Source organism: Mastacembelus armatus, chromosome 13, assembly GCF_900324485.2.
Source record: "Mastacembelus armatus chromosome 13, fMasArm1.2, whole genome shotgun sequence".
NCBI lineage: Eukaryota > Metazoa > Chordata > Actinopteri > Synbranchiformes > Mastacembelidae > Mastacembelus > Mastacembelus armatus.
This window is the reverse complement of record NC_046645.1, coordinates 15,213,164-15,334,520: the sequence shown is the minus strand read 5'-3', so window position 1 is coordinate 15,334,520 and position 121,357 is coordinate 15,213,164. Positions and strand designations below refer to the sequence as shown.

Here is a 121,357-nt window from a genome sequence, read left to right as displayed (position 1 = left end):
TTTCCAAAGTTTATATGTTGGACTGCTGTTGGCAGCAGAAGGAGTCTCCTCCACACAGTCTGCTGTGTGTGATCAGCAAAGCCATTGGAGTCTTTCAATAAAAATAAATACATTAATATTTAAAATTGGGCAGTACGGTGGGTGAGTGGTTAGCACTGTTTCCTCACAGCAAGAAGGTTCCTGATTTGTAACCCGGCCTTTCTGTGTGGAGTTTACATGTTATCCATGTGCTTGTGTGGGTTTTCCCCGGGTACTCTGGTTTCCTCCCACAGTCCAAACACATGCATGTCAGGTTGATTGGTGACTCTAAATTGCCCATAGGAGTGAGTGTGAGTGTGTGAGGTTGTTTGTCTCTATGTGGCCCTGGGATGGACTGGTGACCTGTCCAGGGTGTACCCCTGCCTTTCACCCAAAGAGAGCTGGGATAGGCTCCAGCAGATCCTCGTGACCCTAATTAGGAAAAAGCAGGTATAGATAATGGATGAATATTTAAATTTTTTTCCAGGCTGTGTGAAAGATATCTAGCTTATCCTTGCAATAACAGAATGGTTTATGTCTTCCCCTGACAGAATATCAATAGATGATTGATTGATAGTTTCAAGACATTTAGACAACATTCGGCAAATAAAGTAAAATAATTCACATAAAACTTGATCAGTCTGCCCATTTTATGCCACTCTACTATTGTGCCTAAATATTTTATCATTGCCTGTGAACTGAATAACCCCTTGCTGCCACGAGTACATATTCACTTCCTCTTTAGTGCTAAGTACATACATTGAGCTGTTTGCTAAACTTTTATGTTATAGGATTCACAAATCTGATCCACTGAACTATGTTTGGCCCTCTTACTCCTCCTCTTATTGAGATAAGCAGGTATTGTTCAGGCATGATCAGTGTTATTGTAAATTCGAGTTGTTCCACTATCGGTTTCAGTTGTTCTGTCACAGCAAGTTACCACCACACCAGTCTCTCAGTGTATAACAGCACTTTTAAGTATTCTCCTCTGATGCTAACTCACCACTTCCCGCATGTGCTTCACAATAAATGCATGTTAATGAGAAGACGGTAGAAGGCCTTTACTGTGAAACACGTTGATGATGTGCAACAAGTGAGCTAGCAATATAAAGATTAGAAATGCTGGGGGAAAAAAGATCACCATTCTGGGATCAGTTCTTATTTTTGCCATTTCAAATAATACCAGGAGAGATAGTCTGATTGGTGCGTACATGATGTCTTCCAGAATTTTGATGGTCACATCTATGCAAAGCTGTATTGATAACATTAGAAATGTAACTTTTGAAAAAGCAAATATCACTGTACCTACTTGATTTTCCATGAACTGGCTGATTTCAGCAGATTAAATGTAAAGTTACTGTTTGCATTGAAATATGATCTGTCTTTATTCATGTTTGCTACAAGCAGATTTGTCCTTGTTACCTTCTCAGCTGCCTTATTTAAACAGCAGTTGCAGTTAGTCTGACCTAGTTCACGTGTGTTTGTTGTAGTAGAGAGTTCAACCTCAGTATTAATTTTGGTACTGACTGAAACTCTCAAGTCAGTATCAGTGTTATGAGAACAGAAGGATTTTGTTGAAACAGGTTTAAAGGCATCAAAGGAAATATTGGTCCTCTCAGGTATGGAAACATTTCAAATTATACTGCCTGCCTGTTTTGTTTGTTTGTTTTTTGCATGATAATTACCTGGTGATGGATAATGACTTACAGTATGTAGAACCAATATAATATATTGCATATGCTGTGCTGAATTGTGCTTGTAGTATTGGTAATAATTGTAATTTAACCCTGATGCATTAAACACTTTGCTGCAAACATTGTTTTTGTTGTGTCTTGTTTGTTTAGAATAAAGTCAGAGATAAAGGCATTAAGCTTTTTTAGATGAGTTTAGTAGGCTGGCAAATATTCTGACACATTTCAGCATAAAGCCTTCCTCTGTGCATGTGTGACAGCAAGGAGTTCTCTTTATATGGACTTCTTTCTAATCTTTTATTTTTTTTTAATTGTCGATTTGGCTTCTTTAGCCCTCGAACAGATGTTGAAATGAAACTTATTATAAGAGGTTAGAGGGGACAGTCTCATATACATCCAGAAGTGGACTGGGTTTAATTTTTAACCAAATATTCTGATTTATCATAGTAAAGTAAAATCTAGCTTTTAGAAAAACATGGTGGCAGTGTGAAATAACATGCATCAACTCTCAATGCCTCTGAAAATTGACACACTTTGTGCTGCATAACCAGTTTATTGAAACAGCTGGAAAATGAGTGCCCCCTCTTGATAACATACTGTCATTTCACCTCTGGAATAATGAACCAGATCTACTCCTTGTTGCCAGAGAACACTGTGTTGCTCTTTCTTTGTGTTTTGTGTATGTGGATTGGTTTACATGACTATCTCTGTCAGAATGTGATTCTTGGCAGCTGAAACGCCCAATAATTTTTATACTGAAATAAAATGAACTTAATTCTCCCTTTCATGTTGTAGAGGAATTTGGTTTTGGAGAACCTGACATCATCTCTCCTTGTGTGTAAATATGTTGAGGTGACCTAAATTAGAAACAAGTAGTAACTAGCTGGATTTGTAATAGTGTTTAGCTCAACCTCTCCATCATCCATTACAGACAGGCCACTATGTAAACACAAGTGATGTTCTATACATTAGATAAACATTGAGTTCAAAGTTTCATTCTTGAGCCTGGGAGCCTGGAGAAAATCAAATCACTGATCATACAGTACTGGGATAGAGAAAAGGGGATGCAGCCCCAAGAAGAGCACAAACTACTAAATCATCAGGGGCTCTTCTACATGACCAGCTTCACCATAGTCTTTAAGTCACAGGGAGTCAGCACAACACAAATCACTCAGCATCTTCAGATCTCCACTGGTACCCCATATGACTAACTACTACGGACAACTGATTTTATTAATACAGACACAATTTCAGAAAAATATTTACACTTTAACTTTTATAGTGTCTCTATGTTTCTGACTGTCTGTCAATGGTGTTCTCCGCCTCTCGCCCAATGTCTCTCTACAGCATAAGCTGCCTAGATAAAGGATAGTGGGGTGGATATGCACTGGATAGTGCCTCGTCCGCATTTGTAGACATTTCTGGAAAGCTGTAAATTAACATCTGCGGCACTGTGTTTTTTTGCTTGAGAGTTTCCTCCAGAGTGAGCCTCAGCTCTGCAGTCTGTAAAGGGTTAAAGACAATGCAAGGATCTGATTGGCTAGTGTTGGCACTCAGCCCAGCCCTACATATTGTTGTGAGCATTTTGTTTTCTAAAATATAATTTATAATAAAAACAGAAGGAAATGCTGCCTAAGTACTGTGGGCAAAGCTTCCACCTGTGTGACACATGCTGATCTGACTTCAGATGTGATGACAGGTGACCAGTGTAACAAGACTTCAGGAGCTTCAGGATTGGTCTCAGCACACTGCTTCTCTCTAACACTGAGTAAATGTTTAACCCAAATAACTGTGGAGAAAGGAGGTATCGTCTCACCTGCTGACAGACTCTTTTATTGTCAGCATGTGCTGTGAACCTTGTCCGTCCACAGCTCTTCGGTCTGAGCAGGAACACACACTCAGGACTCCATGAGCTCTTCTGTAGGTAGGCTCTCTCTCTCCTTGCTTTACCTTAACTTTCATTGTTTGAATATTCAAATGTGAAAGCTCTCTGCTGGTTAGAGGTGAGAGGTAGTCTTTAACGGCTGTGGTGGTAAGTCACTTTTTGTTGTGTGCTGAGTTTGAAGGTGAAACTGTTTGATGATTTTAGGAACTGCAGTCCTTGTCTGGAAACGCTGAGGCTCCTCTAGATCTGTGGTGAGATAACGTTCCACTGAGAGCAGAGCACTTTAAGTTCAGTTAACACATCTCGATAGTTGCCTTCTTATTATTGGCTTGGTTTGGTTATAGCAACTGTTCTTTGCAAATATGCTGTGAGTTTATCAAGACTCCAAAACTGCGGTTCAGTGGTTGGCGCAGCAGTAAGATCCATACTCATACTGCGTATTTTGCTTTGTGTTCAGACTTTAACTTTAAGCCTGTGGCAATCAGTGCAGTCAGTCAGTTTCATAGCTTCTTGTCTGCAATCCCTGCTGATTTCATCAACAGCATGCTAACAATAAAAAATATCACTTGTGAAAATACTGTAGTAAAGAGTAAATAAACATTTAACTTCTATCAGTGAATCTGGCAACAAAATGTACATTTACTGTACATTAACTTCTAAAATCCCTGCTTAGTAAATGCACTGTGTGCAGATAAAGTCATGATAACTACATTTGTCAGTTTTACCTACATGTAAATACACTAAGATCAATATGCACAGGGGTGAATATTAACTTTAAATGTGAAACGGTGATCTCGCTAAGATAGAGAAGTATTCACAATTACAGCCGATATAGAGTCACCAGTCAACCTAACCTGCATGTTGTGTGGGAGGAAACCAGAGCAACCAGAGAAACCCCACTGTCAGGGAGAGAACATGCAAACTCCACACAGAAAGACCCCGGGTCAAGCAGCAGGCTCAAACCCAAGAATCCTCATGCTGTGAGGTGACAATGGTAACCACTGCTCCACTGTGATGCCTGACTGACCTCTGACTGTCACCAGCCAACACTGATCCCTGCACTGCTGACACCAGTGACTAAAAGTTCCTGTTTATGTTTCCACCCCATCAAACCGGTGGCAGCTTTAAAATGTCATACATAGGCTGATGAATATGTTCATTGCAGATCAGTCCCACTGTGCTCATCTTCTCTGACCTTGCATTTTTATTTCTTTATATGAAGTGGGAGTAGTTGAATCACAGGCACTGTCCACATACAGAGAGCTGGGAGTTTGTAAGATCAAAACCTCTTGTAACAGTTTATATTTCACACAATAACTGTGTTGATCACTCGTGTACTATGTGAGAATAGACCATCTGGCTGCTTGCTAACACAAAGCTTGTGGCAAAAGAGCAGCAGACTGTCTGAGGTCGGTCTGACATGCACTGGACAGCAGATCAGTGGAGCAGCTTTTGTCCCGCACTGTCCGTTAGTTACACTGAGCCTCTCTGGTTGCATTTCACCATAGAGCTGAACCCCAGTCAAGATGACATACTAGGAGATGAGATGAGAGGCAGCATCTGCCAACACACTCTACCTTGTGAATGTGTTTTATAATACTGTGTAACTGTGAGGTGCACATCTCTGGCAAAACACAAGCTATAAAAGACCAGTCAGCAAATTAGCGAAACAGGCATAGAGAAAAATTCTGAAGTCAAATTAGACTAGTCCCATAGCACTAGAGGTTAAATAGATGTCTCTATATGTTCCTACTAAATATATTGTACATAATTATCATTGTAGATACATATTGTTGATTTGACTTGTGCAAGGTATTCAAAGTACTTCACAAACAGGAAAGAGTGATCTGACTTATCTAAAGCACGAAGAACATTGTTCGTTCAGCTGGCAAAGGTATTTAAATAAATAAATGAGTGATTAGATATTTCCCTACCTCACACCATAATAATCTTAGCTTGTGTGGTTGTAGTCTCTGTAGTTTGTGTAGACCTGTGGAGGCGGCCCAGGCCATGATTGTTGGTGTCGCTTGGATAAACCGCCTCTCTTTGCACTCATGCTCACAGGCCCATGAGTAAAATGTATTTATGTTTTCTTTCCTAAGACATTATAAAGTAATTTTCATTGTCTTAGCACATTTATATCCTAGTACAGTGTCATATTGTGCTGCTAAGGTTGGGGGGAAAAATAGAGGGGCCCAAAGCAGCAGCATCCATTACAGTGGGAGGAGGTGCTGGTGCACCTATATTGAATGGTAATTATTGTTTAATGATAAACTTTAATGATAGATTGTGTTTTCACCACCTGGGCTTGCCTAGGTGTGTCTGAGTTCCTGGCTGCAGGAAGGTACGGGTGTCTCACTGTGCCACTGTCCCTCCCACAGGCTGCCAGAATGCCATGGAATTTCCACGGTGAGTTCAGCTTACAGTACACTGATGTACTAATACCCCCTAATAAACACAGTAAAGCCCCACACCCGTGTCGTAGCCTGTTCCCTACAAATTATGTTCTGTCCAAACAAAAAAGTGGCATACCAACATCTCTGCCCAATAACAATGTCACTGACAGGAGAATTCACAGAACATGCTACCAACTGATTTCAGTGGAACGATTGTCTACCTGTGACACATTCCCCCGTGGAAACAGTTGACAGTGTTTATTGCCCTGCAGTGATGAGATAACTTTAATATTGCTGCAGCAGATTAAAACTGAACTACAGCAGACCACCGGCTGTCTATTTATTAATAGTACTACTTAATTTCAGCAGTCATGAAAGCTGTATTAGTATAAAATACAACTTCCAAAACACTAGTATCATTCTTTTAAAAAATGAATCGACATTTAGCAGATTGGTTTTATGTGCCTAATGAATCCTGCTGTACCATGATCCCTTACTGACTCTGTCCATTTTGCATTTCTCCTGGCTGCAGCTTTACCTTCAATCCAAAGGAAGGGATCGATAATCCAGCTCTAGTCATCACTGACGATTGTGGTAATGTTTCATACACATCTTTACATACACAACCTTTCCATTTTTGTCTCCTAAAAATCAGTTCCCATTGTAAATCACCAGTGTTGATGATCTTTATTTAACTCTGTGTGCAGAGCTGGATCAGAGTGTGGTGCCCACACTGTGCCAGCTGAAGCGTCTGGAGGGGCAGAGTTTTGGCTTCTACCTACGGATGGACCAGAGCAGCCGGGGTTTTGAGATCAGCGATGTGGAGCCATGGAGTCCCGCAGACCACAGCGGCCTCAAAGACGGAGACCGAGTGCTGGAGGTCAATGAGAAATATGTGGACAACCTGGACTTCTACAAGGTCAGCGTCCAGAATTAAGTACAACATCCATCCATTCTTTATACCCGCTTATTCCTATTTAGGGTCACAGGGTCTTCTGGATCCTAATGTAGATCTGTTCTAAATATTAATGGAGCAAGGCCTCATGGGCATTAGAATTATTCACTATTTAATGATTTAATTCATGTGTATCTGTAATTTCCTGCCAGGTGGTGAGGATGATCCAGTCATGTGGCTTACACCTGTTTCTCCTGGTGTTGAGGAGAGCAGCGTATGAGCAGGTATGTGTGAGGATTAACATTAACATTACAATCACTTCCATCGATGCCTTCCCTCCCACATGGCGAGGAAAGCGGGCTGCTCTTACAGGAGACATGATGTCTTGTCATAGTAGGACAGACACTAATAAAAGCAGAAGCCTTAATGATTTGCTGGAGGTGCATCAGTCACCCAGCATGCACAGAGGAAGGTGACACTGTGTCACTCTTCTGCTAGTGGGTCCCTGCTGATTAATGCTATGTCTCTATGTTCTACTGGCACATGGTACTTCCCATCATCTTCCCATGTTTTTACTGATATATACCACTGCTGTGTGACACTTAGGAACAGTTTGTCACCTGTGCTCTACTGACACAGTAAGAAGCTACTCTTTTTTGAGTGTCATATGCTAACTATTGATTCTTATTGACATGCTTCTGCCTACTCGGAGTGGTTATATTAAAGTAAAGCATTATAGCAGAAGCTACTGCTTTTCATGATACCCGTGTCACCTGTCAACGGAGTCATCATACCTCAGTGGGGAGGGATATGTGACCTCAGCTTGTGTGGCAGAACTTTTAAATCCCCTATGTGCCAATGTGCTCGCTAAGATCCACAAACGCAAGCACATCTGGCTGCACCAAAGGAGATAGAGCAGATATAGTCAGAGCTCCCAGACTATGGAGCAGCTTCCCTGAAGAAATCAGTTTTCTGTCTCATCTTTTGAAACACTTTTAAAACCTAATATGTTTTTCTAAGTGATATTTTTGCTTGACTTAGAGTAATGTGTGTTATTCTGTTCAATGCTGCTACTCTGATGATGTCATTCTTCTCCAGGCAGTTTCTCTAGGTCTGGACCTGCAGACACTGGCTAAGGCCTCCAAAGGGGACCGCTGGTCCAGACCCAGACTGTGTCACATCAGTAAACACCCGGTGCACGGCCTGGGGATGACTATCACAGAAGGTACCAACATGACGCTGCTATCACTGTTTGACACAGTGTTACCTACTCATTTACAGCTTTTCTGCTGGCTTTAATTATTTCACAAGAGAGCCAGTCAGGTCTTATGCCAGCAGAGGTTGTGATAATCCATTGACCGTTAATGATTTGCCTGATCGCACTGATATCACTCCCACTCTTTCGAGACGTCCAGCATAAAATGGTTTGAGATTTATGTTAAAGAGACACTGTGTTGTGCTGGAAGCTGAAATTATTGATTTCTTGATTTCTCTGATCTCTGCAGGGGAATAAATGAATGTGAAATATTTTTTTAAATCTGACTTCTGTCTCTTAACTATAGTCAAGTCTGTAGGTATGATTTTGATTTCTGTTATCAAATCTGCACCTTTCTGAACCTCAGACAGCCATGCTGGTTGTTTCCCCCTATTTCCAGTCATTATGCTAAGCTAAGCTAACCACATCATGACTCCAGCTTTCTACTGAACACACACATCACCTCATCAGATCCCTGTCAGAGTAGAAAGCAATAGCAATTCCAAAAATGGTGACCTGTTCCTTTAGAACCTTTCAATTGCAGGATGCCTTCTTCCTCCTCTGGTCTTTTATTGACAGCTGACTGTGTTGTCCTCTTTAACTCTGGCTTATCTTGTTACAAAGTGCAACAGTTTTATACCCCATCATACTGATACTGATAATGATAATGATGATGATGATATGGATATGGATCTGTCACCAGCTTGTAAGGGCCAGTACGTGGTGAGCACAGTCACTGATGGTCCAGCAGAGAAAGCAGGTGTCTGCACCGGGGACAGACTGACCTGGATCAACGGAGTCCTGGTGTCAACGCTCACACACTCCGCTCTCAGCAGAATTGTATGGGTCCCAGTCCCCTCAGTCATATCTAAGCTGCATGAGTCGATAGCCTGTATGTGTGTGTGTGACTCCTGGACTGTATTTGGCTCTCAGGTGAAGAAGAGCGGGGACTCAGTAACCGTGCTGGTCATTGACAGAGAGAGTGAGTTTAGCTATCTCAAGAGAAAGATGCCCATCCTGCCTGTGGTAGCAGAGTGCCGCAGCCCCCCTTATACCTCCAAGACCATGCACCTGGTTAAAGGACCCGACGGGTACGGCTTCCTGCTGAGGCAGGAGAAGCTGGCAGGCAGTGGAAGGATAGGTGAGACATTCACTGATGGAGACAGTCACATCCATACACAGATGCTGGAGGACTGTACTCCAGCAAGAAAGTATCAGAAACCTTAAAATCACACCAACAACAAGGCACTGAACAATAAACAATAAAGGGACCTCACACAAGGTCACTAACCTCTCCAGCAGGCCACAGTACAGTTTTCCCCTAGTAGTAACCTTGTGATTTGAAGTGTGTTCCTGTTTTTTTTTAAAACCTGCTGTGACCCAGTTAATGTGCTGAGGGAGGTGGATGCGGGGAGTCCAGCTGAGGGGGCAGGGATGAAGGATGGAGACCTGCTGCTGGCTGTCAATGAGGAACCTGTTGAATCCATGGAGCATGAGGACATTGTCAAAAAGATTAAACAGAGTGGTGATAAAGTTATCCTCACCTCTATATCCATACCAGGACGAGATTTTTACAGAGAGGCAAGTTGCTCAAATCAGTATGGTGACTTATAATGCATGTAAGTGTAACAGGACTTCAGGACTTGTGTTACACTGCTTTCTGCTCTTCTCCTGCAGTTAGGTATTTCTCCCCTGTTGTTCCAAGGAGATAGTACCTTCCAGCATGACAGACAACAGACTGGTTCCCTCCGTACCAAGATCCGGATGAAAGGTCCTGTGGAAAATGGGTATCTGACATGTCCTACAGTATCGGCTGAGTACAGGGAGGAGACAGGCTCAGACTGTTCCCCGGACCATCATGGACCTTTCAAAACACAGGTATGATCGTACTGTCCCCTAAATTCTCTTATTATATGACCCCCAGGCTTTTATTTTTTTTTGACAAACTTCCTCTTTTGTTTCATCCTATTGTTCCAGCTTTGCCATGCTCATTAGCTGCTGTGACTGTTTCCAGCCTTTTCAGTGTCTCAACATTAAAGCCAGTGGCTCAGCAACAGACTGTCTGTGTTGTTTTCACGGGTCATCTCACCAGCTATTGAATTTCTGTGCCAATTTTATTCATTTAGAAAAAATTAAGTTTCACACTCTGTGGTGAGATTTTGTTAGGTACCGGTGTTGTAATCAGCCTTAGTTAGTACCTCTACCAGTTTTCGTCACTTCCGTGTGAATTATTAAAACTGTGTTCCCTGTTCATGTTAACCTCTTTATCCTGAGTCTGCATTTGTGTTCTTAAATGTAACCTGTTCATAAAACATAAATAAGGTTTGCATTGATGAAATTTCATCATTATAGCATTAGGATGGTGATTTTCTATATTTTGATTATTGTAGAATAATACCATAAAAAGACCAAAACAACAAGAATATCCTATTTGCAAATTAATGTGTATCTAGAAAGTGATATATCTTCTTCCTGGGTTTCACAGAGTTGTTGAAACTATTAAAACACATTAGTGAGCCATCGTTCCTTCATTATCAAGCATTGGTTTATTTTTAAACAGCCCCATAGACTGATAACAGTGATCATTTTTACAGTTAGGGAGAGGTGTTCATGAGTCACAGAATGCAGGGAAGTGGAAGGTTAAAGGCTGGTCAATAATTATTAAGAGACGCTGGATCAGGGTGTGGTTTCTTAACTTAGAGGTTTAACTGCAACAGTTTTAAAGCCGGTGGGGAGAGTGCCATTTCTTAGTGATAAATTAACAGTATTCAACACTGTAGTTCCTAAAACTGGCCAGAGAGCTGTAGAAAGTTTAGGTGATAAAGGGCTGAGGAGGCATGTACTAGGTTCAGAAGCTGACAGCAGTTTAGACAGTGATTCAAGACATATAGTCTTACTGTAGTTGACACTAAGACTATAACATCTGACAGGTTCTGAAGAAACTAGACTTGAGGAGCTAAATATGTATCTAACCTCATCACTTTACTTCAGGAAAACTCTTAAAAAAATCATGTAATAGTTTGAGCAGCAGAGAGACAGCTGCTTTTTAGTAAGTTTGGCTACAGTTTAAGAAATAAATCAGTCATTACGCTTATTATTACTAACAGAGAAATATGCTGCCTAGCATTGGACAGAGTGCGCCGATAATTCAGTACATGTATTCATGCCACTTTCACTGTTTAGTTCTAGTCTCCTGTAGGGCTGCTTAAGAGCACGTGTTTCTTCAGGAAACCAGGTGTTGACCTCTTTATCTGTGTGGTTTTCGCAATAAGGGGTGCAGCTGAATCCAGGAGAGTGTGTTTAAGTCCCTGGCACAATTTTCAACAGAGCCTGTTGCTGCAGTGAAAGTCTCCCCAGATTTAAGCCAAGAAACCAATCAAATCCAATCACATCAAAGCATTTATCAGTAGGGCTCTAAACAGAAGAACATGCATATAAAGCCACATTTAAGGGTTGTGTTGATGCTAAAGCCTTCAGTAATACATCAATCTACAAAGTTACTAATACATTATGTATCTACAAGAATAAAACACCTTGCAATTTTTTAGAAAATGTTAGTGGCCTGCACATGCAATAGTGTGGTGATAAAGTTTTCATGACCTTTTTCAGGTGTTTTGTGACACTGATGTGACACATCACAACCACCAGAGCTGGGGATAGCAACTGTTTTTGAAACCGTGTGTGGACGGGAGACGGCTTAAGTATTATAGACATGGTTATCAGTCTGACAGACTGCACTGTGAGGATCTCCCTGGCTGAACCTATTAACTAAGCTAGTGGACTCCAAAACCATACTATTTATAAATCCAGCCGGCACTCTAATCACCTGAGTGATTAGTTCTGAGTGCTAAGTCCCAAAAGCCAAACCCAACTTAAACCCCTGTCTGTATGCTTGGATGAAATCTACCCCAGTAGGATGAAGACTGTCTACTCTCAGCAGGTCAGGGCAGCCCCAGAAAGAGGGCCAATTACCGACAAAACTAAATCTGCTTGCTATAATAATAAACCAGCCAGAGGTTCGGGGATGCAAACCAAAATCTAAAGCACAAAAAAGAGAGTTCACACACATCAGTTCAAACTTCACACATCACCACAAAGGGAAAATGTACAGAGTTTGACTATGAGAAGAAAACAAATATAAAAGTGAGATAATGATAATTCTATAATGAATATGACTTCCTGCTTTGTGTTTTACAGCTGTCAGAGAGAACAAATGATGCTTTCTTGTGATGGAAACAGATCCCGTCACAGCTGACTGAGATGAGATGCTTTGGAGATTTTTTTTTTTCCCTCATAGGATGATTTTTTAAAAATCAGTCACTATAATCACCACCAAGCTTATTTCTTGGAAAACCCCTTGTAATATATTGTATAATGTAAAGCTCTTAAATTATTTAGCTCCATGTGTTCAAACTTAACTTTACTGTCAACTCACATGCATTTCTAGATACTTATGTTCATGTGTGTATAGTATGTGTCTATTCCACCATTTATTAATGTCAGGGAATGTACATTATATATTGTTCATGTCAGACTCAATGTAGTTGTATATCTGGTATGTAAATACACAGAGAATGTTGTTAATGCAAAAACCCAATTAAATTTTTTTTTTTACTGAGTTCTGACTTTTCATTAATGTTCAGACCTAAACTCTCATATAGATAAAAATATTTACTGATCATGAAGTTGTCGGTACTTTTTATTATTATTATTATTTATTTTTCTAGGTAGTGACTGGAAAAGGAGCTGTAAAGTGCTGAATACATATTAACAGATAGATATTTTTTATGAGCTACAGGTAGAGCCTACAGATCCTGACATAGATCCAGATTTCAGCTTTTTAGTAAAAAAAAAAAAAAAAAAAAAAAAAAAAAGCTGTGAAGTCTGGCTGTTGTGTCCTAGGGTACATGCAACATTATCAAAGTGTAGACAACAAAACTGGCATTCTTCAAATGTCACATTTAATGTTTTCACCTTTATTTTCCAGATGGAACCTTTTTCGATAGACCTCGCACTTTCCAAAATGACAACTGTCAACTGAATACCTAGTCATTAACTTTGATTTACAGTGCTTGAACTCAGAGTTTAATAGATACATCTATGTACTGTATATACTGCACCTTTTATTCAAATTACAATGCATCTGATTAAAACATCAAATATACAAACATTGTTTAGGACAGTAAATTATATGAATCCAAATAGTCCAGTAGTTGCTGAGTTGTGGTTAGTCTCACACAGTTTGTCAGTTATTACTCTACAATTTTCCAAAATGAGCATCATTTGATTCAAGTACTTCATTCCAACACAAAATAAAACATATAAGCAACTACTACATCTACACAAAGAGTTCATACAAGTGATGTGGAGGGAGAGTGATGACAAGAACCACCGCAAGCTGCATTCATTCCTGAGAAAATTCCCATTCAGTTTCCAATGCACAGATTTCTGTTCTGTTATTTATTTTTTATTTTTTTACCAGAGTAGTGTTAACTGAATGGGTAAGAAATAATCCACAATAGTGTCTCTGAGAGGTTATGTTTTTATGAGTAGATTATGTCGCTCAAATCTACGGCCAAGTGCTATAAATCAAACTACGAACCTCATCAAGGTGAAGAAATAGCAAAGCCAGTGAACCTACCCAGGGACTTCGGCAGAGAGAGCTCAATGCACTGGAACCTAAGGAAACCATCTGTCAAATTTAGAAGGAAAAAAACACTAACAACTGCACATAACATAACTAAACATAGAGCTTAATGGTTTTTGCTGTTTCTCAGACTGTGTGAAATGACTAGACTTGGCTATTTGTGAAGTCTGAGGTCTAATATGTCACCCAGCAAACATTTTCAGCTTACTTGATATGTGATCAGGGTTTGCTCTTACTGTGTTACAGTGAAATGCCATTGTATTTTCTGGTTTTACTGTTCCATTTTCTAAGGCTCCACTGCATTTACCTCTCTGTGTTGGCACAATCTTTGTCAATCTCTGAACAACAAGCAGAAGAAGCCTCAGAACTGAGTAACAAAAGCATCTAACAAATCTTTTAGTGATTTTTTTTTTTAAAGTCTCTCTTTGCTCTTTTTAAAAAAGCAAATTAATCCATAGATCAATAACAAAAATCTAAATTGAATATAACTTTAGTTTGTTAGAAATGTCAAACCCAAATTTAATTCAATAAGAGATTCAAAAAGGGTTTGGACTAAATTAGTGGATTCAATGCTGGGGCTTCGATCGATTAGAACTCCAAACATATATTGTACAGCCTGCAAAGAACTACAAAAGAGGGGGAAAAAAGGAACTTTGTAGAAAATGAGTTATTGACATTGAGCGTTGAAAACAGCCACTGCAGTGGAAGCAGTCACTCTCCCTCCTCATCAAGTCATATTCTATCAAAGAGTGAAAATCGACTAACAGTCAGGAAACCCTTGGCTATTGGCAGGGCTTTGTAATACAAACATCTGATGATCCAAAATGTCAGGTTAATGTACTGCACTTAGTAAGTGCAGCAACGGTCTGCAGGGCGGGGAAGTTGTGGTGGTGGAGGCTCAGGGTGTGGGGGGGGGGGGGGGCAGTACATTTTATTATTTCAGTAAAAAAAAAAAAAAAAAAAAAAAAAAAAAAAGCTTGAATGGAGATTCAAGTGATTTCAATTCACCTCCACGTCAAATCAGAAAGGTGTGGAGGTAAACAAAGCCAGGTTATTGAGACCAAGAGGTAGAGACCAACACGGTGAATCCGTTATATACATATTCACACAGTGCTGCTGTGATGAAATCATTTAACAACAAAAACAAAAGAAAGGCTTTTTTTTTTTTTTTTTTTTTTTTTTAGATATATCTACAACTCTGCTGTACACACAAGATACAGTTAACATGACTATGTATTCTGTGAAATCACTGCAGGATTTTGTTGTCTTCTACACATCCTAGTTGCAGGGTAAAAATCAAGAAAATATATACATTTGTATGCAAGTTTTAAAAATAAAATTAACTTCACAGCCTTAGAAATGTGCAGGCTAATACAATTTCTATACAGTGGTATTGTTTATTAGGTTGGCGTGTAGATTTGCTTCTCTATGTAACATATATACATAATCATACTTTGAGGTGAAGGGAGAATGCATGCCATAGGACACAAGAACAGGAATAAAAAAAACAATTCTAAAAATATATTAAATAATTTACTTCAAAGCTCTTTTCTCTGGAGACAGTGTACATGTATGAGGAGGAGCGGGGGCACACTTTAGCACTGGATTTAGAAAAACCTATAGAGGAGACCATGCCGTTTTTTATACATCATTCATATGCTACTTGTTTTTCATTCTGTTTTAAGCTGCTGAATGTGATCCACGAAGACGAGTTGGTCGATAAGTATGTGGTGATATATTCGAGCAGAGAAGAATGAACACCCTTCAAAAAAATGATATTGCTGGTTTAACGGCTTCTTCACCTCAGTATGTATTCTTGTCATTTTTGATATATTGGTGATAACATGACAACTATTCTCATTTGTCCTTCTAGTCCAAAGAAGAACAAGATGAAAAAGACCTGTTTTTACAAAGGCAGGGTCCAAGGGAAGACTGGATGCTCCCCGCAGTGAGCTAACACAGCCACACTCTATGCTTCTGGGAGGATTTCTTTACAATCTGGCTCGCATCCTCATAGTGCTGGCCATCATCCCTATCAGTTCCAAGAACATCGGGATGACACACACCTGCATCCTTTGGCTCTACACAGACCAGTTGATCTAATACAAACTGTACATGGAATTCACTGGTTCAAAGTTAGATTAAGTTATATCAAACAGACCTTGATCCCATATGTGATTTCTGACTCGTTGCTCTGCTAATCATTTACTTGATATGTTCAAAAATAGCAAAACTCTTTTTGTTTGGCAATTTTTCTAATGAACTGAGCTTATCACCTTTCTTTTTTTAATATGTATTCCACATATTTGATTCCTTATGTCTGTCTTTTTGGGCATGGAGTCTAAAAGGTAAAATGTCATAGGGATTTGTTTGTTCATTCCAAGGTCAACCATGCATCCGGGTGGGTACAAAACCAAGTGTAGGTTTGAACAATGCCCAGTGTGATCAATTATCTGACAAGGGAAGCCTAGAGTGAACCAGCAGAAATGCGGAACATCGTTCTCAACAGACAGTTTGGACAAAAAAAAAAAAAAAAAAAAAAAAAACTATTTCCTTGGTGCTAATGTCCAATAGGTGGTTCAGATAACATGATCCATGAATACTGTTGGAAAGAAGTGTCACAGTCCATAACAAGATGGAAGAAGAGGAAAAACATGAAACAAAGTCCACCTGTCCGACTCAAAACACAGACATGGCCGTTTTGTTTCACTTATGGCTGCGCACTGCATCTATTGCTTCACCCATTACTGACTGCTGGATGACATGACGCCCTATATTTAAACTGTCAAGTGAAATGTTCTGATAATCAACAGGAAGGATGACCAACACCACAAAAATAAGAGCCAGACTGTAAAAAGGCCAACAGGCCATACAGAGAGCAAGTCAAGCAAAGGTTATGGAGGAACACTGGAAAGTGGACTTCACTTCACTGCACTTTCTCAGCAGTCTTTCCCTTCAGACTCTCTGGGGTAAAATTTGCTCAGTTTGGCTGCGTGTGTGCAGAGTTACTTCACTGTGCCAGCAGTGACATTAGGAGGCACACGAGAGGACAGCACATGTTCCTTCATAAAAATAAACAAGTATTCGGTTAGACTGACAGCACATACACCAGTACTATGCTGAATATTAGCAGTAGAAACACTACAGCTGCTCAGAGGAAGGAGCAGGAGTAGCACTATAGAATTAGCTGCTAGTGGCTGTAAGCTTTCTTAAATCTGATGAGTTACGTTCTCTTGTTTGGAAGCAGGATCTAGTATCCCTTTAGCCAACTTATTTTCTATCCACAGAAAACTTAAATCGTTCTCCATGTAGCATGCAGGTGAGCTCTTAATCCTTCACCTCCATGTTCAAACATAGGGACTCAACCTTGACGCAGTGCGAACAACGGCCAGGTGAGGCTCGATCACCATCATCTTGATTTGAGTAGAAACCAAAGCACATTTAAAAACTCTCCAGCTTCATAATAACATCTGGAGGTGGCAGAGAAGAACAACTGTCCGATTGAAGCAGAGGATAAAAATGACATGCTCAATGCAACATACCCAAACAGCTACAGCTTGATGAGAAACCACATAATGTTACTATCCAGTACTCTTTTTTTAAATCTGTATTTGTGAAAATGTGAAAGATCTCAAAAAGTAGTCCACTAAAAACCCAGACAAGCAGATACCATGTAGTATGCTTATCTATCGAATGTTGTGATCACACAGCTTCTATTTCAAACAGAAATAAAGCTGCTGTTGGTGTTTTCATGTGATACCTGACTCATTTTATTATGACTGAGCCACATTAGGAAAGGATCACCTTTATTACAAATATTTTGGTGCCTCATGTATAAACTGTTTTGTCACTGAAATCATGCGCAAATAGCAGATACATTTGCTTCTTGTAATACATGTGCAGTATATGTTAAATTCCACATGAGCTTTGCAGCCTGTGAACTGATTAGATGTCTGTTGTACACTAGGATACCACCGTGAGAATAGATGCCAGACTATAAAACAGTGAAGAAACGAGACGTAAGATCTAACGTGGGTATGCGTCTTTTGCATGTTAATGTGCTGACATTATGTACAAACAAAAGAAGTAGACGGTAGTCATACACATTATGCATGATACTAATATTCTGTTCAGCGTCTGGTTAAAGCTGAAGGTATCCTTTTTTCCGGCACTAGAAGGCAGAACTTCAAAAACAGATACTCGACTCTTGACAGAACTCCTGGAATGATAACTTGGAGTGTTTGCAGACCCAAAAGTCCTCAACAACATGCTGCTCAGATCATCTAACAATGTCTGAATCGCCACCCTCGCCAGCATCCAGAACAAAAGGGCGTCTCCGTGCCGCAGTTTCTATAACCTACTGTAAGACATGAGCTGAGGGAAAGAACAGGGAGGCATGTGATGGAGCCATGAAGAGGCTGTTATAGCAGGCTGCTAACAGGTAGTTTGTTCTACACAATGAAGCTTTAGCACAGTGCCCGACATGCCTGTCAAACCAGACACATGACATGAGCATAATGTAGGGAGTGTTCAGACAGGTATGATTTTAGATATCCAAATGCAGATTTGCACACAATCTCAATATCTATGCCTCATTTATACATGAAGCTCCTGATCTTTGGCAAATGAACTGTTATATGAGTGAAAACAATGGCCAAATGTGCAGGGGCTCAGGTAGACATGCAACTCTTTTTTAACAAGTTAAAATGTTTTGTTTTTTTTATAAATTACGGGAAGCCTTCCAGTTGGAAAAACCTTGAATCTGTCAACATAAGTACAATCGATTGTCTGAATAATTAACCAGTGCAGTTAGGTGGGTGTAGCAGAGTAGTCTATTTGTGTTGGATATTAATCCATTTATGACTAGAGAATATTTTAAATAGGAATTTGTTTGAATTATTTGTATTTGCAACTGTTACATCTAACCTACCTGGGAGTGAGCATATGGGTTTGTTTTAAACATTCTGATTCAGTCAGATCATCTGTCTCATTCATTTGCATACCAAACCCTCTATAATACACCCCATAAAGCAGTCAGCAGTGGCTTTCTCTTCATTTGTTTCATAAGTCAGCATGCACACAGCAGACCTGTGAGTCCAGCTCTCCAGTGAAATGCTACACAGATGATAGCAGACGTCGAGACATATTCTTGTTCCCAGTTTAGCAGCGTGTCAGTTGGGAAATATGATGACAGACAGCAGAGGCTATTCCCACACCAGTGGAGATGGAGGCATTTCAGAGGGCTGCGCCACTGTGGAGCTGTTCAACAAGAGGCCAACAAATCAGTCAATCTTCATATTAGCTGGTCATGGGTCTGTTACATAGAAGCACTTGTGTTCCATAAATGTTAAAAAGATGTTTGAGGATCACTAAAGCACAGTACAGAACAGTGACAGTTAAACTTTGTCACTGAAAACTAACACTTGGCACTGCAAACCAAAGCGGAACTGAAAAATAAAACCTTGGCATAGTAGCATTTGTACTGGAAAAAAAAACCCTTTGGCATTTAAAATAGTACTACTGAAAATTTCAGTAGTACTATTTTTGTTGGTATAAGTTCTTTTCAGTGCCAAAGTTGTTTTTTTGGTTTTCAGTCGATGTCAGTAATTCTCAACAAAGACAATTATCCAAACACGTAAGCACTGCAGTTTGCAATTACAGTTTTACAGGTTAGCAATTTGAATGTGAATTAAATCCTACCTGATAAAGCTTTTAAAGGCAGCCGACTGAGGGTTAATGCAGAGTGGCACTCGACTCCCCTTCTGCTGTTCCAAAATGAACTGATGGATGATCTCTGTCAGGGGACAACACACCAGTAGAGAAAAATGAAGTACAATTTCTTATTTGATCACCAAAATAAACAGTTTCACAATCATTTATGTGCAGTTTAAGGTCTTTGTTAGACAGGGAAGGAAGCAGTCACTAAATTCTTGACTCAGACCATCTTCAGTTCAATTTATTAGGCTTCAGCATGAACCTGAGCAGTCAATAATCTCTTAGTAAATCTAACAGCTGATGTTTTCCCTCCCACAGTCAGATCAGCAGGTCCTCCAGGTAATCAGCCTACTGAGCTTTAAAGATTCCCTATGACTCTCTGACCTCTGTGAGCACTATCGAACAATATTTTTTTTTTTTTTTTTTTTAGGTGAGTTCTTGTTCTGTTTGTTTCATGAATGCAGGGTTGCATGGTCCCGGACCATGGTTTCCTGATATCTGATCAACAGCTGGCAGCAGTAACAGTGAAATACTGTTACAGCAAGGAAATCTCTACAAGGATAGGGGGTCATCAACATAGATTTTTTAAAAGCCACTTTTATTCTAGACTGTCTTTCACACACACGTACCTTTGACCTGTCTCACAGAGCTCAGGTTCTTCTCAAAGCCATCATCAAACTTGGGATTAGTGACTGGCTCAAAGTCACTGGTGTAAACACGGCCAGAGGATGTGGTGTAGCAGCATTTGCACATGCATGTGTGGTAACGCAATCGACCTTCGTCCAGGTAAGGGTGAGCCAGGGCATCTTTTGCTGAAATCCTCTTTGACTGGAAACCACACACACCAAGCAAGACACCAGACACATTTTCACATTCATCTGAGCTTCAGAATACATGTCACAAATATCTAAGAGAATGATAGTGAGAGGCTTAAGCACTTTGTTTTGTCATGTTGTGATCAATTCATAGTACATTATGAAATGAATTAGAGCAACTTGAGGCCTAAATACTTAAAGTTAGTCATACAGTCAGCTGTGTCATAATAAACCAACATGATGCATGAAGTGGCTCGACCACGTGTGTTTTGGAGCAGGTGCATTTTTCTTGAACCACTAATATTTAAAGACAAATTCATCTCGGTAAGAGATGTATACTGATGTGTATTGGTGCGTGTACGTGTGTGTGTGCGTGCACGCGCTTCAGGCTGTATAGTGAGCTCTAGTTTTACACATGAGGTGACACGTATAAGCTCTAAAGCTCTTGGTTATAGTTCAGCTCCCTCTGGTAAAAAAGATGATAAAATGTGCGAAGGCAGAATGTAGTCCTCTGCATACAGTATGTCATGGCATGTTTATGAACTGAGCTACTTCTGCTTGATGGACATGGGACAAAGGACTTCATCTTCTTTTTGCCAACATTGTTCAAATTACTGAAATTAGCCTTAATGTTGATTTATCCTTTTCCTCATCTTTATGGCCAGTATAAAGAATAATAAGCAGAAAACAAAAGACTTCGAATCCAAATGTAAACTGAAGCACATTTGGTGCTTGATTCAAAAATACTGTTGTCGTGACACACTGTAAAAAACCGTTAGGAAAGTTACACTTAAATTAGTCTTGTTCATTCATTAACCAAATATAATGCAAAACTATGGTGAAGAGAATGACTCACTGGATCAAACACCAGCATCCTGCAGAGGAGGTGGACAGCTTCATGGGTTGCTTGGCTGGACAGTGTGTAGAGAACAGGAAGTGACGGCTGTAGAAAAAACAAAAGTCAATCATCTTCCTCTGTCTCTTTTCAGTTGTAATGTGTTGTACCTTAAAAGGCACATCATTCATACTTCAAACACACCACCATATACTTTGTTTGATCTTTTCCAATTTTTGAAAAATCATATAATTTTTTATAAATGTTTCTGTCATTAATCGCAGCAATAACAAACTCAGTGAAAGGACTTCCAAATAGAGGTCACTTGTAAAAACCAGGTGCGTGTGTGTGTGGAGGCTGCTACCACAGATGTGGTCACAGAGTGCGTGGGGTTTGAAATAGCACTGATAAAAATTCATTCCACTTTCATTTTAATGTAGTGTAATGAGTCATGAATTGACTGACCTCCTTTGCTTCAATCTGATACTTAACATTTAAAATTACAGTCTTTGCCAATATCCAGCCAATCACAGAGAAGAGATGGTACATGACATCACATTCAGGAAATCATTTTGTTTGTTTCTATTCCTTTTTTATAATTGCGGGAAAGAAAATACAAGCTGCAGTCAGGAGGAGACATTTCTCCTGCAGTGTGTGTGAGGACAGAGACAGTAAAATGTGACTATAAAACATTTTCATTTACAACTTCGTGGACGGTTTCTGTTAGCCTTCTAGCTGTACTATTTCCTGCAGGTTATGTTTACAGCCCTGTCCATGTCACATCCTCAGACTGTTACCTGTTTGTGAGGTCCTCTGAGAATGTGTGCACGAGCACCTTCACATGCTGTCCTCATCGCCTCCATAGAAGGAGTCCCCAACAAGTCAGTAATTAAATCCAGCTACAAGCAGGACCAAAACACACGCACGCACGCACGCGCACGCGCGCGTGCACACACACGCACACACACACGCACACACACACGCACACACACACGCACACACACACGCACACACACACACACACACACACACACACACACACACACACACACACACACACACACACACACACACACACACACACACACACACAACCAAATAAATAAATGTCAATATTCAAATAATGGCAAAGAAGAGCCATTTCATTTTTAGACTGAGGGCTGTGAAGTACTTGTTCTTTAACAGTCCCATTGTTAAACTCAAAACAATTTCCACTCTGGGAACATTTTTTTAAACTATTTCAGTCAAGTATTATTCATAATCACTTCTATGTAATTTATTTTCATTTAAGTCAGCATCACTTAAATTTCCTGGATTTAAATTAAAAATATACCAGCAACAGGAAGGATTATGTTCTAAATAAAACCGAACCAGACCGGACCATCTTACAGACGTGGTAAAGAGAAAAAAAAACCTCTGGTACTCTCTGGCCTCCACTACTGTAACAACACTGTGCATATTTTACACACACATGACCAGAACTACACAGAAACACACACACATACTGTATATGCTTTTTTCCCCAATCCCCTTGAGGATGGAGTTGGAGCAGGAGCAGTTACCTGCTGAATGGGGCTTTGGGCTTGGAAAAGGATGCGTCTTCCCAGCAGCTCAGCAAAGATGCAGCCCACGGACCAGATATCGATGGAGTTGGAATAGTGGCGGCTGCCCATGAGGATCTCTGGAGCTCGGTAATACTGTGTCACCACTTCCTGAGTCATGTGCCGTGACTCATCTGACTCCTCCACTCGGGCCAGGCCAAAATCACAGATCTGGAATATAGTCACTTAGACGTTCTTACACCTGATGTAATCATCTTTTTTTACTCTGACAGTTGGAAGCATTTGCTTCGCGCAAACACTCGTCTCTGCTGCTCAAATATAAACAGCCTGCGTGTGCTGCTCACAGGGCATGACAAGTGTTATATCATGCGTTTCCCACACACAGACTATACCAGGCAGTCGACCTATGTATATCAAGCACTGCCTACATTTATTCTGTCATACTTAAACAAGGGCATGTATTCATAAAGACAGTTTGACTTCAAAAACTGTGTCTGTGAGTTTGCGTCCAATCTCTCCTAGAGAACAACGCAAACCTTGCAATAACTGGCACCTTTGTAAAGCCTGTAAAGTTTGTTGGTGTTGTCAGAGGAGTGCTCTACAGTTATCTAAATGGCACTGATGTTGACTTAACAATTTACAACTGGATTGCATCATTTAAATGCAAACACAGCAACATAGTTTGAATGATTCTTTAACCATCCCCCATCCCTTAGAGTACATAGGGTTTGGGCTACAGCTTATTGTGTGAGCCTACAAACACCACATAGAGCTCACTCGAAGAAACATTATATGCACAGCCACAGACATGCTTGTATTTAAAAAAAAACGTTGCCTGCTGCGTGATTTGGGGATTTATCCCTGCCATTTTGATTCTGCTTTTTATCTAACTGTAGGAGTGTGAATGAATTTAGTCCATTAATAATGTCAGCTAACATTAATGGCAGAGACAGGATGTTACTGAAGTGGAAGATGCATCTTAATAATCACAGTGCAGGAGGTGAGGCAGCTAAATCAGCTTTGTTTTTCGTTAGTAGAAGACAAATCTTTTCCGACAAGAACTTCAAGACTAAGATTTACTGCAGAAGTTAGAGGCTTCTTGTTTTTGTGGATGGTCGTGGATTTTGACTCTGACATCTTCTACTGACAATTAAAAAAAAAGGGTGGCTACACAGGCAGCTTCACTCACCTTAAGCACACAGTTGCTGTTGACTAGTAGGTTGCCAGGTTTGATGTCTCTGTGTAGAATGCCAGCTGAATGAAGGTATTTCAGTCCTGTTGGTGGGGATGGTGGATGAGGAAAAGGCAACAGAACAGAGCATTATATCAGAATACACTTAGTGCTTCCTGTTAATATTAACATAAACACAACTCCACAATTCATCCATATTGCTGGTTATTTGAGAACACTTCATGGACATCTGATGCAGTGAATTTGAATAAGTGCAATAATAAGATGATGTGAAAGACAAAGAAAAAAAAAAAAAGAACATACCTCTTAAAATCTGATAAAGAAAAACTTTGGCATGGTCTGAGCTTAGAGGCTGTGGTGATACGATGATCTTATGGAGGTCACTTTGCATCAGTTCTGTCACCACGTAGCTGACCAATAAGAAATTAAGGTAAAAGACAAAAATGCATCCAAGAGGGTGGAGAGCAGCTCTGACTGAGTATCACTGGAAGATAGTGCTGATAATCTAAAGTTGTATTATAATTTTCATACCAGGGTTAGGCCTCTGTATCAGCAGGGCTCCTGTTTCCGCATGACAGTAATGACCCTACACTCAGGATCTGCTTTACTTCGCTCCATTTCCCTTATGTCATTATGGGTTTTATTTCTGCCCTGGGAGCATACTAGAAATACAGTGGAAATGTTAATTAGCATGTTCATAAGCAGTATGTGTCTCTGGGACCAAAAAAGCAGCAGCACATGGTTGAGCTTTCATCACTGTACTGTACAAACACGTGCAGTCACAAATTGTGGAAATGCTTCATTTTATGTGCAGCCTCATGACTCTCTCATGGCCACAGTATTCTAGCTGCTGTTTACTGCCATCCCCACATTTTCATCTTATGTAGACGAGTAGACAGCCTCCCTATGAAACAGGGGGAAAAAAACCTGACAGACAAGCATCATCGATGTGCTACTGCTGGCCACTGTATGTGTGCAGATGTCCCCCACACAGTGGACCAAACAGAACGCACATCAACCTGTAGCATTATAAATACATTTTCAAGTAACAAAAATAAACATGTTGTTATTCTGTAAATGTTTAAGAAGTTTTAAGGTGATGGAGTTTTATGAAGCATTGTCTCTTTATCCTGTTCTCTAAATAGAATTTAACTAAAGCTTCGAAGCTTGTTTTTACTCCTGTGAAGTGCAGTGTACCAACACATTGTGTCAAAGCTTGTATCAAATTAAGAAAACCGTGTGACTGATGATGTTTGAAATTTCATTTTCCAGAGCAGCATGGAGGAGGAGACAAAGAGGAGTGAGAGAAAGAGGTGATAAAGTCTAAATTTAGTTTCTGGGCCTTAATTGTCACAATGTTAAAAGTACAGAAATACATCAAATTAAAGAGGAACAAGTGTTCTATGATCCAGATGGATTTCCTGGACCTTTCTGGATAACTGTAGTCTAGACATGTGCTGATTCCTGAACGTGGTGTTAATGAATCTGTCCTATCGTGCTTGGACGTAGATGTGGACTGCATGATCTCTGGCACTGTAGTGAGAAGTTCACTTAAGCCACTTCTCCTTTTCTCCACTGAAAACCAAACTGGAAAGGAAAACCCTAACTGGCTTCGCTTTACTCTCCAGATTATTAAATTACACACACACACCCACCCACACACACAAACCCTAAGCATGTTTTCTCTGGACTAAAAAAAAAAAAACTAGAGTCCTTCTGTGGTGTGACTTGCCAATAAGACATTTGACTGATTTTCATAAAAGGACTCTGAATACAGGTTTTGTTTTTGAAAAACTGTTTGCTCAATAGTAATCCGCATTATTTGATTGCTATGGATTTTGTAGCAACGCGATTTGGATTCCTTCATCACGTCCAATTTAGATTACATTGGAAAGTGACAGGGTTAGGATTACAATCATTCTCCTGTCTGGCAACCAACTTCTATTTTTTTCCTATGGGACAATTGGCCTGACATGTGCCTGTGGTACAATGTTGGAAGGCACTTTTATTTTGAAAAATTTGCAGTTAAACCATATAATAGTCACATTAGTGGCATATGAAGAGAGAATAATGAAGGACAATTGCAAGGTATATGATGTCCAATCTAAATCATGTACTGCAACACTTACACAGTAATGCGTACTATAGTTAAGAATCCTCTGAACAAAAAAATAGATTAACAATAACATGCAGGCATCTTGGACTTTTATTGACAAATGGGACATAAAACAAGATTTTAACCACTAGGACTGCCAGACCTGCTCACTATGGCTCATTTCATTGCAGGTGAGTTCTATGTTATTTAAAATGCAGGTATCAAGAAACTGTGGGAGCTAGAGGGTTTAAAGCCCATTTCACCGTGATGGCTCTCCTGTTGAAACTTCATTTAGAGGGCAGATTTTATGGGACATCCCAATAACTTTGACTGTTTGATCGCTCTGGTCTTCCATCTTGAAGGCTGTCCCGCAGCTCTTATTTCTATCTGAAGAGAGAGGATCATGCCTCAACAAGAGATCTCCGGGGAGCCGTCAACAAAAATTTAATTTTTTTAATGGTCTGACACACTCCCTTATTAGAAATGCTGCTGATGGGACTGATCTATTACTAACACATCATCATTGCAGCTTTATACCAAAGAGGACAAATAACAGAATTTGGGTTTAAGTTTGAAAATCCCTATGAATGGTATAAAAATGGCTTGGTTTAAACATCTGGATTAATACATAATTTATGTGATATACATCAGTCTGACTGATCTGAGCACAGAATAAATAGACTGCAGATTTTTATTACTAAATGTACAGTTGCTTATCAAAGAACTGAAACATATCCCAACATGCAGGATGAAAAAAAAACTGAAGTTAGTGTGCTCCCTTAATATAACTTGGATAGTCTTTTATGGGTAAATACAAATTCCAAACCAACAAAATTCAGCACAGAGCTTTAAAACCTAACTAACAGCTGCTCCCCCGTGATAAAGCTCAACCACCATAAGAAACAAACGATATTTCAGACGACATCATTTCTCTAAAACACCATTTCCTCATTTCCTCTCTTCTCGCATTTATTTCCTCATCCCTCCTTGCGTCTTGTTTGCAAGTCACAAAGAACAATGAAAGCCATTAAGGGAACTGAGATGTATCAAAAAAAAAAAATGCCAAGGCTGGATCGTTTTTTCTATCAAAAATTATGATGTTAACCTGTAAATTCCAATTCTCCAAAAGACAGAAAAAAAGAAAGGACTATAAAACAAGTAACAAATCATCTATCAAGAACCAAGACTCAATTCATTAGGACAAGTAGTTAATTGTGTCAGAGTGATTTATTTGGGGCTTGAGTATGAGCCCAAAAAGTGTCCATCTCTGGTTGTCAGCCCATAAATTGAAATTTTCATCTGCAGATACACAATCCCTGCACAACTCAAATCTTTCCACAGTGGGACACTAGGTTGCTTCATTCTCTCTATGAATAATGAAGGAGACCCAATAAACCTAATTGGAAGACAATATTTCAAAGGGCCCTCGTGGACAAGAGTACCAATTCAGCATAATGCTTCAGCTATAAAGGGCAAACCACCTGGTGAAGGCTGCCTACAAATGAGCTGGTGAGAAACATATCCTGTGTATTAGGCTGGAATGAATACCTAAAGCTTGGGACAATGCTATAAAGACTGCTGTAAAGACTGGACACAACACATGTAAAGATAATATCTGCCAGCTGTGACATATGTTTTAAGTGTTTGACAATTAGGAAGTAGCATAAACTTTATGACTGATTAAACACGCTAAACAACACACTGAACCACTGGTCAGTAAGCACTGCAATTTCTGGAGGTCAATGACCCTGCAAATCCTGCGAGATCATCAACTGTCACGTGTTCTTGTTTCACAACAAGGATGCCAACCAGCAGCTTGGACTGATTGTAGGCAGAGACATTAAATAAGAGGGTTGTACAAAACTTCGGAAAATAAAACAATCTTCAGGTAAAGCTCTTCCTTAACAGTCTGACCCCAGGTCAACTTACATTTTGTTAGTCAAACTACTGCACATGCATTTACCCCTCAACACAATGGGCCTTCAGCTTTAACTGATCTTGCTGAGCGATTACCAGTGGTCCTCGCTGTGTTAACTGCAGTAACAGGCTCTGTTGAAAATTGTGCCAGGGACTCTGGTTAGTCTCCTGGATTCAGCTGCACCCCTTATTGCCAAAACCACACCGATAAAGAGGTCAACACCTGGTTTCCTGAAGAAACACGTGCTCTTAAGCAGCCCTACAGGAGACTAGAACTAAACAGTGAAAGTGGCATGAATACATGTACTGAATTATCGGCGCACTCTGTCCAATGCTAGGCAGCATATTTCTCTGTTAGTAATAATAAGCGTAATGACTGATTTATTTCTTAAACTGTAGCCAAACTTACTAAAAAGCAGCTGTCTCTCTGCTGCTCAAACTATTACATGATTTTTTTAAGAGTTTTCCTGAAGTAAAGTGATGAGGTTAGATACATATTTAGCTCCTCAAGTCTAGTTTCTTCAGAACCTGTCAGATGTTATAGTCTTAGTGTCAACTACAGTAAGACTATATGTCTTGAATCACTGTCTAAACTGCTGTCAGCTTCTGAACCTAGTACATGCCTCCTCAGCCCTTTATCACCTAAACTTTCTACAGCTCTCTGGCCAGTTTTAGGAACTACAGTGTTGAATACTGTTAATTTATCACTAAGAAATGGCACTCTCCCCACCGGCTTTAAAACTGAAGATCCAAAGTTTCTTAATACTTATTCACCAGTCTCTAACCTTTTAAAAATTACTGGAAGAAGTTGTGTCTTACCAGTTTCAACCAGTATAACCTTTTGGGACCTTTTCAATCTGCTTTCAATGCCAGTAAGATTTTACTTCTGTGTTCCTCTTATTTTATTAGCTTTTGACAGTGTAGATCATTGTGTCCCCTAAGACTTATTGAAAAACAAATTGTAACTGGCCTGACTCAGTAGGTTCCTGTTTCAGAGCTTTATTTTTTTTCTGCTTCTGTTCTGTTCAGCGTGCCCGTTCCCTACCCTGATCTCATGCCTCTAGTTAGTCGTTTCTATAACTGTGTAAACCACCAGTTCACCGTTTACAGCTGTCTGTGATGATGCTTAGACTCTCCATGTACAGCTTCATGTTGTTTCATACTTGCTGGTTTTTCCAGCTAAAATAAATAATAAGCACTGATGAGGAAGAACCCCTTCCATCTGACCAGAGGTTCAGAATCACTCCACAACAAAATCCCTCAAATCATCTTTAAATCAGTGGTAAAGGATACATTTCCTCAAAGTAGTCGATGTGTGGAGGTTGTAGTATGTCCAGAGCAGAAAGCACCTGAGGAGAGAGTTAAAGCCATGGCAATTTCCAGGTGCAAATCAAGTATTGTATCTGTACCTGGATATGGTGTCTGTATAAAGACACCTGATCACAGAAGCATTTACAGCTGGGTGGACTTTAGGTGCATGTGTACAGAAGTCAGGATCCTGGCTCAGAAACCAGACCTCCACATATGGTACTAGGTGGAATGGGTGTCTACCAGTGTGTTTGTTGCATTGTCCTGTACTTACATTTTCATGCTTGAAGAAACACAGCATCTTCAGCTCCCGAAAAACCCTCTTACAAGATACAAGGTTTTGGAAGACATTGGGCATCTTTTTGAGGGCAACTCGCTTTCCATCTCTGGGGTCTGTGACTGACCTGAGTGGAGATGACAAACATTACATTTCACTAAGATTCAGTGGCTCGTACATGAAGTTAGCACTTGCACAGTATTTGGTATGGCATTATTGCAGTTAGGAGCTATTGTAACAGTTGAATAACTGATGAACCAACAACAGGGTTCATATCAAGATATGTCAGCAGCCAGGGTTGCCATGAAATGTGGCTAGACACTCGTATTTCCACAGGCAGATTCCTAATTATTTTCTGGACTCTCTCACCTCTTCTTTTGCACCACTATCCCACTTTACAAACACAAGCTCTCTTGAAATTTCATGCCTGAAATTCTATAAAATGTAGTGTGATTATTCACATTCCCCAGAGGATGATTTCTGGTATTTTTTGTGTCACATCTACCAAACAGATAATTGGATACATTTTGTTCAAGCTTGTTTATCCAGGAATTAGATGAAGAAATAGCATGACAAGGAGAAGAGAATATACTATTATCCTTCATCGTCTTTATTGGTTGAGCACCTTTCTCGGTTGTTAGTCAAAGAATGTCTAAGTGCAGGAATACAGAGATGAAAGCCTTGTGAGTATCACAGCAGGTGTAAGTAAGAGCATTTAAAGCCTCTCAATGTAACCTTCAGTGAACCTTTTCAAATAGGATCAGTCAAGGGAGACAGATGGCAATGGACTAAGAACCCAGGTTTCGCAATACTGTGCTCCAAGCATCACCAACAAGCTCACAGACTCAAACCACAGGAAATTTAAATTAGTACACTGCAGGCGTACCTTCGCAATGTAAGATAGTAAAAGGTTGTTAATTTGAAACACACCTTGACTTCGAATTTCCACTGATATGTCATTTTCTGATTAGCTCCCTTTTAACTCTCGCTTTTAACACAAAGCACTTTTCCGACAGCTTACACATTGCTGTTGTTTTTTTTTTTGGATTGATAAACTGCTGTTAATCTACTGCTCAGACGTTTAACATTAAAACAGATGCTCCCTTTCCTAAAAGGCTATTAATGTGAGTTCTCTGGAGTAAAATACAGGATTCATTGTAGTACTATACACAAATAATGCTTTCTATTTGAGAATCTCTAACGGACACATAGCACAAAATGTGTTATTGGCCAAAAACACCACAGGTCAAGTGACTTTTTAAGGAATACCTGAAGTGGAATTATCTGCTTAGACCCATGGAAAAGTGCAGCCATGTACACAGTGAGCTATAGAAAGGGGAACATGTTATTAGTCTAATTATCCATTCATTTAGGATGTCTGTTCAGAACTCATTTACATCTATGGTCAGCATTTCTTGACTAGAAAGACTGAATCACCATAACTGAACAAAAATGAATGAGCAACTCTTGAATATGAGCTATAAAAACCAGATTATACACTTTTTACCCTTTTTTAATATATATTTCCCAAACACAATTAAGGCCATATAAACTGTAAATGGTTTTGTGGAGCATGGCCGTGGGTGTTTTTTACTTGTTTATTTTTACTGTTGTTGGAGTTAGTGATAGACCTGCATGTTCAGCACAAACTAGCTGCAACATATGTGCTGGTTATGTCTGACTTGGTGAAGATGCACTATGGTGTTATTTTTTTTTTTCCACTGGGGGCTTTTCCCAGTCTAATTTATAATTTAAAGCAAGGAGATTTCCCTGTTACATTTATAGTCTGCCATGTTTCTGCGTTGCCATAGCAACCTGGACCACAAAGCTTTGCTGACTCTGCAGTTGTCATTGATTTTATACATCATGCTTTTCTGCTACTTAGTCAATGCAGCAGGCTATACATTAGTCTACATGTCCTTCTCCACAGCAAGGCTTTCCAAAGGTGGTACAGAGCCATTCCCATACCAAAGATATATGGTACAGTGGCTCCTAGAAGCCCTCACAGTTTACTGTGTTGTAGATTTAATTTTAAATTGATTTTTAAAAAAGTTTATTAATTTCTGCAAAGTTATTCTGTCATTTATAAATGCATCAAATCCATAAAATGAAATGGAACCTATTATATTACCACACTGAAACGTGGGTGGAACTGGCTCTATAACAGCACTCAGACCCAACTCTAAGTGGGACTGTTGCTGAGGGGTGAAGTAGGTGTCCTCACGTGAATTTCACACCAAAATCCCAAATAAGAGAGAACTGTTGAATGTGACGCTAAAAGCATTAATCTGGCCCCGTGAGTGTGGATTAGTGTCCTGCCACCAGGCTACAGTGGTCAGTGTTTCCTTCATGTGCTGTAGCATGAAATGGAGAAGTGAAATAAACCATACCATATTGGCACCATCATTTACATATTTCTTGACGCTTGAGTATTAAATGCCGTTCAGTTCCGGCTGGTGTCTCTACTTTCTCTGTGGCTCTCAACTCCAAGCTCACTTGTTCCTAGTGAAGATGTAAATGTTTAAAAGCAGCTCAAAAATTCTCATTTTTAATGAATTTCCTAAAACATCTGGTCACTTTAGTTTTCACAGGTTAGGGTTAGGGTTCTTCAAGCAGAAGAGAATGGTGCATTTTTTGGAGACATTTTTCAGTAGCAGATTAATCCACATTTGGTGCTCTAATGAGCATCTCGCATCTGCAAATGTTTTAGACAGTTGTTAAATCCTGAAAAAATAATTCTCTATTCTGTATCTCCCTAACGAATCTGTTCTGACAATCAAGTGATAAGGAATAAAGTTAAATATGTGTGAGTTGCAATGATTTTATTCAACTGGCCAGTTGTTTAGAAAACAGCTGGCTGCTACTGCTCTTTAACGCCACTATTACCTCTCTAGGTTTTTCATGATATATCTGCCCCTTTGACAATACAATTTTTCTGACGCTTGTGAGATTTACAGTGCAAGTGCTGTCAAAGGTGTCCCACCAGGGTCAATTCTAGGTCATCTTTAATTCTCCATACACATTTAAAAAATTACTGTACATTTTTACATTGGTGATGCTATTTTACATGTTTTTAACTCTTCTCTTGAGCTGGCCATTGCAAATCTACAGTTTGCAGAAGATACATTTCAAATTTTCACGAAATGGATTCTTGTATAAAGACAAATATTTCTTCTCTTTTCTAGTCAGAAGACCAGTGTGAACTCCTATTCTGTCTGTACTTGATTATGGTTATAATGTGTATAGGCCTCTCCCTCCACCTAAAAGCCTCTTCACTGTGTATCAAATTGCACTGTGCTTTATCACAAAAGATAAATGGCTTGCTTACCACTGTTTTATATGAAAATGTTGTATGGTCCTCAATTGACAGAAAGGAGTTACATTAGTTATTCATCCACAATGCTCTACTGCAAAAACTACCTCCATCTGCTATATAGTAAACACAGTACTTAGTGTCACGTCACAGGATAGCTTAACACAAGATGTACCTCATGTTTAAACTAAGCTTGGCAGAACTGTTCTCAGGTACTTTCCTTCCTCCAGATGGAATGTGCTGCTGAAATCTATTTGTCCAAATTTAAATTGATTTTTTTTAGTCTTCTACATGGGGTTCACTTGAAAAGGGAATGGATTAAATAGATATAAAATTTGAGGTGGGCAGACACACACGTATGAGGGACTAAATTAAAATAAAATGCAGTGTAATGGTAATGAAGAGATACATCACCCAGTGCAACAGTGTGGCTCACTAATGTATTTTGTTTTTGGACAACAGAGCTCTGTGGCACAAAGGAAGAAATTATGTCAGCCCGTGAGACGCACACACAGACACACACAGAAACAGACACACACACAGTACCACTCAGTAGGAGACAGTGTTGGTTCAAGTCTGCATGTTAAAATCTTTGCCTATACAAAATGTAGAAGAGTAGGCTCATCCTGTAGAGTAGGCTCATCCTGTAGTGTAGTACACATGTATACACATCCTTTAATAATGACAACAACAGTATCACTGTTCATAACATCTCTTCATTTGAATATCTGATGCCCAACAAGTCTAAAAAAAGAGAACCAGATAGACAACTGACAAGAAGATGGAGAAAGCACAACTATAGTGAAACCTCTCTCTTCAATAGAAGCTAGTGTCATTACAGCCATGGTACAGGTCTGATATGTATAGAGCTCAGATCACAATGAACAATAACTACCAGTAAATAACCGGTGACCAGTGTGATATAAACTTGTAAAACAGGAATATAGGAGTAGGTCAGTACAGAACAGAGATATCATTGTTCTGATGATTGTCCATCCATCCATTATCCTACCAACTTACTCCTATTTAGGATCACAGGGATCTGCAGGAGCCTATCCCAGCTCTTTTTGGGTGAAAGGCAGGGGTACACCCTGGACAGGTCACCAGTCCATCACAGGGCCACATAGAGACAAATAACCTCACACACTCACACTCACTCCTATGGGCAATGTAGAGTCACCAATCAACCCGACATACATGTTTTTGGACTGTGGGAGGAAACCGGAGTACCCGGAGAAAAACCATGCAAACATTGGGAGAACATGCAAACTCCACACAGAAAAGCCCCTGCTGGGTTTCAAAAACATAAAAAATATAACTTTGTGAAATATTGTGACCTGTGGTGTTTTTGGCCAATATTAGCACTACAAAGCAGTTATTTATGACTATCTCCCTGTTCTGTTTGTCATGCATGAGGGTCCACATACACACATGCAGTTAATGTAATACATATCCCTGCCAATGGTTTCACACTATCCCACTGATCTGCAAGTGGCAGTAATGCGCCAAACGAAGAAGAGAAGATAAATGCTAGCACATAAACATGGACACAAATACTGACGATCAAAACGTATACACAAACAGAGCTTTGTAAAAGTTTTCTGGGAAAGGAAATGCATCGAACATGTTTACAAGACCTCAACAATGTACAGTGTGTATGTTTTACACAGTTTGTTTTTATTTTGTTTTCTTGGCATAACTAACTTGTTTTGCAATTGTTTATGAGGAAGGAAATGTGCTCACCTTGTCTGTGTGTGCTGGGTCTCAAGGATCCATTTATTGTGTTTATATGAGAAACACTGAACTTGAGCAGAAGTGCTTGTTTAAAAAAGACTCCACTCCTTTGTTTACTTCGTATCTATTTTCTTTCCTACAGTGTGACCTTTGTATTCCTCTGCTAATCTCTCTTGCTGTCCTCTACAACAATACAGCTCTGTGCCGCTATAAGTCATTCACGATACCTTCAATACATGTCCATGTGTTTTTTATATAAAGCTACTTTGTTATTGTACTAGATACTTGAAACAAGACACGCTGTAACTCATATCTTTAAACAGGGACAACTTTGAGAGGTTTTCTTATGTTAAAACTTTTGTTTATGTACATTTGTGAAGCACACAAAATACATTTTGGACATGGATCACAGATTCATGATGAAAGTCCTGCTGTCATGTTGGGGTAAGCTGAACCCTATGCTGCTAAGAACACACAGCTGTGTGTTTCCAAGGTCAATGTCCACATTAGTGGAGAAAACAGCTGGAAGACACCTCAAGCCCCCAAAAACACTGGATCCTACATGTCTGATAATACAGCTCAGCACAATCTTTCATTAAATGCTTGGTGCCTGGTGCAAGCCCACACTTTTTACACTTTAGTCTCCTAGTTTGTAACACAGACAAACTCAACTATAAATTACTTAAGTGATGTTTTCTCATCACAAACCTACTTGGCATTCAGCTTTTCTATTGGGTTATTACATTATGGCTATTACAGTGTTCGTGTTAGTGAATAGATGTGCAGATCAAGTATATTTCTCATTTAATTTTAGTAGAAAGATATTCTTATAAAACTTTAAACTTGAGTAAGGTCATTCATCACAGATAACATCACCATGTTTTCTGCAGCCAGTGAAATTACTGAGTTAGAGTTAAATTAGTTTGTTACCAGCTAATGCTGCCATTAAAACTATAATCTGGATTGGAAACATCACCTCAGTAAGAACATTTGACAGGCATTTATGTAAACTGATGTTTCTCTGGCATAAACCAGAGTAGCTCAAAGATTATGTAGTCTAGGTATACAAAAGGCCGGACTTACCAAACCACACCAAACGCTCCGTAGCCGATGGGCCTGTCAGGCTCTATGTCTAGCTGCTGTTGCAGGTGGTGTGTGTGTTGCTGCTGCTGATGCTGCTGATGGTGGTGGTGGTGGTGGTGCGCTTTGACGGCAGCGGCAGCGGCGGCTTGAACCTGGGCGGGAGCCGCGGCCGCCGCTGGGCCGGGGGCTTGTCCTGGGGCAGGAGAGGGGAAGTAGGGCTGCTGCTGGCCGGGGTTGAGCATCACCGCCGCAGCGGCAGCCGTGGACGTGTGCTGCTGGACCGTGTGCACGGCGGCGGCGGAGCCCGGGTGCTGCAGGTGATGCTGACCCGCGTGGTGGTGGTGGTGCATGTGGGGAGGCGGAAGGTGCTGGAGCTGGTGGTGGTGATGCGGGTGATGGGCAGCCACTGCAGAGGAGCCACCGTTGTAAGCGGCCATCATTTTTGTAACATTTGTAGCCGCTGTACCGCAAAGAGCCATTCACTGGTGCGGAAATGCCTCCTGTGACAACTTGCTTCAGAAAGGGATGCTAATGGCTACGACTCAGGAAACTTAGAGGCAACATATAGAAAACTAATCTGAGGTTCAAATGATCCAGCAGCAGCTACTTAAAATCTATGGAGAGAGAAACCACTGTGGCGTTCCCTTTTATCATAATGCCAACAAGGATCTGACCCACTTCCTCTAAATTAATTTTCTTGCTTGCACACCATTAGGCTACTGTAGCCCGGGGCTAATAACGGAGAGCATATCATGAGCATGTAGCTGCAGCAATGACCTGCCGAGTCTAAGAGCCTGTGCAGTGCCACCGCTTACGATGAGAACTCAAAACGAGTGAACTGAAAAGAACCCGCACCCCCCGCATTAAATAAAAAGTCGGTGGCCCTAAATGTCCCTCATGATAGAGATGGAGCCCCCTCCCTCCCGATGAAAGTCGGCTTCCCCGTCTTGATACACCAGTGGGATCTAAAGCCTGTCACATGGGAGGCAGCAGGACATTCATCTTTTTCAAAGTGTCCAAGTTTGCCACACGCTCTTTCCACCACCGGGGCTCGGCACGGGTTGGAAATCTCATCTATTCTCACAAACTGAATCCTCCTTCAGGTAGCTCCTTCGTAAACAAGGCTAATCTCCGGGCCGTAATTAACGCTGCTGATCCAGTGCAGAGGAGGTGTATCCCAGCCCAGGCCACAGTACAGCAGGCAGGCAGGCAGGCGGGCAGGCCCAGGCCTCGTCCGTCCACTCCACTCACATATTATTACACCGATCCGGCGAGCCGTGCGCCTCGAAACAAACCCCCATCACCGTCACAGAGAGACGAAGCTTCAAAGCAAGATCCAAAAACATGAGCAGAGAAATCGTCACAGACGCCTGGCACACAACTTATTTCCCCCATCGACAGCAGTGTGTGTGTTTGTTATGTGTCACTGGGTGCTCCGCCAGCTCACGTCAACTGATCCACGGAGAATAAACAACAATGCGGGAACAAAGTTAAACCCTTTAAGTGCAGGGACAGTTCTCCTGCTGCCAGGTGCTAGAAAGAAGACCGGAGTAATAAACCTGACAGCTCGGAGCTAGCTGATTGGTGCCCACATCAAAATAGCCGACCTTCTTCCGTGCAACTGAGCCCTGTTTTGAACAGGAAGCCAGCCGGTGGAACCTCTACACGTCGGGCCCACGACGTCCCGCTGCCGCTGACATAATCAAACTATCGCTCACAATACAGCTGAGATGAGCAGCGGGATCCAACATGGTGAACAAAACCTCTGCTCCTCGACGGTGGGACTGTGCAGGAATGACAACCAATCACCCTCCGCAGCGCTGTGACGTCACGGCAGATGTGATTGTCATCGCGCGCAGCCAATAGGCGCGAGCGGGTTCGGGTGAGCGCGGGGCTGACTGCTGCTCCTGAACGTCCAATGATATCCGAATAATGGGGAACTCTAGACTACTTCATAGGATTAGTGGAATTAAGTAAGTACCTAGGACCACCAACATGAAACAGGCCCTAAAAAGGATAGAAATTTCATGAAAAGCTAAAGTTTGTTTTAATCTACTTTTTTGGTTACTACAAACATTATGTACATTTGAATAAGTTCTTTTAACCCTTATTTATTTGGATGGTGCTTTTTAATTTTTAATTTTTTTTTTTGCTATGCCTGTTTTATGTTGCAACACATCGGTTGGACCTGGTGGAAACTAATTCACCTTGACTATGCAAATAAAACGTGATTTCAGTGTTTTCAGCTACACAGTAAACAATAAAAGCTAATCTACTCCATAGTCAAGGATTGGACCTGGCAGGAGAAGCAGGCTGGCAGCTAGAAGGGCCAATGCTAGCTTACCTGGAAGAAAAATGGAGGCTTGTCATTCTTCTTTCACAGCTTGTCATGCAACTTACTGTAAACTATACTTACTAAAGTGGTGAATGCTTGTTATGATTTCAGATTCCACCTCTGTGTTTCTTTTAACTTATCTTAGTGCAACTCTTGACACAAAACACTTTGATCATTGCATACTCTTAGACAGACGAGAATAAATGTATTGTCTCTGGTCTGGCTCTCACATGGTTAAAGTCTTAGTTATCTGAAATAACATTGTGTGTTTCCTATAATTATATGACATTAGTATCTTCTGATGTGAAATTTTGAGTTCATCAGGGCTGTGTTTTTAGCCCTTTGTGCTTCTCTCTTTATATTTCATCTCCTTGGACAAATTTAACACAATAGGCTAATGGAATTTATTTCCTCTGCTTTTTCTGACAATACTCAGCTTTGTGTGCCTGTAAAGATGATCCTTCTTAATTTAATGCAAATACATTTTATTATCTAGTTATTATAATAAGATTTATTATCTTATCTAGATTTGTGGCTAGTGTGTAACACAGATGGAACATTATTGAGTGCAAAGGACATGGTCACATACTAATAGTTCACTCACAGTGACAGCCTGAGATGACTAGTGATATTGCTCATAATGATGAACCAACAGAATTATTACTGACTTTGCATTTCAGCTCAGCTCTACACAGCTTTCAGTTGTTATGTGTCTTTTTTATGTGTAGGTGTTTTCTCTTTTGTGATTGTTTTGACTCAGTAGTTTTTTTTTTATCTCTTGCAGTTATTTTGTGTCTCTGTAGTAGTTTTTTTTTTGTTTATTATAGCCCTTTGTGCACCTCAAGTAATATTTGAGCCTATCTAGTAGTTTTTGTGCCTGTAGTCATTTTTGTGTCTGTCTAGCTGTTTTGCGTCTTGTGGTCATCCTTCTGTAGTTTTTGTCTCTGTGTTATGCTGTTTTGTCTCTTGTGGTTGTTTTGCGTCCTTGTAGTAATTATGTGTCTCTATCATTGTTTTTGTGTCTCTAGCTATATGATTTGTCTTTTGTTGTAGTTTTGTCTCAGTAATAGTATTGTGTAGGTTATCTATAGTAGTGTTTATCTCTGTTGTTTTGTGTAGCTATCTGTAGTACCTTGTGCCCCTATTGTTGTTTTGTTGTTACAACTTCTCCATATAATTTTTATACAGTTGTTTTTTACCTGTTACGATGTGCTCTGCAAACAAATTTTAACATAATTGCCATTTTGAACAGAATCAGCCCCCCCCCCCACGAGACTGCTTTCGTTTATCGTTTTATTGTGGAGGTGACGGGCGGAAGTGACCTTTTCTTTCTGTAGTTACGGTTGACGGTGGTTTTCCAGAAGCTCTGTCAACGAGTGCCACGTCGAGCTCCGTGAGGACCAGCAGGTTTCTACCTCACCGTTAGTTTCTGTACTTCGTGCTTTAACAGCCTGACGTCTCCGGGGAGAAGGACAGCGAAACTAACTTCTCAGCACTCTGGCTGCCGCTGTAAGATCTGTCTCAGTGCCGTACTCACTTACTAAGCCGTCAGAGCTGTTCTTGCCTGCGCTCTAACGTTTGCTCGGATTTCCTAAACTTAGTACATGGTAACTGTGGAGGCTCCGGATACAGGAGTGCCCCCGCCTTCCTCAGCGGGTTGTTGAGGCGGCTGAGAGAGAGAGAGAGGGAGAGAGAGAGAGGGGGGGGGGGGGGGGGTGTGTGTGTGTGTGTGTGTGTGTGTGTGTGTGTGTGTGTGTGTGTGTGTGGACGGAGCTGCCTGTTAGCCAGTGTTAGTGTATATTGTTACATATACGGTCTCACATTAGCTCGGCTAGGCCGCGGGTCTTTTCAGTAACTAATTTTTCTCCTTTCTTCCTGTTCACTAGTCCATAGTGCAGCTTGTTAGACGTGTATACAGCATGTTGCATTCAAGTGTCGGTTAAACATCAAAGCGGCGATTTTCCATGTCGGACCTGTTAGCTTCAGATACATGGTTCACCTCACACAGCGCGCTGAAGAATTCGTGAAGCAGATGTGGGTTGAGATCTTTGAAGAGATTTGAGTTTCTAATCTCTGTGACATGTAAACCAAAACAAGGCACGTGTACATGGTGTGTATGTAGTTTATAGATTAACAAATACCCATAGACTATGAAAACAATGCATTTCAGTTATGCCTAAACTTCGTACATATGCTGCAAATACAACGTCAGTCCTACAGATACGATGAACCTGAGAAAACACTAAAACCTCTATCAACAATAAGACTAGATATATGTTAATGCTAAGTTACAAATACCTTGCAAGTTCAGCCATCCAGTCCAATAAGTTACACATGTTAAATCACTTGAGCGAAGTACAAAGAAGGCAGAAATCTAAAGCATACCTAAAATAAACTGAGTCACATAACGCCCTACACAGTTGGAAAGGCAAGTTTATCTTGTAAATGTTCATCCAGTGAGGTGGCAGACAAACCCAGTAAGCAAATTATTAAACAAGTTAAGCAGTCAAAGGGTTTATTGTGCTATATGGGCTGCATTTAATTAGTTAGTATAGAGCTGCAAAGATTAGCAGATTGTAATTAATCCATTAGAAGAACGGGAAATTTTCAGTCTTTTCTGTTGTTTCATAGGCCAAATGATTCATTGAGAAAATAATCAGCAGATACTCTTCTGCTTGTTGTACTCTCCTACAGTTTGAAGCAGGTGCTGGAATTTCTGAGCCACTAGATGGCCCTGTAACACCACTCTGTGGAAAGGTTCAAACTGCACTGGACATACACTGCTGCTAAGACAATTTCAGCTAAATTCTGGGGGTGTATGGCACTAGAGCAATAATGAATTGATTTATGTCAATACATACATACATCAATACAGAAAGAAATGGGAGAGATCTAGGCCTTTAAAACATCTAAAGTGCTTGAAGTTTTAAATGTAATTGAAGTTTTAAATGTAATTGGACAGTTACTCTTGAGGTCAAAGTACATTATTATATTTAATATTTGTCAAATTATATGCAGTCAGTGATTGCCTGTAGTTTAGAATCACTGCTCTGCTGGATGAGGAAATGTTGTGTAATGATTTGTGGTGCATTTGGCTGAATGTGAGCACACAGAGTGCTCATATTAGCCTCCCTATTCACCCTGTAGTACATTTCAGTGTGTCAGATTTATTGGCAGCCACACATGACAAAGCCATGACAGAACCAGCACCATGTCTGACAGATGAGGTGGTGCTTTGGGTCATGAGCTGGTACACTGTCTTTCCCTGTTTTTTAATAGAGGTTCGTTTTTGTTTGACCACACCACAGAAGCTTAATCCAGAACTCTACAAGTTAGTTTTGTTTGTTTTTATAAACCACAGTCTGGTCTGTCTGTTGGTTTACATCTTGTGCTAAATAATCCTCTGAGGTTCTCGTCCTGAGGTCTTCTCTTGATCGCTGACCCCTTTATTCCAAATTATGGAGAGAGTTCTGGACTTGCTGTGTAGTCATAAAGGGGTTTTTCTCCAACATGCAAGTGATTTTCTGTTTTGTTTTTTTTTTTTGTTCTTGCTCTATCAGCTCATTTTAAAAAATGTTTCTCTGTGTACTGCTTTTTAGATTGTACACAACTGTTGATTTTTGCAAACTAACTGTTGACATCTCTCTGATAGATATCTGCCATATGAGAGCTCTTTTGTGCCAAATGTCCAATTGGTTTAAACCTTTGTAGTTTGGCCACTGCACTAAAATGGCGAATGCCCCAGACAAATCAAATTAATGAAATTAATGATGGGAATTACTACAGTAATATAGTATCTATTATTTTTATTTCAAACTGAATGTGCTGAAAGTCATAAATGTTCAAATGCTCATGCCATACTTAAGTCTGTACTGTGTGCTGTGAGAAGGGATCTGATATATTGCACATTCTTAAGATAATCTACATCATTTCATTTCATCTTGTGTTATTCTGAAAGAACACAAAGAATAGTAATTCTTCAAAAGGTTTATTTAACATGAGAAAAATAACAATCTAGTATATTTACAATGTATAAATACATAAATAGAAAGGAATAATATAATAAAAATGACTGGAATAGAAGCAAAATTCTGTTGTGACATAATCAAATCATGAGTGCAGAAAATAAAGATTCATAGACAGTATTGCAAATAAAATCATCATACTTGTTTGTTTATAAAATGTGAAGACTTCATAAATCCAAAGAAATATGAGTTATCCTTCATTTATGAGTAAATGTGATTTTTAAAATATCTTAAAAGTAATGCTAAAATTTTACTTTTGTCACTGTGGCAAACACAGGTCCAGTGCAGTAGTGTATCCCAATCACTCACGCCGTAAACTACTATCAAAATGTCAGGGCCAGATTTTTGTTCTTATAGGTAAGGTTAAAACCAAGCAGCATGCATGCAAGTGTTTAATTTGACGACTGTTGTGTTAGCAAACTAAAAAGTACACAGAGAGACAATGAACCTGACTTGAAGCACTCTTACAAATACAATGTGACAGGAAAAAAGGCAGTTTCAGGAGAAGAATTTGAAAAACCTTTGCCCTCCAGTGTCTGTTTCCATAAAGTTACTGCCTATTTGGCTAACAGGACTTTAAAGCTGATCGATTCTGGTTTGTTTCTCTCTGCCAGGATCCTGTAAGCACAGTGAAAACATAGAGGGAGTGTAGACGTCATGAGACAGCTCAAAGGCAAGCCGAAGAAAGAAACGTCCAAGGACAAGAAGGAAAGAAAGCAGGCCATGCAGGAAGCCCGGCAGCAGGTGGCCACTATAGTCCTGCCCACACTGGCCGTAGTGGTGCTGCTCATCGTGGTCTTTGTCTATGTGGCCACCAGGCCTGGTGCTATCGAGTAGATGCTGCAGTTCCTGAAAAAAAGAGACATGGACTTCGAAAATGACTGGACTTTGACAAATAGACAGTGGCTACAACCAAAGGATTAACGCTTCGTGCGACAGCTGTCCCTTTATAGTGACCGAAGTGTCTTAATAAAACCCGCCTCCAAAGTGTGTTTGTTTGCTCTAAGCAGGATTCAAGCTGCAGACATTCTTCCATGGTGCCTTCAGATGAATGATGGTGACCCAGTCATTTTGGAGCAGCAGATGGTTTCATATTTGTGTCTTACAGAATGTTGCAATATCATGAATACCAAAGGACTTGTGCACAGTTTGCTAAGTTTGACTAGAGGTGTTTAAAAATGGGGAATGGCCACAACCAGTATTCCTGTTGTTACTGGGAGATGTTCTAAATACTTAAGTTAATACAACATGAGCCTGGTCTCAGACATGTCTCACCTGCTCGTGTGTCAGCACGAACACCTGCAGTATGTAGAGTTTTATTGTGCTCAGTTTCTCCTGCCTTCACCAATGTCATTTTTGTGTTTTCTTTTCCATATGTTCAGACACTTGCATTTCTCTGTCTTTAATGTGAATGATACCATTAAATACTGACTGTCACACCTTTCAATTACTCTTGACATCTGGGCAGATGTGATAAGGTGCCTTAACAGCTTTGCAACTGTATTATTTCACCTCAATAAAGTTATTTTTTAAACTAATTTGGAGTTTGGTTAGTGTGCTAAAATACTTTAAACCCTAAAACAAATATATCACCAATGTATAGTTTTGTTTTTAAAACGTCAGTAATTTCCTGAGACAGCTGGCAACTGTAGTTTTTATCAAAGACCTGGAAATAGTGCATTTTTGGGGAATATTCATTGGCAGATTAATCCTCGTTTGGTGCTTTAGTGAGTTTGCAGCACAGTGTGTGTGACTAAATCAAAATACACTACAGTGTGTATGATCATGATGATGAAAAAAACTTGCCGCCTAATGTAACAGTGTGTTTCATTAATTTGTTTTTAATATTTTTTGACAATAGAATTATGTGGCACACAGGAAGAAGATACACCGAGCTGTGATGCAGACAATGCTTGTTAGCAGGAGACAATAATTTGGTGCTGGTTTGTGGATTTTTTTATTTTATTTTTTTATTTTTTGTGGCTAGTAGAAATTTCCTTTGTGAGATGATGGGGGGTATTTGATCCCACCGCCATTTCAGGATACAGCCCTGGGAATATGACCCCATGTCAAGATTAACACCACAGAAGAACAGCTGCTCACTTCACTATAACTTTTTCTGACCAGGCTTAGCATGTTCAAAATCCCACAAAACAGCTCCATGATCATGCCCATAAGCAAGGCTGAAATTTTAAACTTATTGAGGGTCCAAAGTCCAAACTGTATCCCTCCCTTTTTGCCATGTTGTTCATCATATTTGCTGTCTGTGGGATTATTGGAGTGTGTTTCAGGGTCAAATTCTCACAATGCAAAAAAAAATTTTTTATAATGTTTTATTTTATAAAAAATGCTCAGTGCAGTATGTCAGATGTGAAACTGTTGGTCTGTGATAATACAAACATAAGTATCTCAGTTCTCAATTTACTGTGTACTATTAAGTCAAAATACATAAACAGCAAGTAGTATATGAGGAAAGGAGGAAGTGGTATCAAACACAGCTTGTATGTTGTTTGTGTGACAGTTTAGATTACAAACCCTTTCTCTAGTATTTAAAATACAGATGATATGTCCACAGTGATTGTACTAATGATGACTATTTCATTTCCTTCAGTCTCTCAGTTGTGAGCCTAACTGTTCTGTGTTGTTCCTCAAGGTTCCATATTTGGTCCAGTTCTCTTTTCATTTACTTCCTCACTCCAGGTTGAATTATTCCAAAACTATTCCGTCTTTATCCTAGTTTCAACTAGTTCAAAATGCCATAGCAAGACTTTTCTTGCAAGATGATAAAAGAAGGACCAGATTATGCCCATTCTTGCCTCCATGCTTTGGCTTTATATTAGCTATAGAATTGAATTTCCTGAAAATCGTTATGCTTGTCTACAGAGTTTTAACTTATCTCATGCCGCAGTGCTTTAGTGAACTCTCAGATACCTGAGATCTTCAGATCCGAGACTGCGATCTGTCCACAGATCCAGGTCTAACTACTGTGAGAACAGGGCTTTCTCTGTAGGTGCTCCAAAACAAAATTCTTTTCCTCCAACCATACGAATCTCCTAGTCCACTGCAGTTTTCCAAATTCAGTTTAAGATGCGCCGTAGCTAACTAGCTCAAATATTTATTTTGACGATATGTGCTGTCTCTGTGTGCTTTGGTGTGTCTTTTATGGTGATTGCACAATAGTCATGTATAGCTGTGCTGCATAAATAACATGTTTTTGTTTTTAATATTCTTTTCACTTGAAGCGCTGACATAATGCATCAACAACTGTATTTCCTTCAGCATTTTTAGCAGGAGTCCATGTGTTAAATAAATTTAATCGGTAATAATTATTGTTCTTAATTCACATTTAGAGGACCTTATAAACACGATAACGTTTCAATTGTAATGGCATTACATTGCTGAAGTAAAGTGTGCAAACTATGCGCGACCTTTTTTGTAAACACTTTCCGAAGGACTCAAAAAATTATTAATGAAAATAAAATCATTCTTAGGACTGAAAACAGTCTTGATAGGCCTGGCCCTGCTTGACGCATGCGCTTCAAACGAGCTGACAACAGTTTTCTACATTAGTAACGGAAGTAAGGAAAATCACGTTTCACAATAAAATACAAAGGTTGTGTTTAAATGGCTTGGCTAGAACATCTGATAGCAAACATTAGGGGGTCACAGCTGTCAGTCCAGATGTCTTAACGTCCACGACACAGGCTTAATAGGCTTACAAGCAAATGTAAGATATAGAAAACAACGCAAAGATCTACAAGTATAGAAAAGAAAACTTTAAACAGAAACAAAAATCATGATTTCTAGCTTATTATAATCAAAGAGCAGTTTTGACTCTCCACGTGTTCTTTAAGTATTTATTAATTAGACAAGAATTTCGTCAGCAACGGTTACGTTGAAGATTGTACCAGGAAGTGGTCTTTGGCGCTGCAGCCAGCTTGACCCTGGTCTCCAACGCCTCCCATCAATTTCTCTGAAGAAGACTTCCGGTGGTGTGTCATGGCGGTGGCATGGTGAATCCTACTGAAAGGGAAAAATACTCGCCCCTGTGCTCCTCTCCCATCGACTCAGGGCAGATTTTCATGCAGAAATAACCGTGTCAGCTCCGGCGCCCACCTTGGATTAGCCAGCATAGTGCTGCGGTGTCTTTCCGCCCGGCCATGGCGGCTCACAAACCCGTGGAGTGGGTCCAGGCCGTGATTACTAGATTTGATGAGCAGGTAAGATGGGCTGATTCAGGAGATGGGTGTAACTAAAAAACTGTTAGTCCCGAGGGCCCAGAAGTCCAGCTAACTGTGCAGCTACGGCCCTTTAAATAAAAGGGGATGTAAGGATGGCTTTCCCGTCAGGAACACTTTGTGCACTGAAATGTGTCTGGACTGTTTGTCCCAGCTGTAACACAGCGAGGAGGAGGAGGTCTTTCCAGCTAGCGCCGTTTCACCCGTCAATTAGCACATTTGTCCCACAGTAGTCCAGATCTTTACGTAGCGAACAGGTCCACTGTTTAATAGCACACAACAACACAGCTTGTAGGGACAGCCTGTGTAAATTTAGGTGGCTAACGCTGTGTTTCATGGCAGCTAACATTAGCAGGCCTAGCTGCCTAATGTAAACAAATAAGATGTGACTGGGTTAGCAGCGTGGATGGCTGACTGAACCGGCCTCCCGGGCACAGGCCCAGGGGGCCCCTGACCTCTCGGCCGGAGCCTCGTTTGAAAGTGACAGAGCTCACACAAACGTCGCACCATTTGTAGTCATTTTGTGTCTCTTTAAATATGCGGTACCGTGTCAAGGCTGTGGGGCGTGGGGTCTTTTACCTGCCTCTGTCCAGGACCCCATTGCCTCATAATCCGTTCACGGTTAGCACGGTGCGTTCAGACGGACCAATGAATCTGTGAGGTAACATCTGTCCTAACGCTGATGTCTTACCCAGCGCCGTCAGCGGGTATGGATCATGTGGCAGGTGAGACAATCGTTTTCAGTAAGAGCTTACTACAACAATGAAATACCCAGTGATTTTTACTTTCTCCCATTACAACAGTTCACACTCATTTGTTGGTACCTTTAAGTTTAGTTTTTGCATCATCTGAGGTAGTTGATATATAGTCAAGGTAATACTAAACCAAATACATAAGTTACATTCAGGATGATTTAAGAAGTAAATGAGGGTCAGTAATCACAATCAGTTTGCATTACCAAAATTAAGGTTCTTTGTTGTTAAAGGGGGAATCTGGCAGCCACTTTGTCTTGTGTCATTTAAAAGTAATTTGGCTTTGTTCAGTTTCCAGAAGTCCTCGTGTCTGGTGTTAGTTGCCACCGATCATAGACTGTAGCTGGAGTTTAGCAGCTCAGCTTGGATTACTACAGTCAGGAAAAAAGTGGTTTTAGGTGTTAGACCCATTACTTGGTCATTGTTAGCCTAAGCCTGATTAAGGCCTTCTCTGCCGCTTTATATTATTTTACGAGCTCACAGTTCATAAAGCATAGCCTGCATAACAGAGGAGTAATTAGTATAGTGTTGTATAATGATTTTTATGTTGTGGTTGCAGTGAAAAGTGTCAGTGTGGATGTGTTGTGGGAGAATTAACTGGACAGCCTCTCTTCAACTAGGGGATGAACTGAACAGAACTTTATCTGTAGAGCAGTAGTCTGTCCAAGAAAGAACTATTTCTGGCTTGGATCCAATGTAGTAGTTTTTATTTGTTTTGGTTTGGTGATGCTCCCTTCATTGATGCTCACATTATTGTGTTTTAGAAAACAGTTCCACACAATTAGTAGGGTACTGTGGAGCATTACCTTTAGGTCCATGTACATCAACTTAGATATTGTGTGGGTTGGTGTTGTCTATAGCAGCAATTATATGGCTTTCATATGTGCTGTATCCTAATCAGACTTACTTCTACCCTGATCTCATATGAGACTTTTAAGTACTGTTAATAATGTGTAGATCTGCAGTGATTAGTTAATTATTAAATTGACACATGATACATGACACACAATTTTGACACTCAGAGAATAAGACTTTTCAAAGCCAAATGTAAAATATTTGATTTTACCATGTTCTGAAATGTGAGAAATTGCTATTTTGTCTGGGGTTTGGACTGTTAATTGAACAAAAGTTTTTGATTACGTCACTTTGTGCTTTGGAATATTGTAATGGGAATTTTCCAGTGTTTTCCCACACCAAATGATTAAAAAAAATCAGAAGATTAATTGATAATTAAATCTTTTGTTATTTACAGCCCTAATACTATGAGTTTATACCATCTATAGTATGAGATGGGTTTGTGTGAGTTGAGTGTTCGTGTGGATCTGTTGCACCAGGAAGATCCAGTCAACCCTTTGCAGGTTTAGGAAAGCTGTAAAATACATGCAAAATGACTGTGCATTTTTACAAAGGAATGTGTCAAATTAAGCTCATTGCTCACAGGTACAATGAGAAATTTAGATCCAGATTGGATAAAGCACTGCAGACATGTGGCTGACTTCCTGTTTACGTCCTCACTGCCAATTCTGTCACAGCCAAGGGATGTGCAATAAAGAATGTGAGTGCTTCTGACACAAGTTGAGGAATGTGAACTCACCCACTGCTTAAAGAAACTAATAAACCCATTAAACTAACTCATGAGCCAGTCATTCACTGGAGGTATCCTAATATATAGGACCATGGTGAAAAATGGATTGTTATGTAAAGGGTGATCCATGTGCAAGTCTATGATAGTTGCTACTACGGCCGAAAGTAATTTGTTTTGATTATTGATTAATCAGCTGATTAGTTAGTAGAATAATTGTTTTGTCTAAAAATGTGAGAAAATAGTAAGAAATGTCTGGGAGAATGTCCAATAGGATGCCAAACGTCTCAGTTTATTCAAGCAGCTGTACACAATTGAAAGTATTGTGTTCAAAAGTAAAAGATTACAGGAATTAATCAAAATGATTACTCAGTTTCTCAAAATATTTGATTCTTTTTTTTTTGTGGATCAACAAAATTGATTAATTGACTAATTGGTGTAGCTGTATTTGCTGCATTAATACATTCATTTGATAACTAGACACTTACCACATTCCTGTCATCACTGATACTTGTAATCTTTCCCAGGTAGGTGCCCTCATGATGCATAATTAAAGCCACCTACAGGCCATTTTAGGGATTTTATTGTGAAGCAGATATGGCTTTCTGTGGTCTTATGCAACTGATAAGTAATGATACAAATAGTTATCCATAAAGATATGGACAAATTTCTTGCCCTTTTTCGCCAGTGTTAAATGTTCATGAAGGAATGTTGAAAGAAGGAAATGCTATGGTGAGCTGAAAAGGTGGTGCAAGCGTTTTTTTGTAAGACATGGGCAGTATGGATCAAATCTTTAGTCAAAAGAAATCCAATTACTATATTATATTGCTATATTTTGTAATTTAATGAATGTTTGGGACTTATTTGAGAAGGTATTGAGAATATAGTAACTAGACTAGAATGTGTGTTTTGGGCTAATCCAACTGACAAAGCCACTTGATCAAAGTGATGTGAAAGTCATATTATAAATGAAACATGGCCATTGAGCAGTCTGCACTGAACTGATTTGCATTTGTTTAATGTACCTAGAGATATTAACAGGGTAGTCCCAGCTTGTTTCAAACACAGTGTTTGCAGCAGTCTTGCTGCATGTCCTATCAAGCAAAAACAGGCATCCAGCATAGTCACTAGTATGAAACATAATGTCTGGAAAGTCTCCTGTTAGATTGGAATATTAGCTTTGTAGTTGATCCTGCTCAGAAGCAGATTAGGTTGCTTTGGTGATTAGACTAAGTTAAGCCTGAAGTTAATCTTCTATCCCACTAAAATTTTGATACAGTCTCCAGACATATTTATATCTGTTGGTGGTGTTCTGGACAGAAAGAAGAATGAAGTATTTTCTCAATTTAAAGTATACATCCTTGTGGAGATCAGTCTTTGAAAATGCCTTCATCTTCTGATCATAACTACTGATGTATTTAAAGACAGCAAGGAGTAGCTTGAACAGTATTAGAAGACATTAATGTGCATGGTTAGCACATAATGTATGGATAAATCAGCAAACAAAACACACAGTGTCCACTTACTAGTATGTTTTCTTCAGTCCCACCAGATACATTTAGTTGTTTTTGAGCTGAAAGTTTTAAATATATGCACGTATTGCATGGCCTAGACAGGTCTATGCTTTTATAACAGTAGATGAATCTGCATGCCATAGATTTGCATGTGGCCTTGACATAAACTACATTAAAGGGGGAGATACACGCAGTGGCGAGTTTATTAGGCACACCTGCCTCAAACTAAGTCAGTCTAATCCAACAGTCCTATAATAAATCCTCCCCTTTCTGTAGGTTTCTGTTGAAACTGTATACCTCTCAGTATAACACATTACAGTTCAACAGCAGCACAGACTTCAGCCTCCAAAATGACCATACGGTTCAGTCCACCTTTCTCTAAAATAGTTTCAACACTACTTTCTCTGAGGATTTATTACAGGACAGTTGCTAGTCAGCATTAGTTTGATCTAGGTGTGCCTAATAAACTGGGCTGTAAGTGTATGTGTGACCTTTAGAGGAATGGCTAGGCCTGGCTGTGTGAAACAAAGAGCTCACTGATTGCGCTGTGCTCCACTGGACTGCAAACAGAGGCATGGCCTGTTTTACATTGTGCATTAATGTGCATGTGATGGTGTGACAGTCTGAATTCATGATGGGACCATGGGGGCGTATTGACTTCCTGTCCTAAGACTTTCACTTAGGAGTCCAGTTTTTAGGCCTGATACAGCTGACAACTGCAAATGTTTGGTCAAATATTATCGAAATGTATAGTATAGGATCAGGTGAAATGATTCAAGCCCTATTGTTTTGTTATCAGAATTAACCACACTATTAACCACAATTTTACTACAGTTGGTCCGACACAACAAGAAATTTGTGATGGGCATTCTCATTCATTAAGACAATTCATAGACCAAAGGATGAGTCAAGAAAGTAATCATTAAATTAAATGATCATGAGAATAATCACGAGTTGAATTACAGGTTATTTGCTGGCATAATTTGAGCTGTCTTTTTTTTCCTCAGTTGTTATCAGTTATGTGAGGTTGACTAATGGATGAAAAAGTTTGTCTTTCAGTAGAAATTATTGTGCACAACAGCAGAGAGCGACTATGAGCAGAAAATCAGTGCCATTAAAAGCACAAAATTTCTGTAAGACCATTAGTAGCTTGATGACATTACATTAACATTACATTAACTTCTCAAATAGAAGCCAGTTTGGGTTTGATGTGGCCAGCATAAAGAAATAAAGTAACGGCAGTTCCCATGTTAAGGGAGATGAGATGAGATAAACTTTATTCATCCCCAAAGGGAAATTCTTGGTCTTGTAGTTAAAATAAGTATTCACTAGTAAATTTAGTGTAATGTGTATTTCCATGGCACTGATTTCCAATGATACAACACAAAACACTTTCCTTTGCGGCACTGCACTTTTTCTGTCTGTCTTCACCAGCTATTTTCATATTTTGTTTATTATGATATATGATATATCCAAATATGAATGTTCCAGTGTGTGAAATTCAGTCTTCTTTCCCTTTTGGCTTACTCCCATTCGGGGTGGCCACAGCGGCTCAATTGATCCGCATTGTGGATTTGGCACAAGTTTTACACCAGATGCTGTTCCTGACGCAACCTCGGTGTCTGAGGATAGTGGTCCCTGGTCTTTCAAGTTGGTCTCCCATCCAAGTACTAACCAGGCACGGCCCCACTTAGCTTCCAGGAGCAGACACTATTGGGCACTTGCATTCCAGTGCGGCCGCAGTGTGTGAAATTCAGTATAATACTAAAATAACTGTCAAACAATGTAATATATTGTAGGGTTGAATTGACCTAGCTGTGATGTTGTCCTTTTGAGAGTCATCATCATCATCCATCTTCTTCTTCTGCTCTCTTGTCTTTTCCTCCAGCTTCCCATCAAAGTTGGACACCAGAACACCCACACCAAAGTCAGCACAGAGCACAACAAGGAATGTCTGATCAACATCTCTAAGTACAAGTTCTCCCTCGTCATCAGTGGCCTCACCACCATCCTCAAAAATGTCAATAACATGGTGAGTGGGCTTCTTCCCTGCCTCCTCTTCATACTAGTAGTGAAACTGTCCCTTCCTTAGCGTAGTTGGTACATCTGGGCCATCACTAGAAATGAGCTCAGTGTTGAGACAGAATTTACAAAGCCAACGGAAAAGTCAACTTTCAGGTTGAAATGCTGAACTGCTGAACTGAGTTGCATCAGACTGTGTAGTTGCTCCCAATAAAGTGGCCACTGACTTAAAGAGTATAAAAGTGGATGGTGTTTGATAATTCTTAGACTTTAAATGTGATTCACAGTTTTACGCATTACCATACAAGGCAGTCTTTCAACCTTCCGAATGAAAAATCTAACATCTGATGAAGTTGATTTACAGTATAGATTCTCCAGAACGAAATCAATGGTATTATTTACAGTTTTCTAAAGAAATCAAGTTTGGATATTGCCAGATTTAATTTGAATAAAAGGAGTTCCCTGAGAGTAACTTGTTTAATGAGCTGATATTCATAATCGAACATTAACAGTTATGGACTGACAAAAGCAATAATTTTTTTTATTCTGGTTGCATTAATTTAGCTGTATATTTAACTGTATAGGCTCTGACTGCAGCTAGGCTAACACTAACCATAAAACAAATCCGTTGACCAGCATAACTGAAAAGTTAAGCTTTCTGTAGTTAAGGTTGTCAGTGATTAGTTGTATTATCTAATGAGAAATAGGATCTAGAAGCCACTTAAATACTGTCATGAAGGGATCCTGATCAGTAACATTGCAACATCAATGCTGAGCACTGCTAATGTTGTGCGTGATGTGAGCTGATGTTTGGACTGTGACTGTCTTCACAGCGGATATTTGGAGAAGCTTCTGAGAAGAACCTCTACCTCTCCCAGCTCATTATCCTGGACACACTGGAGAAGTGCTTGGCTGGGGTGAGTCTCTCCCTTTCAACACCACTGTTGTCTTATAGAGACTTTAGAAATGATCTCTACCATCACCTCTTTGGAGACCAGTGCTCTGTACCTTCATGTTGAGGCTTTTTGTTGGTAGGTTGTTACCTCCCATCTTCATGCATTGCAATAAAATCAAATCCAGAAATAATGGAGTATCTCTGCTGCTGGTTTTGTGCTCACCCAGACATAAACTCTCTGTTAATGCACTTACCTGCATCAGTCACGCTCTTCTTGTCTCTGGGAGGTTCCTCTATGAATCAGCAGGCCTGGATTACATTTGCAGGAGTTTGGAAGTCTACATCTGGTGGGTCTGCCATAAGCTTCCTGTAAAGTGTTTTGTTATTAGTGTTCACTATCAGATATAAGCCAGGTCCCTCTCTGTTGTGCTTCTGAATTCGAATAGATTTCAAATTCACATGAACAGATAATTGTATGACTGGTTTCCATTTCTGTAATATGTTCAAACATGTTTTTTTTTTTTTTTTTTTAAAGACAAAGACATCAGGACATGTCAGGACTAATGAGTATTACAGCACTCATTGCAGGGCTTCCGAACACAGTAAAAAGATATGCTGTGCTGTGAAGCAGTTAGCATCGATGCTGTGTTTACTATGGTTGTAGAAGTGTGCATTGTGCGTCCTGCTCAGAGTGTAGTTCTAAAATCTTCCCTGGTCACTGGTTGTAGTGAAGAGTCTGGATGACAGAGAGGAGGAGGAGGTTGTACCAGCATCTGGTTCAAGAGTGGTTCAGTCAGGTTCACTGAAGCTGAGCAGTGGAGCTAACAGTATTGCACAGCGGAGAATTAGATGTGGTTTGGCAACACTGGCTGATACCCATCCCACTGGTTGAGCTGACTGATGGTATCTCCTAAGCATGAAGGTTCAGACCACTGAAAGTGATCCAGGCCTTTTTCCTGATTGTCTTCCTTCTCTCTGTCCTCCTAAGCAATCTAAGGACTGCTTGCGTCTAGATGAGACCATGCTGGTCAAACAGTTGCTGCCAGAGATCTGCCATTTCATCCATACATACCGCGAGGGCCACCAGCATGCTGCTGAGCTCCGGGCCTCAGCCTCAGCTGTCCTCTTTTCTCTGAGCTGCAACAACTTCAACGCGGTCTTCAGCCGAATCTCCACCAGGTAGGTCTCTTACTGTACCCAGCCTGTCAGCAAGGCGGGCTGCTCGGACAGACTAAAATCTGTCACATAACAAACCTGTAACGTCGCCGGGTTCTTGATTGGGTACATTTTAATACAAATGGTGCAATAGTTTATTGTGTTGGGCTGGGAGATGATCTCATCACATATGAATTGTTACACTTAACAAAAGGGACATACATCACACTTTTGCTGGCTCTGGCACTTAAAATGTTATTTTGGAGCTCTTGTTGGGTGAAGCACAAGACTTCCACTGTCTCTTTGGAGCTGTTTGTGTGATTGACAGTAGCACATTGAATTTCCTGGGTAGCAGCATTGAAATGATCATGTACTTGATTAATTGTTAAGATTAATATTGGATTTATTAGTAAACTTCAAATATGAACCTTTGCTGGGTTTCTTTGTAATATCTTACAGCAAACTAGTCATCTATGTTTTTTTAATTTTTTTTAAAATTTTTTTATTTGATTAGTTAGAGAAAGAAATCTTCTTGGACCTTTAAGAATATGGGACCCTCTGGTTATTTCAGTCCCTCTACACTCTTGAATACTTACAGATCTAGAGATGAGGTTTGATAGCGTTTTATTTTATTTTTTAAATCTGAATCTAGTTGTTAATGTGCTTATTTATTTAAAATCTTTTTTAATCTTATTAAATTGGTTTGTTTGTTACATCATAATCATGTTTTTTAATTTCTTTATGTCATTCTACAGTATTTTTCTTATACACAGTCATAAGATATAAGTGATATATGGTGCGATAAGACATGACACTAATAGAAACTACAGTAATAATAATCAGACCTTAACTATGAACATTATGTTATGCTGAAGTGTTGAAGTCCTCACTGTCCTGTGATATTCATTAGCCCTGTCCTCACTCATTCTGCTCCTCACTGGAGGGCTTTGCTGCAGCTGCATATCTAAACTAAATAGTAGTAATAGGGAAGACAAAGGTTTCTAAAGCACTATCAATATACAGCTATTGTTTGAAGCATTTGACATAGTTAGAAATGGTGACATCTGCTGGCCAAATCCTTGATATTGCACTTGTATAGGTGAAGTAAAACTGAAACCATGATGCAATAGTGAGAATACATTATATTATTGCTGTTTTGTTAAATAAAGCATGTATTAATAAAAACAATCAGTGTTATGCAGAGAATGCAACTCAGCAACTGTTTTTAAATACTGTGGTGGAATAAGAATTATATATGGTACTCAAAACCAGTGCAAAAAAAGTTCAGGGTTGGGAGACTTTCTGAAGTCCATTGAAACATCACCACTACCTTGAAGGGAAATCTGTTAACAATGCCCGGCAACAAGTCTTTGGATTCAACACAGATGAGCTTTGCAGTGAAAACAGCACTCCACAGTGCTGAGCTAAATTCTAGCAGGTCTCACCAAGATGAAATAATCCTATTGGTTTTCAAAATTGGTCATTGTCATTGTGGATGGTGGTTTGCATGATGGTATCATGTATAGCAGTGCATTGCTGCTACGCTGACAAAAACAATCTGTTATTGCTTGAATAGCCTCCATAGACAATAGCAGTTGTATCAAAATTGATAAACAATGTAAGAAATGTTGCAATTTTGATGAAATGTATCATAATAATGTAAAAAGATATTAGAACATGTAAACATATCAGAACTAAGGAAAATTTGTTTTTAAATGTGACTAATATTTTATTGCAGTAATGTAATGCATAATAACTAAACTAAAATATACTGCTAATCATGTAACACTATTTTCCACGATATAATCCAGCTATAATGGAGATCCATGTTTATGTAGAGCAGGGCAGTGCTGGAAAAGGAGTAGCCCTGTGCATTCATTTTAACTTCCAAATGAAGCCTATGCAGTGTCTCTGTTCATTTTTTGATTTGAGTGTGTCTAGAGCTGCAGAATACATGTTTACTCGTGTGTGTGTGTCATAAGGCTCCAGGAGCTGACGGTGTGCTCTGAGGACAACGTGGATGTTCATGACATAGAGCTGATGCAGTACATCAATGTGGACTGCTCCAAACTGAAGAGGCTCCTACAAGGTTAGGTTCATATGAACAATGCACAGGCTTTGAACTTCTCATGGTTTGAGTAATATATTTAACTGTTATGCAGAAAACGAGAATTCTCCTAGATTTTAACACTGCTTGGCAAACGTAGTCACCAGTTGTTAGGGCTGGGTAACCTCGAGTTCTTGAGTTCTTGATGTGTAGACTCCTAATCTGTCAGATGTGAAAGAAATGATGGAGTTTTGATCAACCTTTGTGATTCTGTCATGTTTGCTTTTTTGCAGAGACTGTACTGAAGTTTAGAGCTCTCAAGAAGCCTGCTCAGCTCGCAGTCATCAACAGTTTAGAGAAGGTACTTGTTCTGCTAGTCTTTTTCCAAATCCAGTTGAATAGTTCTCACTAAAACTTTGACTGTTGCGTAGTGTTGTACTGTCCCATTGGTGTTATTTGTGTACAAGTTCTTGTTTCATGTTTTCACTTTGCAGGCGTTTTGGAACTGGGTGGAGAATTACCCTGATGAGTTCACCATGCTCTACCAGCGACCACAGGCAGATATGGCAGGTGTGTATGGAGTTAATAAATCATCTGTTGGTTAATATGATTGTGATAACTTGTGAAGTTGCCACTGTGACCTGTGTGTGTGTTTTCAGAAGCAGCAGAGAAGTTGTTTGACCTGGTGGACAGCTTTGCTGAGAGTGCCAAGAGGAAGGCGGCTGTGTGGCCGCTGCAAATCATCCTCCTCATCCTCTGTCCAGAGATCACACACACCATCTCCAAAGACACTGTGGATGAGAGCAAGGCTAACAAGGTGGACACGCGCATATATATATATATATACACACACACACACACACACACACACACACGCACACGCCACACACTTCACAGTAGACACCGAGCCCAGCCTTCACACACCAAACTGTTCTGTTGTTTCTGCAGAAACTGTTTTTGGACAGTTTACGGAAAGCTTTAGCAGGCCAGGGTGGCAGCAAGCAGCTGATGGAGAGTGCTGCCATCGCCTGTGTTAAACTGTGCAAAGCCTCCACCTACATCAACTGGGAGGATCACTCCACCATTTTTCTCCTTGTCCAGTCCATCGTCATGGATCTCAAGGTCTGACTGCTTACTGAAAGCAGATTTTTCCTCTCCTCATGTTGTTGTTTTTTTTTTTTTTGTTCAGTTTTCCTTCTATGTATCCAAAGCATTGACACATTTCAATTAACTGGCAAGGAAAAAAGTTGAATTTGTCTAACTCTAGCCCTTTTCTTGTTTAGATTCATTTTTTTTAGGTTTCAAGAAAGTACAGAAGGTAAAAGAGGGATTTTTACACATGGAAAGAAAAGGTGTTCTATATACAAGGGACCATTTTTCATTCAAAAATATATTTCTAGTTCAGTTGGGCATAGCTATCAGTGCCATTAAATGGTTCTTCCTACTGATGTAGGTACTGACTTCCTGTGCTCCACTAGTCATATAGTTGCTCTAGGCCATATGGCCCACAATGCTTGGTCACAGCTTTATTTGTCCCCAACACAGTCTGAAATATAAAAATACGGATGAATCTTTATAGTTACCAGTGCAGTAGACCCAATACTGCATTTTTGACTAGTGTTATCTTTTTCAGATATTTTTAGATTTAGTGTTAAGCGTGTTGTCTACAGTCTTAATTTTATTCATATTTATTCAATCTCATTCATTATGTTTAGTCAGATTTGAGTTCACTACAATTACAGACATTTTAGTTAATACATTACTTTGGTTTACTTTTGGTCTAATAATAGCCTGATAAATGTAATAATTAACATTAAGTTCTGAAGTCTGAAAAGATTTTATTTAGCTGGATTGTTTTTACCACAACTCAGCATAGTCTTTGAAAACAAATGAGCTGTAAGTGGCCCTGATAATTCAGCGAGCTGTATAATGTTTACCTGTTATTAGTCTCTGAACACATTTGGAGTATATCCCAAAAGTGTAGTGGCTTTATATGATCTGAAATGACCTGTGGCTCTCCCTGTCCCACCAGGCTCTGCTGTTCAACCCAGCCAAACCGTTCTGGAGGGGGACTGGCAGCCAGAACGCTGACGTGGAGCTCATGATGGACTGCTTTGTCTCCTGTTTCCGTATCAATCCTCACAACAACCAGCACTTTAAGGTGGATTGAAAATAAATGTCATTCACTGGCTGTTTGTAGCATCTCCAATTGTTAGCAGCGAAGAGCAGGAAAGTTAGTTCAGTAGCTCTGTGTAATTCTCCTGTTTTCTCTTCGTCCTATAGGTCTGTTTGGCCTCCTCTTCCCCCTCCACTTTTCACTTTGTCCTGGTCAATTCGTTGCACAGAATAATCACCAACGTAAGTGGGCAGAGCTTCTCACACATTGCTGATGATAGAACAGTTCTATGTGCCACTTCCCTTGCCATTTCTCATTCTGTTGTCTGCTTTCAGTCCCGTCTGGACTGGTGGCCCAAGATCGTTGCAGTGTACTGCTACTCCGGAGAGCTCCGCCTTATGTTCTCAGAAACCCTCAGCCGGGTGATCCAAGGCGCTGGCACCCACGCTCCACTACGCATGACACCGGTGAGAGAATAGCAACCTGCTGCTTCACTTTTGTTTGTTTGTGACTGAGAGATACCTATTAAACCAACTTAATGAAAAATTTGGAGTATGAATAAGACAGTATCCTACAATTACTCACAATATAATTTTGTTTTATTATGTCAATAGAATAAAGTAAGATACAGTCAGTTTATTACAATGTATTACAATGTTTATAGTGGATAGAAAAGTATGAGGGACAGAACGAAATATAGCTACTGCCCTGCTACAACTGAAATGATTCAACTTTTAGTAACCAAATCTCTGAACGACTGGATTTTCTGATAGCATTGATGAATAGACTTTATATATGGAAATAGGTTTTTAAACACCTGGCTACTAGCATTCCTCTCAACTGCCTGAATCTCACTTTACCTTAGTGGTGATAAACCTCTGGCTATAAGACCATGGTGTAATAAACCAGAATTGTGTTCTCATGTACCGTATTTTCCAGTTTTAAGTCTTACTGGAGTATCAGTTGCTTTTAGCAACAACAGCCTTGTTGAACAGAAAAAAAAACATATAAGTCACTTCGGTGTATAAGTTGCATTTCAAATTATATTAATTTTAGTCTAAATTAGCTTATGAAGAACACAGGCTAGGCATAACAACAAGCAGAAGTGCTTAATGAAATTCATTCATCCATGTCAAGTAATGTTAAACTGCACCAACGTCAGAGTGTCTTTCTTCATCTCTTGAGTTGTCTGAATGCTGACACTCACTCCAAACTTTTTCAGCTTCATACTTTATAACCTGCAGCCTAAAATCTGCAGTATAACTCTTTTGGGTGGTATTTTCACTCGTGTTACACTAGGAGTTAGAGTTTAGTACAGTATTATCTTCAGTTGAGTCAAGACTGCCAAGAGTGGAATGTAATGCTAGTGACTACTCAAACAAATGTCAATAACATATAAGTCGCTTTGCTGTATAAGTCGCACTACAAGCCAGAGGAAGAAAGTGTAACTTATAGTCCGGAAAATGCGGTACTTACTTTGCTCTTCTACTAATGTACAGTTATGTTCCCCTACTTGTGACTTTACATAGTCAGTCAGTGTAAGTTTGGATTGTAGAATATATCAGTGGGATGTTTTCTTCACCTAAATTAAATGAGACGGGGAACACATTCATATTAATTTAATTCCTCTTGGAGGTTCCTTTGACTGTACTCATTTAAAATCGTGCACTGAATCAACTTTTTTTTTTTTTTCTGGATGCTCTGATGCATTTTAAAACTAGCCAGTGATCCCTAACCCCCAACCTCACCCCTTGTTGTATGCTGCCCTCCCACAGAGTCTGACGTTCAAAGGGAAGATGACCACAAGCCTTAAGTTCAAAGAGAAAGCCACAGAACTGGATACTCGAAGTTACAAGTGCCTCCTCCTCGCTCTGGTCAAGCTCATCCACGCTGACCCCAAACTCATGTTGCATGTAAGCGTTGAAGTCCCAATGACTTAGCAGATAAAACTATTGTCTTTATTGTTTTCTTTCTGGGAATTTATGACCATTTAATGATTTTGGGCCAGACATGCACTTTAAATATCCTCTGTTATTTTCTTTCAATGCTAATTCAGTGTATTTTTTTTTTTTTTGGAATGACCAAACAAAAACTTGTTGAACTTGAGCATATGTTGCTGTGTGCTAGAACCCAGTGAAGCAAACGCCAGAGATGCAGAGCAGCACAGCAGAGCTCATTGCCGGACTGGTGCAGCTAGTGCCTCTAACCAACACTACCCAGCTCTCACAAGAAGCCATGGAGGTCAGAGGCCAAACCCAACATGAACACTTTTCATTTCTGAGGCACAGGATGAGAGCAGCACATGTACACCTCTGACTTGAAGATTTGTTTTGTTATTTTCAGCTTTCCCCCATACAAGTCAACATTATGTATTTTTGGGGTGGGGGGGCATTGCAGGGGAACTCTTTTCTAACTTCCATTAAATTGGTTTTTGCAAAAAAGGAAGTAAAACATTGAAGCAGTAAGAGGCAGGTGGCTTTTAATCTGCTGAAATGCCTTTACTATGAAACATTTGTTCAATAGGCTCTGAGTTCAGTTTAGTTTCACTAAGCTGTATGACATGACTTCTCTAATGAGGTTAGAGCTGTGGGAAGGGACACAGTATTTACAACACACACGAAATCAAAGCAAAGGCACATCGGAATACTAAAATATGATTGAATATTCTAACAGATAAAAGCAAATTAAGTCCTGATTCATTTTAACATTGAGATAAACGACGTACATTATCTGTGTGAAACATTATATAATCTAAAAATCAATTTAGGATGTTTTATTTTTGTCGTTTTTTTCTTCTTTTTCTTTTACACTGTAAAGCCTACTCTAACCACAAAAGTAATGTTTGTGTCTCTGTCTCCTGGTTCTGTCTCCACTGCTCCTACTTTCTGTTTCCAGGCTCTGTTAGTTCTGCACCAGCCAGAGACCATAGAGCTGTGGAATCCTGAAGCCCCCATAGAGACGTTTTGGGACATTAGGTACTCATCGTCCAAAAGATAAAGATGTAACCCACAGTCATGGCTGTGGAGTCACGGCTGGCTGCTGTAACAAATTACACTGGAATTAGCATTTCTTTCTGAATTTTGTGATTTTTGGGTGTTTGGGTGTTTCATGTTTCACTGACTCTCTATTAGACAGATTTCACTGAGATTGTCAGCTAGGACAGCTGTGGAATGGCTGAATATTGATCTCTATCAGAATATGAACATTTTCAATTCTTTCTTTTAGTTCACAGGTGCTTTACTTCATCTGCCGTAAGCTGATTGGCCAGCAGATGGCTAATGGGACGGAAGTTCTCAAATGGTTGAGGGAAATCCTCATCTGCAGGAACAAGTTTCTACTCAAGAACAAGGTGCGGTCCTGTTTTCCAGCTGTAACAGGCTTTTTTTTATTAGTGACTAAATCAAGTAAGACAGATGTAATGGAACAGAAAACAACATGAAAACAAATGAGGCAGTCTCCCTTTGGGGCCACTCACAGTTTAAGTGTGATATGTCTGTGATAGGAAGCCATTTATAAACTGTGCTTCAAACCTTGCAGGAGTGTGCCACTGTAGGTGGTGGGATCCCAATCTGCCGGCAGGCACAGACCAAGCTGGAGGTGTGCCTCTACATGTTCCTGTGGAGTCCAGACACTGAGGCAGTGCTGGTGGCCATGTCGTGTTTCCGCCACCTCTGTGAGGAGGCTGATATCCGCAGTGCTGCTGATGAGGTGCCTGTCCAGAACATCCTGCCTAACTACGCCACTTTCAGTGAACTGGCCTCTGTCAGCAACATGATGGGAACAGGTCAGTACTGCAAGTCAAGTTTCTCAACTTCAGTGCTACATCTTAGCTCAGTGTTCAGGACAGCGTCTCACGTTCTGAAATGTACTACCGTGTAATATTATTCCTTTCATGATGTACATCAATAAACAATGCATTCTCACAGATTCTGGTATCACACACATAAGCACTACACTCACTTCCAATTTAGATATGACATGGTGTAGAGGAGACAGACAGAAAAGTGTCATAAAAGATGGGGAAGTTCAGTAATGAATATTTGTTTCAGACTTTTTAGGTTAGGTTAGCTTGAGTTATTCAAGTATTTAATTTTCTATGGTGTTAGTATGGCAAGAACCTGGGTTTGGATCAGTTAAGGTCTTTACAACCCTCTGTCCTAAGGTCCTCCAGAGGAGATCAAGAGCATCTTCATCTTAGACCATACTCATCCTGTAAAATGTTTTATTTTACCGATGGAGCCTATGCAGTACTCTACAACCCAGGGCAGATTCATGAGAACCTACCAAAAACTGCCTGCCAAATTAATTGCCAACTATAACACTGCTGTCAGCTTGTTTCCTCTCCTATTGTGTTGTGATGTAATCTAAAGAAGGAGCTACATGAACTGTTTCAGGTAAAACCCTATTTTGCAGCAGTTCAGTTGTAGAATACTAAGAAGTGGAGCCACCAAAAATAAATACTTTGATGTTATGAAAATAAAATATATGGCTCACGGTAGTATTTTTATTTAGTGGCTCCCAGTTCCCAGGAGGAGCAGAATGTAATTTCTCTGCTTTGAACTTTGAGAAATTATACAGGTGTTGGCAGCTCAAGGGCTGATTTTCATTAACATAATGTTTCTTGTTTCCACAGGGCGCTCCACCTTGCAGAAGAGAGTGATGGCCTTGTTAAGGAGGATGGAGCACCCTACACCAGGAAACATTGAGGTAACATTGGATTCAACCCTGATCACTGTCAGCTGACATTAAAGAAGGCTTTCTTCTAACACTATGACTCAAGCCTATACATTTTTATGTGTGGTGTCAGATCAGCATTGTTCATGCTTTACCCTGACTGTGCCCTGTTGTTAATGTAATTGTTTCTTCTACCTTCAGGTGTGGGAAGACACATACGCTAAATGGGACCAGGCCACCAAACAGATTCTCAACTTCCCCAAAAACAAGGCAGATGATGGGCAGGTAGGCGTTTTGCACACTTTTGCTTTTTATAAAAACTTTACAGTGACTGGCCTGGAGGGGGTGCCAATATGTAAGGCCCAGAGAAGCATTAGTTTACTTAGTTCTGGCTTTTTGAATCGTAAATATTGAATGACCTTAGATACAGACCAACTAATTTTTTGTGGTGAAGTAGATTTTTTTTTTTTTTTACTGTACTCTCAATAACCCATAAGGAATTTGCATATTTCTCATAAATCAAAAACTGAAATGTTTCATTTAAGAGAATATTTATGATCCACATTCACCCTGGTGTTGTGCTGTTGCCACTTGGTGTGTCTTTGTCACCCCACAGCAGGAGTGGATCAACATGACTGGCTTCCTGTGTGCCTTGGGTGGTGTGTGTCTCCAGCAGCGTAGCACACCTGGACCAGCCACCTACAGCCCACCTATGGGCCCCATGAGTGAGCGCAAGCACTCCATGATCTCTATGGGCCCCTGCGAGATGTCCAACCCCCTATCCTCCACCTCGTCCTGCACCTCATCAGCCTCCAGTGAGACGCCTGTCAGCCGCTTCCTGGACCGGCTTCTGGCCCTGCTGGTGTGTGGCCATGACAGGGTCGGCCTCCATGTTCGCACCAATGTTAAAGACCTGCTGGGGCTGGAGCTCAGCCCTGCCCTCTACCCCATGCTCTTCAACAAGCTGAGAAACAGCATTGGCAAGTTCTTTGACACACAGGGACCGGTAAGGACCTGTAGGACTGTTTATGTACATGCAATAGAGTTGATGAGTATGGGTAATACAACATGCAGGAGGGCAAATTTTACCTCCAACCCAAATATCTCTGGATTTATTGAACAATTTAAAAAAAGTAGTGGTTTGTGTATGAATAAGGTTTTCTAAAATGAATATGAATGTATAGGAATCTTGGACCACATGTGCCCACGGCCTCTGCGTATCATTTAATAGTTAGCAATTAGTTTTTCTTTCTAGGTTTTTGGAAATTAGTTAATGTTTTTTGTAGTGTTTTAATTAATTGTTCCTTCTGATGTGGTACTCTTAAGTTTCTATCTGCATTGTACTCTGGTTCTGCTCTTTCCAGGTTCCTATCAATGACACTAACACTCAGTTTGTGGAGCAGACCATAGCCATCATGAAGAACCTTTTGGATAACCACACAGAAGGCAGCTCTGAACACCTGGGACAGGCCAGCATTGAGACCATGATGCTTAACCTGGTCAGGTCAGTAACTCTTGTTTGGCTCATTAACTGCCTGAGTGGATTTTACATTACTAATGTCACTGCTGGTTCAAACACAAGGCTGGAGACGGCTGCTACTCATCCCCATATTATTAAGTCTATTTTTAATGCACGCATTTTAATTCTCAAGATTTCAGTTCATTTGGCAACGCCTTGTGGTGACTTGTGGGGCTTTTTGCTTGGAATGATACATTTCGAGGGGGGCAGCAACACCACCTACATCTTATAAGCCCAGAGTTTCAGCTTATGGTTGGAGCCATCTTTTCCACTTTGTCTCAGGACCTACCATATAAGGAGTTGGGGGCCTTTGTGCCAGTACCAGGGATTTATCACCAGCTTACTGAGAACACCTGCCACCTACAGACGGAACTACAAAATATTATGCTAAACATGGTCAAGTGATTTTCAGCTACTAATGTATCAGCTAATCAGCTAATGTACGTAGCGTAACAAAAAATGCCACATGTGCACCAGAGACAGAATCTGCTATTTAATTGGCAAGGTAACTAGAGGACAATATAATATAATGAATTGTATACTGGCTTAATAGGAACATGCTTTTAGTGGCTCTTAATTGACTATAATTTCCCCTAGAAATAAGTATAGACTTCTAGTGAAAAGCCCATGCTTTTTGAAAGTGAGTCGATTGCAGGCTGGATATTTTTTTTTTCTTCCACATTGGTTCCAGTCTTCAGCAGTGGTAGTTCCTCTTCTGGCCATCTTCAACATCATGTATGTCAGCAGTTTGCATAGTGAGTGTAGTATTTAGAAGATACTGAGAGATAGAAGATGGTTTGTATATTGGAGACAACTGTTTTCATTCTCCAGAACAGACCCCACTTTCACCCAGTTCATGAGCCTTTAGCTGTTAGCAAAACCAGCCATTAGCCACTGCTGTCATTTGCATTCATCATGGGATCACATACTGCTCGAAAAGCATGCCTTTGTCATAAATCATGGAAAATAGTGTAAAGACCTTTTTAAGGAATGCTACAGCAGTGATTAAAAAAGGAAAATTGAATTAATTACATTCTAATGTAGAAAAATAACCTGTATTAGTAATCTAATTAGAATTGCTTAAGGGCAAAATAGAATAGAAAAGAATACAGTTTATTGTTCACCATAGTGGGAAGCTGTCTGAAAAGCTGTAACAAATGGAGGATATATAAATCAAACAGACATTAAAGTAGGTCTGCAATATGAGGGAAATCTGTGATGTGTGATAACAGTGTCGCACTATGATGAACTGCATTAAAATGGCTGAATGGTCTCAAGGCTTTCACATATTTTTGATAGCCAGATGCTGTGAATGGTCAGCTAACATAATTAATTGCTGATTTTCAGTGTATTACTATTTCCTATTAGAACACAGTGTTCTGGCGAATACTGACCTGTGCTCCATCATTCAGGTATGTACGCATCCTGGGCAATGTGGTCCATGCAATCCAGATCAAAACCAAGCTGTGTCAGCTGGTGGAGGTGATGATGGAGAGAAGAGATGACCTGTCCTTCTGCCAGGAGATGAAGTTCAGGTCAGTGATGGCTCGGTGTAATATTATATACGCACATCGCTCTGGATGTTTGACAAAGCCACATCTACAGATCCACAGCAGAAGCCCATGCCACTCTTTACCTATCACTGTTATACAGGGTATAAGCATATTAATTTAACACATTCTAATTGTGAGTTGTGAGGTGTAAAACCTGGTGTAACGCATGAGGTATCTGTTGGTTATAGGAACAAGATGGTGGAGTACCTGACAGACTGGGTGATGGGCACCTCCAACCAAGCAGCTGATGATGACATCAAGTGCCTGACAAGGTTGACTTTTGTTACTTGTGCTTTACTCAATTATTGGACTGTAAGCAATTGAGAGAGCTCCCTCCTCACAACTTTTTCCTTCATATGTCTGCGTGTGATGTGCAGGGACCTGGACCAGGCAAGTATGGAGGCAGTAGTATCTCTGTTAGCCGGACTTCCTCTCCAGCCAGAGGAGGGGGACGGAGTAGAGCTGATGGAGGCCAAATCTCAGCTGTTTCTCAAGTAAAAACATACCTGCATTTGTCCTCTTCTGTGTCGTTGTTACATCTGATCCTAACCAAGAATCGACAATCATTTTAAGATATTTAAAGACTAAATGGTTTTAATTAGGACACTTCTTTCTACCATTTTAAACATGCCATGGAAGAGTGGAGGCATGTTGAGGGTGGGAGCAAACATATGAATGTGTTAGAGACATAGATTTATGGAGGGTGCATATGACATTGTTTAGCTATTGACAGTTTTCAGGATACCTCGGCGATGGGTCGTTTCTGGTTGGGTTTCAGTTTCCATCAGAAACAGTAGCCAGAGGCTGAGCAGCCACCAGTGACTGCCTGCAAAGTGTCATGAAGGCCAGTGGTGCTCAAAGTGCAGCATAAGAACCAGTAATACCACTAATTACTAAATTACCAACTGACCACTTATTTACTCTCCCACTCATTTATTTTCTTATTTAATGAAAAATTGTTTCATCTAATTGAAACAGTAGATCAGATTATTTGATTGCAAATGGTGTCTGACGTTGGGAACCATTCATTTCAGTAAATATTTAATTTGTAACTTGAGAATAACTCAAAGGATTCTAAAATGTTGAATATTTGTGGAACCCATTTTAAAGGGTCAGATACATACATACATAGGTGGTCTGCATCAAGAAACACTTTATGTTCAGATCCCAAAGAATTGCTCATCTGTCTTCAGAGCTGTTGCTAGTCGCTCAATTGCCAATGCAGAGTAAAGGAGAAAACTGGCAGTCCTCTTAATAGTCATGCAGTTTAACCAGGACAAGAAATCCCTCCCAAATCCAAACTTCTCTAGTCTGAAGATGATGTAGTACCACCCCACCATGAGTTGGTCAGTAAGAGGAGCAAAGGATGAAGCTTGTGAAAAAGGAGAATATGGGTCTGTACTGATGGTACATGTCCTGCATGGAAAAGACTTTTCTAACAAATTCTGTGTGTGGTGGTGTACAGGTACTTCACACTGTTTATGAACCTGCTGAATGACTGCAGTGAGGTGGAGGATGAAGGCCAGGCAGTGGGGGGACGAAAGAGAGGAATGTCCCGTCGCCTAGCTTCCCTTCGCCACTGCACCGTTCTTGCAATGTCCAACCTGCTCAATGCTAATGTGGACAGTGGCCTCATGCACTCCATTGGTAAGTTGTATGCTTGTCATTAGCATACAGTATAACTTACAACTTAATGGGGAAAGTTCTGCTGACTGTGGAGAGCCCTGCTGAGTTTTCCCATGAAGACCAGTGTTTAATTTTTCCTTATCAGGGCTGGGCTACCACAAGGACTTGCAGACTCGAGCCACCTTCATGGAAGTGCTGACCAAGATCCTACAGCAGGGAACAGAGTTTGACACCCTGGCAGAGACAGTGCTGGCTGACCGCTTTGAGAGGCTGGTGGAACTGGTCACTATGATGGGAGACCAGGGAGAGCTGCCAATTGCCATGGCACTTGCTAATGTGGTTCCTGGTTCTCAGTGGGTGTGTACCATTTGTTGGTCGATGGTTCTTTTCCAACCTTATGTTGAGAATGGGAGCAGTACTATAATAAGTCCACTTAGAATACAGTATGTGTTCAGACTTTTAGACAGTATTTTGTTTCATTAATTTTCATTCATTTATGTTGTGTGTAGAACATACAGTTCCTTCATATAGAATAATAAAAAAAAAAAGTTTAAAATGTCTCCCTAAAATGTTCACAGGATGAGCTAGCTCGAGTCTTGGTGACACTGTTTGATTCCCGTCACCTCCTCTACCAGCTACTATGGAACATGTTCTCCAAAGAAGTAGAACTGGCTGACTCTATGCAGACTCTTTTTAGAGGAAACAGCCTGGCCAGCAAAATAATGACCTTCTGTTTCAAGGTAGAATATACAGTATGACTCCTTAAATAATTAGAAATGCTCATACTCTACATAAAACATGGGCATAAAACTGACTGTATGTGTGTATTATGTTGTCCTATGTCAGGTATATGGGGCAGCATACCTGCAGAAGCTACTGGAGCCTTTATTAAGAGGGGTCATCACCACCCCTGAGCACATCAGCTTTGAGGTGGACCCCACCAGGTGTGTATCAGCATCTCTCCTCTGACAGCATATTGTATTGATATTTCAGATCAAAATAATCCAGATGAAAACTTTAGTCTGCTGTTACTCTTCGATACACAGCCCATGCATTGTAGGAGATTCCACAGTAAGATGGGCCTCTGAAACCACTCTGTTACAGTTTACTTCAAATCATGAATTTTGCAGCAGAAATTTCACATGATCATATATCCCAGGAAAAGAACTAACAAAATCTACTGACTGTTTAATTACCACTAATTGCTAAAGTATATAAACGTGCCTTTGAGTTATTTTAATTAAGTAATTATACATTTTTTGAAGTTTGCACTGGCCAAAATTTCTATCAACTCTTTATACAAAGTTTCGAATACCTTCTTGTTATCCAAAACATAAATGACTCAAGCGATGGTGTTTTAGATGTCATGACCTGAATGGAGTTGTATCCATCCTGACCACTATATAATTGGATCATAAGGCCTCACTAAGAGAAACTGCTTGATTTATCAGGCTGGAACAAGGTGAGAACCTGGAGGAGAACCAGAGGAACCTGCTGCAGATCACAGAGCGGTTCTTCCAGGCCATCATTGGTTCATCTAGCGAGTTCCCCCCACAGCTCCGCAGCGTCTGCCACTGTCTCTATCAGGTAGGCCCTCAATCTTACTTCGCGTCCCCCAGCTGCTCACCCAGCCTCATTGCCCTTACCTGTGTGTGTGCAGTGTCAGTTATACATTTCAAGCTTCTACCTCTCCACTCTGAGGTCACCTGGTGCTGCTTCACTTGTTGCTTTGTACAACACAAGCATTAGTGCACAGCTGGGCAGATCACTCAGCTCTACAAATTGTACTGGAGAGATACATTAAGACCTCTCATGTTTGGTCACTTTAATGTACTAGATGTTCTACATGCTTAGTTTTTACTCCCTAAAACTGCTGCTGAAGCAACATTGGACTTCAAATCTCATATGTGATTCAAAAACAGAACCTTGTTTTCCAAGCTTTTGCCATCACAGCAGGCCATTGTTTCCTGACGTCACTGTAGTTTACTGGAAGTGCTTTTTTCCCCCCCAGACAATACAATATAAGCACTGGCAGCATCAATGTTAGAGGACTGCAACTAACAATGTAACAATTATCTAGTAAGTTGACAAGTATCTTTTCCAGTTTTTTCCAGATTGGTCTATGAAATGTCCTGAAATATTTATATGTCCATCAGCATTTTCTAAAGATCAGAATGATATTCAGATTTTTATTATTTTTTTTGTTTATTCCTGCCTGACCAGTCAAAAAACTAAAAGGTTGTGATTTTGCTGGAATAAACAAAAAAAATTTGCTCAATGTTGTTCTCTGAACATTTTGCATACTCATTTAATGTCAATGAAAAACCTAGTGAGCAGTAGGTCTGTAGTCCTCATAATGGGTTTCATATTAAAGAACGGCTGTATATGTGTAGGCCCATGACTGGATGCTATTATCTACATAACAAATACAAATACAAATAACATACTAACATTGGGTGGTAGTGGAGCCTTATTGATGGTGGCAAAATCTAGTAAAACAAGGCTTTACTTGATGAAAACTAGCTGGCACCCAGGGGGATGACAGTGACATCTCCCAGATTACAATAAAATGGTTTCAGGGTCAGACTTGATGAAAACATCTGTGATCACACCTCATCCTTTGCACTACCATGTTAGCCATACTTCTTTTGGACCAGATGAGTGGAGAATATAATCATCTGCGCATTTGTACTCATCTGTTGTCTGCCACATCAACTGATCATAATCAGGCATTGAAATGCCTTGCACCGACCGTTTAGGGGGCATTTTGTGCCTTTATTTATTAATAGTATAGTATGTACAACCTATATTTGGGTGGAAGAGAGGAATGAGTTGAGAGAGAGGGAAACAACATGCCCCGCGTGTCCAGCCATGGGTTAACTGTGTGTGTGTTGGAAGTCATGGTAGTATGTTAATCCCAAAGCCAGCAGGGGGCTCTCTAGAGAAAGATTTACAAGTGAAATCAGCACCACCTGCTTGGTTCATAGGCTTTTTAACAGAAAATAGAAAAAATACTTACAGTGAATTGCATTGGTTACATAAAAGTAGCACACTGATGACTGTAAGCAGTGATACAGAGAGTACCGGTTTGATTTTTACTATGGGTCTATTACTAAAGAATGTAATGTCTTCAATTGGTCACTCTCTGGGCCCATTTCCACCCGCAGGAATAAAGCTGCTAGATGGTACATTATTTTTCACGTTGTAATGGTTAAGTCTTTTTGACTATAAATATCATGTCTTCCCAATTTGCCACTGTACTTTCATCTCACAGACATTGCAGTGCAGCATGAGGGTTGCCAGATCATTAGGTTAATTATGCCCTGTGCACTCTCATTGTCTGTCAAACCTGGCAGCTCTGCTAACCCTCTGTCAAATCAGATGGTTAAAAACATTTACAGAGGCATTTCAATAGCCTCGACATTTATACCAACAATGGATCAGGTGTGATCACAGCATAGGAGGATGAGTGCTGACTGGCCTGTCTCACGTGTATTGCTGTAGTCTAACCTCAGCACACATACAGCATTTCCACTGAAAATCAAGTTCAACTTTTCTGTTAATTCCACTTGAATGTCTGAGCAGCTTCATGCTGCAGCTTCTGCTACTGGTGCCATGACCTCACTACACTGAAAAGAAGCTCCACTGCTCAGTCTGCTCATGCTCAAAGACTCAATGAACAGCCTTTATAGTTATTCCACTTACTACTAATTCTTGCTTCATACCCACACCCATAACAGGTGGTCTGGGGATTTTGTTTTTCCATGTTAGCATCTTTGATTTCTCATTCTCCATCTTGAATTTCAGTTTGCAAGTGTGCGCACACACACACACACGCACACGCATTCTGCTCATGTCAATCCACATCTGCATGGACATGCTTTAAGTCCTGTGAGCAGTGATGAAAACTTTTCTAACAGCAGTTTTAATTTTTATGTGTTATACTAGATGTGAGAATGTGTTGTTACACCTCGAGTGGTTAGAGCTGTGTGTGTGTGTGTGTGTGTGTGTGTGTGTGTGTGTGTGCGTGCGTGCGTGCGTGCGTGCATGTGTGTGCGTGCGTGCGTGTGTGTGCATGTGTGTAGCTGGTGCTGTGACCATGATTGTGCTCATCTCTGTTCTGTAGGCTACTTGCCACTCTCTACTGAATAAAGCCACAGTAAAAGAAAAAAAGGAAAACAAAAAAGCAGTAAGTTTGGAGAATCTATTTTACCTTAGACACTTTCCCCCTGAAGCAAAAAAAAAAAAGCCTTTTTTTTTTGCATTTTATTCATTCGATTGTTTTTTTTTTTTTCTTCATTTAAAAAAAAAATGTTTTTAACTTGGTGTTTCTCTGGAAATGTTTTATTCTTTTCTTCATATTCAACTTTGTGTACAACCCTCTCTTAAAATCATTGTACTAATATCGGTGCCATTCGAAGTATTTTCAATTAACAGTTCCCAGGAAACAACGACATTCTCTTTTCTTTCTGGAGTCTCTTTTTTTGTGTTCTAGGAGACATTTTCTCAGAACATTTCATCACTCATATCATCATATGACTCATTTTAATAAATCGGCTTTCACATACCCCACACATACCTGCATGTTTCACCTGCCATAGCTGATATGACTTTATGGAAGACCTGAATGGTTTTTAGATGAAATATTCTGATAAACTGGCTTCCCTCTGCTCTGTCCCTCACCTGACTCTCTTTCCACTCACCATATATTAAAAAAGTGTCTTTGGATTTGATAGTGGCAGTTCTTCTCATTCAGTGAGCTAGAGCCAGAAATAAGGAAACATTTGTACCCCCAGGACAGATGTCTTTATCTTTAGTGTCCTGATCAAAATCTTAAAACACTATGAAATGTCAGCATCATGGAGTTGTATGGAGCTAAGCTGAAATGCCTCCGAATAGTGCACTGAGACTCACAGTCGCCTGAAGAAAGAGAACTGTGGCTGATTTTTGTGATGTATGGAGGCAGCGATTATAGGTTCAAAACCACACCAAGTTGTTATTAGGGAGTTATTTAGCAGTATTGTTGACAATCTGAGCAGGAGGAGACAGTTGAGTTTAATGCAAGAAAACGTGGGTTAAGTGAAACCAAGGGCATGTTTAATTGTATATAGTTCAGAAAACGACCAAACCAATTTTTCAAACTGAACAGAGAAGCGTTGCTTTCGAATTAAAAGCCCAGATTCTTAATATATGCCAAGAATAAACCGAATACAGCTGGCATCTGAATGGGGAAGTGATAATTCAACCAAAACGTCAAAATTTATGGTACAGATAAATTTTGGTTGGTGCAGTAGTGGTAGAAACACTGCCCATTTAAGTGTTCTATTTGTAAATGAAAAGTAATGACTTTTTCTCCCTGGTGTTTGTAGGTGTGTTGAGGAGGAAAATAGCACTAGTTTCTGTTGTGCAGTGTGGCTTCATGTGTCAGAATATTTTTACCTTGAAATTAGGTTAAGTTATTACCCTTATTAGTCCAACAATGGGGGAAATTCCATTACCACCCACAGAAGTACAGTGAAGTATCAGTGTGGAAATCTTGTCAGCTTTCACTTAAGTTGACTTGCCTGCTACAGTGGAAACACCACTGTTTAACAAGAGCAAGAGAAAATGATAAAGTGAAGTCACTGATGCCGAGATGAAGAAAACAAATGCTCCAAAATGGTGATAATGTTTCATGGAGCACACCATCTGTCCTTAGCTTGGCCAGACAGTATTTTCAGTGTTCCAGTGGTGACCCAGAATCACCTGAGGAAAAAAACCAAACCAAAGTATTAGAATATTTTTGTTTCATAATCTTATCCACCATATATTTGTGTTATCTGTTTTGTTTTGTTTTTTCAAAACACTGCAGCCTCAAATCCTGATAGATCTGAAGTTCCATCAGAAAGAAATATGCACACCAAGCAGGGCAAGCAAATGCCTATCATCAGAAAATAGCAAACTGGTATGACTTCCAAATGTCATCAACACGACATGGAGCCCCAGTTGATTTTTATCAAACGTTATGATTAATTAGAATGTAAGACAAAGTTAAGAATCAGTGTGTCTCCTGTGATGAGCTGCGAGGTCAGAAATATAGAAGACGAAACGATTGAACTCATACAAGTTACCTCAGATGTGTCTGTTGACATTTTTTTTTTTTTTTTTTACATTAAAAAAATATATTTTGATGTAAGGTTCACCTGACTGATCTAAATTGTTGAGTGACACTGTTGGAGGTTACTGGCAGCAGGAGCTTAGTCTTAGTCTCAGATGTCGTTCATTGATAATGGTATAGTTTTTCTCTCACAAGGCCTCATTTTTATTCTAGCTTTTCTCTACACTGCCAGCTAATTAAAACATGACGTTGTTGTATATATTTCCTCTTGTATCGTCAGCACGTAATTTTAAATTCAGTTTCTAATGGCATTGCTCTACATTTATCAGAAAACACACCATCCAGTGCAGAAATGTCACACCATCCAGTGCAGCTCCAACATTTGTTTTTCAACAAGCAATAGAAAATTAAAGAAAAGCAGGAATCCTGCACCGGGCATCACTGGAAAGGTAGGTCTGGTGAGCTGGTGAATCTATTTGAATTTGGCTGGAAATCACTAAAAATAACAAAACTTTCATACATTTGTTGTAAACAAAACAAAAAAAAAAAACATGAATTTTGACACCAAGCGTTGGAGTAATAATACATTTGGCCTTCATTTTGTCTTTAAACTTTTTTAGGTGTCTCCACCCATTAAACCTTTAGCAGTTTGCTTTTTAAGATCTTTGAAATGAAGTTACTTTTACTTTTGGGAATAATGAGCAGACCTACAGAAATATTAATGAAGTGGAGAATGAATGTGCCACATCTATGTTGTCAGTTTTAAAACTGAGGACCCAAAGAAAACAAATCATAGAATGATCTGGTTGCAGGTCTTATAATCCATGAGACATTAGCTAAGATCTTTTCACAACAGATATTGCTTCAAAACAAACTGTTCCAAGAGGGAGTTTGTATCTGCAGTCATTTTTGATTTTCTGGATGCCTTTGCAGCTTGATGAGGGACAGACTGAATTGTGTCTGATTCCGGAGCTTTTTACATTAGTTTGTACCCCATCTGACTGTGTCACCCACAGCTCTGCTTTGGATGGATGGTCACCTGTACAGATCATCCACTGCTTTGCAGCACAACTCATGGCTCTACATCTGTCACCCGCTTTCAGTTTCTGTTGTCTTTTTTTGTTGGGTTGACTTCCACTTTTCATTCTTCACCAGCAGAAGAGATAGTTGGATTCCTTGTCTTACTCTTCCTCTCGTCTCTTTCTCGGGCTGTAACTGGAGCCAGACCCTTGTCGCTTAAGTTACGGCCTAGAATGAACTGGGATTTGTTTCTAAGTGTCTCTTCATATGTCTGCCTCCACTGTTCCTTCTCCTGAGACCCACATCTTCACCTACTTTTGCTCTCACATTTATTGATACATGTATATTTTGTTATTCTCATCATTTGCTCTTTTGGTGTTTAATGTACTGAAATCCATTTTCAATATTTTCTCGTTCCCTTTGCTCAAACCTGCTCCCCCTGCTCAACCCTTGTTCTTCTGTTTTATCTGTTCTACATTTTCCTGTTTTCCTCTCCTGTGTCTTCCCCTGTTCCCTCTATTCTCCTTCACACAGGTGGTGAGTCAGCGCTTCCCACAGAACAGCATTGGTGCGGTGGGAAGCGCCATGTTTTTGCGCTTTGTCAACCCAGCTATTGTGTCCCCCTACGAGGCTGGCATCTTAGACAAGAAACCGCTGCCTAGGATAGAACGGGGACTGAAACTCATGTCCAAGGTAAGGCTGATTGCTGCTGACTGGCAAAAAAAGTTGGTGAGGAATTTGGAATGGAATATTAAATTCTACTACTGTGCCATTTAGTTTAGTTACACTAGCACAATGAATAGTTTTTAATATACTCTTTAATTTCTATCCTTTCCTTTAGATTTTGCAGAGCATTGCAAACCATGTCTTGTTTACAAAGGAAGAACACATGAGGCCTTTTAATGACTTTGTCAAGAGCAACTTTGATGCAGCCCGAAGGTAAGCCACCTGGAGCATGATCCTGACCATTCATACTGTAAACACACAAAATCCCAATTTGTTGCCCATTCATTTAATTGGGATTTGATGGAAACATCTTTGCAAATGATGGTCCTGAGGCCACTACAAACCAGGGATTAGTTTTTATGCCAATCGTGAGTCAGATCACTCCAAAGCATAACTGAAGCATGAAAATGACCAGCCTAATACAGACATCATTAGATCGGAATGGTACAGTGTTCAAGACATTTGCATGTAGCAGTCCAGAGAGAAGTTATGACTGATGAGGGAATCTCCTATGCCTCAACTTGGGAAGCCACAAGACCTCACAAATTCACATGGCTAGAAAACACTTATCTTTAGCTCTAGTGGAGTGAAGTCAGAATATGAAACCCTCTTTTCTTTGGACCCTTAAATCAGATAAGGAAAAGCCCCCAAAAAACACTCTGCAAAAATAGAAGAAATCTCAGGAAGAGCAACAGAGAAAGAGTCCTACCAGGATGGACAGCTATGCAATAGTCTGTCATGTCATGTGTATAAAATAGAGCAACATAATAAATTTACAGTGTTTTGTCAGAAAGACAAAATTGTACATTATTAACATATGCATGACATGAGGAGCAACACCAAGTAACTTACAGGTGCCATCAACAGACCTGAACTACAACCATATCTTCACCATAAAGACCAGGAAAGAGGACAACAAACACAGGAGACATTATTCTAAAGGATGATATGTAAATATAGACGTACTTTTAATGACAATATTGCTATAGACTTTCACTGGTGTTCAAACCTGACAGAGTATCATTAAAAACTAAAGCAGTGAGGTGCTTGGTGTAGAGTATCTTCCCTCCGGAGGTTGAGTTTGTTCGGCCTTCCCTCAACCACAGGTTTTTCCTGGACATAGCGTCTGACTCTCCACCCAGCGATTCGGTCAACCACAGTCTGTCCTTCATCAGTGACGGTAATGTGCTGGCCCTCCACCGCCTGCTGTGGAACAATCAGGAAAGGATTGGCCAGTACCTCTCCAGTAATAGGTCAGGATCTATGATTTTATCTATCACACAATACTAGCATGTTTTGCTGTATGACCTCAGTACTGAACTTTTATTTAATCATTTAATCATTAATCAAGGATTAATTATTATCTAATTTCCAGGGACCACAAGGCTGTAGGCAGGCGTCCTTTTGACAAGATGGCAACCCTACTGGCCTACCTAGGACCACCTGAACACAAACCTGTGGCAGACACTCACTGGTCCAGTCTCAACCTGACCAGCTCCAAGTTTGAGGAGTTTATGACCAGGCGAGTTCCCTGATAGTGGCATATTAACATGAACATGTTTCTTAAGGTCCTCTTTCTGTTACGTCTCACAGTGCAAGAAAGTGACTCCAGCACCTTCTGTTGAGCCTTTTTTTCCCCTTGTGTAGTTGTAATGTTTAACTTTATATCCACAGATTGACTTTTATTTATAAAACTTCACTTACTGCTTTATCGGTTGCTTAAAGGATCATGTATATGATTCATGTCAGTAATTTGCTTTGCCTAACAAATGGTACAGTTAGAGTTTCAGATTCTTAGTGTTGGTTGTTTTAGGGGTTCATCTAAATGTGGCTTCCTGGGCTGAGATCTGTTTCCTCTTTGGTTTCCTTTAACCACTAACCACCATGACTTCATGCTGAGCTGAACTTAATGCTAAAGTTAGTGGCAGTGTGCTTTTGTGCTTTTTCAGCTTTTTAGAGCACTCCCTCTGTCTTTCTTTATGTCGTTGCTTAAAGCTTATCTACAGTTCAAAACAAAAGGTATGACAATATGTTAGAGTTCCATTTGAGAGGTTTATTATGGTCAGTTACAATTAACAAGGCACTGGCTTGAGAACTGAGTGCTGGGATAATTGATGATCTTACGTAAGGTGACCGGGAAACAAAGAGGAGGGAGGAACCTGTGATAAATGTTGGTCTGATCGGAAATACGGACACTGTGCACGCATTGTGCTCATGTATATGGTTTGTCACAATAACCACTCAGGGCACTCAGTGAAAAGTACAGGAAGTGGTAATTGATTCCTAGCTCTTTGGTTTGCTCTCCAGGCACCAGGTCCATGAGAAGGAGGAGTTCAAAGCCTTAAAGACCCTCAACATCTTCTACCAGGCAGGAACCTCCAAGACTGGGAACCCAGTGTTCTACTATGTGGCCCGCAGGTAGGACCTGAACATGCATCTTCCTTCTCACAGCTAACATTAACTACACCACTTGTTGGAACTGCAGAAACAACCAGTCCAGTCTGACTGTAAAGTGGCGTTAAGAGACGTTCTTCAACTTCAACAACAAATTTTTGTTGAGAACACACAGAAGCCACACAAATACATTTTTCACAAAACTGAAACAGTGTTTTAAACACTGTTATTTTTAGGCTTTCTCTGTTAATCTAGTGCAGATATGAAAGGTAAAATCATATCTGTACTTAGCTTTCATAGATATTTCACAGTTATTAAATTAATTAAAAATCAAAAGTTCTAACTAGTTTGTCCAACACAGAACCTTTCACCTTATATTTTTGTTACTGTTGTAATTTAAGCTTCTTTTAACCTTCCTCTTAACTGCCAAAGCAGAATCTGCGTACCTCAGCATAATGTTTAAAGTATTTACATTTTTATTGATCACACTACTATACATGTTGTAATAATAGATGGTCATTGTGAGTTAAAGAGAAAGTAAATATAGGTTGGCCCTGTAATTATCATTTTCTAGTTACCAAGTCATAGATTAACATATACATTACTGTGTTTTAGAAATAAAGCAACAATAATTTTAAAAATTGCTTTAAATAATTTTTATTAATCGATAAATTTCATACAAAACGCATTGAAGAGAAAAAAAAAAAACCTAAACCTCCAATCATGGTGCTGAGACCACCCTTTACTTTTAAAACACCACAAGCTCTCCACTTCCACACAGTTTCTCCAGGTGCTTGTCTGGGAGATTGTTCAACTATCTTGAAAAAACTGCTGCAACTCTTCTGTTGGTTTAGTCTGTCACAGCACCTTCTGTCTGATCAGGGCTCTGTGGCAGCCACACGGCCTGCTGTGGGATCCCTCTTTCTTCTCTTCTCTAAAGATGTATTTTATGACTCTGCTGGTATGTTTTGATTCATTGTCATGCAGCAGAATGAGTTTGAGACTAGACAGCCACCTCCCTGATTCTGTTGTGTGGTGCATAAGAATCTGAACATCTAAAGTGTTTTAATATTAGACTAGACAGATCTCATGATTTTAATCTGACATACCTTATGTCACTTAAAATGTTCTGGAATTGTCATTCAGAGAGCTACTGGTTGTGGCACATTTTGCAGCCACATTCTGAACAGTGGTGACCACAGATGGTACTGCAATGTCAAGCCACCACTAATATATACCATGTGTAATATATTACCCACAAACCTATCAGACAAATGACCACATGTATAAAAATCAGCATAATAACATGTACCTAAAATGACTGAAATCACCCTTGGCAGAAATGTATTTAATTTTTGAATTTTAGTTTGAATTTAGTTTGGCTCATGTTTCATCTGCTAACATGGATACTTAGTCCACCGCCTGCTGTAACCACCCAAAAGTTAATTGCTGTGTTTCAAACAGATTCAGCTTTCAGACTGATGAGTTCCTGCTGTGATGCATTTCATAACCACTCAGTACTACTACTACCAATTCTTAAATCGACCCCTGTATAAAAGCAGAAGCATAATATTGGCTATAACATTTTTTCAGTCAATGTGAATTTATCTTTAGTCTATTTTAACTGAATGGCAGCAAACTCAGCAGTTGATACAAAACAAATCTAATAGCAGCTGTAGGATTTGAAGAAAACAAAAATATTTTAACATTTTGTTTTTCCACTGTGTAACACTGTCCCATAGTCTTGGAGCTTGGGCCTGAAAGAAGGGTTTTATTTGGGAATTCAGCGTTTTAATTTAGGGCTCATTTTCACCATGCCCATTACTATTAAAATACTTATTATAATTTAAAATATTTCAAACTTTAATCTCAGTTGTCCACCACTGACTTTCAACTGGCTTTTGCGTTCCTTGTTTGAAGCAAAATAAGTAAATGAATAAATAATTCAAACTATTTGTCCTAAAGTTGCCACACAAAAACAGTCTTAAGTATGTTAGTCTTAAATCTAACAAAATGTGCCAAAGAATGTTTTTTTTTTTTTTTTTTTTTTTTTTCCTCTCTAACTAAATGCTTACACTGCTGTCCTGTATAATTACCAATGCAGCTGCTAGCACTGCCAGGAGCCATGCAGGCGCAGTCTATCAGCAGGATAACAAAATGCTTAATATATTGTAAGCCCATTTTTAAATAGGCTGTAGAGTAGAAAAACAAAAAGCCCCCAGCATCATCGCCATTAAGAAACACAGTCACAGCTCAACTAAATATAACACAAACATGAAAGAACTTGATGCGTCAAACCTATTTTGGAGTACCTTTAACAGGAATGCACTACATTTACATCTTTGCTAAACATTTGGGCTTTCTTCCTTCATCTTTTCACCATGATGAATGTGCTTTTTTTTTTTTTTTTTTCTGAGTTTATTTTGTTGCAGACTCTATTAGTATTAGCATTGTATGTTTCTGTTGTAAATCATGTAGTCTCTGTTATTTTATTTTTTTTATTCACTGCATACATGAACATCTAAAGCCATTTAATGAACTCCTAATGTAATCCTTAGAATCCTTTAATTGAACTAGCCCATTATTTGGAACATATTTGTTGTGAAGACATTTTAGGCTACTCAGGGTGAGATTGAGCCAGGGGTACCAACAAGCTAAACCAAATGTTATAGCCTATATTGTAAATCGATGCTGCAGCACAAGCATCAGTTTTATGAAGAAAGCATAGAGCACAGCACCGTGTAAGCATTATATTGAGTGTAACATTGACCATTTGAATACTATTTAGACATTTTGAGAAGTTTTCTGTGTTGCAGGTTTACACCGTTCTTCTCTGTGTACAGGAACGTGAGTCATGTTGTACATGTTGAGCTAGTTGAAACCACAATAACTTTATGATAGTGACAGACGACGCCAACAGTCCGAACAGGTTTTACGGTGGTGAAAATGCAGGTGCTAAGTGGAGTTACTTGGTCATATATTAAGTGTCCAAAATAATATGGTAGTATATTCTGAGTCCAGTCCAGGTGGCTCAGAAAGTGTTGAATGCTGTTGTCATTACTAAAATAGACAGAATCACAGTTTGCTGAGTCTCTACAAATTGTCTGTGACCTTTATTCCGTGAGTTAGCTACTTTTGGCTTCTTGGTTAAAGACCGTGGCTGTACTGTTGTGCTTGTGTGTGCAGAGAAAGTGTCAAAACTTGTAGAAGATGCCCAGACAAACACTGCGTGATCCCCCGACTCATTCACTGCTCTCTTGTCCTGATATATTCCAGTCTCAAACAGTGCAGATTTGGCCTGGTAACCTGAGGTGACCTCTGCTGTTCTTACAGGTGATTGACCCTCATGCCCTTGTCCTCTGCTATTAACCCAGAAAGGTAGTTCAGTGAACAGCGCAGAGTGCCACTCCCTCCCTGGTGTTGCCAGATGGGTTTGTCCACAGATTGGCTTTGTATAACAGGGGCAGCCTAATACAGTTGCCTGGGTATGCTCCGCCCATCTGAGGAGCCTTGTTATGTTTTCTTCTTCCTCACAAGCCCAGGGGTTATCCCCAAGTGTAATCACCTGCAGCCCCATTAGCTTGTCAAAGACCCCCTCTGGCAACCAGGAGAAACGATTAGCATGCAGGTAGAACTGAGCCAGCCTGGGAAGCCGATCCAACGATCCAGGAAGGATCTGCGCAAGATAGTTATGTGACAAATCAATGCTCTCCAGATTGTGCGGCATATTTGTGGGCACAGTCCAAAATCTGTTGTGACTCAGGTTGAGAGCTTGGAGACTGGGCAGTGTGTTGTTGATAAAGACCACTCTTTCCAGCTCATTGTCGGAAAGGTCGAGCACTTTTAGGTTCCAGTGGTAAGCTGTGTCGTTTTTGTCGAGTGAGCGTAGATGGTTGCCCACTGCTCGAATGTCCCACAAAGACCGTGGCAAAGAAGGCGGCAGGCTCTCCAGGCGGTTGTAGGACAGGTCTAGGGTTCGCAGGTGGGCATAGTGGCTGAGCTGGCTGTCCAGACCTTGCAAGCTGTTATAAGAACAAAGTTATGTACATGTGCATTTAACATGTGAGGGATGCCATGTTTGTGACACTGTTGACATTTTGTTTAAGCACAAAAAATAGTTGCTTCTTTCAGCTTTTCCCTAGATTTGTTTTCACACCACTCTAGATATATAGATATTTCCACACTTCACGTTGCACTGTGAAAGCATTTGATCTTCTATAGTCATCTTAGAGGCTGGCACAGATTATCACAGCTAAATATTATAACAATTAATTTTCATCCTTTTAAATTTCTCTTTTTTTCTATCCTTGACCTCTTTAAGAAAATAATAGATCTTGGGATAATATATTTGACCTCTTTTTGGTTGTAGAAGTAAATTTATACAATCTGTTACACATATAGAACTTTAGCAAATGTCTCGCATTGTAACATGATGACACTGCCAAGCTGTGGCTGATTACCTGTTAAATGAGAGGTTAAGAAAGTGAATGTTGTGCTGTAGACCAGGTGGCAGCTTGGTCAGGCCTCGTGAGGAGCAGTCCACCGCGCGGTGTCCACGGGCACAGGAGCACACTGAGGGACAGACAGATAGCACCCAACCTCCAAGCAGCCCACAGAGCAGCAGGAGGAGTAAGCAGTGCAGAGGGGCAAAGCAGGCAGCCATGGTCACGGCTCTGCAGAGTCAGAGACAAGACTTACAGAGAGGGTTACATATCACGAGGCAATTATAAGGAAAAAAAAAAGGTGTGGTTGAAGAAAATAGTAAAAGAGTTTAAATGTTTTCATGTGGAATAGATTTATTATAGTTATTCCAATTTTATAGATTGACTAATTCATATTTTGCCCTCATCTTAGTGTCCTATTTTGATTTTTTTTTTTTGTTTTTTTTGTTTTTTTTTGTGAAAACTGTCTTTTTGTTTTTATCCAATTGGGAATCATTTCACCTGATAATTATGCGTTGCACTGGGTTTAGAATTTATGTTTCTCATTGTCCAGCCAGCTCGAAAATACAGTAAAACATATTATATTCTTTTCATAGCACTGTGTCCATGTCAGTAGAGATTACCATTCATGTTATTTTCAGAAAATATTTAATTCAGTCACATATAATACACATTTGAATTGAATGCCAGAATATCTCTATACAGCATTTTATGAGAACGCATGGCATTTCTGTAATTTGTTCTCAAACAGAAAGCACATATGTAGCTGGCAACTTGCTCATGGTGTGCTTTAGTTTTGGCAGTGTTGTGGGCAAGTTGCACAACTTTGGTGGCCGAACAGCTGTTGGATTGATTGCCATAATAATTTGTGCAGTAAAATGAATCCTAATAACTTTTCATCTACCTTCATGGGTTTTCAGACAATTAATCCTACTGACCCATCAGAGTTTGTATTCTACAATGACGTTAGAATTTTGCCATTGTATCTAGTCTGTCTTTTCAGCATCATTTGGTTATAAGCTCTGATGAAGTTCCTGAACCGGAGTCCTTAAACATCCATTCCTCCTGAGACTTAGTTTGATTTCAACTGAGCTTTCGGTCCTCCAGTTGCTGAGCTTTGTGAATATAATTAGCCTCAAGCTGTCACCAACATGCAGTAAACCTAACCATGTTCATGACTGAATGGATTAATTGTTTGAGAAAAGTTAGCTGCTAATACATGTGAACTGCAGCAGAAATGGCTGTCAGATCAGTTTAACCCAGACCATCCATCAGGCCTTTCTGTCAGGATCAGTCCTGTTCTAAAGTGAGACATAACCATCCTGCTCCTGATGCATTTTAGAAGGGTGCTAGTCACCCTGACTGCCAACTAGCTTGAAGCTCTGCCAGTGGGACTGGTGCTCAGTGCTGCAGTGAGACTCAGTTCATACAGTTTATATATATATATATATATATATATATATATATATGGTCCTCTGCTGCAGGCATTTGGGTTTAAAGACTGAAGGTCTGTGTGTATTTCAGTTCCCAACACTGGCCTGTGTGATATGTTATTAAGACCCTTGAAATGTGTTCCAGAAATTTCCTCACGCCATTGTCTTATTCACCTGTGATTGTGCCGACCTAACTACATTACTTTGTAGTTAGGTCGGCTGAAACATTGTCTTGTTTTTCTCTAAAGTCTAAAAGATTACTTTGTCCTGTGTCTCATCGTAATACTAAAAGGAGCAATCTGCATACCGACAGAGCAGGGAGTCTTTCCCTCATGAGCCAGCAGAACATTACGGCATAGTTTACAGCATTAACAGGATTCAGAAGGAAAGTGCACAGTGCCCTGCCCATCAGTTGTATGTGGGTCATACATTTTTCTTTTTCTTTGCATTTGGAATCACTCACCTCATCATGTCATCTCTCCTTTTTGCCTGTCGCATCCAGCTCCAGCTGTTTTGTTCCTTGGTATTTTATCTCAGCTGTTGGAGGGTTACGGTCTCGCGCTTTTTTTCTGGATGTTGTGGCTGTCGTAGCATGGCATTAAACATGCTGCCTGCTAGCGCCAGCCCCCACCCTGCTTTGCAGGCTCTCGATGCAGTTGGAGGTCTGGGTTAGGAGAAGGAGAGGCATAGAAGGGAGAGAGAGAGAAATGCAGCAGCAAGCCAGCCTACTCTGCTGCTGCTGAGGCAAGCAAGAGCTGCATGCTTATGTGTGTGTTTGTGTGTGTGTGCACGCTGACAACAGCATGCTTCACACAAGCTAAATTTCTCTCCTATGCATGTGCTTTTTCACACCTTTGAAGAAGCTATAGGTCTCAGTTTGGCTGCACACCACATTTCTGGTTTGTCTTAGAAACACCAAGATGCAATGTTTTTACTACAATTGTCAGTAATGGAAAAAGAGATTTGATTTATTCTGTCCCCAGGATTTAAGTTGTATTTAATATATTTAGTTACTCATTGGTGAATTTGGTTGGTGAGGTTAGCTGGTGTGAAGCATGCTGTTCTCATTGGTGAATCATGTTGTTTTATTGATTTTTAAAATTGCCTTTCCTTAAAGTTTTATTAGCCCTTATTTTTATGATAATTCAAATGTCACTTACATTTAACTTTCCCTTCTTTGTGCAGAACCCTGAATCTTTTTTTAAGCCATTATTTCTGTTTTAGATTAGGCTGTCTGCTTTCAGCTATAGACAGGTGTCTAACAAACAAAAATGTGATCTGTGGTTGTGATGAACCACTGGAGACTGATCAGCTCAATCAGCAGCTCTCCATTCCTTTGTGTAGCTTTATGGTGAGTTTCAACTCATTGTTCAGTGTCTGGACTATAACTCCACTGTTCTGATTCACTGTTACCACTCCCATAGTGTCTTATTTGACTGCAGTGGGCAGTAGGAATAAAGCTCTAATAAGCCACTACATACTGAGCAAAATTTACAATACTAGGTTTCCAGCTTGTAATGAAACTAACTTCAAGACTTATTGTTTAAAATGTTGTTTAACTATCACTTAGGATGGGCTAAAATGGCTAAATAAATCATTTATTTTCTCCTTGGTCTGCCAGGTTTGAATCATTTTAATTGTTAATTTTGTTGGAAACAAGCACTCAGTGATCAGTGGTAGAATAACTAGTGTTTGGAGGTAGGTTTGTTTTTTTTTTTTTTGTTTTTTTTGCGACATGCAAAACCTCAACCACTCAAGACACGTGTGACATTTCCACTAGGCTGTTTTCTTTTCACTTACAATTTAATAAAAAGCATCAAGACCAGGATCATTACTAATATACAAAGGAACAAGATGATCAGACCCTTTAATTAAGAACATAAAGATGTTAATTTTGTGACTCATGCCCTAAAAATAGAACATTATGAAAACCATGCAACCACACTGAACAGAACACAACTCCAAAGCCTACACGGCACTAGACAACAACAGGCAATATAAGAGGCCACTGAAAATCTCCCTGCAATGGTCTTGCTTTTGTGTTTTTATTATTGTAGCTAATTTGTGTTTTGATGCCTTAGAAACAACATAATGCCAATTTTAGAATTACATAAGCATCATAAAGCAGTATTATACAGTTATGACTAACTGTACTGTTAAAGTCGGATATTGAGAAAGTTTAGAAACATTTCACTTCAACATTTACATTTTGCAACATTTAACAAAATGACGATACTGTATCATAAAAGGTACTGGACCTTCTCTCTCTTCCACTGCACGTAACACTTTTCAGACAGTACATTGAGACAAAACAAAAATGTGACCAGATCTACACCTTGCTTTTGATATTACTTCTGAATAACATCAATGTCAAATGTCTTTTCTGTATTTCCACTTTGAAATTTGTTTAACATCTATGCTGATATTTAGAAACCACATATATATTATACATACATACATACATACATACATACATATATATATACATATATATTAAGCCTATTGTTTTCACAATTATTAGTCATATTAGTCATACACTATTCTGGGCCCATGCTGTACCTAACGTGTTACTTTCTTTCTGCGTCTGTAGCAAGATAAATATAGGGGCATCCCACGTGCTTTGTGGTTATAGTTTCGACAGCAGCACTTTTCCACAGGTTAGAGGGCAGAAGGTGTTTAGACTTACACTCCAAACGTCAGGGTGACATTTCTATTTGATTGTTAAATCCAGCAGGGTTTGGTTTGAGAATCCCTGACATGTTGATGGGAAGAGGGTAAACTGTCTTGACTGTAAATTAGAAGCACTTTAACATAATGACCTCTGCATCATTTCAGCTTATACATGACAGTGAATGAGGATTTTAAAATTTAAAGAAATACTTTGTTGTTGTCTGATATACATTATAATCTTATGGGTGCTCTATGGCATTCCTTCCTTTAAATGTTATCTTCTATGTTAATGATATACTGCTTTTTTTTTTTTTTTTTTTTTTAATTTGCATTAGAGACCTAGATAACCATCACTTCTCTAATCATGATTTCCTCAGAGAATGACAAGTCCATTTCTGGCGTCAGTTGTTGCTGCCTAGAACGTAAAAAGTAGAGCTTTAGGAAATGCATCTGTGGTGGATGCATTTGGGACTTTGGTGATTAAGTTCAATTCGTTAAGGCTGTCATTTGGTTGGAGTGTTTTTAGCAGCATGAGGTGGACTACGGGGAATTTGCAGAATCTTCACTGAGGTTTGCAGCATCTGGGATGTTGTTTATAGAGGGTGGGTTGGTAATTTGGGAAGAGGGCTCTGAAACGGAGTTATCAACTGTATCTAGAGCGTCTCCTGAGATTTCCATTTCTGGAACAGCTATAGTAGTCCCATTGGTTTCTTCATTCTCTTTAACAGATGCAGGCACTGTATGTTTATTTCCAAATGTAGTACCTGGTGCCATGTCTTCTAACTCCTCACCCATTTCTGGGAGCAAGGACAATCTTTTGGACAACCTTTGAGGCAGGAAGCTGGCGAGAGAAACCCGATTAAGTGACCTCAGTTTTACCGCACCATTGTCAGCGCCACTCTCCAGAAATGGTGACGGACCGGCCCAGTCTGTACTCTGCTGGTTCTGAAACTTCCGTTTCTTTATGAAAATAACCAGAAAACCAACCATCATCACTACCAGGGCTCCACCTATTATCCCCGCCACTATTTTACTCTGGTTTGTGTCCTTGTTCGACTTCGCCTTTTTTTCTTTTCTCTTGGCGGTGTAAATTGAAGTCTTTATCATAGCCACTGAAGTTTTAGATAAGCCTGTTGATTGTGTGGCTGTTCTTGTAGTTGTAGGTGTGTTCTCAGTCTTGATAGAGGTGGTTGCAGTAGAGATAGTGTGAGTAGACTCTGCTGGACGTGTAGACTCGTAGGTCATTTTATCACTGTTAAATTGGAAGGTTGATGTCTTTCTTGTGCTTTGACTTTGTGCGAAGCTGGTTAGCACCGAGTGTGTCCTTGTAATTGTGGTTGGGTTGCTGGCTTGAGTAGTTACAATCAGCGTAGTTGTTGTTTTGTCTTTAACCTGCACCTCTGTTGTGGCCTTCTCACTTGTCTTTGAGTTGTTTAACTGAGAAGAGTTGGAATGGGCTGGAGTTGCTGCTGTTTGAGTAGTCAGAAAGTCTGTCTGTGGAGGTGTTTGAGTTGTTGGCAGTGAAGTTTTAATGCAGGGATTTGTAGTTTTTTCTGCTGTTGGAGATTCATCAGCTGCGATGGACGGTGTGATGTTAGGACCTAAGACTTGTGGATGTAAGTTAGACACTTTGTGTGTTGTCATCTGGCCCTCAGTGGAGTTAATTGTTACTTCTCCGGTTGTCACACTAATGAAGGTCTGATTCTGGTGAGATGACTGCGCAACGCTTGTGGTCAGGGCCAACAGCCAAATAACAATCCCACTTAACAAATCACCTTTCATTTTTTTTTTTTCTTTCGGTCTTCTGGCGGCTGCTGTGTTTTTGTAGCTAGGACAGAGGAAGTTATTTAATCAGAAATGTGCACCTTGTGAAATCTATAATTTGACAGGGCAAAAAAAGTGTTGTATAGAACATGGTGTTACATCATTTCCTCAAAAGGCGACCAAAGAGAAATGTGTTCCAGGGGTACAGGCTGTTTTGAAAGCACTTTCATCAGACTTGAATTTACTTTTTTCTTCTGGTCTTTAATTACATTTACTATATTAAAATATCTTAAAATAAATTAGATATTCAGTTAAATTAAAAAAAAAAAGGAAGAGCTTGCTTTAATAACATGTTTTTAGCAACTCCACAGCAGTTTAGTTGTGCTTTTCACCAATAAGTTTTGGTGGAGGAACTGTTTCAATCAATCAGATATGTACAGTACAAGCTGTATATTTATCTTGAATACACTTTTTTGTGGAGTTTTATCTCCAGCAGCAATCCAAAGTACTCAAGACATTAGGTGCACAAGACTACATTAATAATTTAAATTATTAAAATGTACTTACCAGTGACTTCACACAGACAACCTTTGTATCCTGTTAGCTGTGTCGTTCAAGGATATATTCAAAGTGAAATAGCTGTAGAATATTACACTGCTGGCTGGCTGTCAGTAAGCAGGAACCAAGAGCATACAGTGCTACTCTCTGCTGAAAGACGGATTCTTGCCTCACTTACAGGAAGCATGACAAACTGACAAACTTTTTTTTCACTCCCCTGCCAAATATAGTAGTTATTTCACACCTACTTTAAAAATGTGTAACAAAACACTGAACTGTATAGAATTGAATTGAAAACATCTGTAAGAAATTTAGTCAGGCATTATAAATAACATATATTTCCACCATAATAATCATTCAAAAAGAAACATTTACACTTTTAGTTTTTGCTCGCCACACCTCCTGTACATCAGCATAGGCCGTCTGGCACATCGTTTCTCACAATTAATACTTGCTCTGTCTTTAATATAAATATAGAGCTTGCAACCTGAGTTATAAAGTTTGATTTGAAACATAAGACACTGACACCATGCAAAAATCTATTTATTTAGAACCTTAAACAGGCTCTTTTTTTGTGTACACAGGAGTTCTAAAAGAGCAGGAGCATTGGAAAGTCAGTACAGGTTAGAAGTCACAATACTAAACTCACAGAAGCAAAGTTTAAAAGAGATTTATTAATACAACAGGGAGGACATTGAACCCAACTTTCATTTCACCATGGTTTTGACTAGTCACAAGGTCCCTGATGTCATGTCCAGGAAGAAAAAAAAATTGGTATGGACTATAAAAGTGTGCTAATGTAGTTGTTTTTCTACCTTTCTGTTTCTTAAAACAGTGCATCCACTCAATTATGTTGTAAAGCAAGAGCATTAAACAAATCAAGCAGTGTTACAGTAAGTATTACATAGTGTAAAATACATTTAGCATATCATATTAGATATTTAAAAGTTATACTTAACTAATGAAAAACATATACCTCATTCTTTTGAAAATATTTGTTTTTTATGCAGCAGGTAAAGTTGGCTAAGACCTGTTTGCTGACCAAAGATCAAATTCTTGCCCAGAAAGTATAGTGAAGGCTTTTAGTCTGTTTGTACTGAAACACAGGTGTCTTCCTAACATTCCAACTTTTTAACATTGTACTGATCATTTATTTAACTTCTGTGGGTTGAAATAAATCGGGAGGAAAAAAAAAAAAAAAACCCCATCAACGCAAAGCACATCAGCTGAACTGTCTAATTGCTTTTTGTCTTGAATGATGCATGTGGAGGTTACTGAACTGCAGTGACCTCCTCACACAACAAGGGGCATGTCCTCTAGATCCCTGGGAACCTCGAGACAGGAGTCCCTTGAACTGGAGCTCTGCATCTGACTGGCCATCGCATCTGGGTCAGAAACCATTCCTATGGCTCCTTCCTCAAGTCTTGGCCCAGCCTCCTCCCTTGGCTGTGGTATTTCCGCTTGTCTCTCTTCCTCCATATTGCTCTCTGCTCTCACCTCCTCCAGCATGACACTGGCATCACATGGGCCAACCAGTCCACCAACCTCTGGTTGGTCAGTTTCCCAGTAGCCTGTATTGCTTACCAAGTCCATGTTGGACCGTGAGGTTCGGGGGGCATAAACCCGGCGCTGAATGTGGCAGACCTGGCATGCCAGGACCACGGTGGCAACCAACAGGCAGACAATCAGCCCCCCTGCTGAACCTATAGCAATCAGACCCATCTCGGTGTCAATCAGGCAGTTGGAATAAGTGCCATTGGGGTCTCTGTCGAGAGAGTTTGTGTGGTCAGTGGCATGGAGGCTGGGCTGCGTCACATTGGCTGAGCTGCCATCTTCATCATCTGTTGTCTGCTTGGTAGGACCGAACAGCAAGTGGCTGAGTAGGAGAAACAGCCAAAGACTAGTTCTGGTGCCTTCCATTGTGCTCTGAAACTGAGTGTTTTAAATCCAAGTCAGAATTTTCTGCAGTTGTACAGCTTAGAACCTTTAAGGTCACTTTAAATGTAAGTAATCAATCTTAGACCAGAAAGTTGATTTTACAATTAATGATTGATGATTTTTGAAATATCATATTTTCTAGGAACAGCTTTTGTTTTTAATTTGATTTAGAAAAAAATGAACTTATATTGACAGTACTTACTTAATTGTAGTAGTTATCGCAGTAGGATGGAGGACACCTGCTGCAGACAGACTCTTGAGCTGCTCTATTCTCAGTTCCTGACCCCGTGTGGGTCTTTTTCTCGTCTGGTTATTTAAGGGCCTCAGCTTTTACAGGAAACGAGAGACAGAAAAAGAATTAGTGTCATCTACTACACCGTGAACAATTCAAGGCAGGTTTATGCATACAAAACTCAGTGTCATTTTGTACAAAAGCCTGAATTCAAATTTGACTCTTTTTTTTTTTTTTTTTTTTTTTTTTTGTCTCCTTTCTTTAGGTTCAAAACAGGCCAGATCAATGGTGACTTACTCATCTATCATGTCCTCCTCACCCTCAAGCCATACTATGCTAAACCCTATGAGATAGTAGTAGACTTAACACACGTAGGGCCCAGTAATCGCTTCAAGACTGACTTCCTATCCAAGTGGTTTGTGGTCTTTCCTGGCTTTGCCTATGAGAATGTTGCAGCTGTTTATGTTTACAACTGCAACACCTGGGTAAGGGAGTACACCAAGTATCATGAGCGGTTACTGACGGGCCTGAAGGGTAGCAAGAGGCTTCAGTTCATTGATTCTCCAGCTAAGCTGGCCGAGCACATTGAACCTGACCAACAGAAGCTGCCTGCAGCTACACTGACCCTGGAGGAAGACCTTAAAGTGTTCCACAATGCCCTCAAGCTGGCCCACAAAGACACCAAGGTCTCAATAAAGGTAAGGTTATATCTATAAGCAGATGTGTTAGAACATGCTGAATATATAACTTGTTTTAGATTAGCATATGTTATTTAAAATATTTTTTTTAATTCCTAAAACACCTTTTCTTGCACATCAGGTGGGTTCAACAGCAGTTCAGGTGACCTCAGCGGAGCGGACTCGTGTCCTCGGCCAGCCCGTCTTCCTCAACGATGTCTACTATGCCTCTGAGATTGAGGAGATTTGCCTGGTGGATGAGAGCCAGTTTACCCTCACCATGGCCAACCAAGGCACACCGCTAACGTTTATGCACCAGGAGTGTGATGCTATTGTGCAGTCCATCATCCATATCCGGACACGTTGGGAGCTGTCACAGCCTGACTCTATTCCGCAGCACACCAAGATTCGACCAAAAGACGTTCCTGGCACTCTCCTCAACATTGCTCTGCTCAACCTAGGCAGTTCTGACCCAAGTCTCAGGTCAGTACTGCAGAGCCTGTAAAGGTATTCTAGGCAGTAGTTTTAGCAGTTCACCTGATTCATTCATTCATTTTTTGTATTTGTATTTATAAGCATCAACATTTCAGGTAACTACTCTTTAGGGTTGCAAATGTGAAATTATCTTTAACCTACATGCCCAAACATCTGAACATTAGAGCTGTGTTGAATCTGTTGTAAGTACTGACAGTCAGTCCCAACCGCGTGTTGGGCGACAAGGGCTGGTTCACAGTTTGTTTTCCAGTTCATCCCAAATTTGTTGGGTGTCAAGTTTGTCCACAGCAAACTAGGAAAACTGGGGTAATCATTTTATGGCACTGCTTTGGCAAAGATGATTAGGACACTACTGTCTAAAATCTAGTTTTATGCTATAACAATTAGATTTTACTTCAAGAGCACCAGACTCTTTTCACTTAACCTTGTTGTGTAGTTTAAGGTTCCTGGTTTTGAACACGTTAAACATATTTTAGATTTTTATTCAAGAGAAGTTATCATTTAGTAGTAAAAAAGACAACTGAAGAATCATAAAACTTTAAAAGACTGGTCTTGCTCTATTTTTCCAAAGTCTGTTGTCTATCCCATCTTCAGGTCTGCAGCTTACAATCTGTTGTGTGCTTTGACCTGCACCTTCAACCTAAAGATCGAGGGCCAGCTACTGGAGACATCAGGCCTTTGCATCCCAGCCAACAACACCCTGTTCATAGTCTCCATCAGCAAGACTCTGGCTGCCAATGAGCCCCATCTGACACTTGAATTTCTGGAGGAGTGTATCTCAGGCTTCAGCAAGTCCAGTACGTCCATTTAACACAGTTTCTGGCAGACAGACACAGGCTCTTCCCTGTTCACTGTCATACAGCAGTGTTACTTTTTGGATCAAATAGAAATATTGTGCTAGTATTTTTCAATTCATTTGCACGCTGAAAGATATTTGCATTTGGTCTTAACTGCCTTTTTTCAGGATTTATCCATGTGTATGTACTGGTAAAAAATTAGCATTTTGGCAAGACTGTAGTCCCTGTTGGCAGCTTGTAGAGGTCCTACTGATCCTTTCAAACTGTACAAAGGACTTTGGACCCAACCTCTGATGCTGTCTAAAATTGTTAGTCTTCTGTGCTGCCAGTGTTTTTAGTTTATTTGTCTTGGATCTTTTTCTCTAGTGCAACCAAAATAGATACTTTATTAATCATTAAGAGGAAATTCTGGTGTTACAGTAGCAAAATGAAAAGAGAGAAAAAAATGTAATCTATAAATCCTACTACAGTATTGTGTTATGTTATTAGGCTTGTTCTCTTGAAGATGTGTTTTTCAAGCCCAACCTGAGAATAACCCTGATTGCATCACTATGACATAATTAGGGTTATTTTCTCAAACATGACAAAGCTCCTCTACCAGCCTGGTAACCTTTTTTTTTTTTTTTTTTTTTTTTTTTTTAAACTATATGCAGCTGTTATAACAAATACTACTGTTATAACAATATACTGTAATAACAAATATACTCAACCAGACTAGATTGGTTTGGTTTTGATCTTTAAACAAGTGTTTGCTACTTCAAATAAAACGTTTTTTTTTTTTGTGCTAATATGTCTCACTGTTGGTCTGTCACAGGTATTGAGCTGAAGCATCTCTGCCTAGAGTACATGACACCCTGGCTGCTCAACCTGGTTCGCTTCTGTAAGCACAATGATGATGCCAAACGCCAGCGAGTCACCGCCATTTTGGACAAGCTCATCACCATGACAATCAATGAAAAGCAGATGTATCCCTCTATCCAGGCCAAGATCTGGGGTAGCCTGGGCCAGGTGAGCGTAACGCACCGGCAGTCTATTTAGTAAAAATCTCTGTTGGATTTAACCTCTAACCTTCTCTGTCTTCAGATAACAGACCTGTTGGATGTGGTGTTGGACAGCTTCATTAAGACCAGTGCCACAGGCGGCCTGGGCTCCATCAAAGCAGAGGTAATGGCTGATACTGCAGTGGCTCTGGCTTCAGGGAACGTCAAACTGGTCTCCAGCAAGGTGAGACTGAGCTAATACATGGTGGAAAATGCACAGTCTGCACAGTTAACTGTATGTAGCACGTATGTATGCCATAGTAATGTATATTAATTTATCCACAAAACAACTACAAGACTTGGGGGCTTTAGCTTTATTTGACCCAGTGAGTTTTCCCAAATTCATTCTAGTTAGGATGTGAGCGATTTGCTGCTCAAAACTTTGTAGATGGCAGCACAAAACATTTAAACAACTTTAAACCAACTTCTGCCACTCCAGAAAAGTAATGTTTTTATCTCACATGCTCCCCCAGATCAGTATATTTCAGCTACCAGAATTTTTCTCTTCTGAACCTTTTCAGAGGAAGTCACTCAAAATGGTACTGTACTGCTTCTTCTGTCTCTTTTGAATGCCTGGTATGTGGTTTGTGCTGGTCAGTGTTTGTTGCACTGTAAGAAGTTTCACTGCCAGCCACTTTTTATATGCAGCAGAGAGAAGTATTTGAGGAAGGAAAAGACTAAGCTTATGCAACAACCACATGATATCCTGGTTAAGACCAAAATACAGAACTTTACATGAGTGATGCAGTGGGACTGAAAAGCGGAATCTCTCTTTGCTGTGCCACAAACAGAATATCATTTGCCTCTGTTTTCACTGCAAAGTCCTCCACGGTTCCCCATTTACACATTTAAATAGTAAGGATCTTCATATCCCATTGCCATGGTTTATTTTCACATACCCCCCAATTTCTTCATCATCCTGGTGTTTGCATGGCTGCATACAAATACCACCATTCTCAGCTTCCCCAGCCAGAAATGTTTATGTATTTAGTCTAAATAATACCTTTTCTATAAAGTAAATCAAATTGTTATATCCAAACTGACAAAGTTACTAATTATATTAAAGTGTCAAGATGAATTAATGAATTTAACATTTTTAATGCACCATGTTGACAATGATGTGAGGTCGGCATTCATGTAAAAATGACTTACATAGTAATGGAAGAAATCAATCCGATAGCTGTAAATCTCTTCTCATTCAAAGTATCCACAGAGACAAACTCATCCTCTCACTATCCATCATCTGTGTGCTCTGGATCCAAATTCAGCCTCCTACTCAGATAAACAAACACAACATACACCAGCAGACACAAAAGAAAAGCCAGGCCCTGGCTCCTATTATGGCAGACACCAGTACTGCACTGAATAGTAGCCATTGTGAAGATTGTTGACTAAGAAAAGTCAGTCAGTGTTTAAGTAGAAGCGCTGGTCCCCTCTGTGATTTCATGTAGTTTTCCTAAAGTGTTCTACTGAATTTAGGAATGTCAAATTGATACATACGACGTGCATACATGAGTGTTTTGCTGGTGTTATCCACAGGGTTACTATCTGATGTCATGGCAGGACACCCTACTTAGCACAATGGAGCCTTGTTTGCGCCTCATTTATTCAACTCATTGTCACACAAGAGCTGAATAAATGCTATTTTCTAACTGATTGTAGCCATAGCCATACAATCATATGTATCAACTCCATGACAGTGTTTTCTGAGAGTGCTTTCTGATTTAGTTCATCAGTTATTTGTTAGTCTGTGACATGTTCTTGCTGGATTTTTGCATAATAGTTTAATCAAAACTTGGATAAGTCTCACCTCAACTTCTACATGATGATTTTATTTTATGTGAGCTTACAATGTTTGGAATTTAAGAAATGTTCTTACATTAGCTTCAACTTATTAAAAACTGACAGGTTTTTAGATTGACTGGTTAAGATGCATGGTTGAAATTTCAGTCTTGGGTGTGGAAAATTAAACTGAGCTAATCATTTTTTCAAATGATTACATGTAACGGTTGTAAGGATGGCTGCTAGTGACAAATAATTATCACCTTCGATCTACTATACAGGTTGGTTTTGTTTAGTTCATTTTTACAGTTCACAATCTCTGTTCTGATTACTCTGATTTCCAGCAGCTGCACCAGACAGCTGTTTTCAAGGAGAAAACTCTTTTTTTTTTTTTTTTTTTTAAAAAAAGGCACTGTACCCCTCAGTAGCAAACAGTAGACAGATGTAGTTAGAGACCAGCTGTTGAACATAGTGGGCCATTTAGCAGCTAAAGAGCCAAATATTCCCTTAGGAGTGGGTGGACACCAAAACAGAGCTAAAAGAGAGTGAGTGTTGCTCTTAGATTTCTCAGGTGCTGTAAGTACAGTACAGTTTGTTGTTACGAAGGAAGGTTCAGCTAGTGACCAAGAAATGTTTTTATTTTGATATCAGCAACCATAATTTTGAGAGTGATGCAAGAATTTTGGCTTTTGCTTGTTTTAATGTTGGTCTTCACTCATTCTTGGCGGCAGGTTATTGGTCGGATGTGCAAGATCATAGACAAAACATGCCTGTCGCCAACACCCACACTAGAGCAGCATCTGATGTGGGACGACATTGCCATCCTGGCACGCTACATGCTCATGCTGTCCTTCAACAACTCCCTGGATGTTGCAGCCCACCTGCCCTACCTGTTCCACGTGGTGACCCTGTTGGTAGCCACTGGGCCGCTGTCCCTCAGGGCCTCCACTCATGGTTTGGTTATCAACATCATCCACTCCCTCTGCACCTGCTCACAGCTCAACTTCAGTGGTGAGGACTTACTTCAGCAGTTCAGGCCTGCTGCCTTAGTTTGGATCAGCCTCTTTTATTTTTGTAATATTAGAGTGTATGCAAAATGCAACCATGAAGCTTGGAATACTTGAACTACAGTTTATATAACAGTAGGGAGTTCTAACATGCTACAGGGGATATACACACAAAATATTATAAGCAACGTGTGTCCAATGTTGTTCTTTTGAATAATTCTAGAGGAGACAAAGCAGGTCCTGAGGCTGAGCTTGACTGAGTTCTCCCTGCCTAAGTTCTACCTGCTGTTTGGTATCAGCAAAGTGAAGTCTGCTGCCGTCATCGCCTTCCGTTCCAGCTACAGAGACCGCTCATTCTCACCAGGCTCCTATGAGAGGGAGACATTTGCCCTGTCTTCCCTGGAGACAGTCACTGAGGCTTTACTGGAAATCATGGAGGTCAGCAGAGAAAGTCAAGCCTACTAGACGTCTGTTTTCGTCCTGTTTAGGACTGGGAGTCCCGTGTTTTCCCACTGGAATAAGAGATATTTTCAATTCTGTCAGTTTCTTTCACTCTGTTTACTCTGCTTTGGCTTTTCTTCAGGCATGTATGAGAGACATTCCGTCTTGCAAGTGGTTAGACCAATGGACAGAACTCGCACAGAAGTATGAACCTCCTCCATCACATTTTAATTTATCTGTGCAAAGGGCATGAATGTGCAGCATGGATTAAATGTGCTTGTGTTTGGACTTCAGGTTTGCATTCCAGTACAACCCGTCTCTCCAGCCCAGAGCACTGGTGGTGTTTGGCTGCATCAGTAAGAGAGTGAGTCACAGTCAGATCAAGCAGATCATTCGAATCCTCAGCAAGGCCAGCCCTCTGCTCAGCATAGACCGGGTGAGAACGTACTTTCATTTATACAACCAATCTGTCATCAGCAGACAGTACAGAGGCATTGGCCTCTAACCATCTGCTGTTGTCCAGTTAGGCCACTTCACCATCCGCAAATTCCTACCGCACCTCAGCACCGGGACGTTGACACATCTCCATTTCCATTGTCAAATTATAGTGACCATCAAACCAACTTTGCAACATCTCATAGCTAATCAACAGCTGATTTATTCAATGATTTTAGAAGATAATATATTTAAGTTATGACCAAACATTTCAGTGGAAACAGAGAGACATAAATCTATTCCGTCTCTTGTTCTGGTGATACATCTATTTATTCAAACCAATCCAGTATGTAAATAATGATTGCTGTTTGTTTAGGATTCACAAAGTCATTCACTGCAAATGTCACTATTCCAGAAAGGTAGCCTTTGTAAACCTGAGGTACATCAGATATACTGTACATATACAGTCTTGGTGGCACAATCATGGATGATGTTGGTGAATATAATTGTGAAATATTTTTACTTATTTATTTCATTTTATTTTATTTATGACAGTTTTCAGGTCATATTCTGATCAAAAGCTTTCTTTAAGTGACTTTAATGAATTGTCCTTTATAATCCTTCAGATAATAGATCATTTGTAGTAGCTAGTCGGTGCAGTGAAGGCACAGACTAGCTTTGATACATGATGTATGTGTACATTTCTGTCTAACGTGTTCCTGTTTCTTTGTCTGTCTTGTTTCGTGTTCGTTCTGTCTGTTCTGTCTTCACCCCACCATCACAGGGTCTGGAGAGCTGTCTGAAGGGGCCGGACAATTACAACAGCCAAGTATTAATAGAGGCAACAGTCATTGCTCTGACCAAGCTGCAGCCTCTGCTCAGCAAGGTATATATGCACTTGAAATAGTTTCAAAGTTTGAAATGTTAAATATTGTTTTGCCTCCTGTGGATCTGTCCTTTTTTTTTTTTTTTTGGCTCCTTCTACCTGATAGGTTATTTGGTGATCTCTATGCACAGCAGTTAGCAGCAGTCTGGAGCATCGTAGCAGAGTACACATCAGGAGAGTGGGAGGGCATGAGGAACAGTTCTCATAATTGCTGTAGCAATAGTTAATTTGGATTATTATTTTCTGTAAGAGTAAAATTCTGAGTTATCCAAAGTTGAATATTAAATCAAGAATTAAAAATAATTTTGTAATTTGAACCATTTAATCTAAATTGAGTAGTTTGTGTCAATTTATCCATCCCTTATTTTTACAACTTGTTTTTTATTTAGTGAATGTCATTGGTAATGCCAGCACAACACCCCCTGCTGTTTCTGGCCAGTCACTGTGTGTTACTGTCCAAACAAGCCCACCCTGTGTGTGTTTGCAGGACTCTCCAATGCACAAGGCTCTGTTCTGGGTGGCAGTAGCTGTGCTGCAGCTGGATGAAGTAAACTTATACTCTGCTGGAACTGCCTTGCTGGAGCAGAACCTCCACACTCTGGACTCAATGCGTGTCTTTAATGACAAGGTAAACACATCGGAACACACACACACGCACACACACACACACACACACACACACACACACACACACACAGCAGTCTGCTCAGAAGTCCAGAGCACACTGATTGAGCTTTTTTGCTCGTGTGGTTTACGACCACACGAGCAAAATGTCAGTAATTGCGTTTAAATGCAGTTGACGGTTGTATGAATACATGGCTTCTTTGCATGTTTGAGACTTTTTCAAACAAAAATGGGGCATTACTGTAAACTAGTCAGAGATGTATCAGTGTGCATCTACTCTGACAGCCACTAAAAGGCCCTATGAATCTGGCAAAGACAATTGAAAGTACATCTGTCATTTTCCAGAATCAGGTTCAGTGGCCTTTGACTTTGAACTTGGCATGAGATATGCCATCTACACACAATAAACTGTAGTGACAGAGTGAAAACAAAGTTTCAGATGTTTTTGCTAATTTTTTTAAGAATTGAACTAAAATCTCTCACACACATAAGTAGCCATTTGCTGTAACACTCTTAACAGTTGTCAGGTGCATCCTGAGTGACACGTGTGAGTGAGATATACAGTGAGCCACATGACTGAATATTTTCTGATATGTAGATCAGAAATGAGGTACCAAACATCCATTAAAATCATCACTTCTAGTTCAGTAGAAAAATAATGGCCCTTAACACAAAAAGATTTCTTTTAAATGCAATGTCAGATATCATAAACTTTTTTTTAAAGTACATGATGAGACCAGTGCTCTTTCCTGAACTACCTATTCTTCCTTCTAATTTTTCTCATCCAGAGTCCAGAAGAAGTCTTCATGGAGATAAGGCGTCCTTTAGAGTGGCACTGTAAGCAGATGGATCACTTTGTGGGGCTCAACTTCAGTGCCAACTTCAACTTTGCACTTGTGGGCCACTTACTCAAAGGTAAAGCAGCTAATGATATAAACCAGTATTCACAGTTGGTCATTCAGTTCTCCTTAACCACAGTGTCCATGACAGTCACATGTATAGAGAACCCATAATAAAAATCGCAGCTTCTGTCAGTGTGATTTTTGGCAGAGGTTATAAAACCTATTTAACTTTAACTGCAGTTTTTTTCCGAAGTCACTCATCTTTAGAGAGAGTGACAGTGAGCACCACTATATGTACATACAGTATTACCAATGTGGAGCATCTACTGCTTTGGCCCCATGTCTATTTGTTTCTACATGTTTTGTTGTGCCAAACACAGTTGGCTCAGCGTCTTGTCCCTGACTCCCTGTCTTTATGTGTTTAGGCTACAGACACCCATCACCCACCACAGTAGCAAGGACCGTGAGAATCCTGCATACTCTGTTGGCTCTCATCAGCAAACATCTCAAATGTGACAAGTTTGAGGTCAACACCCAGAGTGTGGCCTATCTGGCTGGTGCGTAACACTCTCACTTTATTTTTGAGTAAAGATCCTCTTTGAACATAATTAATACCTGCATTGGTTTGCAAAGATTTTCTAAGATTTAGTTAGCTTGAGTCAACTACTTTGTATGAAGACAGCATCCAGAAGTTTTTTTTTTTTTTTTTTACGCTGAGATTCTTTATACAGAACAGATTTACAAGTATTTACGTGTTTTTGGTTATAGTGGTTTGTTTTGTGTCATACCTATGTCCTTGTTGTTTGCTGCAGCTCTGCTCACTGTATCTGAGGAGGTCAGAAGTCGCTGCAGCCTCAAACACAGGAAATCACTGCTGATTTCTGACCTGTCCATGGACCCAGTACCCATGGACACCTACTCCAGTCACATCACTGATCCCAGCTGCAGGTGAGACAGTGAACTGGGGATGAGATTATTCCACAACACAAGTGGCAGACCAGATGAAATTCAGCCTGATGACCATGATCAACAGCTTTTTTTTTCTTTCAACTTGCTCTCAGAACACTACGAGAGACTCAGCCGTGGACATCACCTCAGGTTTCAGAGCGCTACCTTTCAGCACATCACTACCCCACAGTGGGCCAGATCAGCCCACGGACACGCAAGTCCATGAGCCTGGACATGGGCCAGCCCTCACAGGCTAACACTAAGAAGCTCCTGGGTATGAATTATCCCTTAGCTCTATACAGTACATGTTGATCTTTGCTGAGGAGTAGCACAGATAAATAAAATTCAAACTGGCAGATTCTTAATGTGTCTGTTGCATTTTTTTTCCCGCCAGGCACCAGGAAGAGCTTTGATCATCTCATATCAGACTCGAAAGCACCAAAGAGACCGGAGATGGAGTCGGGTATGACCACCCCTCCCAAGATGAGGCGCGTAGCAGAGAATGACTACGAAATAGGTGAGAGCAGAGTCCTGGCATTTTCCTCTACACATGGGTCCATGGACATGGATGGAAATATTAAATGTAATGCCCCTATGTTTTAATTTCAGAAACGCAAAGAATCGGAAACTCTCACCTTCGTAAAGTGTCTGTGTCAGAATCCAATGTTCTGCTGGATGAGGAGGTCCTGACCGACCCAAAGATCCAGGCTCTGCTGCTCACTGTGCTGGTAAGAAGTCAGACCACTTCAAACCAAGGGAACTTTCTATCTTACTTTTTGTCTCTTAGTCCCTGACTGTTTGTTGCTCTAATTTGGCAGGCCACCCAGGTCAAATACACCACTGATGACTTCGACCAGCGGATTCTATATGAGTACTTGGCTGAAGCTAGTGTCGTCTTCCCAAAAGTTTTCCCAGTTGTGTGAGTAGTTGATATATGGCCTTTATCTTGATTAGGTTGTTAGCCGTCATTAGTTTCATATCCAACTACACTGCCACACACTTTTCCGATTCCATTAGCTAAGTGAGAAAGCAGGTACAAACATTTAACTGGTAGTAGGAATGACAATGCAGAGGTCATCACGGATTTACTTTCTTCTTACACGGATTTACTGTTTTCTTAGTAGTTGGGACTCGATATTGTGTTCTATTCAGGTACCTGAGTGGATCCAAGTGGATCACACAGCTGTGCATTATTTGTTGCATTAGGTTAGTGCAGATTAATATAAGATAATATAAGGTCGGCCATGACTGAATTAAGACCTCAGTTTGCATAGTAGAAGTCAATGCTACCTGCTGAACACTGTTTCACAGGTAACAGTGACACCTGCTGATCAGTGTTTCCATGGCAACAGTCAGGCACATCTGCTGATCAGTGGCGCAGAAGAAATAACAGAGGGGAAACATGGCCCAGGATTAGAAATGAGCAGAGACAGCATTTTCAGAGAGTGCAGTAACCTGGCCATCTCTTCAGCAGTAAGATATTGTGACTTAGCACAAAACATGATGAGAACACAAAATCCAAGCTCTACTACAGACATGCACTGAGCTGAGATCTTAGTTTTTTTTTTTTTAACCTCTTGTCTGAATATTCACAGTAACATGTCCAGTAATTGATAGACCGTACCCAGAATTTCTGGTCTCACTCAGGATTCATGGCAAATGAGGCCTACTCGATGAAACCGATTCATTTAGATCTTTAATGTTTCTCAAGTCTATTGATCTGAGCTAAGCCAGTGTCTGTCTTAGTGAATCTGAGCTTAGGTTAAATTAAATTTCTGCAAAAGTTGAGTTTGGTTGAGTTCCACGCTAAAAGAATGGAAGAGTAAATGGCTGCGAGAGGCTATTCGACACAACAGCAAAAAGATATGTTAGCTTGCACTGACAAGAGACCGATAGTTTGCAAAACCAAATATAAGCCCAATCTATGTACTTTGTAGTGGTTTTAGAACGTCCCCCAAGTATAGATGTGTGATACCATATTTTTAACTACCTGTCAGCTACAAAGTCAAAATATAAAAATAACTGTGCTGTAACAATGCATAGAGGTCTCATCTCATCAAATCCACTCTACAAACTGTCAAGTCACGTATACTAAAATAGAAATATATAAAGCACCTGGCGGTCTATCATACAGGCTTAACAAAACAAATGTGTTTCTTTGTGTGTCTTGTCCTCAGCTACAACCTGCTGGACTCCAAGATCAACACTGTGCTGTCTATGTGCCAGGACACAAACCTCCTGAATCCCGTCCACGGCATCGTCCAGAGTGTGGTGTACCACGAGGAGTCTCCCCCCCAGTATCAGCCCTCTTATTTACAAAGTAATACATGCTGACAGTTTGTCATTTTCTACAGGCCAGCATGTTAACGCCACAGTTCGTTCAGTTGGGACCCCACCTGTTCCCTGAAATAGGAAGCTTCTTAAAGCTGTGACAGTTAACTGAAATGGATCACAGATCTGTGCTATTGTAAGTCACCTCTCCTCCTCTTCCTCCATTTCATTTCACAGGCTTCGGCTTTAATGGACTTTGGAGGTTTGCCGGACCCTTCTCTAAGGTATGAATTATTGTTCCCCCTGTCATTTTTTTCATTTTCTCTCAGGCACTCTTGGCTGCTGCACAGTAGAAATTCAGCTTACTAAGCAATTACATTACACTTCTGCAACCAGCCTGCCAATTGTTCTGGTGATATATGAAGCACTGGCTGCACACAGAGCAGCAACAGAGAGGCTGGAGATCATTTGAAGTCTACTGTTCAGTTCATAGTGAGTCTACCAGCTGCACAACAAAGTTACCAACACTGTCTCCAGCTCCTTCTGCCACTAGGTTCAGATAATAGATTTATTGATGGATCATGTTCCTGAATCATGTTGCATTTCTTTCAGCTTGACAGAATGAAAGCACAGTTTATGTGTCACAGCACACCTGTGTCAGATTTCATCGCTAATTTAGAAACGATCAGTGATATCAGATAAAAACTGCCCAAATCCAGGGATGAAAAACTAGAGATTTATTCAAGAAGACTCAGAGCTGGAATTACTGCCAGTGGAGTACTGAATTATGGGTCTGAATACTTTGTAAACACAAGATTTCCATTTTTGATTAGCACATTTTAGAAGCACAGCGCTTGGTATTGTGGGCTATTGAATCTAGATTGATGACAAAGTGTGCAAAAAATACATACTTTACTGTGTTTAATGTAACACAGTAAGGTGGGACCTGAGAGGCAGAGCAGAGAAGCTGGACTTTCTCACACTTGTGCGAACCATGTTTAAAATTGCTGGTGTTTTCAGTATGATGCTGAGGCAGCATCTACAAATGATGTTTCTTTTTTAAACCCAGAATGTGTAGTACGAAAGTACAAATTGGCTCAGTTCAGACTCTGTGAAGACTGAGTGTAATTCTTCAAGAAATAAATAGATATAACAACATATTTGGGCTTTACATGCGTATTAATATATTACTGTGCTCCAGACATCCTCTGACATTAATAGTTTTATGCATAATGACTTCAATGCTTTCACCACCCCACCAGCACGGGGGATGTTGAATGGGTGTGTTCAATATAGACACGAGACATTAGAATTGTTTGTGTGTTAAGTGTATTGTGTTTGTCTATTGTTGTGATTTGAAGATGAAGAACAGATCAGATTTTATTGCAAATTCATGCAGAAAACCAGTTAACCCCAAGCTTTTCACAAGCATTTTTTTTTTTTTAATCTCTGCTCTCTCTCTTGCACACCCACACCTGTGAACCCTGCAGCAAACCCAGATACCGGACTATGCTGAGCTGATTGTCAAGTTTCTGGAGGCGTTGATCGACAGCTACCTGCCGGCAGCTGATGAGGAGCGAGGAGAGGAGCAGCTGAGGACACCCACCTCTCCCTATCCCCCCACCAGCCAGAGCCAGCTCAGCATCACTGCCAATCTCAACCTGTCCAACTCTATGACCTCACTGGCCACCTCGCAGCATTCACCAGGTCTCTCTCTCACATACACACACACACACACACACACACACACACACACACACACACACACACACACACACACACACACACACACACACACACACACACACTCTGACTGTCTGCCCGATCTATACAGAAACTGGTCTTATTCTAATATCAATGGTGCACCCAAGCACCACTTCTTCCCTGTACCCCCAGTGTTCTCTTTCAATCCTCGTTTCCTCAAAACTTTACTTAGTCAAACTCCAGTGAAAATCTGTAGCTGATCAGTCATACTCCAGAATGGTGACATCCACTAGACTGTTATATTTAGTTCCAGCAGACATCAGCTTCACAACTAATTGCATGGAAAAAGTTAGTCAACTGTGTATATTATAGCACAACCCCAGTTGAAATGATATGACATCTTTTTTGTCTTGTGTGACAGCAGGAATCTGAGAACTTTTGTTCAAAGTGAGACCTGTTACCAGTGACTTACATGTGCTGGGTGTGGGAATAAAGTTTATAACTTGTTAAAAGCAGTATGACGCATTAATATTCTAATAACAAATATCATAATTGATTACATGTCAGGAAAATAAAAATAGGCATATAAATGTATTAAGATCTCCACCAGTCCTACTACATCTGTCACAAATAACAAAGTCAAGATTGAGAGAACATTCTCTGACTGATGGAGTACAATTTAGAGATGTGGTTCCTGCTCCGCCTTCAGAGAACATATTGTCTTGGAGGCTAGTGTCTGTTGTCTTAATCCTCATTTACATCGATTCTGTCTGTCAGTAGACTCACAATTATTCCAGAGATGAAAAAACAGGGATATTGAAAATAAAAGTTATACAAGCTATGGCAACAAGAGTGCATTTAGCACTTAAAGAAGTGAAAACAACACATCTGTTAATTCTGAATCATGCCTGTTTTTAGTCTACCATGTAAACAATACTCTGACCCTAATCCCTAACCTTGACCTGCTGAAATGACAGTTCTCATGCCAGTTTTTTTACTAGATCCTTGTGTGTGGTTTGTGTCTGTCATATTGGTAAAAACTAAGGTTGATATATTATGTTTGATACTTTACTGTTTTGTGAAGCATTAACGTCTCCATCTCTACAACAGTCAGCAACAGATGATGGTCATGTGACAGGCAGAGCTGCATGTACACAATATATGTTAATTGTACATTTTCAAATGTGGACACATGTGCATGTATACAGAAATAGCAGCAATACTTAAAAAAAAAATCATAAAGGTATTTACAATATAAAACCAATGGGAAACATATTGCACTCTGACCTGTGACCTACTGAGAACTGGACAACTTTGAGACCACGAGCCACCCCACTTTAGAGGAAAGTCAGAAATTTAAATTGTGTCCTGAAATGGTTTCAGACATTCTGGTTGAATAGACACATGTATCCTTCCTGCATTCCTCCAGGTGTGGACAAGGAGAATGTCCAGCTGTCCCCCAGCTCCGCTCTGTCCAGTGGGGGTCGCACTCGCCATGGTTCAGCCAGTCAGGTCCAGAAGCAACGCAGCGCCGGCAGCTTCAAGAGACCCAGCATCAAGAAGATTGTCTGATCAATAACCCCACTACACCACCCTGCCCGCACCCCCACCCTCCTCTTCCTCGTCTCCGTCCCTCCCTCAGACTTCCAGACCTCATGCTGCACTCCACTTTTATATTTCCTCCTCCTTCTTCATGCTTGTTGCTTTGGTGGGACAACAAGTGATTTGTGTTTTGCATTGAGGAGGACTGTTAGTAACTTGAATTCTGTGCTGCTTGAGATTTTTTCAGATCTTGTATTGGAGAGCGTGTGGTAGAGGAGAAGATTCTCCTCCCCCCCTCTGGAGTCCATATTTAGGCTCCACTGATGGACAGCATTCAGCGGCAGTCTGAGTCCCTTGCAGTGAAAGACAACACACGTCGATTACAGAAAAAACTGAAAGCAGTATGTGTGGACATGAAGGGTGACTTGGACATGGACCAGACATTTCTGAGACCAGGAAAGATCCTGAAAGTGTTTTAAGTTTGATCTGTAACACGTCCTTTGGCCCCACCTCGTGACGAAACACTCCCATCAGTGAGATGGACCATATGACAGCAGCAGACGGAGTGGATCTGTGAGACAGGACCTCAACTCTGGACCTGCTCGGACATTGCAGCTCCCCTCTCCCAGTACTGTACATATTTTACATAGACAGATTATGTATAGCTAGTCCTTAGTGCTAATTTCAATGTTGACGTTTTCTCCATTGTGTGCCTTTGTCAGGGTTTTTCCAATGTGTACAATTTGTAAAGTAAAAGTCAAACCTTGCTGGGGACAAAGAACAGGTACTAATTATGGAGGTGAGCTGTCCATATCACCACTAGTTCACAAGACCTGCATCACGACCGGCCTCCAATGATCGTCAAAATATACAATCATCCATATACCCTGTTGCCTGAAAGTATTTATCCTGTACAGCTAGATAATCTTCTTTTCAAACACTTTACAAAAAGCTTCTTCTTTCAAATACTTGTGTATCATCATGAAGATTGCAAAACACTAGGGGAAATGCGATCATGTAAATAGCTCCAAACTTTTTTTTTTTTTTTGTTGTTGTTTTTATGTGTTTAGCTTTTGTTTTAGCTTTTTTTTTTTTTTATCATCATTATTATTATTTTTAGTGTAAACTGTTATTTCAGCTGCGTAGCATTTTAATTTGTTTACAAAGTGACAAGGAAAATTGTGTAATAGGCACTAATCCTCAACTCTCCTCAACTCTTTTGTCAGCCACTGATTTTATTTGTACAGCGAGCAGGGAGAACACTTCACTATGTCACCTTAGTGCAATATGAGGCCAGCTCCTGAGTTGACTGTCAACATAGAGATTTAGCTCTTACTGATTGCATCCAGTGACCATTTGAATAGAAAGGAGACAGTGGACAATGTGAGGTTTGATCTCACACACGCACACGCACACATCTCCTAATTAGTTTCACAGTTTGAGCTGGACCCACAACCATCCTTTATCCAGTGAGCTCTTTAAAGGAAAAATCAGCTTTGACACTCTAGTAGGACCACATATCACTGGACAGCTTACTGTCTTGGTGTCAATACCAGACCCAGACTATTGCTAAACTCCCTTGGTAGTTGGTATGATTCCCAGTCAGGGCGGTGAACAGTTTAGGTCAGGCCAGAAACAAGACTAAGGCTGTGTAACATGGGGAAAAGCTCTGTAAAAACCTTGAAGTGAAGTGAAGCCAGATGTCAACATGCTGAGTTAGATGTTTGATCTTGATGTCTGATCACATTTGGTCTTTTCTGGATTTGTGATCAGTAAACATCAGATCAAAGACATTATCAGGACAAAAAAATCTGCCTAGACATTTGGCCTCAGTTGTCAGAACTGGACCATTTACACTACACACAGTTCATTAAGAGCTCTGCTCTGTTTGCTGTGTTCTCTTTCTACATGACACAGTGTTAAAGGTTTTCTGCCTTTTTACAATGTGCTGAAATAATGAGAAATATTTCACATAGGTCAAACAGGACTGGTAAACATCTGAATCATCAATCTCTCCACTAATCTCCCACTCAGCACCATACAGCATGGAAGTTACCACACTTGAGCCAGTGGATGTGGATTGATTGGATTTTTTTCAGTGGTATGGTGATTTTTTTTTTTTTTTTTTTTTTTTTTTTTTCTTTAAGAGCTGTAGTAAGAATAATTCGCATTGTTGATGCAGATGTAGGCGTCTGCACACCGTCTACACCAAAGCACCTGCTCTCTGCTACATGAAGGAGCCGCATTTAGAAAGTGGCCTCCTGCTTTTCCAAAGCATGCTGTTGTGGTTTAGATGGTTTACTGTAGCAAAATGCATCCAGCCTTCCAGACAGTCCCTGGTTATTTCACTATGTGTTACAAAAACCCCAAAAATCCATCTCTGTGAACATCTGGTCTGCTGCATGTTGTACCTCAGTGTACACACCAGAACCCAACATATACATCTGCATTAGTAAAACGCTGGTCAGTCCTAGCTCCACACAGATGTATTATGTCGGGATGTGATTAAGACGAAATGTCCATATTAGATTTCAGTCTTTTAGAAAGAATGTCGGAACTACAGAACAGTGAGCAGTTTACAGTACTATAAAAAAAAAAAAAAATGTTGGGATCCTTATCAAATTGTTTAAAATGTTTAAAACTTTGTTTAAAACTGGCTGATATAGCCATATTGGATTTTTTTTTTTTTACTCATAATTGGATTTGTTCTCACAAATGCAGCACATCAGAGTTGAATGCATCTTTGACAATAACATGGTGGTCAGGGTGATGGATCAGACCAGTGTGCAGGTTGATTTGGATATTGTACTGAAATGACTGGGGACCAGTGCCTGGAGGGTGGAGCCTGAGATTTCAATGGTTATGGCTTGCTTTGTACATGGTCATAGTTTGTAGTATAGAGGTTTAAAGACGTAAACCAGCTGTTACATACACATTACTATAAATTGGTTTGGTTGAGCAAGTGCTGCATTCGCAGACCGGGTCCACAGCTCAAGCTCAGCTGGTTCGTCAAAACGCTATCCTGCCTTAACATCTATGCACGGTAAGAGTTGAGTATTGTTGTCTGAGCAGTGTCTCCACTCAGTCGCGCTTTTATTTTTTTAAATTGTGTTCATGTCATCATATGCATACATTTGTGATTCAGTTCTGTACAGTTTCATTTATAACAGTGCAGTCGTCAGGAGGAGGTAATGTGCTATGTTTTTCTCTCCATGCGGTTCATAATGTCAACACATGGTCACTAGAGAAATGCCATGGAAAGGGACATGATCATAAGAGACAGCCTTAGAAAAAATATTTTTACAATTCAGCCTTGAAGAACGACATAAAGGGAAGAATGCGTTGAAGTCTAAATGGAATTAACTGACTGGTCCCCTTTGAGTTGTGGAAATACCTGACCTCTCTTGTTGCCCTCCATCTCTGACACTAGTTTGTTCTTATTTTGTGAATCCAGACCAAACCAGGAAATATTTCCTCTGCTGACAATTCAGAACATTGCCTTATTTGGATGATTGCCACCCTAGTATCGTATCCCCAGTTAGTATCATCCAAACTAGTTCGTAGGACGTTTCATCTGAACACATCTGAAGGGAGAAGGGTTTGTTTTTTTTTGTTTGTTTTTTTAATGGTCACAAAGTTGGAACTCTTATCACACAGAGGTGGTGAATGACCCTTTTTCATCACCTTTAAGTTAAAATCAAATTTCCTGACACCCATGGGGTTTGCAGCAGTGATGCGTAAATACAGAGTGGCTATGAAGGTCCAGGTTGGACTTTAGGGCTGCTGAAACTGTAAAGGTACTAGCGTATTCAAATTTCAGCGTCGGATTCCATCAAAATGTCTCATCATATTTTTCAATCCATCATTTTTTTTTTTTTCTTTTTTCCATTTTTAAAGCTATACTCCCTGATTTCCTTCTACATGTCCACAATCCCTAAATTATAAAATCAGTGAGTGTGACTTTCGCAAAAACACAACCAGGAAAATCTGAAGGCAAGCTTTTTTTTTTTTTTTTTTTTTTTTTTTTTTTTTTTTGGAGGACTGTGTTAGCAGATCACCATCATTTCCAGGTTTTACTTTGACCTGTGTGTGAATGGAAACGTTAAGGAATATGTATCCATAACCTCTTAAACAAGTGGTTGACTTGCACTAATTTAAAAACAGTCATGGGTTTGTAAAGATGAAAAACCTCAAAAATGTGGCATGTTTTATTTGATGTTATGCAAAATCTAATGTCTGTAGTGTATTAGTCTGAGTTTTGTTTTTAATGCAGTATGTGTGACAATTGTAAATACTTTGTGTACAATTTGAGATGGTATATTTACTACACTGTACATATATGTGATATTGTATCATTTTGTTTTTGTAAAGCAGTTAGTTTCTGTATAATAATATACAAACTGAACTATTCCAGTGTTAGTAATAAAATGTTTTGCTCTCCACTGTGTTTGAATCGGCATGATAACACAACACTTCTTCTTTTCCTTTCGGCTGCTCCCTTCAGGCGTCGTCACAGCGAATCATCTGCCTCCATTCAACCCTGTCCTCTGTATCCTCCTCACCCACACCAACTATCTTCATGTCCTTCACTACATCCAAGAACCTCCTCTTTGGTCTTCCTCTAGGCCTCCTTCCTGGCAGCTCTAACCTCAGCATCCTTTTACCAATGTATTCACTGTCCCTCCTCTGAACATGTCCAAACCATCTCAATCTGGCTTCCCTGGCTTTTTCTCCAAAACATCTAACATGAGCTGTCCCTCTGATGTCCTCATTCCTGATCCTATCCATCTTCGTCACTCCCAGAGAGAACCTCAACATCTTCAGCTCTGCTACCTCCAGCTCTGCCTCCTGTCTTTTTCTCAGTGCCACTGTCAATTCAATTTAATTCAACTTTATTTGTATAGTGCCAAATCACAACACAATTCATCTCAAGGCACTTTACAAAAACAAAAAAAACCATACAACTGGTCTCACCACTGTTGTTGATAACACAACACATCAAAGTTAAACCCCAAACTAAATTTATGAGTATGATTTTCCTTTTGAAACATTAAATGTGATACTTAGTGTTGTGAATACTGTGCCACTGTGCAACATGTAGCAACTTACAAACTGACGGTGTATCGACCTACAAAAGTAAACTTAAACATTCAAAGTAAAACTACTACTGATAAGGGGTTGAGTTTAGTTTTAGCAGATCACTTTTGAGAGGATTTGTATGCTTTCAGAATAGCTAAGGGAAAGAAAACAGGAAGAAAGAAAGTGAAAGAAGGCACCAAGAAAACAAAGGAAGGGCTAAAATAAAGGAGAGTGTTAGTGGAAGAAAGAGTGTGTCCAAACAACCACTTTTAGGGTTTGCAGACAGTATGTGTGAAGCTAACTTATTTTTGTTCATTAAAAGTGGCAACATGTCATCTGTGGTCATGTGAATTGGATCTGTTGGTTGTCCATATATGTTTGTAAATTGTTATTTGTGATATTGGGGTATTTAAATGAAATTTGATTTGATTTAACACACCATTGGCTGCACAGCTCTGGCAGTGTAGACCATGTTGGACCATGGGCTCCACCAAGCTCTGACTGCTGCTCTGAAATGGATTGATTAGTAAAACAGTGAACCTTTTGGCCTTGTTGCATACCAGGGACACTCCTCTCTACACACATGCACCAGGCTAACTATTATATTAAATGAGCTGCACTTAGTACATAATAATACTTACTGTAATGCTACTAATCAGTTGACTCAGTACCTAATCTCCAACTGTGGCAGTACTCCGTCTTTTGACCTCAGCAGGACCCTCCCAGAACCTGTCTGCTTAGTTGGCATAGGTTGAATGTACCTGTTGCTGTTTAATGTTCATAATTACATTTTCTAATTGTGTTACATCTTGTCATGTTGAACAGGTTGGCTTGTGTTTCCTTGATAATAAGATTCCAGTTATGTTGCAGGTACATCACATACCTTTTTTTAAAAAATTTAAAAAGTTTAGAAATGGATGTCTGCATTTTGACATGTTCTGTAAATTGAAAAATTGTAAATATACATCTACATCTATAATCAATACATCTGCTATTCACTATAATAAAAACTAACTCATAAATAATATTAATTATTCTCAAAAACTAGTATATGCTCAGCTCATAAACGCCTACACAACTACTAAGTTCAAAAGAGAAGTGCAAATTATGTTCTAATTAGAAAAAAAAGTAATAAAAGACACTATTAAACGGTAATTAGACAGATTTAAAGAGTTAATTATGACACAGTGCAGTGATGCATATATTACATCACATTAACTAAAGACAATGCTTATACTAATGTCTGACAGTGTGTGTGAGTATGAGTGTGCGTGCATGTAAGCGTGTGTATGTGCAAGTTTATTGCTGAATGTTATACACAGCAAGAGCAGGAGGCCACCACAACACCACTACGGTCCCAGCTGCCCAGCCCCAAAACAACCACGCACAGACCCCAAGGCCGAGGGGCAGGACACCACAGCGGGATCCCACACAAACGGGGACCGAGACCCCCAGAAGACCGGACAGGCTCCAGCAAAGCCAGATGCAAGCAGACCTGGACAGTGCACCCCAATGGGCGGCCGGCATCCAGCCCGACGGCACCAGCCAGGGAGCCCCAGGAACCACCATGCACCTGCAGTGCCTTAGAACAGGCAAGAAGCAAAGAAGTATTGGTTTAATCGATAGTGACCAAACAACTGCCTTCAGATTTTGATTGAAATGCTGCTAAATCATGATAAGTGCATGGGACCATGTGACGCCACCTTTTGCAGCCTCAGTCATTCCAAACAGAGAACAACAGGGAAACAATTAGTGAAAGATATTTCACATGTTCGGTGATGACGTTTTCATTTGCATGTGCTTTCTTAAGCTGCACTGGTTTCACTCAGGAACAATAAATGTTTCTCGGCCATCATTATGAAAACATGACTAATACAAACAAATGATAACTTAGTATCACTTCAGTGGAACAGATACACCCTGTCTAATCAACCTGTGGTTCTTTGTTTTATGGCATCCATTCAGAGGTTCGGTACATGTTTATTATGACCACACTCTCATCTTTGTTTGCATGATCTCAGCATATTATTATAACTAAAAAAAAAGCTGCAGCTTAATAACCTGAAGCAAATGGCATGGTGGTTTGTTATGTCCTGACTTGGCATTGAACTACATGATATTATTTTTCGGTTTACGTAAGAACATTACCATTTGCACTGGAAAACGATGAATCTACAGTGAGTTCTATTTTAACTCTTAGGTGTCGCGGATCACGCTGGCGTGATCAAAAAACATTGGTATGGCAAACATTTTTTAAGGTGACAATAAAGATAAACTCAACAGTTTTCAAAGATGGCCAAAAATACCCAAGACTCCTTAATGTTAATCACAAAAACATATAACTTCTGCATTATACATTTGGCCAAAGATGTGATGAGAAATCTGACACTGTATTGTGCTTGATAATCTTTCAGTTAGAAATAATGAAATAACTTTCTGAGAATACCTTGACAACAGGCGATCAGTTTTTACTGATCACGGTGAATAAGCAATGGTGAGAAAAAGAAAATATTTAGAGTGAGATTTGGAGCTTGGTAATATGCTCAAAAGGCTGTTGTTAATTTCCGGCTCTCCCCTACACACACCATGGGTCTCAAACCAAACTCTATTCTGAGAGGCCAGCTGAACCACCAACAGGATCGCCTCTGTGCAACTTCAGGAAGGTTGTGACTGTTGTTTGTGCCAGTCTCACATTTTTTATGATTTGCTTTCAACAGTGGAGTCCTCCTCGGTCGTCTTCCATTAAGTCCACTTTGGCTCAAACAACAATGGATGCTGCATTCTGACACTGATGTACCTTGACTTTAATCTCTTTGGAAGTGGTTCTGGGCTCTTTGGTTACCATTCATAACTTCTGTCTCTTTAATTTGTCATCAATGTTCCTCTTACAGCCACGTCCAGGGAGGTTGACTACAGCCCAGTGGACCTTAAACTTCTGAATGATACGTGCAGCTGTAAGTCACAGGAACAACAGGCTGCTTGGAGATGGCCTTATAGACTTTACCTCTAACAGGCATGTCTATAATTTTCTTTCTGATCTCCTGAGACAACTCTCTCCTCAGCTTTCTGTGGCCCATATTCACACCATGATACCAAACAGCACAGTGACTGCTTTTCACCCTTTAAATAGGCAAACTGACTGATTACAAGTTTGAAGACACCTGTGATGCTAATTACAGGACACACTTTAACATGTCCCTGTAGTCAAATTCTTTTCAATCTTCAATCTATCTATGTATGTATGTATCTATCTATCTGTCTATCTGTCCATCCGTCCGTCTGTTTGAATTTAGAACTTCAATCCTTCAAGTGTTGACAGTTTCAAACAGCATAGCAGTGTTGGGAGGTGTCAGGAACCTGTTGTAAGTGAGAGAAAACAACAACAATGAACAGAGATGAAACCTTTATTTGAAAGCAATGATTCAAGTTAAATTATAGTCCAGCACAGCAGTTTAATTTACAGGAGGAGATCATGAAAAAGGTATGGTATAGCTGCCCTCATCTGGGTGTGACTAAATCTGTGAAAATGATACAGTATGAATTAATTTCCATCTGAGACAGATGATTTGCAAATATGTCCTGTTGTTGTTGAAGTGCTGGATACTCTCCACAACAGAAGGGAGTGGAAGATGTGCACATTTGCACCCATTTTGAATTTAAAAGACAGAGAAGTGAAGATGACAGTGACTTTATATTTACATTATATTACATGGAGGATGCAAATATCTGGACTATACAGTGCTACAACAGCAACGCAGACTTAAAACAGCAGTAGGCTGATTTTAAACATCATTAAGCATTTCTGACAGCATTCTGGACAACTTCAACACTAACTACATTCAACCCACTAATCCACTAATATGAAACTTGAGAAGTCCTATTGTATTGATGAGATGGGCTCAACATATATAGAATGAATTACGCAAAAGTCTATTTTCTTACCTTCTTGGCAGTAAATCCAACACTATGAGCTGTGTGTCTGTTTTAATGTAGCATTCTATTTCAATGAATCCACACAGGGAGTCCACACCACACTGCCTTTACTGCATTTTAATGCCCATGGTGATCCTTTTGTTGTAGGGTTATTGGTTATGCATCAGAAAGGCACAAACACATTTATGTGCCTATGGTTGATAGTCTAGTTTTGTAGATTTTTTATGGTATGATGTAGTTTGTACTGGTGACCTGTCCAGGGTGTACCCCTGCCTTTCACCCAAAGAGAGCTGGGATAGGCTCCAGCAGATCCCTGTGACCCTGGTTAAGGAATAAGCGGGTATAGATAATGGATGGATGGATGTAGTTTGTAAGGTTGATTGCACTTAATTGATAATAAGTCAATCAATCGATCGATAGCACCTTTTTGATGCAGGTTATGCAGTTCAGGTGCTTTACTGATAGTTGAGAGTTTAATAACACGACACACCAAAAATGAGAATAAAAAGACAAAGCAATCAGTAAAAAATATCTAATGAATTAATATGCCAATAAACACTGTGAGCCAGGCTCACAAGGCAGGTTTAAGGCCTATGTTTAAAAACCTCAACACTTTCAACTGTTCTCAGATCCTCAGGCACATTGGCAAGACTATATTACATAACTACTTTATCGCTATACGGGACATTGTTTTTTTGTTTTGTTTTGCTTAGTCCCAACTGTTGAAAGTTGCAAAGTGAAGTGTTTCCCATATGTACTGACTTTCATGATACGTCAATGTTAGCACAAGAGTGAAACTACAGTACTACAGAACTAATTATGAAAAATGTTACACAGTTTTATTATTATATCTTGTAAATGCCAAATTCCTCAGCTGAGTTTCACTAAAATGCAGCACCACCTTTGAGCCATTACAGTTGCAGGTCTGAATTTGACATTTAAAATCACATGGGAGGCGGGAGGAGCTGCTGGCATGACAAAGAAACACACAGGTACATTTTGAATCATTACCACAACATGAGGGTGTGGCACTAGTTTGGAAATTATTTTTTAATTGTCTGCAACAAAAGGAGAGACACTAGTTAAAATAACTGTAATATTCTGTAATTAATATATAATAGTATATATACCAATTGTCAGTTGTAGTATGTATGTCATAGCTCTAGATGATTATGTTTATGAAGTCAATGAAGGTTTATGACAATTTCATTTGTCATTAGAACACAGAGTTTTAAGTAAAACATAACAAATTCTTACAAATACATTCTTAATGAATATCTATGCTAAGGCACATCATCAGTGATGTTACCTGGGGTCATCAGATGTCATCAGAGGTCTTTCAAAACATCATATATCCTCACCCAGGCGACCCAACTGAGGCTGCTCAAACCTCGGCATGTGCCCTAGCAGCAGCCCACAGTGACTGGCCTGCAAAGCCTCGGCACCCGACCTCCAGGGGCCAAAACTTGGGTCGCCAGTCTTTACTCTGGCAGCTTGTCTTCAGCTCCTCATATTTCTCCTTCTTCCGCTCATGGGCCTCCTCTATCTGTTCCTCCCATGACACAGTGAGCTCAATAATGAGGATGGACAATGTCTGGCCGCAACATTGTTTCTGTGATGTGGGGTAGGAATGGCAGCTGCTTGCCTAGATCTACCTGCAACCTTCAGCCCTGAACAGTAAAGAGCAGCCCTGTTGGATTCCTATCTTTGTCTGGCTCTTTCACCCTCTTTGACAAAATGACTGGTGTTCTTGACTGGCCCCGTCTTACAACAAATGTTGATGGTGCTGAAGCTGAACCTCCACAGTAGCAACCATCGGCAAGGGCTCTTGGGCAGCAGCTCAGGATATGCAAAGCAGACAAGCTGGTTGCTCTGTGAGGCCTCCGCAGTGCAGGTTGGATGGACTGGGAAGAATGTCATAAACAGCTTTAATGAATAACTTTACGTACTGTGGATGCATCTTCCAGAGGTCACTCCAGGTGACCTTGCACTCCATCACTTGCTCCCACTTGGTCAAGGCACCTTGTTGCCTCATTGCCACTCCTCTCATTGGTCCTCTTCTCCTCCACCCCTGCTCCAATCCCCTCCTGGATCAAGTGATGTCACTCTCTCCCTTAGGCCTTCTCAAATCTTGGGATGTCCAGGGTTCCGAGGCCAGCTTCCATTTTGTGGTGCAGTCGCAACTCGGCTCCTACCACCGCTGCACTTCTCCACTTCCTTCCTGTTTTCACTGCCACTTCTGCCCCAGTAACCACTCAGTCTGAAGATTCCTGGTACTGCAGCACTTCTCTTGCTCGCATGACTTTGAACTCCTCCCTGATGGACTTCAAAGGGAGCATGAGTTTGCAGCTATTACCATACAGAAAACAATTAAATGCAACTGTCCTCATTAAGCACAGATATGAAGGAGTGTGAAAATGCAGCTGCAGAAACATTTGTAGATTTTAAGTGAATAGCCATTTTGTATTCTTCCAAATTTTACTGTTAAAATTACATACACATACGTTTTAAATCCTCATAAGCTTTAGATTCAGAATATTCCTTGTAAATTATAAATCTTGTTACAGTATTATTTGAACTGAAAAAGAATTTCATCATATTTCATCAGTTTTACTGAAATATATGTAATTAATGTACAGTAGGCCTTTTTGACAACAGAGAGAGGGGTGTTTTTTTAATCAAAATTTCAGTTTTTTGTTGAAAATTGAGAAAATGTTAGGGCTGGAATAGTGCCTGCCAGTGTAGGAACTCTATGTTAGCACTAGTTACAACACTGAAAACATTAAAGTAAAATTTTTGCACATTATGATTATGTACACAACACAAGCTAAACACATGCAGGTTAGGTTGCTTGGTGATTGTAAATTGTGAGGGGGAATCTGTCTCTGTGTGTCAGCCCTGTGACAGACTGGTGATTTACTATACACTCATTATTAAAATTTCAAAACAAAATTAGGCAAATTTTCTATAAGCAACAGTCTCATTTTTAAATCTCAAGCATATCCAAACAAGGATATACTCTCACCCTGTGATGGACTGGTGACCTGTCCAGGGTGTACCCCTGCCTTTCACTCAAAGAGAGCTGGGATAGGCTCCAGCAGATCCCTGTGACCCTGGTTAGGAAAAAGCGGGTATAGATAATGGAAGGATGGATATATTTTCAAATGTGGGTGTTGTACCAAGTATGTCAAAGAGAACTCCATTTAGCCAACCAAGATGTTAATCACTTGAAGAGAGTTCAGTATTGTTTACAAACAACATAAAACTGATGAGTGCATTTTTATATTCATTTGGAATTGAAACCCATTAAATACTCCTATGGTACAGATTATGGACAGTGTAATTACTCTTCATTATGCTAACTGTGAGCTGAAAGGTGTATTCATAGTAACAGTGTAAGTAACATGGTACAGCATCCAGAGCCCTTGATCAATGCAAAAATGCATTAGAAAGTTCAGCTAAAGGAGGCTTCAGTAAAGGCAAAGGCAAAGGCAAATTTATTTGTATAGCACCTTTCATACACTACGCAATTCAAAGTGCTTTACAAGGCATATAATTACATTAAAAGCATTGAAAAGAGCATTTAAAAATAAAGACATTTAACATAAAATAAATTTAAATCAAGTAAAGTAAATTAAAATAAAACATAAAAGCACATTAAGAAAACAAAGATGAACAATTATTCGAAGGCAGCAGTAAACAACAGACTTTTCAGTCCTGATTTGAATGAGCTGACAGTTTGAGCAGACCTCAGGTGTTCAGGACGTTTGTTCCACAATTGAGGAGCATAGTGACTGAATGCTGCTTCACTTTGTTTGGTTCTGGTTCTGGGAACACACAGTAGACCTGTCCCAGATGACCTGAGGGGTCTGGAAACCTTATAGGGAACTAATATATCTTGGATATATTTTGGTCCACAACCATTTAGTGCTTTATAAACTAGCAATAAGATTTTAAAATCTATCCTTTGACTAACGGGAAGCCAGTGTAGTGATCTAAGAACTGGTGTGATATGGTCCAGTTTCCTGGTGTTTGTAAGGACTCTGGCAGCAGCATTCAGGATTAGCTGCAGCTGCCTGATTGACTTTTTGCTAAGACCTGTGAACAAGCCATTACAATAATCTAACCTACTGAAGATAAATGCGTGAACAAGTTTTTCTGCATCTTGTTTAGACAGAAAACCTTTTATTCTAGCAATGTTTTTCAGGTGGTAATAGGAAGATTTAGTGATGGATTTTATGTGGTTGTTAAAATTCAGGTCTGAGTCAATGATTACACCAAGGTTTCTGGTTTGATTTGTAGCTTTCAATGACATGTAGTCAAGGTGAGCAATGACCTTTGACCTTTCATTTTTGGGGCCAAAAACAATCACTTCTGTCTTGTCAGTATTGAGCTGGAGAAAATTCTGGCGCATCCATTCTTTGACTTGATTAATACACTCACATAATGAAATTAGAGGACTATAATCATGAGATGATACTGATATATAAAGTTGGATGTCATCTGCATAGGTATGGTAGTCAATGTTGTAGTATTCCATAATCTGAGCAAGGGGCAACATGTAGATATTGAATAAGAGAGGACCAACAATAGACCCCTGAGGAACCCCACATTTCATTTCTGTTCGCTCAGACTCATAGTTACCAAGTGAGACAAAATAGTCTCTATCTTGTAAGTAAGATTTTAGCCAATTTAACACTGAGCCAGTAACTCCCACCCACGCTTTTAGTCTATCAAGCAGCACATCATGATCAACTGTGTCAAATGCAGCACTGAGATCCAGTAGTACTAAAACAGAGGTTTTGGATTCATCATTATTTAAATGTAAATCATTTAAAATTTAGTAGTTAGCTTTGTTGTTGGTTTTCATTTGTAAATAATTACTAGTCATTATTATTGTTATTGTCGTTCTTTTCACTTGTTACAGTAAAATAAACACCAAACCCTTGAGCATTGCGTGAGCTGTTTTTGCCTCCTCTTTTACATTTCCACTTCCCTTTTACATCATGTTATGTTCCATTCAGGCGGGGACATAACACTCTCCTTTTTGACACTTTTTTTTTTTTTTTTGCACATTAAACTAGAAGCTGCATTTTAAAGGCTTTTAAGATAAATATTTTCATTGAATACAGGGAAACCAATGTTATAATCTGCCACATCAGGGACATGGAGAAAAGTCAAATGTTGTACTGAGTCATTACAATGGTGACAAAGGAGCCATCTGGACAGACAAGTTCCATCAGGTTTCTACATAACAGATCAAAGAAAACATTTTGACTTCAGTAATTAAATTAATTGTCTAATCATTGCCCAGTGTAATGAAATGTTCCATCATTACATTGCCATGTAAGGGATATACTGTTGGTATGCTATGAATTTTTCAGTGGTCATGTGTAGCCAGTGTATTCACACCTTTTTCTTGTGGCGTGAGGATTAATTAATGTGCGTGTGTTGGCTGGGTCATGTGTAAAAGTTTGAATTATGTCCTATTTTTTTCCCCTATTGCTCAACATACATTTAGACAACTGGCTTTGAAAAAAGAAACTAACAAAAAACCCCATCAAGATAGAAATGTTGAAGGTCTTCAAATTTTGAATTGGAACAACTGGCCATGAAATTCAATGTTCATGTTAAATATCCATGTTAGAACTAAGTTCTAAAGCAAATGCATTTAAAGGATATTTCCAAATTAGTTTATACTTTATTTTCACAGCTCATCACTGCACATATTATTGTTTTATAAATTTGATATGGGAATATGTCTGCAGCCTACTTACGCCTCAGCAAATTATGTTACATTAGTCCTTATTTAAAGTGTAAGGATGTCCAAATGGTCACTGTAATTTGATCCTCCAACACCAGAAGAATATGTTCTCCAGCTTGTTGCCAAATAT

The 121,357-nt window shown here is 39.9% G+C and overlaps 4 protein-coding genes across 16 annotated transcripts; 2 read left to right on the top strand and 2 right to left on the bottom strand.

The window, feature by feature from the left end:
- The first annotated feature begins 3,515 nt into the window (after nt 1-3,515).
- On the top strand, nt 3,516-12,717 carry LOC113125697 (putative PDZ domain-containing protein PDZK1P1). Of its 9 annotated transcripts, none has more exons than XM_026299337.1 (11): nt 3,542-3,633; nt 5,976-6,003; nt 6,523-6,584; nt 6,698-6,909; nt 7,098-7,169; nt 7,984-8,110; nt 8,844-8,980; nt 9,074-9,281; nt 9,525-9,721; nt 9,818-10,018; nt 12,338-12,717. In XM_026299337.1, the coding sequence occupies exons 1-11, from the start codon at nt 3,618-3,620 to the stop codon at nt 12,368-12,370; spliced, it is 1,293 nt and encodes a 430-aa protein (XP_026155122.1). In that variant the 5' UTR covers nt 3,542-3,617; the 3' UTR covers nt 12,371-12,717. The 9 variants fall into 9 exon arrangements, with proteins under 9 accessions (XP_026155117.1, XP_026155114.1, XP_026155119.1 ...); XM_026299333.1 differs by adding an exon at nt 3,799-3,845 and having other exon boundaries at nt 3,564-3,633; nt 8,844-9,281; XM_026299330.1 differs by adding an exon at nt 3,799-3,845 and having other exon boundaries at nt 3,588-3,633; nt 5,911-6,003; nt 8,844-9,281.
- Nucleotides 12,718-18,494: 5,777 nt separating this feature from the next.
- On the bottom strand, nt 18,495-37,648 carry nlk2 (nemo-like kinase, type 2). The gene is made up of 11 exons (XM_026315875.2): nt 35,634-37,648; nt 29,501-29,630; nt 29,212-29,267; nt 24,210-24,316; nt 23,904-23,989; nt 22,715-22,924; nt 21,950-22,051; nt 21,174-21,260; nt 20,132-20,330; nt 19,488-19,581; nt 18,495-19,046 (listed from the first exon to the last, which is right to left on the bottom strand). Exons 1-11 carry the CDS (start codon nt 36,110-36,112, stop codon nt 18,992-18,994), a joined length of 1,605 nt encoding a protein of 534 aa, XP_026171660.1. The 5' UTR covers nt 36,113-37,648; the 3' UTR covers nt 18,495-18,991.
- An 8,331-nt stretch (nt 37,649-45,979) lies between these two features.
- Nucleotides 45,980-107,488, top strand: nf1a (neurofibromin 1a). Of its 4 annotated transcripts, none has more exons than XM_026312868.1 (57): nt 45,980-46,213; nt 51,968-52,111; nt 52,935-53,018; nt 53,985-54,175; nt 56,134-56,240; nt 56,492-56,559; nt 56,693-56,768; nt 56,858-57,015; nt 57,147-57,320; nt 58,231-58,359; nt 58,482-58,556; nt 58,650-58,781; nt 60,090-60,227; nt 60,442-60,555; nt 61,210-61,289; nt 61,540-61,663; nt 61,852-62,098; nt 62,948-63,021; nt 63,190-63,273; nt 63,608-63,994; nt 64,353-64,492; nt 65,920-66,042; nt 66,249-66,332; nt 66,438-66,554; nt 67,526-67,707; nt 67,832-68,043; nt 68,265-68,426; nt 68,533-68,630; nt 69,138-69,273; nt 71,813-71,875; nt 75,338-75,496; nt 75,645-75,742; nt 76,636-76,782; nt 76,905-77,051; nt 77,837-77,947; nt 91,226-91,658; nt 91,780-92,120; nt 92,727-92,929; nt 93,744-93,937; nt 94,013-94,153; nt 96,483-96,762; nt 96,982-97,196; nt 97,342-97,403; nt 97,494-97,635; nt 98,419-98,520; nt 99,008-99,148; nt 99,933-100,059; nt 100,412-100,543; nt 100,799-100,934; nt 101,048-101,208; nt 101,329-101,451; nt 101,544-101,662; nt 101,753-101,853; nt 103,112-103,254; nt 103,443-103,489; nt 104,696-104,912; nt 106,339-106,481. In XM_026312868.1, the coding sequence occupies exons 1-57, from the start codon at nt 46,154-46,156 to the stop codon at nt 106,479-106,481; spliced, it is 8,328 nt and encodes a 2,775-aa protein (XP_026168653.1). In that variant the 5' UTR covers nt 45,980-46,153. The 4 variants fall into 4 exon arrangements, with proteins under 4 accessions (XP_026168653.1, XP_026168662.1, XP_026168672.1 ...); XM_026312861.1 differs by having other exon boundaries at nt 46,154-46,213; nt 63,605-63,994; nt 106,339-107,488; XM_026312877.1 differs by lacking the exon at nt 71,813-71,875 and having other exon boundaries at nt 63,605-63,994.
- LOC113133884 (oligodendrocyte-myelin glycoprotein-like) lies at nt 79,982-88,972 on the bottom strand. Of its 2 annotated transcripts, XM_026312908.1 has the most exons (3): nt 88,800-88,972; nt 82,384-88,296; nt 79,982-81,945 (listed from the first exon to the last, which is right to left on the bottom strand). In XM_026312908.1, the coding sequence occupies exons 2-3, from the start codon at nt 82,584-82,586 to the stop codon at nt 80,955-80,957; spliced, it is 1,194 nt and encodes a 397-aa protein (XP_026168693.1). In that variant the 5' UTR covers nt 82,587-88,296; nt 88,800-88,972; the 3' UTR covers nt 79,982-80,954. The 2 variants fall into 2 exon arrangements, with proteins under 2 accessions (XP_026168693.1, XP_026168685.1); XM_026312900.2 differs by lacking the exon at nt 79,982-81,945 and having other exon boundaries at nt 85,583-88,296; nt 88,800-88,955.
- Nucleotides 107,489-121,357: the final 13,869 nt, after the last annotated feature.

Coding starts and splice junctions, on each gene's coding strand:
- nf1a (XM_026312861.1), top strand. CDS start 46,154: ATGGCGGCTCACAAACCCGTGGAGTGGGTCCAGGCCGTGATTACTAGA. Junction 57,016..57,146: donor ATGAGAGCAAGGCTAACAAG/GTGGACACGCGC, acceptor TTGTTTCTGCAG/AAACTGTTTTTGGACAGTTT. Junction 100,060..100,411: donor TGTGGGCCACTTACTCAAAG/GTAAAGCAGCTA, acceptor TTATGTGTTTAG/GCTACAGACACCCATCACCC.
- LOC113133884 (XM_026312900.2), bottom strand. CDS start 88,250: ATGAAAGGTGATTTGTTAAGTGGGATTGTTATTTGGCTGTTGGCCCTG.
- LOC113125697 (XM_026299328.1), top strand. Junction 6,585..6,697: donor AGTCATCACTGACGATTGTG/GTAATGTTTCAT, acceptor CTCTGTGTGCAG/AGCTGGATCAGAGTGTGGTG. Junction 8,111..8,843: donor GGGGATGACTATCACAGAAG/GTACCAACATGA, acceptor ATCTGTCACCAG/CTTGTAAGGGCCAGTACGTG.
- nlk2 (XM_026315875.2), bottom strand. CDS start 36,112: ATGGCTCTTTGCGGTACAGCGGCTACAAATGTTACAAAAATGATGGCC. Junction 22,052..22,714: donor CCCAAAGCCCCATTCAGCAG/GTAACTGCTCCT, acceptor TCCTGCTTGTAG/CTGGATTTAATTACTGACTT. Junction 19,582..20,131: donor CTCTGTGAGACAGGTCAAAG/GTACGTGTGTGT, acceptor GTCCCCTGACAG/AGATCATCCATCAGTTCATT.